Source organism: Nomascus leucogenys, chromosome 18 (genome assembly GCF_006542625.1).
Source record: "Nomascus leucogenys isolate Asia chromosome 18, Asia_NLE_v1, whole genome shotgun sequence".
Lineage (NCBI taxonomy): Eukaryota > Metazoa > Chordata > Mammalia > Primates > Hylobatidae > Nomascus > Nomascus leucogenys.
In genome coordinates this window covers 100546107-100682632 of record NC_044398.1, presented here as the reverse complement: position 1 = coordinate 100682632, position 136526 = coordinate 100546107, and the positions used below count along the sequence as shown (strand labels likewise).

General features: G+C 55.2%; 7 protein-coding genes, 1 long non-coding RNA gene and 1 pseudogene across 25 annotated transcripts; 7 read left to right on the top strand and 2 right to left on the bottom strand.

Moving 5' to 3' along the window:
• Positions 1 to 9300: 9300 nt before the first annotated feature.
• LOC100591324 lies at positions 9301 to 25173 on the top strand (annotated as a pseudogene).
• A 1671-nt stretch (positions 25174 to 26844) lies between these two features.
• CCNF (cyclin F) lies at positions 26845 to 58434 on the top strand. Of its 2 annotated transcripts, XM_003269175.4 has the most exons (17): positions 26845 to 26945; positions 28514 to 28668; positions 30359 to 30465; positions 33068 to 33135; positions 34362 to 34555; positions 35278 to 35331; positions 37374 to 37478; positions 37772 to 37849; positions 40521 to 40672; positions 45099 to 45263; positions 48474 to 48597; positions 48901 to 49081; positions 49446 to 49533; positions 52821 to 52920; positions 53021 to 53148; positions 54995 to 55164; positions 56120 to 58434. In XM_003269175.4, the coding sequence occupies exons 1-17, from the start codon at positions 26930 to 26932 to the stop codon at positions 56593 to 56595; spliced, it is 2361 nt and encodes a 786-aa protein (XP_003269223.1). In that variant the 5' UTR covers positions 26845 to 26929; the 3' UTR covers positions 56596 to 58434. The 2 variants fall into 2 exon arrangements, with proteins under 2 accessions (XP_003269223.1, XP_030654042.1); XM_030798182.1 differs by lacking the exons at positions 37374 to 37478; positions 37772 to 37849 and having other exon boundaries at positions 56120 to 57333.
• LOC115831196 lies at positions 56410 to 59558 on the bottom strand. Its single transcript, XR_004026706.1, has 3 exons — positions 59298 to 59558; positions 58393 to 58534; positions 56410 to 56541 (listed from the first exon to the last, which is right to left on the bottom strand). It is a non-coding gene; the product is annotated as an uncharacterized LOC115831196 (long non-coding RNA).
• Positions 59559 to 59664: 106 nt separating this feature from the next.
• Positions 59665 to 68602, top strand: TEDC2 (tubulin epsilon and delta complex 2). Of its 9 annotated transcripts, none has more exons than XM_030798175.1 (11): positions 59665 to 59749; positions 59863 to 59961; positions 60204 to 60274; positions 60397 to 60814; positions 61323 to 61376; positions 61712 to 61802; positions 61977 to 62088; positions 62193 to 62294; positions 63599 to 63789; positions 64080 to 64106; positions 67287 to 68602. In XM_030798175.1, the coding sequence occupies exons 1-11, from the start codon at positions 59724 to 59726 to the stop codon at positions 67338 to 67340; spliced, it is 1245 nt and encodes a 414-aa protein (XP_030654035.1). In that variant the 5' UTR covers positions 59665 to 59723; the 3' UTR covers positions 67341 to 68602. The 9 variants fall into 9 exon arrangements, with proteins under 9 accessions (XP_030654035.1, XP_030654041.1, XP_030654039.1 ...); XM_030798181.1 differs by having other exon boundaries at positions 63714 to 63789; positions 67287 to 67311; XM_030798179.1 differs by lacking the exon at positions 64080 to 64106 and having other exon boundaries at positions 63714 to 63789.
• A 2665-nt stretch (positions 68603 to 71267) lies between these two features.
• NTN3 (netrin 3) lies at positions 71268 to 74086 on the top strand. Its single transcript, XM_030799229.1, has 5 exons — positions 71268 to 72591; positions 72663 to 72851; positions 72948 to 73097; positions 73230 to 73280; positions 73391 to 74086. The coding sequence occupies exons 1-5, from the start codon at positions 71664 to 71666 to the stop codon at positions 74065 to 74067; spliced, it is 1995 nt and encodes a 664-aa protein (XP_030655089.1). The 5' UTR covers positions 71268 to 71663; the 3' UTR covers positions 74068 to 74086.
• A 1002-nt stretch (positions 74087 to 75088) lies between these two features.
• Positions 75089 to 105834, top strand: TBC1D24 (TBC1 domain family member 24). 7 transcript variants are annotated; one of them, XM_030799225.1, is made up of 9 exons: positions 82988 to 83399; positions 96173 to 97252; positions 97845 to 97862; positions 98364 to 98522; positions 99483 to 99546; positions 99917 to 100012; positions 100350 to 100572; positions 100886 to 101054; positions 101796 to 102953. In XM_030799225.1, the coding sequence occupies exons 2-8, from the start codon at positions 96288 to 96290 to the stop codon at positions 101038 to 101040; spliced, it is 1680 nt and encodes a 559-aa protein (XP_030655085.1). In that variant the 5' UTR covers positions 82988 to 83399; positions 96173 to 96287; the 3' UTR covers positions 101041 to 101054; positions 101796 to 102953. The 7 variants fall into 7 exon arrangements, with proteins under 7 accessions (XP_030655083.1, XP_030655088.1, XP_030655085.1 ...); XM_030799226.1 differs by having other exon boundaries at positions 100886 to 101068; XM_030799223.1 differs by lacking the exon at positions 82988 to 83399 and adding an exon at positions 75089 to 75132 and having other exon boundaries at positions 100886 to 105834.
• Positions 105835 to 113664: 7830 nt separating this feature from the next.
• ATP6V0C (ATPase H+ transporting V0 subunit c) lies at positions 113665 to 119992 on the top strand. Its single transcript, XM_003269178.3, has 3 exons — positions 113665 to 113972; positions 118983 to 119166; positions 119316 to 119992. The coding sequence occupies exons 1-3, from the start codon at positions 113894 to 113896 to the stop codon at positions 119518 to 119520; spliced, it is 468 nt and encodes a 155-aa protein (XP_003269226.3). The 5' UTR covers positions 113665 to 113893; the 3' UTR covers positions 119521 to 119992.
• Positions 119904 to 131199, top strand: AMDHD2 (amidohydrolase domain containing 2). Of its 3 annotated transcripts, XM_030799218.1 has the most exons (11): positions 119904 to 120299; positions 120543 to 120679; positions 120758 to 120897; positions 127353 to 127407; positions 127565 to 127777; positions 127852 to 127940; positions 128028 to 128172; positions 128244 to 128351; positions 128441 to 128509; positions 128782 to 128883; positions 129263 to 131199. In XM_030799218.1, the coding sequence occupies exons 1-11, from the start codon at positions 119923 to 119925 to the stop codon at positions 129349 to 129351; spliced, it is 1524 nt and encodes a 507-aa protein (XP_030655078.1). In that variant the 5' UTR covers positions 119904 to 119922; the 3' UTR covers positions 129352 to 131199. The 3 variants fall into 3 exon arrangements, with proteins under 3 accessions (XP_030655078.1, XP_030655079.1, XP_030655080.1); XM_030799219.1 differs by lacking the exon at positions 128441 to 128509; XM_030799220.1 differs by lacking the exon at positions 128782 to 128883.
• CEMP1 (cementum protein 1) lies at positions 130102 to 130869 on the bottom strand. The gene is given in 3 exon segments (XM_030799221.1): positions 130102 to 130405; positions 130407 to 130734; positions 130737 to 130869. Coding segments are annotated over 3 exon segments (735 nt in total). The 5' UTR covers positions 130843 to 130869; the 3' UTR covers positions 130102 to 130104.
• Positions 131200 to 136526: the final 5327 nt, after the last annotated feature.

Below are 136526 nucleotides of genomic sequence, written 5' to 3'. Positions count from 1 at the left end.
ATAATAAATACTTCTAGAAATGCAAGATGCAATAACAAGATTTAAAACTTAGTGGAGAGGTTAACAGTAGATCTGAAACAGCTGAAAACAAAATTAGTAAATTAGAAATAAGTTAGGAGAAATAATCTAGAAGGTAGCACAGATGATTAAAAAGATGTAAAGTATGGAAGAGAGTTTGAAAGAGACATTCAGAAAAGAGTAAGAAGGACTCCAGTAGAAAGAGAAAGAGAATGGGGCACAGGGAATGTATTGAAAGAGGCCAAATCAGTTCCAAAATTAGATTTCAGGAAGCCCAGCAAATCTCAAACAAGATTAATAAAAAGAAATTTATACTAGGCATATCCATGTAAAACTGAGCACACCAGACATTGAGAAAACATCTGAAAAGTAGCTCAAGAAAAAATGACAAATTGTTTTTCAAAGGAGCAATAGTGGCCAGGTGCAGTGGCTCATGCCTGTAATCCCAGCACTTTGGGAGGCCGAGGTGGGTGGATCACCTGAGGTCAGGAGTTTGAGACCAGCCTGACCAACATGGTGAAACCCTGTCTCTACTAAAAAGATACAAAAATTAGCTGGGCATGGTGGTGGGCGCCTGTAATCCCAGCTACTCGAGAGGCTGAGGCAGGAGAATCGCTTGAACCCGGGAGGTGGAGGTTGCAGTGAGCCGAGATTGCACCGTTGCACTCCAGCCTGGGCAACAAGAGTGAAACTTCATCTCAAAAAAAAAAAAAGGATCAGTAGTGGGAGCCTGAAAATGGTGGTATTTTACATTGACTGTATAAAATAATAATGATAAGAATAAAAATAAAGATGTCTTTGGGTTTTTTTTTAAAGAGGTAGAATTAAAATACACAAGAGGGGTTTTTGAGGGGATAAAGTCAGAAATCAAAAGGGAATAAGTACTTTCTGGGAGGATAGTAAAGATACTGATTAACTTTAGACTTTGCTAAGTATACATGGTATAATTCATTACCATAAGCCACCAACCAACAGGTTAGACCTAGTGCATAACTTTCAAACGAATGGAGAGAAAATGTAATAACCAATAGATTAGTTGAGTCGAAAAGAAGGTGGGGAGTAGGGAATGGAGAGGAATTGTGTCACATGGCCACCTCTACTCCAAAGGAAATAGAAATCAGGGAACAGGATTGTCATACTTGATTCAGAACAAACAAGATCAAACAGATGTGGGGCCAGGGCAAGTTTGCCTAATTCCTTTCAGCAGCTCCCTGCTCTGAAACATAATTAGATATGCTGTGGAAAGAAGAAATGTCTAACTTCTACTCAATCCAGACTTCAGCAGTTTATTTTTTAATGGAACTTGATTTGATACTAAAATTTATATAGAGGTATAAAGGAATAGAAAAAAAAAAAGGCCAGACAAGTGCATTGTTACATGTTAGAGATGATAATACAGAGGAATGGGGATTCAATAAGTGGTCCTGTAGCCATTGGATAACTTTATGGAGAAAAATGAAATTGGACTCCTAATTCACACCACACAGAAGTCAATTCTAATTTCAAAAAACTATGAAGCTTTTTGGAGATGATATAGAAGAATATACTCATGTCCTTGAAGTAGGAAGGATTGCTTAAAGAAGACACAAAAATAATCATAAAGGAAAAGAATGAAAAATTTCATAATAAAATTAAGATTTCACAAAGAGAAGGAAAAGACAAGCTAGAGTGGGAGAAGACACTGGCAAAACATTGAACTGACAAAAGCCTTGTATTTAGAATATTTAAAGATCTCATATAAATCCATTAGAAATCTGATCTTGTGGTTTAAAAAATGGGCAAAAAGTCTGGGTGCAGGGGCTCACACCTGTAATCACAGCACTTTGGGAGGCCAAGGCGGGCAGACTGCTTGAGCTTAGAAGTTCAAGGCCAGTCTGGGCAAGATGGCAAGACTCCATCTCTACTAAAATGCAAAATAATAGCCAGGCATGGTGGTGCGTGCCTGTGGTCCCAGCTACTTGGAGGGCTGAGGTGGGAGGATTGCTTGAGCCTCAGAGGCAGAGGCTTCAGTGAATCGAGATTGCATCACTGCACTCCAACCTGGGTGACACAGTGAGACCCTGTGTCAAAAAACAAAACAAAACAAAAAAAAGCGAAAAGACTTGAGTGGACGAAGTGGGAAAACAATATCCACGTGGCTAATTAAATATATAAAAGAGGCTGGGCACAGTGGCGCTCACACCTACAATCCCAACGCTTTGGGAGGCTGAGGTCAGGAGTTCGAGACCAGCCTGGCCAACATGGTGAAACCCTGTCTCTACTAAAAATTCAAAAATTAGCTGGGTGTGGTGGTGTTTGCTTGTAATCTCAGCACTCAGGAGGCTGAGGCAGGAGAATCGCTTGAACCTGGGAGGTGGAGGTTGCAGTGAGTTGAGACTACACCATTGCACTCCAGCCTGGGTGACGGAGCAAGACTCCATCTCAAAAAAATTAAAAAATAAACAGTAAATAAATACATAAAGTGCTGAAAGAAGCAACACTGGAAGAAAATGAAGTGATGTTTTTAAAGTGCTGAAAGAAAAACCTTGTCAACTCAGAATTCTACACCCAGTGAAAATACCTCAAAAATTATAGAGAAATTTAGACTCTCTCACATAAGCAAAAACTGAGAGAATTAAGTGCTAGGAGACATGAGCTCTTCAGGCAAAAACAATCAGACCAGACAGAAACTTGGATCTACACAAACAAATTAAGAGCACTGAAAATGGAAAACACAATTTATTTTTTCTATTTTTTTCTTTTGCTTTAAAAGAGACCTGTCTAAAGCAAAAATTCTGGCAATGAATTGTGTTTACAGCTTATGTAAAAGTAAAATGTCTGACAATCACAGCATAAAGTTTGGGAGGTAAGAATTGGGAATGTATTGTTGTGAAGTCCTTACACTATACATGAAGGAGTCTAAATATTATTTTAAGGTAGACTCTGACTAATTAAAGGTGTGTATTGTAAACCTTAAAGCAACACTAAATTTTTTTATTTTTTATTTTTATTTTTTTTGAGACGGAGTCTTGCTCTGTTGCCCAGGCTGGAATGCAGTGGCACAGTCTGTGCTAACTGCAACCTCTGCCTCGAGTTCAAGCGATTTTCCTGCCTCAGCCTCCTGAGTAGCTGGGATTACAGGCGTGTGCCACCATGCCCAGCTAATTTTTGTATTTTTAGTAGAGACGGGGTTTCACCATGTTGGCCAGGATGGTCTTGATCTCCTGACCTCGTGGTCCGCCTGCCTCGGTCACCCAAAGTGCTGGCATGAGGCACCACGCCTGGCCTACACCAAATTTTTTAAAAGTTTGAATAATAAGTCAATAGAAGAGATAAAATGAAATCCAAAAAATTCTCCATTAATGCAAGAAAAGGCAGAAAAAAAGAAAAAAAAACAAAGAACAGTTTGGAACAAATAGAAAAGAGCTGGCAAGATGATATATTGTAATCCAGACAATTAATAATCATATTAAATGTGAATGATCTAAACATACCAATCAAAAACAGGTTGGATTAAAAAGGCAAAACCCAACTATATGCTGCCTTTTAAACATCAGTAGGCTGGGTGTAGCGGCTCATGCCTGTAATCCCAGCACGTTGGGAGGCCGAGGCGGGTGGATCACTTGAGGTCAGGAGTTTGAGGCCAGCCTGGCCAATATGAAGAAACCCCATCTCTACTAAAAATACAAAAGTTAGCCGAGCTTAGTGATGCATGCCTGTTATCCCAGCTGAGACGGGAGAATCTCTTTGAACCCAGGTGGTGGAGGTTACAATGAGCTGAGATTGCACCACTGCACTCCAGCCTGAGTGACAGAGCGAGACTCCGTCTCAAAAAAAAAAAAAAACAAAAAACCATCAATATAGGGATGGGGGTGTGCACATTTGGGGTTTGGGGGTGATTGATTTGGATAATTTTTCATAGGTTTTTTATTTATAATTGTTAAATTGTACATTTTTCTATATGTATATTCACAATAAATAAAAATAAACTGATAATCAAATGTCTACTGAGGTGGGAAGGAACTTTGTCTATTCTATTTGGACACTGCAGACTTTGTATTGGATGAGAAAGTACCTGACCTTTGTGAACATTAGGCTGCAGCTTTGGAATCCTGAGGTATGCAAGATGTGTTTATAACCCAAAAATAGAGTGAAAGACCAAGTTCTTGGTGGGCGCACAGACAGACACAAATCAGAATCTCATCACTGGAAGGGGCTTAGAGGTCACCTGGCCCTGCTTCTCACAGTGTGACCTGCAGACCAGAAGGATCAGCACTCCCAGAGATCTTGTTAGAAATGCAGAATCCCAGGTCCACCCAAACAGACCTCATCAGGATCTGTTTGTTAACAAGATCCCCAGCAATTAGGAAACACGTTAAAGTTTGAGGACGAGAAGCATGGGCACACGTGCTTCTTGGGTAAGGAGCTATCTGTGCTGATCTTTGAAATAAGAATTAGCCAAGGAAAGAAGCTGGGGAGCATTGGGAAAACTCTTCAGTAGCAGGTACAGGTGTGTGGAGGTGTGTTTTGGATGGCCCAATTTCTTACTTCTTGGTGCCAGTGAAAGTACTACCACCTTTTGACAATAATAAAAATGTTTTATCTTATAGGAGAAACTTCTCTAGATTTTCCTTTTCTTGTGGCTAGCATTGGTCCCACAATGCCTCAGAGACCAATAGTCCAGTCTTGTCATTGGCCTGTTCTCTGACTGACTAACTGTAAAGTTCTGGTAACTCTTCACTGTTTTTTTGTTTTTGTTTTGTTTTGTTTTTTTGAAACTGGGTCTACGTTGCCTGAGCTGGATGCAGTGGCTATTGACAGGCATGTTCATTGCACACTACAGCGTTGACCTCCTGAGCTCAAGCTATCCTCCCACCTCAGCCTCCCAAGTAGACTATAAGTGTGTGCCACCACACCCAGCTTCTTCTCTGTCTTTGATGTGATGACTGATTTTCTTCCTTTATAACAGGTACACGCATCCAATGGAGGAATATGGGCAGTGTACTTGGAGAGTTTAACTTCACTCAGGTGCTGCTGCTCTGCTGCTGGACTCTTTCTTTTACTGCTTAATAGCCTGGTATGTGGAGTCCATCTTCCCAGGGAAGTATGGTACACCCAGGCCTTGGTACTTCTTTGCTCTGGTGAGTACTGATGCTGCTGTTTTGTAGGTTGACATTAGACTTTTTTTTTTTATTTGTCATCAATATCCCTACTCCTCTTGGTGATGTCCTGATTAAAATGTCAAACTCCAGGAAATCTCTATCCTGGGTTCATCCCAAACCTATCAGCTGTGGTTGCCAGTGGAGCATAACTAATGGTAAGCCTCAGTATCGCTGACTCTTGCCCACCTGCTGATGCACTGGGCTGGGAGTGGCAGTATTTGTCCCATGCAGAGTCCCCCAGGAGTGTCTGTGGATGTCTGACATGTGTCTGCTCAAACATCAGGCCCCAGATTCTCCCATGAGACATAATTCCCAACATGTTAGAGTCCTCATGGTGCCTCTTTTTCCTCATTGAGCTGCACTGTTGGGATGGCCCTGAAGCTCTTCAAGATCTCTGTGACCACCAGTGCACTGGCAGGGGACAGAGCATTTGTTAACAACCCCAAGAAGTTTTCACAATCATTTATCTCCCATGATGGCGAAGTTTTTCTTACAAAGCCAAGCTCCTCATGCCTGATTCAATCCTCCTACAGTAGCATCTGGTGGCCCTGCCCACGGTCTTGCCTGCTGATCCTGTCTCTGCACAAGTACTCATTAGGACCTCTACAAAGGCTGCCACGCTTGCCCATCTTGGAGTGTGGGGAAGTGAGTAGATTGTTAACTCCAATATTTCTCCAGGCTTCTACCCACAAGGACACTGACTGCTGACATGATGGCTTCCCTGGCACATCAGAAGCCTGGATAGGAGGCAGCTTTTGTATCTCCGTCCTCGGGACCATGGGTTGTAGGTTGAAATGCAGTTGATTAGTAATGAGTCCATGAACAAGTTACTTAACTTCTCTGGGCAGGGGGTGGGGGTGTGCTAATATATCAAAATATCTTCCAGAAAAGGAAGTCACTTTGCCTAAATGATTAATGCGTAAATTGACTTCTTCTCTAGCCCTCCTACTGGCATGGAAAGCCTGTACCTGTTACCCAATCATTGCTGGACATGATGGGTCCTGTAAAAACACCGAACAGCGAGTTCATTGAGAAAGAGCCTGCAGATTTGATCAAAGGAATTGAAATTCAGTATCTATATAAGGTATCAGCTCACAGACCTCCTTCCAAGAACTTAAGAAATTATGCATTTAAGCTTCTGTTTTATTCTAACAGGGATTACAAGTTGTATTTTTTGACTGAGAATTTTAATTCCGTCTGTCATGCTGTCCTAAAAATTAGAAATATAGCCTGAAATGTCCTGTTTCCTGTCATAGAGTTAAATGACTGGATGAAAGGTCTAGATGATCTTTTTTTCATTTTTTTTTATAGATGTAGTCTCACTATGTTTCCTGGGCTGTTCTTGAACTCCTGGGCTCAAGAGATCCTCCTGCCCTGGTCTCCCAAAGTGCTGGGATTACAGATGTGAGCCACTGTGTCCAGCCTAGATAATCTGTCTCTTGAAAACAGTCTCCTCTCATCCTCCCACTGCCTAATACCCCTTGTTGGGGACACACTGTAATTCAGCCATTTGATGGATAACTTTTATCTACCAGCATTTTAATATACCCAAATCACATTTTAAACCAGATATCACTGTTGGCTTCTGGATGTAGAAGTGGAGGCATTTGTTCTTTCAAAAGTGTCTGCTGAGCACTTGCTACATGCAGAGCTCTGGGTTGACTAAGGACTCCTATAACAGGATGGCTGGATGTAAGCTATATGCTCTGGAGGGTCCCACAGAGCATTTTCTTTGAAATCTTCCATTCTTCAACTATGCAGGACACTCTGTGCCATTGCTGCTGCCGTACTTTCACAATGGATGCCCCAGCTCAGCATTTGTGTTGCCTTCTTCCATTGGTGGGATCCAGTGGATACCATCCTAGCCCAGGGGATTCTGGAAATGGGTGATAATTCCAGCTCTTCTGTGTACTACGGTAGTAGTTAGGAGTACTTCACTCTTCACCCAATTTACTGTAGGGATGTTGTTTTCTTTCTTCACGTAACAGTGGTCAGCAGGCAGATGATTCTGGCATGATTTCAGCTACTCCACAAAGGCATTCCAGACCACAGCACCTTCTGATTGATTGATTGCTTGATTGATTGATTTTCTCTGGGTCATTCGTAGCCTATTAGCTTTCATCTGTGTGTTTATCATTTCATGGTTGCAAGATAGCTGCTTGCTTCTCCTATAAGGAAATATAAGGCTTAAAATGCTTTCTTTTGTTTCCCTCCCTCCGTCTTTCTGTCTTTCCTTCTTCCTTTCCTTCCTTCATTCCCTTTAATATAATAAAGTACCCCTTTCTCTTATTGCCCAGAATTCTGCCACATGGTCACCTCTACTGCAAGGGTGACTGAGAAGTCAGGGAACAGGACTGTCATGCTTGATTTAGAACAACCGAGAAAAGGCTGGGTGTGGTGGCTCATGCCTGTAATCCCAGCACTTTGGGAGGCCGAGGCAGGTGGATCACCTAAGGTCAGGAGTTCAAGACCAGCCTGGCCAACATGGTGAAACCCCCTCTGTACTTAAAAAAATATAAAAATTTAGCCATGTGCAGTGGCTTACGCCTGTAATCCCAGCAGTTTGGGAGACTGAGGCGGGAGGATCACCTAAGTTCGGGAGTTCGAGACCAGCCTGACCAACATAGTGAAACCCCATCTCTACTAAAAAAAATACAAAATTAGCCGAGCGTGGTGGTGCCTGCCTGTAATCCCAGCTACTGGGGAGGCTGAGGCAGGAGAATCACTTGAACCGGGAAGTTGGAGGTTGCAGTGAGCCAGGATAGTGCCAGTGCACTCCAGCCTGGCAACAGTGCAAGACTCCGTCTCAAAACAAACAAACAAACAAAAAATTATTTTGATCTGTATATCCTGATATGGTCAATGTCCATTATATACTATTAAAAGTAACAAGTAAATTGGAGAAGATGATGCATAGTGTCATTCCATTTTCATTTTAGAAGATAGTATCTAGAAAATATGGAAGGGTTACACACAAAACTGTAGCAGTAGTTTTGGGGAGTGGAGAGGTACCTATACTTTCTAATTCCTACATGTCTCTTTTTTCCATATTGTATAATTTTAAAAATACATGAATTCTGGGCTGAGTGTGGTGGCTCACAACTGTAATCCCAGAACTCTGGGAGGCTGAGGTGGGTGGATAACTGAGGTCAAGAGTTCAAGACGAGCCTGGCCAAAATGGCAAAACCCCATCTCTACTAAAAATACAAAAATTAGCCAGGCGTGGTGGTGGACACTTGTAATCCCAGCTACTCGGGAGGCTGAGGCACGAGAATCGCTTGACCTGGGAGGCGGAGGTTGCAGTGAGCCCGAATCGCGCCATTGCACTCCAGCCTGGGCAACAGAGTAGGACTGCGTCTCAAAAAAATAAAAAATAATAATAATTACCTGGGATTCCTAAAAACAGTCACCTTCCAGAACACCTCTTTCCCCACAGACATCCATGAGCCAGACAGGAGAAAGTTCTGCCCAGTCAGCTCTTGGTCTGAGTATCTTCCAGAGGTCAAGACCACCCAAGGAAACTGTAGAAAATAGGCTTTTATTATATTTTGACATCCCCAGGTTATAAGTCTTCTAGTTTTCCTCAAAAGTCGATGCTGTTTTGTTTGCATGTCCACCATATCATGGTCATGGCAGTGTGAGTTCAGTTTTTTATATATATATATATGTTTTTTTAATTATACTTTAAGTTCTAGGGTACATGTGCACAACGTGCAGGTTTGTTACATATGTATACATGTGCCATGTTGGTGTGCTGCACCCATTAACTCGTCATTTACATTAGGTATATCTCCTAATGCTATCCCTCCCCCTTTTGATACCAGTAGTTGCTTCTGGAATAGGGGTGGGAGGTTTTATGAGAACCAGTGTCAGCTGGGCACCTTCGAGGCCTTCCCAGAGAGGATCCAGTCTTTGCAAATCCTTTCAATCTCTACCTCCTACCATCACCAAAGCAGTTACATTTTCCCTCCTTGTCTTGGAATATAGGCAGTGTTGCACAAAGTAGCATTCGTGCCTGAAGACCAAGATGTGGAAGAGGAGGCAAAAAGTATCCAGACTTATTTGGAAAATTTGCGTGAGAAAACTCCACTAGTTGTTAAAGAAATATCAAAGGTAAAGTCAGACTTGTCTTTAGAAAGTCATGAACATTCTTCTTTTGGGCCCTTTGCATAAGGAATCAGTAAGTTGAAGGGCTCCCAGCCTTGACTGCAGGTGTAGAGTATTGGCAAGTGCCTCAGAGTTAATCACATGAGTTCGTCTGTGTACCCAGAGACAGAAATTTGCAGCTCAGCCCTCCACTGTCTCTTGTGTGGTACCCTGGAAGACAGGAGGGTCTGGGATGGGAGGGGAACCAGAGCCATGAATCTCAAGAACCAAGGATGTGGGCCGGGTGCAGTGGCTCACGCCTGTAATCCCAGCACTTTGGGAGGCCAAGGCGGGCGGATTGCCTGAGCTCAGGAATTCGAGACCAGCCTAGGCAACACAGTGAAACCCCGTCTCTACTAAAATACAAAAAAAATTAGCCAGGCATGCTGGGGGGTGCCTGTAGTACCAGCTACTCGGGAAGCTGAGACAGAGAATTGCTTGAACCCAGGAGGCAGAGGTTGCAGTGAGCTGAGACTGCGCCACTGCACTCCAGCCTGGGCGACAGACGGAGACTCTGTCTCCAAGGAAAAAGAAAAAAAATCAAAAACAAACCCTCAGGCAACATCAAAAAGTTTTGTTTGCTTCAAGGACAGAAGGGAAAGGGGCTATCTTAGAGAACTAAGTTCTCAATATGCAAAGACAGTTGGAGAAGACAAAACTTTAATAAACCCTGCTGGGAGTAGCAGCTGAGAGAAGGCAAGTGCGAGCCTGGGTACAGGAGAGTCCACGTGGGCCGGAGGGCAGCTGGTACCTACCCCAGAGCAGGTGTGCACCAAGCACAGTGCAACTCCTGGACTGCTGACTGCATTGCAGCCTCCTCACTGTGTCTCCTGTCTTGTGTGTCTCAGATCTACGTCAAGAAGGTGCCCCTGCTGGTTGTGAACAAAGTGTCCTTCACTGTGCAAGCACAAGAATGCTTTGGCCTTCTTGGCATCAATGGGGCTGGGAAGTCTTCCATTTTCAAAATGCTGACTGGGCAGAAGCCCATAACCTCCGGGGACGCCTTTGTCAAGGGCCTCAGCATCGGCTCTGATGTAGGGAAGGTGAGTGTGTCCCTGGAAACAAACGTGGGGCTGTGACACAGGATTTGGGGAACAGGAACTGGAATGGGACTGACTCTCTGAAAATTCCATGTATCTGTTTCATCTGTGACTGCCAAATCCATAGCTCTATCCTAGATTGCTTCTCTGAGCTCCAGATCATATGTCAAGTTGTTTACTTAACATCATCTCATGAATGTCTCACAGGCACCTGAAATTCAACGGGCCCCAAGTCTCCCCACAGCCCCGCAACCTCCTCTTACTTCTTTCCTCGTGCTTCCTGGGGGAGTGAGTGGCACACATTGTCCTGCTGTTCAAGGCACCTCTCCAGACATCCAGTCAAACACAGTCTATGGATGCTCCCTCCCAGCAGCTCTTGAATCTACTGTCTCTGGACCCAGTCCTCCTTCACCCCCCCAGCTGAGGAGGCTCCTGATGTTCAGCCTGTGTTTTCCTTGACTTGTCTGCAGCATTCATAATGCTGGCCTTTTCTGCTTTCAAACTCTAGCCTTCCTCTGTTAACTTCTGTAGCCTTCCCCTCTCCTGGCCCTTCTCAATCACTGACACATCCTTCTCAGAAAGGAGTCTTCTCCTTCATCTGCCCCTTACATTTCTCAGGGGCTGCATCGTCAGCCACTGTCTTTCTCACTCCCCATGCACTGTCCTGCCTGTTGTCTTCTCGCTGCTGTGGCTTCTGTTAACATCTGTCTGTGGACACCTCCCCAGTAGGCACACCCCAGCCCACTCCAGACCTGTGCATCAGTCCTGCACGTTGATGCCTTCTCATCAGCCTTTCTTGGGCATCTCACAAATGCTTCAAACTGGAACTTAATATCTACACCTAAACCTGACCCACTCTTGGAGTCTCTGTCTCAATGTTGGCACTGGTTCAATGAGACACTTCTTGAAGGCCTCGTGTGTCCAACCGTTGTGCTAGACCCAGTGGTTCTCACTTGCAAGGGGCTCATGAGCACATGAACAAGCCATTGCCATGAGGTAAGTACATAGTCGAGGTGGGGGTGGTGCAGAGGGGATGCGGTGAAAGGCACCCAGAGAGACCGCACTGCAGAGGCACGATCAGAGTTGTACTCTTCACAGCAGATGCATGCGAGTCACTCTGTTACCAAGAAGTTTATCAAGCCGGCCTCCATGTTCATGCCCTAATCATGTAGAGAGAAAGCAGAAGAACCCACCCAGTCTACTTCCAGAATCCATGCTCTCAGTTACCACTCTATGTTGTCTTTCAGTGTACCTAGCTTAGTTGGAAAATTATAACCAATGTAAGCCCTTCTTGGTCATGAAATATTTTCTGTTAATTTTAACTTTTTATTACTTTAAAAATCATAGTCAAGGTCTTCTAGTAACGGCAAACGAGGAAATTCTGGCCCCTCTCCTGCTGATGATAACTAGAAAAACTGGACCAATGTTAAAAACATGTTTGAAAGCTTCAGAAAGCTAACAAGATAGTGAAGACTTACTGGGCCAGGAGGTAGAAGATGATAGAGGCTCAGGGAGGTGAGCAACTCAAGGCTGCACAGCTGAGAGCTGAGTGTTGCTCTTTATGCTGAGTGACAGGGATTGGAATTCAGGGTTTACTTGCGTCAAGGACATTCCTGGTGAATGCATTCTTTCTTTGAGTTGAGACCCTGAAGAGCTGCCCTATAGACATAGGGGTGAGCTATGCTTATGCAAACTTATGCAATGATTGCAAAACAGCCTGGACTTAATAGCAGTCTTTGACATGAAATTAATGTGACCCTAAACTGCCAGTGCTCCCAGACATCTATCAGAAATAAAGGGCAGTGGCTCACACCTGTAATCTCAGCACTTTGGGAGGCTGAAGTGGGCAGATCAATTGAGGTCAGCAGTTCGAAACTAGCCTGGCCAACGTGGTGAAACCATGTCTCTACTAAAAATACAAAAATTAGCCAGGCATGGTGGTGTCTGCCTCTGATCCCAGCTATTTGAGAGGCTGAGACAGGAGAATCACTTGAAGCCAGGAGGTGGGGATTGTAGTAAGCTAAGATGTCGCCAATGCACTCCAGCCTGGACGACTGAGCGAGACTCCGTCTCAAAAGAAAAAAAAAAGAAACTGGCCAGGTGTGGTGGCGCACGTCTGTAATCCCAGCACTTTGGGAGGCTGAGGCAGGTGGATAAGTTGAGGTCAGGAACTTGAGACCAGCCTGCTGCCCAACATGGTAAAACCCCGTCTCTACTAAAAATACAGAAATTAGCTGGGCGTGGTGGCACATCCCTGTAATCCCAGCTACTGTGGAGGCTGAGGCACGAGAATCACTTGAACCTGGGAGGTGGAGGTTGCAGTGAGCTGAGATCGAGCCATTGTACTCCAGCATGGGTGACAGAGTAAGAGATTCAGTCTCAAAAACAAACAAAAACCCAAAACACGAAGGTAAATCTTCTCCAGGGAAAGAAGGTACCATCCCAGTCCTCAAATGATTTCTACAAACAATTTGGCAAATGCAATGCTTGGTGCACAGTAAAAAAATACTCAGGTACATGTGGATAAAATATAACACCCCAGCCCTACAAAAAAAAAAAAAAATTAGAAGCCCGGCATGGTGGCTGACACCTGTAATCCCAGCACTTTGGGAGGCTGAGGCAGGTGCATCAGGAAGTCAGGATATCAAGACCATCCTCGCTAACACAGTGAAACCCCGTCTCTACTAAAAATACAAAAAAATTAGCTGGGCATGGTGGCGGGCACCCATAGTCCCGGCTACTTGGCAGGCTTAGGCAGGAGAATGGCGTGAACCCAGGAAGTGGAGCTTGCAGTGAGCCAAGATCGCGCCACTGTACTCCAGCCTGTGCGACAGAGCGAGACTCCGTCTAAAAAAAAAAAAAAAATTAAAATGAAGCACACAGGGTCAAAAGGGTAGAAAATATATAGAAGAGAATAAGAGTCATTGTTGTATACAGCCTCCAAGGTGTGCCCTAGTAATGCCCCTCCCAGCATTCACACCCTTGAGTAGTTCCTCTCCATGTTTTACCAGGATTGTTGGATGTGTCAGCAAAACACTGTAGTCTTCTGAAGAAGAGATGAGGTGCTACTTCTGAGACTAGGTCATAAAAGACACTACAGCCTCTGGTTTGGATACTCTCTTTCCCTCATAGCACTCTCTGTATTATCATGGTTCACCAGAGAAACAGAACAAATAATACATAGATAAACAGACATATAGAAAGAGATTTATTATGAGGCATTGGCTCACACAATTATGGAAGCTGAAAAGTTCCACAATCTGCCATCTGCAAGCTGGAGGCCTGGTAAAACCAGTGGTGTAGTTCCTGTCCAAAGCCAAAAACATAAGAACTGGGGTGCCAATGGTGTCAGTCCCAGTCTGAGTCTGAAGGGCCAAAAGTTAGTGGCCCCAGTGTCCAAGGATAGGAGAAGATGGATGTCCCAGCCTAGGAAGAGAGCAGAGTCACCCTTTGTCTGCCTTTGTGTTCTCTTCAGGCCCTCCACAGGTTGGATGACACCCAACGGCATCCTTGAGGGCAGGTATCTATTCCATCTCTGATTCAAGTTCTGAGTGCTTCCAGAAACACTCTCACAGGCATTCCCAGAAATCATGTTTCACCAGCTATCTGGGCATCCCTGAGTCCAGCTAAGTTGGCACATAAAATTAGCCAGCACGGCCGGGCATGGTGGCTCATGCCTGTAATCCCAGCCTTTGGGAGGCCAAGGCGGGCAGATCACGAGGTCAGGAGTTTGAGACCAGCCTGACCAACATGGTGAAACCCTGTCTCTACCTAACATACAAAAATTAGCCAGGCATGGTGGCACGTGCCTGTAATCCCAGCTATTCAGGAGGCTGAGGCAGGAGAATTGCTTGATCCCAGGAGGCGGAGGTTGCAGTGAGCCAAGATTCTGCCACTGCACTCCAGCCTGGGTGACAGAGCAAGACTCCGTCTCAAAAAAAAAAAAAAAAAAAAAAAAATTAACCAGCACACTGACTCTGAGGGAAGCTAAGTGCCATTGCCATGTCATGCAGACACCTAGGTGGCCCTGCAGAGAGGTCTGTGTGGTGAGGAGCAGTCAGAAAGTACCTGAGACTGGCCAGCCACTTGGAAACAGCTCCTCTAGCCTTCAAGAGACTTCGGGCCCAACTGACAGGTTAGCAGCACCTCGTGAGAGACCCTGACCAGCACCACCCAACTAAGCTGCTCTGAGATTCCTGATTTAATGCATAGAAACAATGAAATAACAAATTACACCCACGTTTTGGAGTAATTTGTTACGCAGCAACATATGACTAATCACATAGGAAGGATACAGTGAGAAGGCTTAATATGTGTGTAACAAAAGTTCCAGCAGGAAGGGAGACAAGGCAACATTTGAAACCATATGGCTAAAACTTTTCAAAATTTATGAAAGACATCAATCACAAATGAAGCCCTATTAGCTCCAAGCAGGATAACAACAAGAAATCAGCGGCTGGGCGCGGTGGCTCACGCTTGTAATCCCAGCACTTTGGGAGGCCGAGGCAGGCGGATCACGAGGTCAGGAGATCGAGACCATCCTGGCTAACACAGTGAAACCCCGTCTCTACTAAAAATACAAAAAATTAGCCGGGCGAGGTGGCGGGCGCCCGTAGTCCCAGCTACTCGGGAGGCTGAGGCAGGAGAATGGCGTGAACCCCGGGGGGTGGAGCCTGCAGTGAGCCGAGATTGCGCCACTGCACTCCAGCCTGGGCAACAGCGAGATTCTGTCTCAAAAAAAAAAAAAAGAAAGAAAGAAATCAGCCCCTAGGAACAGTGTAGTAAATCTGCTGAAAACCAAACACAAGAAAAAGTCTTAAAAGACCCCAGAGGTAAAAGGTGGAGTCCCTTCACAAGAGCAACAGTTACACTGGCAGCTGGCCCCATCACAGAAATAACAGAGGCCAGAAGACAATAGAACGATACATTGTAAGTGGTAAGAGGAAACAACCTACCTAGAGTAAAGTAACCCATAAAACTATACTTAGGAAAGAAGGTTTTTTTGTTTGTTTGTTTGTTTGTTTGTTTGAGATGGAGTCTCGCTCTGTTGCCCAGGCTGGTGCAGTGGTGTGATCTCGGCTCACTGCACTCTCTGCCTCCTGGGTTCAAGCGATTATCCTGCCTCAGCCTCCCGAGTAGCTGGGATTACAAGTGCCTGCCACCACACCCAGCTAATTTTTGTATTTTTAGTAGAGACGGGATTTCGGCCTCCCGAAGTGCTGGGACTACAGGTGTGAGCCACCAGCACCCGGCCAGAAGGTATTTTTTAAAAGACCTTCAGATAAATAGAAGCTGAGAGAATTTATCACCAGCAGATATATGCAAAATGAGATAATAAAGAGTAAGTTTCAGGCAGAAGGAAAATGATCCCAGATGGAAACTCAAAGATTCAGAAAGGGCTAGGTGCGGTAGCAGAGCTCATACCTATAATCCTATCACTTTGGGTAGCTAAGGCAGATGGATCGCTTGAGGCCAGGAGTTCATTTGAGACCAGCCCAGGCAACATAGTGAGACTCCCATCTCTACAAAAAATAATTAGCTGGGTGTAGTGGCATGCTCCTGTAGGCCCAGCTACTCCAGAAGCTGAAGTAGGAGGATCACTTGAGCTCAGAATTTGAAGTTATGGCAAGCCATGCTCATACCACTGCACTCTAGCCTGGGTGACAGAGCAAGACCCTATTAAAAAAAAAAAAATACAGAAAGGATGGCTGGCAGGGTGGCTCATGCCTGTAATCCCAGCACTTTGGGAACCCGGGGGAAAAAAAAGGAGTAAAAAGTGATTATTTATTTATTTATTTATTTTTTGAGACAGAATCTCGCTCCGTTGCCAGGCTGGAGTGCAGTGGCGTGATCTCAGCTCACCGCAGCCTCCGCCTCCTGGGTTCAAGCTATTCTCCTGCCTCAGCCTCCCGAGTAGCTGGGACTACAGGCATGCGTTACCATGCCTGGGTTGTTTTTGTATTTGTAGTAGAGATGGGGTTTCACGGTGTTGGCCAGGATGGTCTCGATCTCCTCACCTTGTGATCTGCCCGCCTTGGCCTCCCAAAGTGCTGGGATTACAGGGATGAGCCACCATGCCCGGCCAAGTGTTGTTGTTTTTTTTTTTTTAAAGGGAGATGTGTGGCCGGGCGTGATGGCTCACGCCTGTAATCCCAGCACTTTGGGAGGCCAAGGCAGGTAGATCACGAGGTCAGGAGATAGAGACCATCCTGGCCAACACGGTGAAACCCCGTCTCTACTAAAACTATGAAAAAATTAGCTGGGTGTGGTAGCACGTGCCTGTAGTCCCAGCTACATGGGAGGCTAAGGGAGGAGAATCGCTTGAACTCAGGAGGTGGAGCTTGCAGTGAGCTGAGATTGCACCACTGCACTCCAGCCTGGGCAACAGGGCAAGACTCTGTTTCAAAAAAAAAAAAAAAGGGGAGATGTGTCAGTTTTGACTGAAAGCTATAATAATAATGTCTTATGAAGTTTAAAATACATATAAAAGTAAAATACATGACAACAATGGCTTTAAGTCAGGAGCGGGTAAAAGAAGTTATTTTAAGGTCCTTACCTTGATCATGAATACAGTAAACAGTTAATGATATCCATTGCTAAGTCAAGGATGCATGTTTCAATCTCCAAAGGAACAACCAAAGTAATAGGAGAAAGGAGTACATATTTTTAAGCTAATAGAAGGGAAAAATAGAAAAATGAAAAAAAATAATGTGATAGAAGAATTGAGAAAAAGGAACATAGAACATATGGGCTAGCTACCCCTGAATAAGATGATAGATTTAGGCCAGTCATGGTGGCTCACACCTGTAATCCCAGTACTTCGGGAGGCCCAGGTGGGAGGATGGCTTGAACCTAGGAATCCGAGACCAGCCCGGGCAACATAGCGAAACTCCAGCTGTACAATAAATTTAAAAATTAGCCAGGTGCAGTGGTGTGTGCCTGTAGTCCCAGCTACTTGGGAGCTGAGAGGATCACTTATGCCTAGGAGGTTGAAGCTGCAGTGAGCCATGATCACACCACTGCCTTCCAGCCTGGGCAAGAGAGTGAGACCTTATCTCAAAAAAATGTTATATATATACATTAGATTTAAATCCAAACATCAGTACTTACATTAAATATAAGTGGACAAAGACTCCAGTTAAAAGACTAAAATTATCAAAAAGGATACTCAAAAGGTTAAACATAGAATTACCATATGACCCAGCAATTCCATTCCTAGGTATATAACCAAAAGAACTGAAAAACCTACATCCACACAGAAACTTGTATAAGAATGTTCATGGAAGCATTACTCATAGTGGCTAAAAGTGGAAACAACCCAAATGTCCATCAACAGATGAATGGATTAACAACATGTGGTCTTGCTGTATGATATGGAATATTCCTCAGCCATAAAAAGGGATGAAGCACTGACATACACCGCAACATGGATGAACCAGGAAACCATACACAGATCATATGCTGTGTGATTCCATTAATATGAAATGTCCAGAATAGGCAAAGCCATGGAGACAGGAAGCTTATTAGTGGTAGTCAGGTGCTGGAGGTGTTAAAGGGAACGGGGAGTGACTACTCATGGGTACAGGGTTTCTTTTGTGAACAATGAGGTGTTTAAAGTTGAGTGTGATGATGGATCTGAACGTGCTAAGAGCAGTTGAACTGTACACATTGGTGAATTATGTGGTATGTGCATTGTATCTTAATAAAGCTGTTATAAAAAGAAGAAGGAAAAGGGGGAAGCCCCACTCTGGGAATCAAAGCCAGGCCCTTAGTTGTGTGAGGTCTCTGTAACATTCTTCCATGCTGACAGCCTTCTCCCTTACCTCTCTTTCACTAAGCAGACACTCCATGTGGTTTCCTTTCTCTCCCTCCCTCCCTCCGTCCCTCCCTCTCTCTCTCTCTTTTCCTTCCCCTTCCCCTCCCCCTTCCCCTTCCTCCTTTCTTAGAGTCTCCCTCTGTCACCCAGGCTGGAGTGCAGTGGCGTGATCTCAGTTCCCTGTAACCTCTGCCTCCTGGGTTCAAACAATTCTCATGTCTTAGCCTCCAGAGTAGCTGGGATTACAGGTGTGTGCCATGTTCACCAGGCTGGCCTCAAACTCCTGGCTTCAAGTGATCCACCTGCCTAGCCTCCTAAAGTGCTAGGATTACAGGCGTCAGCCACCGTGCCCAGCCTCCATGTGGTTTTGTTTTGCACTCTGTAAAATCCTTCCCATCCTCCAACCTCAGGCAGTGGAGCCCAGGGTTGTCCAGCTGTTTGAATAGGGAGAAGAGGGGAGAAAATAGGAGGGAAAAACAGTGGTTACTTCTCAAAAATGGCATGCCACTCTTTTCAGCACCTGGGAGTAGATGAACACGGACACAAACCAGGCTGGTCAGCTGCAAGTTTAGAAAGGCAAAAACCTGAGGTCAGGAGTTTGAGACCAGCTGGCCAACATGGTGAAACCCCGTCTGTACTAAAAATACAAAAAATTAGCTGGACATGGTGGCATGCACCTGTAGCCCCCACTATTCAGGGGGCCGAGAGGAGAATGGCTTGAACCCAGGAGGCGGAGGTTGCAGTGAGCCAAGATCACACCACTGCGCTCCAGCCTGGGCAACAGAGTGAGACTCTGTCCCCCCAAAATAAATAAAAGCAAAAACCTGGAAATGAGTCAAATGAAATTTTTAAACAGCTAAATAAAATCTAGAAGCCTTCCCTGGATGACTAAGAAGCAGTTAAAATAAGTGGGGGTAGATCTGTATTTACTGACCTAGGAATATCTTTAAGACATAATATTGAGTAAGAAAAGCATGTTGGCTGGCCACGGTGGCTCATGCCTGTAATCTCAACACTTGGGGAGGCTGAGACAGGTAGATCATGAGGCCAGGAGTTCGAGACCAGCCTGACCAACATGGTGAAACCCCGTCTCTACTAAAAATACAAAAATTAGCCAGGTGTGGTGGCAGGCACATGTAACCCCATCTACTCAGGAGGCTGAGGCAGGAGAATTGCTTGAGCCTGGGAGGCGGAGGTTGCAGTGAGCCAAGATCATGCCACTGCACTCCAGCCTGGCGACAGAGCGAGACTCCATCTCAAAAAAAGAAAATAAAAAAGAAAAGCATGTTACAGAATGGTGGATATGGGATGATACCGTTTGGCAAAAACAGCACCCAGCCAGTCCTGAGCAAGGAGCACAGGCCCACGTAGGTGTCTTTGCCAACACAGAAGTCCAGAGGGTGCACAGCTGCCTGGCCGGTGGGCTGAGCCAACAGACTGCAGGAGTCTTTGCATGAATATTTTACAAAGAAAATCTATTTGCAGATTACATGCCTAATAGAAAATATTTCTAAAGGGGAAAAAAGCGAGGCAAGCCTTTTGTATTGACTGGATGCCTCAAAAGCACCAGGAAGTAGGGAGGCACTGTGTGCTGAGGTTTTACACTGGGTGGGCTGGAGGAGGCGCCAAACAAGCGCTCCACCCTGTCCACGACGCCAGCAGCAAGGGCTGTCCCAGGCTCCCTTACGTTACTGGTCAAGACCTACAGGTGAGATCTGGGGCTTCTTTCAGTTCCTTCACCTCCAGTTACAAGATAAGTTCCCGTTCTTCCCAGACCTGGAGAGCAGGGCAAAGCCCCCAGCTCTGGGCATGAGGTCCCTGCGCAGGTGGTTGGGGGCGGCCTCCATCCCTGCAGGAAGAGGTAAGTGGCCTGGGCTGCCTCAAGTCACCCCTTCCTCTTGGTCCTGGGCTTGACTGGATTATGAAGCTGACCCAGGCCAAAGGCAGCTTACTTGGCTGAGGTCAGGCAGATGGCACCACAGGTGTTACTGTCCTGATAAGGTGAGGACGGACCTTTCTCCCTGCCACTTTATGAAGGGCTATTTTCAGTAAGTTTGCATTTTAAGCCCAGAGTTACCTCATACCACTGGGTCTGGGGTTCTTGAACTGCTGATGTTCTGCTAAGGCGCATGGGATATTTCTCAGGCTTCTGTTGTCAGTGATAGAAGCCTGACTCCAAATAAAGCAAGGCCACAGGCCCCGCAGGTCCAAGGACTCCCTTCGTGTTGTGTACAGCGCCCCCGGAGGCATACAGCGGTACTGCACACTCAGGACTGGGACGTAGAGGTGCCCACACCTCTGGCAAAGTGAGCCCGGGGTCTGATGATGATGTCCCTTGGGTCTTCTCTCTTTGTTGGCTCCTGTTTCAAGCAGCTTTTTATGTTTCCTTGCATCTTCTGAAGATCAAATGAGTTCACATTTGCAAAGTTTAGAACAGTGTGTTGCACATAGTAAATCCTATATAGTTTGTTTTCTTTTGTTTTTTTGTTTTGTTTTTTTTTTTTTTTTCACTCTTGTTGCCCAGGCTGAAATGCAATGGCATGATCTCAGCTCACTGCAACCTCTGCCTCGCGGGTTCAAGTAATTCTCCTGCCTCAGCCTCCCGAGTAGCTGGGATTACAGGTGCCCACCACCACAGCCAGCTAATTTTTGTATTTTTAGTAGAGACAGGATTTCACCACGTTGGCCAGGCTGGTCTCAAACTCCTGACTTCAGGTGATCCACCCGCCTCAGCCTCCCAAAGTGCTGGGATTACAGGTGTGAGCCACCATGCCCATCCAGTTTTTTTTTTTTTTTTTTTAAGTTAGCTAAGATGGGCCAATGCCCTTCCTCTCAGAGAGAGAAGTGCTTGCCCTCAACACTTCAAACCCTCCAGGAAGACTTGTCAGCCATGTGCTCACCCTGGACTCATCCCTGTGTCCAGGCGAACGGGTTATTCCCTGAGTGGATAGCCCAAGGCACAATTCAGCTCTGGGTGAAAGTGGTGGGCTGCATTGCTGGAAAGCCCCATGAGGGGTGTGGGAACACTTCCTGAATACAGAAGGAAAGGGGCTGAGTGTAGAGCCGGCAGTGCTCACTGCTAGAGAGTGACCATTGCTGTCACCCAACCTTTTCCCTTACACCCCCAGTGGTGGTAACAAGTGGAAGTTGAGCACTGGCATCGATCGCCCTGATCGGAGAGCCTGCCTTCATCTTCCTGGATAAGCCATCCACTGGCATGGACCCCGTGGCCCGGCGCCTGCTCTGGAATGCTGTGGCACAGGCCCATGAGTCCGGCAAGGCCGTCGTCATCACCTCCCACAGGTAGAGCCTGGGTCTGTGGGTCACTGGAAGTTTCAAAACCAGGTAGACTGGGAAGGAGCCAGGTGGCCAGAAGACCTATCAGCAGCTGGTGGAGAGTCTTTGAGGAGATTCCCTAGGCTCTGCACCTGAGCCACACTCTGAGCATGGATATCAGGAATGGCCTGATCAGGCCACCAACCCCTTCCTATCTGCATGAGCCTTTGACACCCCCAGCCCTGTCTCAGGCCCCCACCTCTCCCCAGCATGGAGGAGTGTGAGGCCCTGTGCACCCGGCTGGCCATCATGGTGCAGGGGCAGTTCAAGTGCCTGGGCAGCCCCCAGCACCTCAAGAGCAAGTTCGGCAGCGGCTACTCCCTGCGGGCCAAGGTGCAGAGCGAAGGGCAGCAGGAGGCGCTGGAGGAGTTCAAGGCCTTCGTGGACCTGACCTTTCCAGGTGTGTTTCAGCCCCGGCAGCCCCCACTTGATGGGCCCTGGGCCCCTGCCTAGGCATCTCCCATCTGCCGTGATGACAGTCTGTGCCTCACCCCTCCCATGTCCCATCTCCCTGATCCCTGGGATGAGGACCCCAATGCCGAGCACCCAGGCACCCTCCCCAATCCTCCAGCCCGGCCGTCACAGCAACACCATCTCTCCTTCGTGCAGGCAGCGTCCTGGAAGACGAGCACCAAGGCATGGTCCATTACCACCTGCTGGGCCAAGACCTCAGCTGGGCGAAGGTGAGAGCACATTTTTGACGTGACCCACTTTCTGGGGTAACTCTGTCTCTCTCTCTCCCTCTCTTTGTCTCCTCCCCATCCCCCTGAAGTCATGTTCAGCGCTGCCCCTGTCCTCTGCCATCTCCATGGCAACGTTCACATGGATTTCATAGAACAGAAGGTGTTTCTGCTGGAAGGGACTTTGAAGATTGGCTCCTCCTGCCCGCTTATTTCATGGAGAGGAGAGCAGGCCCAGAGAGGGAACACCAGATGCCTGGGGACACACAGCAAGCCAGGGACCCCCACCAGGCCTCTGGCCTTCTGACACCATTCCCACCCAAGAGCACAGACAGCTGAGATCCATAGCACTGACTTCTTGGGAGGTGTTCTGGAGCAGCTGAGATAGGGATGGGCCTCTTTGGGGCCTTGTCACAGTCCCAGAGGCCAGCCCTTCCTACCCTCTCTCCTCCCCCGTGTGCGTCTGTGGGACAGCCTGGCCACAGCAGCCTCCTCCCTCCCCTCAGGTGTTTGCCACTCTGGAGCAAGCCAAGAAGAAGTACATGCTGGATGACTAGTCAGTCAGTCAGGTCACCATGGAGGACAGCTTCCTGAGCTTTGCCTGCCCTGTGCCCTGGTCCAAAGTGAAGACCAACGAGAGCAGGCAGAGCAGGCGGGCTCCTCATCGTGCTCGCTGCCTCCTTCCCTGCCTCCCTCTCAGCTTTCCTCTCAGCCTCCCTCCCTGCCTCCCTCTCGGCTTTCCTCTCAGCCTTCCTCCCTGCCTCCCTCTCAGTTTTCTCTCGGCCTCCCTCCCTGCCTCCCTTAGAGCCTGTCCTGCTGTAATAAGGACAGACCAGTGCCAGGTTGGCCCAGGCGTGCATGGCCTGCCCTGGGTTTCCAGGGCTTACAGAGGCAGCTCTCGGCCCAGCTAGCTCAGCACAGGGCTGTGCCCCTAACTTCAGTGCACGGAGCAGAGTGGGGCCCACTGGAGAACCCAGGTGCCTTTCCTTAGAAAGGGACGCCCAAGTCCCACCTGAGTAGCCTGTGGTCTTATTGAGACCTGGCTGTGGAAGCAGCCTCAGAACACCTTGCATGTCCTTTCCAAGGGCGGTGGCCGGGGGTGACCACAGTACTAACCATGACCCGACCAGGTGCCAGCTCTGTGGCTGGTCCCCTGAGGCATTGTGTCATTTGATCACACCACCCTCAAGCCCGGCCTCAAGGGGTCTGTCCTGGTCATCCCCTAGCTCATGGGCAAGAAGTCTGCAGGGCAGAGGGAAATGCTCACCGAAAGCTTGCGCTCTTCCTTCTCTAGAATCCCCTGCCCAGATGGTTTGTCCATCCAGTGTACTCCCTCCCAGGGCAGGCCACGCCACCCAACGCACCCTGAGACGCGAGATGCAGCAAAGCAGTGGCTCTGCAGAACTGTGGGTGGAGTTTGGATGGGTTCGTGGAGGTTTCCACACATGTGTGCAGATCCTTTGGAAAGCAGGATAGAGCCAGAAACAGAAAGGAGGGTGCCCGTAGGCCAGGGTGGGGCTGGCTCCCATGGTCACATGCAAGAGTGAAGCTTCATGGAGACCATGATTCTAAACTCACACCCGGCCTCACCGGTGATAATGTCACTGTTCTTCTGAAGGAAGGAGGAAATAAATATTGACAAGTTTGCTAGCCTAAGTCAGGATGTTACAATATTTAAATATTTGGATGTGTGCGCTTTCATCCTCTTCCCTGGCTTCTGCAAATTTAGGGCTGCATGTGATCCTATATCCACCCATGAAGTGGACAGCGCCCCACCTCCCACATGGGTAGACTGGCTTAGAGGCAGGCAGTAACTTCCCACATCAACAGGCAGGGGAGCCAGGGTTGCACTGGGGCAGAGGTTCTTGCAGTGGGGTCCCAGCAGCAGCAGCACCATCAGGAAACTTGTTAGAAATGTAGGTTCTTGGGCCCCACCCAAAACTTACTGAATCAGAAACGCCTGGGGCAGGGCCAGCAATCCGTGCTGCAACAAGCCCTATAGCAGGGGCTCTGATGCAGCTCCAGCATGAGAACCACTGAGCAGAGGCCCCATGCGCGCCAGACCATCACACTGTCCAGATGCAGATGGATGTGGCCACATGCCTTTGTCATGTACATTCACCTCTCTTCTGAGACGGGCTCCATTCAGCGGCCTTTCTCTCTCTGTAGAGCTCACTCTGCCCCTTGCCACAGGCCCCTCAGCTCCCCTCTGGGAAGTGCAGATGCTGGTCTCTGCCTCTTCTCAGCCAGGACTCAGGAAAGTGTCATGCACAGGACTTGCCTATGCTTCCTACACCCCTTGCCCAGAACAACGGCGTCGCACACCCACGGTCGCCAACCCACCCTCCTCAGTCCTTGTTTCAGGTGACTGCTCCCTGTGATGAAAGCCACTCCGTGGCCGGACACGGTGGCTCATGCCTATAATCCCAGCACTTTGGGAGGCCAAGGTGGGCGGATCATGAGGACAGGAGATGGAAACCATCCTGGATAACACGGTGAAACCCCGTCTCTACTAAAAATACAAAAAAAATAGCCGGGCATGGTGGCGGGAGCCCGTAGTCCCAGCTACTCGGGAGGCTGAGGCAGGAGAATGGCGTGAACCCGGGAGGCGGAGCTTTCAATGAGCCGAGATCGTGCCACTGCACTCCAGTCTTTGGGCGACAGAGCGAGACTCCGCCTCAAAAAAAAAAAAAAAAAAGCCACTCCCTGGGCTCACATCCAGCTCTCATTCCTCCCATGCCCCTCTCTGCCTCCACTGAAAGCCCATCTTCTTCTCTGAATGTGGGATTTCTCAGGCTCCCAAGCTACTTCATTTTCCATTCTCTCCCCTGCCCCTCACTACTCATAACATTTTCAACTGACACCTCATTCCACCAGGAATTTCCCTGAGCTCCTAACAGTTTAGACTTTTCCAACAAGGTCTCACCTTCTTGAAGCCCAGTGGGAAACGGGCCCACACCCTGGAGGTGCCACTTATCACCCCAGGGCAGCCCTAGAGGCTCCCACTGCCAGTGCAGGGTGTGGGGCAAGAGCAGGCATGGCTGCAGTCAAGACAACTCCTGCTCCCTGAAAAAGAAATTTGCCTCTCCATATTGAAAGGAGAGTGATCAGGACACAAAGCACAAGATAGAGCTAAACGACAACCTAGGGACCAAGGATGCTGTTCTAGATTCTAGAGGCAGCTGGTGTGGCTAATGGGCTCATGGCTGGCTCTAGTTGATTAATCCCTTCAAGATGCTATGGAAGCTAACCCTTAAAGTGCACCTCTGCCCTAGGGGGAGACAGGTAACAGTGACAAAGTAGGAAACAGTAACCCAGGAGGACAAAAGTGAGATGAGGGGATAAGAAATCTGGGGGATGAGAACATGGGACATCTGGGGAACAGGCCCCAAACTTGCTCAGCCTGTCCTCTCTTCACCCTCCTTCACCCGCTTCCTGATTCCGGGACAGGGAATAGTCCCAACTTCCAGGCCCTCTCTGGGGCCACGGACTCTTCTGTACCCTGTCCTGTGATCACGTGTTTAGTCTGTCTCTTGCTCCAGGCCGGCTGAAGCCTGCACGCCAGGGCTCCTGTCTGTGTGCCCAGGGCAGGCCCAGTACTTGAAGGGGTTCTATGGGGACCCGGAAGGATGGAAGGGTGCAGACTGAGGGAAGCGTGAGGGAGAGGTGGGCAGCCTTGGTCCAGGCCCCTGCCTTCCCCAGGAAAAGCCCCTCTGTCCTCCACCAGACACTCAGGAGGCTGTGTGTCTTCCCCTTGATAGCCTGCGCCGTAAAAGGGGTGCGGTGTGGCTAATTCCTGAAGGACAGCTCGGATGGGCTCTACCCAAGACAAGAGCAAGCAGATGTCACACTTCCCGCGGCGAGCAGCTCCCAGGTAGCAGCCAAGGAGGCCAGACAGGGGGCAGCATCTGGCCAAAGTGATGGGGAGGGCTTGCCCCAGGGCTGGAGCACTGAGGCGTCCAGTGTGCGCCACGTTTCGCGGGAAGAAGGGGTCAGCGTTCCGCGGGGGAGACTTCCAGCGCCGGCTCCGACCTCCTCTTTCTCTACCACGATCCGGGCCAGCATCCCCGCCCAGCAGCGGCTCAGCCACAAACCCAAGGGTCTCCACCTGAAGCAGGCGGCGGAAAAGAAGGCTGTGCAGGCTGGGGGTGAGGGTCGCGGGCCCAGGAGCGACCCCGGGAGCCGGGCAGGGCACGGCCTCGTCCTAGAAGCGCCACGTCGGGGCTGTCCCAGGCTGGATCACGGCCGCGACTGCGAAGGACGCCAAGGAGTCCTCTTTCCCCTACCCGCAGGCGTGCGCCTTCGCAGCCCATCAGGCACCGCAGATGCCGGTCGCCGGGGTCAGCGGCGAAGCCCGGACCCATGCGGCCGGGAGGGGACGCCTAGAAACCCCTGCCCGCCGGCCGGGAAGCGCTCCTCCGGGACCCCAGCCCCGTTGGGGAGGCGGGGCGGCCACGCGGGTTCCACCAATCAGCGGCCAATGTTCGAATTCGCGTCCTGGCGCGGCCAATGGCGGGCGCCCGGAGCAGGCGGGGTGGGCGTGGAGGGCGGTAAATAAGGCGAGCCTGGGGCGGGACGTGGGCGGGGCCGGCGGCGGCCCCCCCGGGCAGGCCAATGGGAGGGCCGGGCGCGTTTGAAAACCGGGGTGGGCGGCGGGGCGGGGTCTGCGCCTGCGCGAGGGCTCCGCGCGCTCTAGCCGGAGCGCGGGCGCGCTCTCAGGCGGGCTCCGGCGGCGGCTACGCGAGCGCGGCGATGGGGAGCGGCGGCGGTGAGTGCGGGGCAATGACCGCTGGTTTCTGCCCCATACCCCTTCTGTCTGCCCTGCGGGGCGGACGGCGGGTCCCGCGGGAGGGGAGGCCCTGGCGGCCTGAAGAGGGCCGGCTTGAGCTCTTTAACGCGGGGCGGATGTTGCGTCCCGCGCAGGGAGCCCTGGCGGCCGGGCGCGCGGTTTAAATGCCCGGCGGGCGCCCGAGCCCCTCGGCGCCTTCCCCCGCGGCGACGTTTTCCGGCCCTTTCCTGGGGCGGCGATCGGGTCCCGGGGAGCCAAACACCTCCGCCTCCTGGTCGGGGATAGGGCTGCGGAGCGCGTGGGGGCGAAGCGATCCCACAGCCCGGCCCGGCCCTGACCGAGGCTCCGTCCAGCGGAGCCGTGGAACTAGCTCTGGGAAGCAGCGTTCGGCCCCGCGCGCGTTGAGGCACAGGAAACACGAGCTGTGGTTTCAGCTATTTAATGCAAGTGTCTGTCCTGGAGCCGGAGAATGAGGAATATTTTATGGAGAGGTCTATAGAATCTTCGAGAATTCGTCGCCCTGGAATACGTTTGGCTTTTGCAGCTGATTTAATTGCTGACAGGAAGACCCGGGTCCAGAGAGGGGAGCCGGGAGCAATCGCTAGGAAGTCCTAGCAAGTCGGGGAGGGATTTGGCCCCACAGAGGGGAGTGGCGCTTCATTTCAGGACTGGAAGGAAGAATGGATAGAAAGGTAGATTTGTAGATGGGGAGGCAGGATCCTGAGGTTCCTGTCTGAGGGCTTCTGTTTCCCTATGAAATAAGGGCTAAGGTTATCTGCTTAGAGTGAGGAAGGGGTTGCTGGAGTAGGAGTTGGAAAATCCGGCTGTGGGAAGAGGAGAGAGCACATCTGAGAAGCATGTCTGGGCTGCCTGCCTGGTGGGTGGAATGCCCGTCTCACCTTTAATGATTGCATCTGTACACAAACCTACAGGTCTAGGTTTGTGTTGGGACCTGAGCAACAACCTTACTGCATAGCTGTCAACCCCGCATTCTACAGTGGAGGGCACACTGAGACTCTGCAGAGCTGAGACTTGGACGCACACTGCCCCGGCCTCCAAGTCTGTGGCTTCTCTCCAGGGCCGACCCTTCTAATTTGGACTTGAAAACCAGAGTCTTCAAGCCCACAGATCCTTATTGAACATTATGCACCTTGGTCACGTGTGCAAAAAACAAAGCTATCCAGCAAAGGCCCCAGGAGTTTTCCTGAGAGTGAAATGGAAGGAAAACCGTCCTCAGCCTCGGCAGCTTTGTCCCCTTCCTGCCTGTCATGTGGGCTCTGGATCAGAAAGTTTCCCAATATGCGCTATTTGCCATAAATATTTGTGGAATATTTGAAAATGAATGATCTCTTCTGTAATTTGTGCAGTACCACTCCTTTACATAATCTTTGTTAGGGACAAGAAGCATAGTTCCATCTTTTGTGGCATAGGGAATAGTAACCATTAGATCATCTTCAGATGTAACTTTTATCCTTTTTTTTCCCTTCAAGGGTGTGTATATAGAATAATTTTTCATCTTATCAAGGCTTCTGTCTTTTTTCCTTCAGTGGTCCACTGTAGGTGTGCCAAGTGTTTCTGTTATCGTACAAAGCGAAGAATAAGGAGGAGGCCCCGAAACCTGACCATCTTGAGTCTCCCCGAAGATGTGCTCTTTCACATCCTGAAATGGCTTTCTGTAGAGGACGTGCTGGCTGTCCGAGCTGTAAGTCCCTGGATGAAAACACTATGAGCCCTAGCATTGTGGATTACACCATCAAGGCCTTGTGTTCTTAACTGTCAGTATAAAACTTTGGCTAAAAAAGAGGTCGGGGCGGAGGCCAGGCATGGTGGCTCACGCCTTAATCCTAGCGCTTTGGGAGGCTGAGGGGGGGGGGCGTGGATCACCTGAGGTCAGGAGTTCGAGACCAGCCTGGCCAACTTGGCAAAACCCTGTCTCTACTAAAAATACAAAAATTAGCCGGGCATGGTGTCTCACTCCTGGAATCCCAGCTACTAGGGAGGCTGAGGCAGGAAAATTGCTTGAACCTGGGAGGTGGAGGTTGCGGTGAGCTGAGATCACAACACTGCACTCCAGCCTGGGCGACACAGCGAGACTCCGTCTCAAAAAAAAAAAAAAAAAAAAAAGGAGGGCAAAAAGGAAACAAGGATGATATCATTATCAGATGCTTTCTTTAAGACATTCTGATTACAGAAATTCCTATTGCTGTCTCCCAGCACACTAAAGTTGCCTCTGTTCATTGCAGTGTCAACAAAGAAAGTGCCCTTTTTTTTTTTTTTTGAGACAGAGTCTCGCTCTGCCGCCCAGGCTGGAGTGCAGTGGCGCAATCTCTGCTCACTGCAAGTTCCGCCTCCCAGGTTCACGCCATTCTCCTGCCTCAGCCTTCCAAGTAGCTGGGACTACAGGCACCCGCCACCACGCCCGGCTAATTTTTTGTATTTTTAGTAGAGTTGCGGTTTCACTGTGTTAGCCAGGATGGTCTCAATCTCCTGACCTCGTGATCCACCTGCCTCGGCCTCCCAAAGTGCTGGGATTACGGGCATGAGCCACTGCACCCAGCTGAAAGTACCCTTTTATGGGCAGTGAAATTTGCATCCCTTAAAAAATAGGATAGTGTTTAAAAGAATAAGAATATATTCTTGAGGACAAATCCCATGTAACATTTAACACTGAAATGGACTCTAGGAGTTATTTTCTAGATATTGGAACCATAGGCTTACTTTGAGTGACTTAACCTAGTGTATACAGTGGATTCATGGGGAAATGCCAGCAAGACCCCATTTTCTGACTCCCAAAGCCACCTCCATTGCAGGTGTGACACACTTTATGGACCCCCAGGGGGTGCTGAATTTCTAATGGCAGTGGAAACTTTGGTGCATAAAGTGCTCACCTATGCTCCAGGTCCTGACCTGGACACTTCCTGCGCTGGTCCAGGGCATAGGCTCCGGGTTCTACCTGAGACCTCCATCGTGGGTGTTGTTCTTTGCCCTGAGACCCTGTGACCTGTTTCCACACTCCCACTAGAAGGCCTCCAGTGGGGAAGCACAAAACACATTTCCGTCCTGCCTGCCCCCGTTTAGAGTGTTTCCCCTGTCTTTGGGGGTGATACCTTTGCAGGGATGTCGAACCCTCTTTCTCAGCCTAGGTGTTTGTTCCCTCCTTCCCAGATCGTTGTCCTCTGCCCTGCTTTAGAACCTCAAAGAAACTCGTTTCTGGGCTCTTTTATCTGTTCAAAGCGACAGTTACTTTCACACAGAGATTGGGGACCTCAACTACTTGGGATGGGGAGGGAGACAGGAGACCCTACATCTGCCTCTCGTCCTCAAGAGCCTCTAGGCGTGGGGCTTTTGGGTGGTCCCTCCATCACCCAGCCCCGGCCCCCGTTGTTCTGCAGGTACACTCCCAGCTGAAGGACCTGGTGGACAACCACGCCAGTGTGTGGGCATGTGCCAGCTTCCAGGAACTGTGGCCGTCTCCAGGGAACCTGAAGCTCTTTGAAAGGTATCTCTGCACCCTGAGGATGGCTCAGTCTTCTCCTGCCTTGGCCTCCCTATGTGCCAGTCTGTGTCTCACGGCCTGATTCAGCAACGATTTTCCTGTTGCTGTCTCCCGTGACGTTGCCTCATCCCCTAGGGCGTGACTGAGGGTGGCAGACCTCATGCATCAGGCCGCACAAGCCACCCGCCTTCCAGCAGGCCGTGCAGTCAGTCATCCCTCACGCCACTGACACGGGCCCACGGTGCCTCCAGAGGGCTGTGATCCATTCCCATATGACCCAGACAAGAGTCACCTTCCTGTGGAAACTTCACTCAGCCTTCCTTCCCTTTGGTCAAAACCATCTGATTTCTATCCTATAGCGTTTCACTCACTGGCTGATCCCACCCCAACCTGCACCCCGCACCCTGGCCCCCGTCCACATGTGCTCATGGTCCCAGGTACCAGCCGCCCTCAGAACAAGCCAGGGTACCACAGCTCAGGTGGAGATTTTTCTTTTTTGTTGTTGTTTTTGTTTTTTTCTTGAGACACAGTCTCGCTCTGTCACCAGGCTGAAGCGACCACCGACTCCCTGGTTCAAGCGATTCTCCTGCCTCAGCCTCCCAAGTAGCTAGCATTACAGGCATGCGCCACCACGCCCAGCTAATTTTTGTATTTTTAGTAGAGACGGGGTTTCGCCATGTTGGCCAGGATGGTCTCGATCTCCTGATCTCGTGATCTCAGGCGGGGATTTTTCTGACAGGGATTCGCTGTGACCCTCGTCCACTTGAGTTGCCAGAAATCCAGATTGACAGCCAACCAGGGCAGGCAGCCATGTTGCCAGGGCCGTGCTTGGGCTGCTTCCAGGGGGAATGTATATATTTCTTATTGAGACATGATCCACACATCACATAGTTCACCCATTTAAAGTGTATAACTCAGCGGGGTGTAGCGTCACACCTGTATTCCCAGCACTTTGGGAGGCCAAGGCGGGTGGATCACTTGAGGTCGGAAGTTCGAGACCAGCCCGGCCAACATGGCAAAACCCTGTCTCTATTAAAAATACAAAAATTAGCTGGGTGCAGTGATGGGTGCTTGTAGTCCCAGCTACTCTGGAGCCTGAAGCATGAGAATTGCCTAAACCCAGCAGGTGGAGGTTGCAGTGAGCCAAGATTGTGCCATTGCACTCCAGCCTGGGTGATGGGGTGAGACTGTCTCAAAAAAATAATAAAAAAAAAAAATGTGGCCAGGCACGGTGGCTCAAGCCTGTAATCCCAGCACTTTGGGAGACCAACGCGGGCGGATCATGAGGTCAAGAGTTCGAGACCAGCCTGAGCAACATGGTGAAACCCCGTCTCTACTAAAAATACAAAAATTAGCTGGGCATGGTGGCACATGCCTGTAATGCCAGCTATTCAGGAGGCTGAGGCAGGAGAGTCACTTGAACCCAGGAGGTAGAGGTTGTAGTGAGCCGAGATGGCGCCACTGCACTCCAGCCTGAGCAACAGGGCAAGACTCCGTCTCAAAATAAGTAAATAAGTAAATAAGTAAAATGTATAACTCATTGGTTTTTAGTATACTGATAGTTGTACAGACATCACCAGTACTTAACTTTAGAACATTCTCCTTATGCCAAGAAGAAAGCTTCTCCCAATCAGCAGTCACTTCCCATTTTCCCCACAATCCTAGAAACTCTAGACAACCCCTAATCAATTTTCTGTCTCTCTGGATTTGCCTTGTGTGAGGATTTCACATGGAATCATGCGACACGTGGTCTTTCGTGGCTGGCTTCTTTCATGGACCCTGGTGTTTTCAAGGTTCATCTGTGTCATAGCATGTAATGGATAATTCATATTTGACTACACGCTATTAAGAAATGTTTCGCCGAGCGCAGTGGCTCATGCCTGTAATGCCAGCACTTTGGGAGGCTCAGGCGGGAGGATCATGAGGTCAGGAGATCGAGACCATCCTGGCTAACATGGCGAAACCCCGTCTCTACTAAAAATGGAAAAAATTAGCCAGGCGTGGTAATGGGCACCTGTGGTCCCAGCTACTCGGGAGGCTGAGGCAGGAGAATGGCGTGAACCTGGGAGGTGGAGCTGGCAGTGAGCCGAGATCACGCAACTGCACTCCAGCCTGGGCGACAGAGCAGACTCTGTCTAAAAAAAAAAAATGTTCTAGGGTCAGGCATGATGACTCAAACCTACAATCCCAGCACTTTGTGAGGCTGAGGCAGGAGGATTGCTTGGGCCTGGAATTCAAGACTACCCTGGGCAACATAGCAAGACCCTGTTTCTAGAAAAAAAAAATTTTTTTTTTGACTAGCAGAGCATGGTGACACATGCCTGTGGTCCTAGCTACTTGGGAGGCCGGGGTGGGAGAATGGCTTAAGCCCAGGAGGTTGAGGCTGCTGTGTGCTGTGATCGTACCACTGCACTGCAGCCTGGGCAACAGAGCAAGACCCTGTCTCAGACATATATATATATATATATATGCACACACATATATATATGTATGTATATATATATTCGATTCAGGGAACAAGTATTCTGACTTCTTCAAGTGCTGTGGTGCTTCATAACATTTGTGGCATAAAATATTGTGATGCTTTATGTTCTTAATGTTTCAGAGCTGCTGAAAAGGGGAATTTCGAAGCTGCTGTGAAGCTGGGCATAGCCTACCTCTACAATGAAGGCCGTAAGTCCTCACCCCACCTGCATGTTGGCGCTTTAGATAAGTGTGAGCCTTTGGCCCTATGAATAGGTGGTCCCCGTGTTAGCAGTTCAGTCGCTGTTCTTGCTCTATCCGATGGCCTGCCTTCCCATTTCCTCTCAGAAGCTCGTGCCCAGAGGTACCCTGCTGAGGGACCTGCTAATGATACTCTGACTTGGTAGGTTACGAGAGTCACCTCTTGTTTTAGCAAACCCTTTAATTTCAGTTGGCAAAGAGTGACTGAGCCAGAGCCTCAGCACGGGGGCTGTTCGGGCTCCCTGCCCTCTGTGCCATGAGCACGCAGACCCGCCTGTGGATGCTGGCCCTCTCCTTGGCCATTCTGTTAGAACTCTTGAGACAGAGGTCAGCGTGCCCTGTAACACGGAGCCAAGCTTCTAAACGGGAAGCAGGTACAGGCAGTTTAGAGCTGGCCTGGTACCTGGATCCCTTCATCTCCAGAGGCCAGGTGCTCCTTGAAAGAAACTTGCGCAGCCTTTTCTTCTACCAGTTACTGCTTATCTGCCCAGCACCCTAAGGAACGAGCCCACGATCTGTCCCAGCTCCCAAAACAAAGACTGGGATGTAGCCTCCCACATTTCTACTTCTAAACGATCTGGTGTCTTGCCGGAAGAGAGTCCCTACCCTTGGCCGGCTGGCAGAATTGTAGTGACTGACAGGGACCATGAGCAACACCCTCCTCCACAATCAGGGGAGCTGAGGTCCTACCCCTACCCTCCCATCAGAGAGCAGTTCCCAGACATAAAGCATGCAATTCTGTGGTTTTTTAGTATATTCACAGGGTTGTGCAGCCATTGCCACTGTCTAATTTTAGAATATTCTCCTCATCCCAAAAAGAACCCCCACCCCTGCCCTGGACCCATTACCAGGGGGTCAGGCGGTGGTTCCCAGCTGGAGGGAGGGTGGGACATGAAGCGTCGCGGGGTCTCCTTCCCCTGACCTTCAGAATCCAGGCTTCTGGGAGGACCACAGCAGGGGCACTGACCACAATGACCCACCTGTTCTAGACATCAACGAAGTAGGGGGAGAAAAGACAGGTGCCCCCATCCTGCAGGGCTCTTCCCTCCTGAAACACCAGCTGGTTTGCACTATGGTGGGCTTCAGGCATTACACTTTCCACCAAGACTGTGGACAGCTTTCCACATTCCGTCCCTAAGAGACATCCCTGGGCTCTGTTCTGTCTGTCCCCGCAGTGTCTGTGTCTGATGAGGCCCGCGCAGAAGTGAATGGCCTGAAGGCCTCTCGCTTCTTCAGTCTCGCTGAGCGGCTGAACATGGGTGCTGCGCCTTTCATCTGGCTCTTCATCCGCCCTCCATGGTCGGTGAGCGGAAGCTGCTGCAAGGCCGTGGTTCACGAGAGCCTCAGGGCAGAGTGCCAGCTGCAGAGGGTGAGTCTGGGCGAGGGGCAGCACCTGCATGGGTCCCAGGACACAGGAAGACCCCAAGGGTAGATCCTGGACCCTGGAAAGTCAGGAGCCTAAGGGAAGTGAAGATGCAGAAAACTGAGAGTGCAGATATGGGGAACGCGTCTGGAAATTAGCTGGCACAGAGGAGGAAGCCTGAGAGCCAGGGTGGGCTGTGGAGTTCTGGGTACACATGCTGACAGCTGGAAACATGGGGCTGAGGCTGCATGGGGCCGTTGGAGCTCAAGACACAAATCCAGCCAGGTGTGGTGGCTCACGCCTGTCATCCTAGCACTTTGGGAGGCCGAGGCCGGAGTATTGCTTGTGGCCAGGAGTTTGAGACCTGTCTGGGCAACGTAGTGAAACCTCGTCTCCACAAAAAATACAAAAAAGTTAGCCAGGGGTGGTGGTGCATACCTATAGTCCCAGCTACTCAGGAGGCTGAGGTGGGAGGATCGCTTGAGCCTGGGAAGTTGAGCTTGCAATGAGCTCTGACTACGCCAGCGCACTCCAGCCTGGGTGACAGAGCGAGACCCTGTTTCCATTTAAAAAAAAAAAAAAAGTGAAATCTGGGAGTGGCCCTCTGCAGGGGAGGGAGGGCCAGACAGCAGGGCCATGGGCATGGGACCCAAAGACTGACAAGGGAGTGGTGGCCCCTGGGCAGTTCTCTCTGCTGGAAATCACACTTCTTTCTCTTTTTTTTAAAGACTCACAAAGCATCCATATTGCACTGCTTGGGCAGAGTGCTGAGTCTGTTCGAGGTGAGTCAAATTGTTCTCTGCACTGGGCCTTTGTGTTTGATACATCCCTAGCCAAGATGCCGGAAGTGAAAAGCAGTAGAAGAGGGCGTCCAAGGCCCAAAAAAAAAAAGGCAAGCCTTGCCCAGAAAGGCCTAGCTGGAGAAGCCAGGGGGCACACGTGGGCCTGGCCACGGGCTCCGATCCTGGCTCCATGACCCGCCTGGCGGGGGAGTGGGGGGCGGTGAGAACTGCAGAGCAGATCTCAAGGAGGCATCGAACCTCCATGCTCGCTCGTCTGCTGCCCCTGCTCCTGGTGGGCCTCTCCTGCTCATGTGGACCTCTCTGCTCTTGATGTCCTAATGGGCTTTGTGATCCGTAAACCCCGTTTGCAGCAAATTGAGGGAACGTGGTGGCTTCTAGTGACAGGGCTGGCAAATGCACCAGAGAGGGACACTGAGGAGAAGCCCTGAGAGCCACCACTAAGGGCCACCACCACTATCCTGGCAGTTGAGGGCAGTTCCTTTGGTGGTGCAGAGCTGATCCAGGCATCCCGCAGGCCCAGCCCAAACGTAAACCCTTCCAGGAAGAGAGCAGGGCTTTTGTGACCGGAGCTCCTGAGTTCATGCTCCTCACTGGCTTTGGAGTGGTGTCTCTGTAGAGAAGTCATTTCTGCTATGAATTAGATACCTCATTTTATTCATGCTCAGAGCAATGTGTGTTACCACTTCAGAGTATAGGGGTCAGGCACAATCACATGCCTGTAATCCCAGCACTTTAGGAGGCCAAAGTGAGGGATCACCTGAGGTCAGGAGTTCGAGACCAGCCTGGCCAAAATGGTGAAACCATGTCTCTACTAAAAAACACAAAAATTGGCCGGGCATGGTGGCTCACGCCTGTAATCCCAGCACTTTGGGAGGCCGAGTCGGGCGGATCACGAGGTCAGGAGATGGAGACCATCCTGGCTAACACAGTGAAACCCTGTCTCTACTAAAAATAGAAAAAGTTAGCCGGGAGAGGTGGCGGGCGCCTGTAGTCCCAGCTACTCGGGAGGCTGAGACAGGAGAATGGCGTGAACCCCTGGGGGCGGAGCCTGCAGTGAGCCGAGATCACGCCACTGCACTCCAGCCTGGGCGACAGCAAGACTCCGTCTCAAAAAAAAAAAAACAAAAAACAAAAAACAAAAAAACACACAAAAATTAGCTGGGTGTGGTGGTGGGTGCCTATAATCCCAGCTACTCAGGAGGCTAAGGCAGGGAGAATTGCTTGAACCTGGGAGATGGAGGTTGCAGTGAGTCGAGATTGCATCACTGCACTCTAGCCTGGCAACAGAGTGAGACTCAGTCTCAGAGAAAAAAAAAAAAAATGTATGGAAAAGGAGGAAGATGGTGAGTAGAGTGACTGAACATGAAGTAAAGAATAAGGGCTGGTCATGGTGGCTCATGCCTATAATCCCAGCACCTTGGAAGGCTGAGGCGGATGGATCACTTGAGGTCAGGAGTTTGAGACCAACCTGGCCAATGTGTTGAAACCACATCTTTACTAAAAAACACAAAAATTAGCCAGGTGTGGTGGTGGACACCTATAATCCTAGCTACTCAGGAGGCTGAGGCATGAGAGTTGCTTGAACCTGGGAAGCCGAGGTTTTAGTTAGCCGAGATCGTGCCACTATACCTTGGCCTGGGTGACAGAGGGAGACTCTGCCTCAACAACAGCAACAAAAAACCAGCCAGGCACAGTGGCTCATGCCTGTAATCTCAACACTTTGGGAGACCGAGGTGGGTGGATCACCTGAGGCCAGGATTTTGAGACCAGCCTGGCCAACCTGGTGAAACCCTATCTCTACTAAAACCACAAAAACTAGCTGGGCACGATGGTGAGCGCCTGTAATCCCAGCTACTCAGGAGGCTGAGGCAGGAGAACTCGTTGAACCCAGGAGGCAGAGGTTGCAGTGAGCCGAGATTGCACCATGGCACTCCAACCTGGGCGACGAGCGAAACTGTCTCAAAAAATAAAAATGAAAAAGAGAATAAGAGAAGAATGAACTCTGCTGGGATTTATTCTAGGATGAAGAGAAGCAGCAGCAGGCCCGTGACCTGTTTGAGGAGGCTGCTCATCAGGGATGTCTGACCAGCTCCTACCTCCTCTGGGAAAGCGACAGGAGGACAGATGTGAGTGAAGCCTGCTCTGGGTAGGGGGCAGTTACGCTGGACAAAGGCGTAGTTGATGCTGGTCCTTGGATGCGGTTCTGTCCGCAAAAGGGAGGCGGCTCTTGCTGCTCCCGGTCTCTCAGCCTCCAGGAGCCACTAGTCAGTCAGCTGTTCTTGGCACCCCCAAAAATGACTCCCACCATTTGAGAGAAGAGGTGGGAAGTTAGCGTAGTGTCAGCCCTTCTGGGTCTTGGTTCTGAGTTCCTCCCAAGACGCAGTTGTATAAAGGCTCGGTAATCTTCTCCCACTGACAGGTGTCAGATCCTGGGCGATGCCTTCACAGCTTCCGAAAACTCAGGGACTACGCTGCCAAAGGCTGCTGGGAAGCGCAGGTGAGGTGCGGGGCTGGGATGACGTAGGGAGCTGGCCTTTCTCCCTCCAGCCTTGGGGCAGGGCTATCTGGGCTCCCACATGGGAGGCCGGGATTGAGGGATGCCATAAGATCGGTTCAGCACTGGAACTGAGTCTTAAAGGACAGGTACACAGTGAGAAAAGCTGGGAAATGCGTTATTCATCTCTGCCCATCCACCCTTGTCTCTCAGCCAGCCAACCTCTTAATTTTCAAATGCTTGTGAGCTATAGCTGCTGTCAAAATTTGTGCCATTCTTGAAAGTTGTCCCATAGGTAGAACTGATCTTGACGACAAAACTTGAGGCTGCTTGAGAGCAGAGGGGCATGTAGAGTCCCTTCCTGCTTCCTCTTCCTGTTAGTGCCTTGCTCATCATGTCACCTGGTCACCAAGTCATCCAGGGCTAGAGGCAGGAAATCAAGCATTGGTAGACTCTCCCCTCACAGCTGTAAAGAAGTTGTTAGAGCCAGGCGCAGTGGCTCACACCTGAAATCCCAGCACTCTGGGAGGCCAAGGTGGGCGGATGACCTGAGGTCAGGAGTTCGAGACCAGCCTGGCCAACATGGTGAAACTGTCTCTACTAAAAATAAAAAATTAGCTGGGCATGGTGGCGGGCGCCTGATACTCAGGAGGTTGAGGCAGGAGAATCACTTGAACCCGGGAGGCAGAGGTTGCAGTACCACTACACTCCAGCATGGGCGACAGAGCAAGACTCTCTCTGAAGAAAAAAAAAAAAGGTTGTCAGGACAAATCAAAGAAAGCTCCTATTTGCCAAATGGATAGAAGCTTGTTCTTGTCACCCCACCAAGTAGGTGGTAGAGTGATCTGTGCTCAAATGCTAGGGACAAAATTACAAATTGATAATGGCCCAGCCCGAGGTGTCATAGCACATTGTGGTGTTCACGTCCAAAAAGCCAGTCAACAGATTTACAAGAAGGCCAGGTGTGGTGGCTCATGCCGATAATCCCAGCACTTTAGGAGGTTGAGTTGGGAGAATCGCTTGAGCCCAGGAGTTCAAGACCAGCCGTGGCAACATAGTGAGACCTCATCTCGACAAAATTTAAAAATTAGCTGGATGGGTTGGGTGCAAGTGGCTCATGCCTGTAATCTCAGCACTTTGAGAGGCTGAGGCGGGCGGATCACGAAGTCAAGAGATCGAGACCACCCTGGCCAACATGGTGAAACCCCGTCTTTACTAAAAATACAAAAAAAATTAGCTGGGCGTGGTGGTGCGTGCTTATAGTCCCAGCTACTTGGGAGGCTGAGACAGGAGAATTGCTTGAACCCAGAAGGAGGAAGTTGCAGTGAGCCAAGATCGTGCCACTGCACTCCAGCCTGGCAACAGAGCAATACTCCATCTCAAAAAAAAAAAAAAAAAATTAGCGGGATGTGGTGGTGTGTGCCTTGTAGTCCAGCTACTCAGGAGGCTGAGGCAGGAGGATCACTTGAGCCTGGGAGGTCAAAGCTGCAGGAGCCATGATCGCAACACTGTACTTCAGCCTGGGCTACAGAGGGAGACCCTATCTCAACAAAAAAATTGTTTACAAGAAATGCAACAACATAGTTCTATTGGCAACTCAGGGTAATCAATAAGAATAGGAAGACTCCTATGGAAGTTCAAGGGGCCTCAGTCGATTCTCAAAAAAGAGGAAATAGGGCCAGGCGCAGTGGCTCACATTTATAATCCCAACACTTTGGGAGGCTGAGGTGGGAGGATCACTTGAAGCCAGGAGTTCTCTCTCTGTTGCCCAGGCTAGAGCACAGTGGTGCGATCTCAGCTCACTGCAACCTCTGACACCTGGGTTCACGCCTTCTGAGTAGCTGGGACTATAGGCGCCTGCCACCACACCCAGCTAGTTTTTGTATTTTTAGTAGAGGCGGGGTTTCACCATGTTGGCCAGACTGGTCTACAACTCCTGACCTCAAGTAATCTGCCCTCCTTGGCCTCCCAAAGTGTTGGGATTACAGGAGTGAGCCACCGCACCTGGCCAAAAAAAAAAAATTAATAATAAATAAAAATAGGAAATAAACTCAAGTGGTTAGAAATTGGAATGTTCAACCTTACTACTAGTCATAAAAGTGCACTTTTAAATGAGATATTTTGGGCTCATCATATTAGCAAATTATATATATAATTTATATATTATATATAATATAATTGTTATATTATATATGTTATATATAATATAAATATAATTATATGTATATTTCTCTGTTTTTGAGTGGCTAGCTGGTAACTTCTGAAAATAGCAGTTTTTAATAATCACAGTGTTTGCTGATATGAAGCTGTGATAAAGCAGGTGCTCCTATTCCTGGGTGTAAACGTTGGCAGAAGCCTTTCGGAGAGCACTGGGGCATGTGGCCAGAGACTTAACACAGCTGCCCCAGGAATTAGCCATGTAAGGAACTGAGACCTGAGCCACGGTGGAAAGGCCACTGACATTTCATTATATATCTTTTCTCATGTCATCTATTACTTATTCAAAAAAGAATAATAATTAAAACCTGAGCCATCCTCGTTCCTGAAGCTTTCGAAGGTTTAAGTAGGGCAGTGTGTCCACATGCATTTGCTGCCTGAATGGCCCTTTGCTTCAGAAATGGAAAACTGCAACACAGCTGCTGCCTTACTCTCGTGTTTGTCTTTTGTTCCTCAGCTGTCTTTAGCCAAAGCCTGTGCAAATGCAAACCAGCTTGGACTGGAGGTGAGAGCTTCCAGTGAGATCGTCTGCCAGCTATTTCAGGCTTCGCAGGCTGTCAGTAAACAGCAAGTCTTCTCCGTGCAGAAGGGACTCAATGACACAATGAGGTGAGGCATTCAGGCTGGGGCTTCTAATCAGAGCGGCGCAGCAGCCAGCCTCCAGGGGAAGGGAGCCCTTTCCACTTAATCCCAGTTACCTGTGACTCACTTACCAGCTACTCAGGAGGCTGAGGCAGGAGGATCACTTGAGCCTGGGAGGTCAAAGCTGCAGGAGCCATGATCGCAACACTGTACTTCAGCCTAGGCTACAGAGGGAGACCCTATCTCAACAAAAAAATTGTTTACAAGAAATGCAACAACATAGTTCTATTGGCAACTCAGGGTAATCAATAAGAATAGGAAGACTCCTATGGAAGTTCAAGGGGCCTCAGTCGATTCTCAAAAAAGAGGAAATACCACTTAACCATAGTTACCTCTATGCCCAGGGCGGCATAGAGTTCCCTTATCACCCTTTTATTTATTTATTTATTTATTTATTTATTTATTTATTTATTTATTTTTTGAAATGGAGTCTTACTCTGTCGCCCAGGCTGGAGTGCAGTGGCACGATCTCAACTCACTGCAAGCTCTGCCTTCTGGGTTCAAGCGATTCTCCTGCCTCAGCCTCCCGAGTAGGTGGGACTACAGGCAGCCACCACCACGCCTGGCTAATTTTTTGTATTTTTAGTAGAGACAGGGTATCACTATGTTGCTCAGGCTAGTCTTGAACTCCTGGGCTCAAGCGACCCTCCTGCCCCAGCCGCCCATGGTGCAGTGATCTTTTTTAAGCCATAGAACACATTGAACATCTTTTATTTATTTATTTACTTATTTTGAGATAGGCTGGCTGTCACCCAGGGTGGAGTGCAGTGGTGTGATCTCGGCTCGCTGTAACCTCCGCCTCCTGGGCTCAAGCCTGTCTCCTGCTTCAGCCCCCAGTCCCCCAAGTAGGACTACAGGCACCACACCTGGCTAACTTTTGTGTATTTTGTAGAGATGGGGTTTTGCCATGTTGGCCAGGCTGGTCTCAAACTCCTGGCCTCAAGCAATCTGCCCACCTTGGCCTCCCAAAGTGCTGAGATTACAGGTGTGAGCCACCACTCCCAGCCTCCACTGAACATCTTTAACATCTTTCTGAGATGGTGAGATTCATATTCCCAATTCCCAAAGCTGAGACACAGCCTCTTCTTTATGGCCAGTCTTTGTAAGCATCAGCATGTCATGTGAAACTCAGTGGCCCTTGGGAGCCCTGCCATCCGGGGCAGCTGCCATGCTGACTGCTAAATCACAGAGAGGGTGCGATTTTGGCTCACTGCAACCTGCACCTGCCAGTTTCAAATGATTCTCCTGCCTCAGCCTTTTGATTAGCTGGGATTACAGACGTGTGTCATGATGTCTGACTAATTTTTGTATTTTTAGTAGAGACAGGGTTTCACCATGTTGACCAGGCTGGTGACCTCGAACTCCTGACCTCAAGTGATCTGCCCATCTCAGCCTCCCAGAGTGCTGGGATTATAGGCGTGAGCCCCCGTGCCCGGCCAATCCTAGCGCTTTGGGACACTGAGGAGGGAGGATCACTTAAGCCCAACAGTCTGAGACCAACCCCACCTCTATGAAAAAAAAAAAAGAATTATCATCCCTTCTCCAGAGAGGCCTGATGCCCGTTTCTGACAAACACACACACATTCACCATGCACACTGACACACAGGCCTAGGGATGTAGCACCCCTTTCCCCTATATTAAATGACACTGGCCAGGCGCTGTGCCTCATACCTATAATCCTAGCACTTCAGAAGGCCAAGGTGGCAGGATCACTTGAGGCCAGGAGTTCAACGCCGCAATGAACTATGATGGTGCCACTGCACTCCAGCCTGCGACACAGAGCAAGACCCTTCTCCTCAAAAAAAAAAAAAAATGAAGATCTTTTTAAAAAATGGCACCAAGCTGTATGTAGTGCTATTGAGTCCTGTGCTGCCTGTGTGGTGTTGCAGTCCCCCTCCCTCTTTCTGTTGGAAGAAATGTGCTGATAATACCTTCTAACCTTCTTGGTCTGCTCTCTTTTTTTGGTTTGTTGATACTCATTTTATGCGTATGGGCATTTTTTTTTAAAATTTATTTACCAGAGAGATGCAGCATCTGATATAAAGCGAAGGAGCATTCCCCATTTTAAAGTATGCAATTCAGCGATCTGTTTTTATTTTTTATTTGTTTTTTATTTTTATTTTTTGAGATGGAGTCTCGCTCTGTCGCCCAGGCTGGAGTGCAGTGGCGCGATCTCGGCTCACTGCAAACTCCACCTCCCGGGTTCACGCCATTCTCCTGCCTCAGCCTCCCTGGTAGCTGGGAGTACAGGCGCCTGCCACCATGCCCGGCTATTTTTTTGTATTTTTAGTAGAGACGGGGTTTCACCATGTTATCCATGATGGTCTCGATCTCCTGACCTCGTGATCCTCCCGCCTCGGCCTTCCAATGTGCTGGGATTACAGGCGTGAGCCACCGCGCCTGGCCTATTTTTATTTTTTTAATTTATTTTATTTTATTTTTGAGACAGAGTCTCTCACTCTGTCGCCCAGGCTGGAGTCCAGTGACATGATCTCGGCTCACTGCAACCTCTGCCCCCATGGGTTCAAGCGATTCTCTTGCCTCAGCCTCCCAAGTAGCTGGGATTACAGGTGCCTGCCACTGCGCCTGGCTGATTTTTGTATTTTTAGTAGAGATGGGGTTTCACCATCTTGGTCAGGCTGGTCTTGAACTCCTGACCGTGTGAGCCACTGTGCCCAGCCCTGTTTGTATTTTTATTTTTTTAATTTAATTTTTATTTTTTTTGAGACGGAGTCTCACCCTGTTGCCCAGACTGGAGTATAGTGGTGTGATCTCAGCTCACTGCAGCCTCTGCCTCCTGAGTTCAAGCGGTACTCCCACCTCAGCCTCCCAAGTGGCTGGGACTACAGGTATGCACCACCATGCCTAGTTAATTTTTGTTTTTTTTGGTAGAGACAGGGTTTCACCATATTGGCCAGGCTGGTCTTGAACTCCTGACCTCAGATAATCTGCCCTCCTTGGCATCCCAAAGTGCTGGGATTATAGGCATGAGCCACCATGCCTGGCCCAGTGGTTGTTTTTAGAAGTCAGATCATTAAGCGTGTTAAATCCATCTGCTTTGAGTAAGCTTTGTAGTCTGTTCACAGTAGAGGCCAGTTTAAACCTTAAACACCTGGCTCTTGGATGGTCTCTGTTCTGGGAGGAAATAGAGGCTGATCTGCTCCTCCTCTGCCCTTCTTTTCACGCCTCAGCCCGTCTTCCTCTACTCCCCTCCACCTCTGAAGATGATTGTGTCTGGGCTGACACCTGGCACCTGCGTTGCTTGCCCAGCAGAATCACACATCCTGCCATTCCTCTCGCTTTCTGTTCACTCTGATCCCTCTGCTTTAAGACACGCGTGTACAGCCGGGCGCAGTGGCTTACACCTGTCATCCCTGCACTTTGGGTAGTCGAGGTGAGCAGATCACCTGAGGTCAGGAGTTCGAGACCAGCCTGGCCATCATGGTGAAACCCTGTCTCTACCAAAAATACAAAAATTAGGCCAGGCGCAGTGGCTCACGTCTGTAATCCCAGCACTTTGGGAGGCCAAGGCGGGTGGATCACGAGGTCAGGAGGTTGAGACCATCCTGGCAAATACGGTGAAACAGCTGCACGTGGTGGCACATGCCTGTAATCTCAGCTACCCAGGAGTCTGAGGCAGGAGAATCACTTGAACCCGGGAGGTGCAGGTTGCAGTGAGCTGAGATTGTGCCACTGCACTCCAGCCTGGGTGACAGAGCAAGACTCCGTCTCAAAAAAAAAAAAAAAATACAAAAATTAGCTAGGCGTGGCAGTGTGTGCCTGTAATCCCAGCTACTGGGGAGGCTGAGGCAGAAGAATCGCTTGAACCCCGGAGGCGGAGTTTGTAGTGAGCTGAGATTACGCCACTGCACTCCAGTCTGGGTGATAGAGCGAGACTGTTTCAAAAAGACAAGTGTCTCCACTCTATTAAGAAAGGCATTTATCATATTGGGGCATCCTGTGGCATTCCCTTGCGACTGTCCGCCTTCTCCCACTACCTGCACGCCCTGAGGGTCAGGGTTCATCCACTGCGGGCAGATCATCAGCTGTGGGCTGACTTTTCACTTTGCGCCAGGTCGAGGTCTCAAAGCGCTTGTGTTTGGGAGTACCAGGAACATGTGGTGCTGGGGAAGGGAGGATGGGTGCAGAGATCTGCAAGTCCATCCACCTCCCAGGAACACAGTCGAAGGATGTGGGGCCTGCTTTGGGGCTGGGACCCACGGAGCCTCCCGGGCTTCCTGTGACATGGCCTCTTCAGCCTGGGTTCCATGGTAAACCCATGATTCCAGAGCTAGCCAGGTTATTTGGTCGGGCCCAACGGGTGGGGTTGAAATCGCAGAGGGACACATGGAGAACGCCCCCACCAGTTCCCACGTGCCACTCTTTCCACAGGTACATTCTGATTGACTGGCTGGTGGAAGTTGCCACCATGAAGGACTTCACAAGCCTGTGCCTGCACCTGACCGTGGAGTGTGTGGACCGGTACCTGCGGAGGAGGCTGGTGCCGCGGTACAGGCTCCAGCTGCTGGGCATCGCCTGCATGGTCATCTGCACCCGGTGAGAAGCCCCCTTGGCCCAGCTGGCAGGGACGTGCTGGCCCTTCCTGGGTTCAGGGTCACCTGCCCTTCACGTGCTCCTCACTGGTTTTGTTTTTTTTTTTTTTTCGAGACCATGTCTTGCTCTGTCACCCAGGCTGGAGTGCAGTGGTGCGATCTCGGCTCACTGCAACCTCCGCCTCCCAGTTTCAAGTGATCCTTCTGCCTCTGCCTCCAGAGTAGCTGGGACTGCAGACGTGCGCCACCATGCCCGCCTAATTTTTTTGTATTTTTAGTAGAGACGGGGTTTCACCATGTCGGTCAGGCTGGTCTCAGAACTCTTGATTTCAAATGATCCGCCCGCCTTGACCTCCCAAAGTGCTGGGATTACAGGCATGAGCCACTGTGCCTGGCCCTCACTGGTTCTTGACTCATGAGCCATGAGTGTCCCACCCGGTCAGACATGGAGTGCCAAGGTGAGGGCCCTCTGCAGGCAAGGGTGGCAGAACAGCCCTCCGCGTGTGGGGGCTGCTGTGTGGGGTGCCTGCATCCAGGCAATTCATCCCGGCATGTGGTCTCAGGACCCAAAGTGTGGCCTCACTCTGGCAGGGGCAGGCTGGACCACCCTGTCCCCTGGCTCCTGAGGGTGGCAGTTGGCTGCCCTTCTCTGAAGTCGGGTTCTAAAGTCTGTTGCCAGAGTTTCCTACACTCTTGGATTTAGAGAGTTTTTCGTCCCCAACTGGTGCCCTGCAGAGCCCACTCCAGCCACGTGGGTGTCTCTCAGCAGCAGGGTGCGTCCTTACACGGCAGCCTGTCCTTTTCAAATCAGACCACTGCTTTCCTTTAACTAATGCCGGATCCCCTAGTTCCGCCTTTGGAAATAACGTGGAAATGATTCTCACAATACGTTTTGCATTTTCCTAAACCAGCTGTCCCCAGCATGGTCTACATTTCCCGAGGAAGTGCTTTCCAGACCGACTCCCCTGTAGAGCCTGGTGGGTGAGGATAGGCTTGGCTGCACACAGTTTATGTGTAAGCTACAGAGACTTGTTTCTCTCTTGCACAGGTAACCCAGAGGCAGAGGGTCCAGGCTCAGGTCATTAGGATGTTTTTTGTTTCACCAGGAAGCAGAGGAGCCCCATCTCTCATCTTAATCTCTGCCACCAACTAGGGTGCTGCCCTTGTCCCTGTAACACCTGTACCTGTCACATTCACCTTTGCACTGAGCTTAGTCTTGTGGTCACATCTCACCAGATGGGAACTGGGAGGTGTAGTCTCTTTGGGCCTGCGTGTGCCAGCTCGATGCAGTGTCATTCCCACGGAAGGAGGGAGCATCCCCTGCCACAAGCATCCAGAGCCGTCTTCAGATGGGCTCTTGGGCCTGAATCCAGCGTCCCAGGTCTTCTGACCAGAGACGGCTGAGGAGGTCGGGCGGCCGCCTCCCTGGATCTGACCGCACATCCGTCACTGCAACCTACGACCAAGCTCCTGGGCCGCAAACCGGCTGGCAGTGAGAGAATAACTGCTAAAAACGTTTCAGGGAGCTGAGTCCAATGTCTTCCCCAACCACAAGAGCTGATTGCAGTGGTCCATATCACTATCACCACAGCTCCCTCAAGTCAACTCTGCCTTATTATCCTTTTTTTTTTTTTTAAAGCCGGGGACCAGGCACGGTGGCTCATGCCTGTAATCCCAGCACTTTGGGAGGCCAATGTGGGCGGATCGTGAGGTCGTGAGTTCAAGACCAGCCTGGCCAACATGGTGAAACCCTGTCTCTACTAAAGATACAAAAAATTAGCTGGGCGTGGTGGTGCACGCCTGTAATCCCAGCTACTCGGGAGGCTGAGGGAGGAGAATTGCTTGAACCCGGGAGGCAGAGGTTGCAGTGAGCCAAGATTACACCATTGCACTCCAGCCTGGGCAATGGGGCGAGACTCTGTCTCAAAAAAATAAAATAAAATACAAAAAAAATTAGCCAAACATGGTAGTGGGCGCCTGTAGTCCCATCTACTTGGGAGGCTGAGGCATGAGAATCACTTGAACCTGGGAGGTGGAGGTTGCAGTGAGCCGAGATAGCACCACTGCACTAATCCAGCCTGGGTGACAGAGGGAAACTCTGTCTCAAAAAAAAAAAAAAGAAAAGAAAGGTTTTAAAGGCTGAGCTGCCCCCGACCTCTGCTCTCAGAGGTGCCCTGCCCCCACCAGGCACCTTACACCCCACACTGGGCTCTCGTTGGCCACTGACATCTCGTCTTTTTGGCGTCTGCAGCCCCCGCGCTGGCAGGCGTAGTCCCCGTGTCTCTTGTCCTCTTGGTCAAGTGAATGACAAATGCAACCTGCACAGTCCCCAGGACAGAGCAGCCAAGGGGCTTGGCCTCAGTCCAAGGGGAAGGTGCCTTGCGAGGGCCGCTGGAGCAGCGTGTTCCCTGATAGTTGGCGCTGGTTGACAGCAGAGAACAAGGTGACCACTGTCTGGGGACAGTCAGGATTCCTGCGGCCACACAGTACCGGGCACAGACTTTCCAACAACCCTTGGGCCCTTTGCCTCCAATTCCTAGATCTGGTGGCTCACCCACCTTCTGGGTCTGTAACATTTCTAACCCACTGATAGAGCTGTCACGTGACAGGCGAATCTCTGTCCTCGGTGTCTTCTAGCAAACTGAATGCTCATGGCACTTGGGCCTTTTGCAGACATTTGTGAGTCTGCCTAACAGCCCTGCTGCTTTCTGTCTGCCTTGTGGCTCTCATCCCTCTTTCCAGCACTTTCTGACCTCCCCCTTATGATGATGATGATTATATTTTGAGACAGGGTCTTGCTCTGTTGCCCAGGTTGGAATGCAGTGGTATAATCAAAGCTCACTGCAGCCTCAACTTCCTGGGCTTAAGCTATCCTCCCACGTCAGCCTCCCAAGTAACTGAGACTATAGGCACATGCCACCATGCTCTGCTAATTTTTTATTTTTTAACTTTTTGAAGAGATAGGGTCTTGCTTTGTTGCCCAGGGTGGTCTTGAACTCCTGGCTGAGCTGTCCTCCTGCCTGGGCCTCCCGTTTTTTAAATGCCTCTTGTCAGCCACAGGCAGCTGGCTCCATTATGAAGCCTCTGTTTGTCACCAAAGCCCAAAGCCATGGCTCCCTCCCTACCTTGAGGCCTCCTAAAGCCTTGGGTCCCTCCGCCCCACCCCTGCCCCAGGAAGTGGGCTGCACCCTGAGACCCCTTCTCGGCGTTGCAGGTTCATCAGTAAAGAGATCCTGACCATCCGGGAGGCCGTATGGCTCACGGACAACACGTACAAGTACGAGGACCTGGTGAGAATGATGGGCGAGATCATCTCCGCCTTGGAAGGGAAGATTCGAGTAAGCAGCGGTTCCATTTTCCTTATTAATCCTAGTTGTCGCTGTGCTGGAGGGTGAGGGTGGGCATTCGGCTTTCCTGCTGTGGGAGGGCCTCATGGACTCAGAGGGCAGCTGTCTCTGCTGTGCCCAAAGCCGTGGAGCAGGAGGCCACGGTTGCGCCACGTCACCACCTGCGCTGGTGCGCTGTGCGTGCAGCATCGGCATGAACATCATCCGGGCCAGACCCTGCACTGGGCCTGCATGCGGCGCTGCACCAAGGACCCCCCGAGCACTGAGAGCCCACACCCCGTCCCGGCTGTCTAGGTCCCCACTGTGGTGGATTACAAGGAGGTCCTGCTGACACTAGTCCCCGTGGAGCTGAGAACCCAGCACCTGTGCAGCTTCCTCTGTGAGCTCTCCCTGCTGCACACCAGCCTGTCCGCCTACGCCCCAGCCCGCCTGGCTGCTGCAGCCCTGCTCCTGGCCAGACTGACGCACGGGCAGAGTAAGGAGTTGCCCTTCCCAGGGATGCCTGTGTCAGGGAAGGTGCTCACATAGGAGGAGGCTGTGGGGAGGAAAAGAGTCCAGCATCCATTTGTCCTGGTTACTTCTTGGGGGGTGAGATACAGCATGGCCCCGAGCTTCAGTATGTCCCAGATTTCTGACCGTGAGCCTGCACGCCCTACGTATGGGTTTTTTTCAAAACTATTTTAAAAGGATTGTAAGCCTGAGCTCCAAGAAACTCCACAGCAGAGCCCACAGAGCTATAGAGCGGGAGTGGTCAGGCGGCTGTCACCATGGCCCCTCTGTCCCCTCCGTCCCCTCCATCCCCTCCATCCCCTCCATCCCTGGCCTGCTTTCCTCCCCAGCACAGCCCTGGACCACTCAGCTGTGGGACCTCACTGGATTCTCCTATGAAGACCTCATTCCCTGCGTCTTGAGCCTTCATAAGAAGTGGTGAGTTTTGGCCGGGCGTGGAGGCTCATGCCTGTAACCCCAGGACTTTGGGAGGCCGAGGCGGGCAGAGCATTTGAGGTCAGGAATTTGAGACCAGCCTGGCCAACATGGTGAAACCCCAACTCTACTAAAAATACAAAAATTAGCCAGGCGTGGTAGTGCACGCCTGTAATTCCAGCTACTTGAGGCAGGGCAATTGCTTGAACCCAGGAGGCAGAGGTTGCAGTGAGTTATCACGTCACTGGACTCCAGCCTGGGTGACAGAGCAAGACTCTGTCTTCAAAAACAAAAACTGTCCAGGCATGGTGGCTTACACCTGTAATCCCAGCACTTTGGGAGGCCAAAGTGGGTGGATCACCGAGGTCAGGAGTTCAAGACCAGCCTGGTCAACGTGGCAAAACCCTGTCTCTACTGAAAAAAAAAAAAACAAACAAACAAAAATTAGCTGGGTGTGCTGGCGTGTGCCTGCAATCCCAGCTGCTCAGGAGGCTGAGACAGGAGAATCATTTGAACCCGAGAGGCAGAGGTTGCAGTGAGCCAAGATTTCGCCGTTGCACTCCAGCCCAGGCAACGAGTGAAACTCCATCTCAAAAAAAAAAAAAAAAAAAGTTCCAGGACTTTCTTATCTCACACGTTTTTCACACTGAGAGCAGCTGCTCCCAACCCAAGCTCATTGCATAGGCAGCAGAACATACTAGAAAAAATGAGGGCATCTCCCTGACCCATGGTAACTTGTGCGTGTGTCAAGTTATCTAGTTCAGGTGCTGGCATACCGTGGCCCTCAGGCGGCATCTGGCTGCTTTCGTGAATGGGGTTTTCTCGGCAGCAGCCACCCTCACTGGTTTCCACATCATCTGCAGCTGCTTTTGCTCTGGCCGTGGCTGAGCTCATCGTGCAGCGGAGACCACGTGACCCACACTTGGGCAAATACTCCCCTTCCCTTGAGAGAACAGCTTCTGCCCCGATGCAGCCGTTGGGATAGATCTATCCTCTGTCTCATTGAGAAGGTGGAGCCTGCGGGCGGGTCCCTCGCCCCGTCGTGCCCGGCTGTGGCCCCCTGTCTGCCCCAGCCCCACTGGGCTTCCCTCCACCTGCCCCGGCCCCTCCGCCCTGCTGTCTGGTGAGCCTGGCCCAGCCGTTGCTGCGTCTGAGTCCCTTCACCCGCCCTGGCAGCTTCCCTTCAGCCCACGTTGGTTTGTTCCATGCAGTCCATGAAGTCCCTACCATGGGCCGGGCACTGGGGGAGAGGCCAGGACAGAGTTCAGAGGTCAGATCGTGATGGGAGAAACAGCAGGCAGGTGTGGGGCAGGTGGCGCGGGCGGGTGCGGCTCCCTTTAGGGACCGCAGCTGGGGTCACCTGGGCATCTCAGTCCAAGGTAAAGGAGGCAGCCATGCCAGGGTCCAGTGCAGACCAGCGGGGCTGGGGGCCGTGAGTGGAATCATGGCAGTGAGGGGTGATGGGGACAAGCATGGGGCTGAATTTGCACCCGGCCAGCCATCTCCCTCTCCCCTCCTGAGCTGTGCTCACAGACTTGCTCCTCCCACCTCTCGGCACCCCCATTCCCTGGTCTCCCCCTTCCCCGCTTCTGCCATGACTTCCCTTTCCTCAGTCAAATCCAGCACACTCAGCGGTGTGGGCTTTTTTTTTCCTTTTTTGAGTTGGGGGCCCAGGCTGGAGTGCAGTGGCGCCATCCTAGCTCACTGCAGCCCTGACCTCCTGGGCTCAAGGAATTGTCTTGTGTCAGCCTCCGGAGTAGCAGAAACCACAGGCACCACCACACCAGGCCCGGGTGGGCTTTTCTCCAGCCAGCATTACGCTGACCCTCCCTCCCTCGGGGGCCTTGGCTTCCTGCCCTAGGCCATGCGGCCTAGGTGTTGGTCTCCCTTCTCACCCACCCCAAGGGGCCAGGGAATTCTGGCTTTCTGCCACTCCTCAGACTCCTTCCTGGGAGACTTCACCACTTCCAGAATTCAGACCACATCTCAACCTTGACCTGCCACCCCCCTGCCAGCGTGACTCAGCTGATGGCCTGCTCCGGCCCTGGTGGGTTGTGGTGCATGAAGCCCTGTGCGCCCAGCTGAGGCCTTCACCAGCCACTGCTGCTTCTCCATCCCTGCATCCTCGTCAGTGCACTTTCCTCGTGCGCTCACAGCTTGGGGACTGGAGCTATCCGTGGCAGCTGCCCGGCCTCCTGGAACACTGTGGCAGCCGCCCCACATGTGTTCCGTGTACACCACCCAGGCCCTCCCTGTCCGTCTTCCAGGATGAGATCAGAACTCCCTGGGGGTCTTGATGCCCTTGAGCAGCCCCTTCTCTGGCCCATCTGCTGTTTCTCCCCCAATGCTGTGCTCCAGCCACAGGGGACCTGGTGGCATCTCCCAGGCTTTGGCATGTGCTGCTGCTCATGCTGCTTTCTCCTGCAGTGCCCAGACCCTGTGCCTTCTGGGCAAGGAACGAGGGTGACAGTAGAAGGGTTCGCATGGGTCTTGCCCCGCCCACCTTTGCTTATGGGGAGCACAGATCGTCCCAACACTGGCCACCAAAAGCTGTTTCTGGGCTGTGTTTATTCTCTTCCTCCTGAAGAAGTTAATTTTTTTTCCAAACCAGATAAATTAGAAAACATTATTTACAAACTAAACTTCCTTTTATTGTATGATTTAATGGGCTTTTAGTTTATTCACACAGTTGTGCTTGTCATCACAACAATCAAATTGACAACATTTTCACTTCCCCAAAGGGACAACACACCCCTCAGCTGTCACCCTCCCGTTCCCCCCAACTTCCTCAGCCCTAGATGACCCCCAGTAGTCTACTTTCTGTCCACGGATTTTTCCCATTCTGGACATTCCATATAAATGGAGTCATAGGACAAGTGGCCTTTTGTGTCTAGGTGATTTCCCTCGGTGTAACGTTTGCTGGATTTGTCCACGTTGTGGCGTGTGTCCCTGCTTTGTTCCTTTTCATGGCTGAATAATATTCCCCTGCATGGACCACATGTGTTTATCCATCCCGCAGCTGGTGGACATTTTGCCTATTGTGAACAGTCCTGCCATGAACATTCTAGTGCTGGTTTCTGTGTGGACATAGTTTTTCCTTTTTCCTGGGTCTTTACCTAGAGAGGAATTGCTGGGTCCTGTGGTGACTGAGTTTAACCATTCGGGGAACTACCAGGTCAGATTCCAGCGTGACTGCACCATTTTGCATTCTCATTGCTCACTTCAGTGAACTGAGGCTAAAAATGGGGTGGGGGTGCCTCACATGTCCACTCCACGTGACTCTGTTCCAGCTTCCACGATGACGCCCCCAAGGACTACAGGCAAGTCTCGCTGACCGCCGTGAAGCAGCGATTTGAGGACAAGCGCTACGGGGAAATCAGCCAGGAAGAGGTGCCTCCCTCCTGCCACCTGGGCGTCTCATGGGGTGCTGGGGTGTGGGCGGGCCTCACCCTCGGGGCCTCTGCACCCCCTAACTCTGGCTTCCCCGCAGGTGCTGAGCTACAGCCAGTTGTGTGCGGCATTAGGAGTGACACAAGACAGCCCCGAACCCCCGACTTACCTCAGCACAGGGGAGATCCACGCCTTCCTCAGCTCTCCTTCGGGGCGGAGAACCAAACGGTTAGTGACCCTGCATCCTGGCTGCACCATACAATGCTGGCATCCTCGTGCCGGCCCAGTTCCCTCAGCACTTCCTCACACAGAGAGGCCCCCAAGGCTTGTCAGGGGAGCGGCAGATCCCAGGACAGTGACCCTGGGATGGAGCCCTGCAGTCATACCTCGGGCCCCTGCGTAACCTCCACTGTCTGCAGCCCAGGTCTCCTTCCTCAGAGGCTGTTGCCTCTCGCTCTGACTGGGCTCCCTGTGGAGGTAGATGGTTTCGAGCACACGGGAGCCCAGCCTGGCTCTAGCCCTGCCTGTGCCTGACATGCACGTCCTGGACTTCTCTGCTCCATGATGCTGCTGTCACTCCCGGCACTCGAGTTGTGACCTGAGTCACATCCCCAGCACTTCCCTCACCACCCGTGTGGACCTGTTTACCCGCCTCTCCTATCTCAGCACCTTGGCTGTTCCTCCTGGAGTTAACTTCCTCTTTCTACCTCACCGACCTGGAGAACTCTTACTGATCCTGCAAGGCCCCGATGAACAGGGCCTTCCCTGTGCTGCTGGCCCTGTGCTGTGACTCCTCAGCACCATGTGCCCCCGTAACCTTCCCAAGGGCAGGCACTGGGTGGCTGGGTCTTTCCTGTCATTATAGGACCAGGCAGGGCTGCCTCCAGGAGCGTTGTGTGGGGAGTGGGCTCCTGGCAGGAGACCTAAACTCCTGGGGAGCCCTGGGGAAGCAGCCAAAGCCCCTGCTGCTGCTTCCTCCCCAAGAAGCGTGACAGCACTTTCCCGTTGTGCAGAAGGCAGGAGACCTGACCCTCCTGTGTCACTCCATACACACACCAACTCCCCGGGGCCAGGGTCATCAACGAGGAAAGTCCATGCAGACACGCATGGCTACTCCAGGAGGGGGCCTGGCCCTGGCCCTGTGCTCAGCCTCACTGTGTTAAACCCACTTCTCAGAGGCCCCCCACAGCCCCATCAGTCTTCTGAGACAGACCCCCATGGGTGACACTTGGGTAGCTCTCTCCACCCCCCCATCTCCACCAGGCCCTGGGGTCAGGAAGTAGAAAGGCTTGGCTGGTGTGGCGGCTTTTCCCAGGCTCAGGCCCACACTCTGGCCTCCAGCCCCGTCCTGAGCAAGACTTGACCCCAGTTGGGTGTGGGTGCCGGCACCGCTCAAGGCCAGGCCATTCCATGCAATCTGCCTGGCACTGGGCTAAGCACTGGCTGCACCTTATTAATCAACACCAGATGGCCAGGCACGGTGGCTCATGCCTGTACTTTGGGAGGCCGAGGCGGGTGGATCACCTGAGGTTAGGAGTTCGAGACCAACCTGGCCATCATGGTGAAACCCTGTCTCTACTAAAAATACAAAAATGAGCTGGGTGTGATGGCAGGCACCTGTAGTCCCAGCTACTCAGGAGCCGGAGGCAGGAGACTCACTTGAACCTGGGAGGTGGAGGTTGTAGTGAGCCAAGATCACACCACTGCACTCTAGCCCGGGCGACACAGCAAGACCACCTCAAAAAAAAAAAAAAAGACACACATACTGGAAGGTGGCATTGTCCTAGGGGTTTCCAGGGGGCCAGATGGTTGGCCCATGCCCCACACCTGAGCCAGGTGGGCTGGGCTCACACCCAGACCTGGGGCCTGAGTTTGCCTGAGCTGTCCTCCAGGTTGGCTCTGTTTCAAGGGCTTCTACCTGTTCTAGCTTCACCAGCATTTTTTACGCAGCAGACCCTTTGTGAGCATGTGGTGACAGGCCGGGGCATGCGGGTGTTAGAGGCAGGTGTGGAGGGCCTGGCCTCCCGGTGCTGCCGTCCATGACTGGGTCTCCTGGGCTCTCTCTACCTTGCAGGAAGCGGGAGAACAGCCTCCAGGAGGACAGAGGCAGCTTCGTTACCACCCCCACTGCGGAGCTGTCCAGTCAGGAGGAGACGCTGCTGGGCAGCTTCCTCGACTGGAGCCTGGACTGCTGCTCTGGCTACGAAGGTGACCAGGAGAGCGAGGGCGAGAAGGAGGGCGACGGTGAGTGTGGGGCCAGGGCATACCAGAAGGGACATCACACAGGGTGGCTGTCACCGAGGGCCTCTGGGTACCTGGCCCTGTGCAAGCGCTGTGGGAGGGAGGAAGGTGTGCACAGAGTGCAGGGCGGGGCCAGCTCCTGCCCCAATGGGGAGTGTGTCCAGACATGGGGAGAGAGGAGGGGAAAGCCCCCAAAAGACCACAGCTTCTCCCACCACACAGGGATGAGAGGACTTAGGCCACACCTATCCGGCTCCTGCTCGTTCTGTGTTGGGAGGACCTCACTAGGATGAGGAAGGCAGAGACCCTGTCTGGAGTTCATGGAGATCCTTCTAGGCCTGTAATCTCATGCCTGTAATCCCAGCAGTTTGAGAGGCTGAGGCAGGAGGATCACTTCAGGCTAGAAGTTCCAGACCAGCCTGGGTGACACAGCAAGACAAAAAATTTAAAAATTAGCTGGGCTTCATGGCATGCGCCTGTGGTCCCAGCTACTCAGGAGGCTGAGGCGAGAGGATCTCTTGAGCACAGGAGGTGGGAGCTGCAGTGAGCCCGGGCGTTTTTTCTAGAGTGTTGTTTGAGATGTGCTCACATGGTATACATGACACTCCTCACTGCCCTGCTGGGCTCACTGCCCTGTGCAAACCCCAGGCAGACTGCAGGGGTCCTTGCCAGAAGCTCAGTTAGTGTGAGTCCTGTCAATTTCCTGGTTGCTTGCTTCTGCGTCCACTTGGCTTGAGCTAGATGGCCAATTTGTCATCTCCACAGTTGGAGTCATGGCGGGCAGCTGTCCAACTTGGAAGAGGCATGTCACCCACACTTCTCACCACAGGAGGGTAACACAGGGGACCGTAGCAAGGTAGAAGATTCTTGACCTGGACTTCAGGGTCCTGACCTGGCAGGGGGTCTCCCCTGATGCTTGAGTGTGACATGACCTCCCTCCCCACCAATCTTCCTGCAGTGACAGCTCCCAGCGGCATCCTCGATGTCACCGTGGTCTACCTGAACCCAGAACAGCATTGCTGCCAGGAATCCAGTGATGAGGAGGCTTGCCCGGAGGACGAGGAACCCCAGGACCCACAGGCACCGGTGCTGAACACCCAGATCCCTGCAACCCCTGGACCCAAACCCCTGCTCCGCACCAGCCAGGAGCCAGGGAAGGACGTCACGACCTCAGGGTACTCCTCCGTCAGCACCACTAGTCCCACAAGCTCCGTGGACGGTGGCTTGGGGGCCCTGCCCCGACCTACCTCAGTGCTGTCCCTGGACAGTGACTCGCACATCCAGCCCTGCCACCATCAGGCCAGGAAGTCATGTTTACAGTGTCGTCCCCCAAGTTCCCCGGAGAGCAGTGTTCCCCGGCAACAGGTGAAGCGGATAAACCTATGCGTACACAGTGAGGAGGAGGACATGAACCTGGGCCTTGTGAAGCTGTAAGTGGGTCAGCGCATTTGCCGCAGTGGATGTGTACTGAGGGCTGGAGGCGAAGGGTGGGAGCACAGCGCACAGCACAGGAATGCTGTGTAGACCCTGGAGGCCTTTGCACAGAAAGCAGAGAGGGTGACTTGCGGCCACCAAGTTTCTCTCTCTGCGGGAGTCCTGTGCAAGCCATCAGAATGTTGAAATGAGGGTGAAGAGCTCAGATCCCTCTCTTTGGAAATTTAGCCTTGAAGCAGTTGGCTGCACTGCGTGGAGGGCATCTCTCTGTCCCTTCCGTGTCTCACTGTCTCTGGAAGCTTCATCCCATACGTGTCCTGGTCTTCCCAGCCCCACCAGAGCCCCGTGCCAGGAGCTGACAGCTTTCATGCTCAAGGCATGTGTGACCTGGGTAGTCAGACACCACTCGAGCCCCTGCCCACATCTGCTGGTTTGGGGCTCCAGTGGGGAGCTGACAGCTCTGAGCACACCACTGTCCCCTCGTCCACCTCGGCCTGCATGGGGCACCCACTTCTTTCTGGGTGGGGCTTCCATGGTAAGGGGGCCTGCGTCCGTGCACACTGTGTGGACTGCCTTGGCCACAGGCCGACTCCCTACGACACATTACTCATTTTAGAGCTCTGTACCAGGGGCGTTCGTCTGTGACCCACAGATGGTGTCAATGTGAACACCTCTCTTTGTGTGAATTTCTGGGCCATTCTTTTCCTGTCTTTATTTCTAAATTTCCTTCTTCCAAGAGGAAAACAAAAGAAAAACTTAAAACAGAAGGTATTAAAAAAACAAGAGATTCCCACCATTATTTAGGTTCAACTGCAAAACAAAAATCTTACTCCAGCCCCTCAATGCCATCCTGACACACTTTATGCAAAAAAAATTTTCCCAGATAGGCTAGCCAGAAAAAACTTGAAGTCCTCTGTAACATCTGAGGTGACCAAAAGGCAGAAGAGCAGAGCAGTCGGGGGCCATATCCTGGCTGATCCCAACTGCAGCTCTGCTGTGGGGGCCTGTGGGAGGGAGGCAGACCCCTGGGCTTTCCTGCTGGCCACGGAGACTCTGCTCCTGCATGGAAACGGTGCCTGGGAGCCAGCAGCCCGCGCCTGGGGAGCCTGCCTGGGGCCATGTGACCGTGGCCTCTCCCTGGGGATGGGCTGACCACAACACACCCTGCTGCCATCCACTTCTGTTTCCTCTGCAAATATAAGAAAGAACCACTTGGCCAGAAGTGTCCCCCAGATGCTTTTTCTTTTTTTTTTTTTTGGAGACTGAGTTTTGCTCTTGTCACCCTGGCTGGAGGGCAGTGGCATGATCTCAACTCTCAACTCACTGCAACCTCTGCCTCCCGGATTCTCCTGCCTCAGCCTCCCGGGTAGCTGGGGTTACAAGCACCCAACCACGCCCGGCTAATTTTTGTATTTTCAGTAGGGACGGGATTTCACCATATTGGCCAGGCTGGTCTCGAACTCCTGACCTCAGGTGATCTGCCCACTTCGGCCTCCCAAAGTGCTGGGATTACAGGCATGAGCCACAGCGCCTGACCCCCAAATGCTCTTGAACCAGAAACCCAGGGCTGGGACATGCTCACTGAGCTGCTACTTTTCTGTGTGCTGGTGCTGTGTGTGTTCGTGTCCGTGGCAGCTGTCTTTTTGCTACTATAAGGGAATTCTGGCCACCCTGGGTGGGGCGTGGTCGGGGTGAGAACCCAAGCGTTGGAACTGTAGACCTGTCCTGTCGACTGTGTGCCCTGGGCATGTGTGAGCCTCAGTTTCCTCATCTGTAAGAGGGGGCGATGATACCTACCTCACAGGGGTGTTGTGAGGATTAAATGTGAGGATAGTGGCAGATGAGTGATGGACGTCCTTCACTGCCTTGGCCCCTTGTCCAGGGGCCCTTAATCCCAACTCTGCATGGAGTCAGTTCTCTCCTTTCTCCCAGCTTGCACCTGAAGGAGGAAACAACTCCAGGAGGGACCTGGCACCGCCCGCCTATGGTGGGTGGGCTCCTGCATCTCCCACCTGCTGACTGAGCATTTACCCACCTCCTCCACAGAGAATCTCCAGGGAGGCAGGGCCACCGTCACCCTCCCCCACCGCTGATGGAGGGGCCCACCCGGAGTGCTGGGCCAGAGCTGCCTGGGTCCCAACCTCCCTGACAACTCCCTTTGTGCCCTCCTTCCCCTCTGCGATGGCACCTTCCCATTAATGACTGGAATGGACTCACATGTCCCATCTTTAAACAGCACCCCCAGGTCTGTTTCTCCTCCAGCTACCGCCTGGGATTTCTTGGCCCCTAATTGTTTATTCTTGTTAACACCAACTACATGGGGGCCCTGCTGCCCTCCTCACTTCCTCCCCCAGGTGTCCCCTGCATCACTGAAGGCTCTGTTCCCCCCCCACCCACCGTGCTGTGTACACCGCCGAGGCCTCAGCAGCACTTGGCCTGTGACCCACTCCCTACCGTGACAGCCTCCTGCTGCCTGTGTGACACTGTCCTACTGCTCCTCCACCTCCCTGGTCATTGCGTGGGCCCCGTGACCTGTCCCTGCCCGTCCCCACCTGTCCCCTGCCCCACCAAGGGCCATCTCGCCGGGCCCACTGCTCCAAGGTCTGAGCTTCCTCCCCTCTGCCCAGTGCTATCACGTCACATGTCCAAAAGTGAACACTTTCTCCTCCCTCATCCCCGCTCTTGACACGCGGCATCCTCACCTCCAGCAACCCCGTCCTGTCCCTGTGCTCGGTGGCCCAGGCGTCAGCAAGACGGCTGGTCCCTGCGTTAGAGCACTTTCAATAAAGACAGATGGAGCCTCTCGTATAACCTTCACCGGCGCCCTGCAAGAGAAGCGCGATAATGGCGCCCCCATCTACCCAGTTACCCAAAAATCCCGGCGTCCCCCGCAGTCCCCTCCCTGGCGGCCTCGGGGCCCAGCTCCGAGCCGGAGTCCCCGTCAGACCTAGGGGGCAGGAGTGGGCGGGGCTTGAGGCTTGCCCGCAAGGAGGGAAAGAAAGCTTCGGGGGCGGCCCCTGAGCCCTGGTTCAGGACTGGGCAGCCCGGCCGGGAAGGGGCGGGCTTCCCTCCCGGAAGGGGCGTGGCTCTTCAGAGGCGGCAAATTGCGAGGAGACGCCGCCGCCTTCATGCTGCCGGCGGACTGCTCGCGCCGGTGAGGGCTGCGCGGCAGTGGGGGAGCGGGAGGATGCGGGCGGGCCGGTAGTCAGGCGCGGGGCCCGAGGCCCGACGCTGGCCGAGGTGCTGAGCCGCTGGTGCGTCCCCCAGGCTGGTGGCCGAACTGCAGGGCGCCCTGGACGCCTGCGCACAGCGACAATTGCAATTGGAGCAGAGCCTGCGCGTTTGCCGTCGGCTGCTGCAGGCCTGGTACGCGGACCCCGGGACCCCCTGGCCGGACCTCCCTGGGGCCCTCAGAGTCCTGCCCCGAGCTCCCAGGGCTGGGAGACCGGGCGCAGCGGCCCACTTCGGAGCTGTAGGTTGTCAGTGCCACCCTCCTTACGCTGCAAGCTCTGAGCTGGGGGCCTGCTGCGGGGCCCGGCGGCCCCCTCGGTTCTGTTTGGGCTGGGCCCTGCCTCCTGGCCGTGCGACGGTTGCCCTTGTCTTTTCAGGCAACCAACTGGGACCCGGGCTTTGAAGCCACCTCCAGGGCCAGAAACTAATGAAGAGGACCCCCTTCCAGGTAAACCTCCACCACCCACCTTCTCCAGGTGCTGCTCTGGCCTATCTTCTGGCGTGCAGTTGTGAGGGACCCTCCTGGGGGACAGTGGGGAGAGATCCCTGCATAATTCTTGGCTTTCACAGCATGCACACCCAGTCCACAAGACCTCAAAGAGTTGGAGTTTGTGACCCAGGCACTGGAGAAGGCTGTACGGGTTCGAAGAGGCATCACTAAGGCTGGAGAAAGAGACAAGGCCCCCAGCCTGAAATCTAGGTCCATTGTCACCAATCCTGGCACGACAGCCTCCGCCCCACCCCAGTCCCCAGGCCAAGCTGGCCAAGCTGGTGGCCGTGCTTCAGACACGAGACCCACCAAGGGCCTCCGCCAGACCACCGTGCCTGCCAAGGGCCACCCTGAGCGCCGGCTGCTGTCAGTGGGGGATAGGACCCGTGTTGGGATGGGAGCCCGAGCCCCCAGGCCTGGGGCGGGCCTCAGGGACCAACAAATGGCCCCATTGGCTGCTCCTCAGGCCCCAGAAGCCTTCACACTCAAGGAGAAGGGGTAGGTTTCCCGGACCCTCACTAGAGGGACTTCTGTCTCTGCCTCCTCAGACCCTGGCTAGCAAGGAGCCTGGGATTTGGGGTGACAGGGAAGGCAGGGCATTGAGCCCTGGGGCGCACCCCTGAGACTCATTCTCGGAAGCTGGTAGAATGAAGCAGCTGTGTGGTGGTGTCCAGGTTGGCACCATCAGGTCAGGGAAGTACTGGAGCCTGTCCTCCCCTCTTCTCTGTGGCTGTCCCCTTATTTGCCCAGGCCAGAGGCTCCAGATGGGCTCTGGAGGGCGTGGGCTCTGCTCACAGGGCCCCCTCTTCTCTCTACCGTGGCAGCACTGGACCATGCTTCTCCCATGGCCACTCAGGAAGCCCTATCCAAGGAGGCTCATCCTTGGTGGGGTCGGGTGTGGGAGAGGGGCAAGAAGCCTCATCCCTGATTGGGCTCTGAGCAGGAAGTGGGACTTGTAGACCCCAGAGCAAGGCGATGCTCCTCTGAACACGGGCTTCTCCGACAGGCACCTGCTGCGGCTGCCTGCAGCATTCAGGAAAGCAGCTTCCCGGAACTCGAGGTGAGGGTGAGGTCTTTGGCTGGACAGGGGTAGGGGAGAACCGGGAGGCATCACCAGCTCCGGGACAGGTTTGAGATACTTTCCAGTGGGTCTCTTTGCTCTCTTTGCTGAGTAGGGTCACTGTCGATGTTAAAAGTCTGCTAGCCGGTCAGCTCTGTCCCCTTGTTCTGGTCAGTGTCCTCTTGGTTCCCTGCGGCCTCTGGAGGCCCCTCCTGGCATTCAGCAGAGCCAGATGCCCAGCCTGGGGTCCCCACCCTGGCCCTTGCCTACCTCCCAAGGCCCAGCTCACTGGCTGGAATAACCGTGTCCCTCTGTGGTTCCTGTGTGCACCCCAGCCTGTGGGCCCAGCTCAGTTCCACACAGACCAGTGATTCCATGGATGCCGCTGCTGCCAAAACCCAGTTCCTCCAGAACATGCAGACAGCTGTATCCTTGCTGGGCTTGCGGGAGCCCGGGGGGCCTCTGGCTCTGAACCTGGCAGGTTTGCGGAGCAGCCCCAGGAGGGGCTAGCGTGGGATGGCCAGGGCCACTCCCCAGGCCCCGTCCTTGGTGGGAGCAGAGGGAGTTGGCTGCAGGAAAGTTTTCCTGACCCATATCCAGTCAGGCGGGCCGCAGCCCAGGCTCAGTGCTGCGGAGGTGGAGGCTGAGGCAGGTCGCCTGCGGAAGGCCTGCTCACTGCTGAGACTGCGCATGAGGGAGGAGCTCTCGGCAGGTCAGTAGGTACTGGGTCTGTATCAGGAGGAGCACAGAGGACTAGTGCAGGGAGGGTTTCCAGACTGCCACGGACCCCACCTGCTCTCCCTGACTCTTCTGCAGCCCCCATGAACTGGATGCAGGAGTACCGCTGCCTGCTCACGCTGGAGGGGCTGCAGGCCATCGTGGGCCAGTGTCTGCACAGGCTGCAGGAACTGCGTGCAGGTGAGACCCTACCCCCATCCTGCCACCTGCGCTGAGGTCTGGGCCAGGGACAGGGCGCTTTAGCCAGCCTTGTCTGCGCCTCAGGGAAGGGTGAGCAGCCCAGGGACCAGATGCAAGTTGGTGGGCCCCTCCACCCCTCCCACGCCACTCCCCATGTGCTGGGTCCTCACCGGTTGTCCTCTGGGAGCAGTCAGCCTTCCTCTCCTTCTCAGGGCAGCTCCCCCACCTCGCTGCTGCCCACACACAGAACCTCCTTGCTCTGAGCAGTTGCTTATTCACCCAGTTGTTGAAAAACTAGCATGTGAGGGCCAGGCGCGGTGGCTCACGCCTGTAATCCCAGCACTTTGGGAGGCCAAGGCGGGCGGATCACAAGGTCAGGAGATCGAGACCATCCTGGCTAACACGGTGAAACTCTGTCTCTACTAAAAATACAAACAATTAGCCGGGCGTGGTGGCGGGTGCCTGTAGTCCCAGCTACTCAGGAGGCTGAGGCAGGAGAATGGCGTGAACCCAGGAGGAGGAGCTTGCAGTGAGCTGAGATCACGCCACTGCACTCCAGCCTGGGCGACAGAGTGAGACTCCATCTCAAAAAGAAAAAAAGTAGTGTGTGAGGCCGGGCACAGTGGCTCACGCCTGTAATCCCAGCACTTTGGGAGGGCAAGGCAGGCGGATCATTTGAGGTCAGGAGTTCAAGACCAACCTGGCCAACATGGTGAAAGCCCATCTCTACTAAAAATACAAAAATTAGCTGGGTATGATGGCGCAGACCTGTAATCCCAGCTACTTGGGGGGCTGAGGCACGAGAATTGCTTGAACCCAGAAGGTGGAGATTGCAGTGAGCTGAGATTGCGCCACTGCACTCTAGCCTGGGTGACAGAGCGAGACTCCGTCTCCAAAACAAACAAAAAAGAGAAAGTAGCTCTTGAGAATCAGCTCCTGGGAGGTGACTGGCCTGGCATTGTGCGAGGTGGTTATTTATAGAACTTGTTTCCTCCTTTGTATTTTCTAATTGCTTGTAGTTTTAAGAGTGAAGATACATCATTTGTCAAAGGAAAGCCAGTCTCACAAAAGTCATGCGTAAACACAGTAAAGAAATTGGGCAGGCAGAGGGCCACCCCACAGAGGACTCCCTGCCAGCAAGTCCAGGCCTGAGACACACCATCTTGCATGGGGCTGTCCTGAAAGCCCACCTTTCCCCTAAAGGCAGGGCAGGTGGTGCAGATGCGGGAGAGCCAGGCACACAGGAAAAGCGGGGCCCCGGGTTAGGCTGCTACCCCAAAGGCCACATTCTCCTGTGCACACAGCGGTGGCAGAACAGCCACCAAGACCGTGTCCTGTGGGGAGGCCCCCCAGAGCCTCGCCGTCCTGTGGGGGTGGAGCGGAGCCTGCATGGAGCCCCCAGCTGCTTGTCTACTCCAGCACCCAGGAACTGCAGACCCTGGCGGCCCTCAAGCTGCGAGTGGCTGTGCTGGACCAGCAGATCCACTTGGAAAAGGTGCTTCTGGAAGAAGAGGTGGGGGTGCAACAGAGGTCCGCAGCCTTGAGGAGGACCTGAGGGTAGGGGCTTGACTGCTCCACCCTCCAGGGCCCAGGAGGATGGGGGCAAGCCTGGGGTCTGTGTGTGTGGGTTTGGAAATGCTGGTCAGACTGGGCTGGGACAGCAGGAGGGATCCTGGAACCTCAGAAGGAGGGAGGGCTGAAGCATGGGGGCCTCGAAGCCTGTCCCAGGATTGCCTTCCGCCTAGGTGTCCCTGAGACCTTGGCCCTGCCCTGCCCTGCCCCCAGGTCCTGATGGCTGAACTCCTCCCCCTGGTAAGCGCCGCACAGCCACAGGGGCAGCCCTGGCTGGCCCTGTGCCGGGCTGCGCACAGCCTGCTCTGCGAGGGAGGAGCACGTGTCCTCACCATCCTGCGGGATGAACCTGCAGTCTGAGCCTTTCCCATGCTGCCCTCAGCCCTGTTTAGATGGGGATTGGGGGTATCTTCCCTGGCACTGTGCTCGGGACCCAGAGATGCCTATGCTTCCCTGGGAAACCTGGTGAACTGGACCAGGTGGCCTCACTGGCTCTTCTCAGGACAACTAAGCCTGCTGGTCAGGGCTGCCTTTCAGCCTTCCCAAGGCTCCTGGACTCCAGAGGCCAGCGGGGAGCCTTTCCTGGCTCCCTCTGTTTTCTCTCACTGTAAACCAAAGAGCTGCTTGTGTGATATTAAAGCCACTTTAGAAAGCATTTGTATTTATTTATTTTTTTGAGACAGTCTCACTCTGTCGCCTAGGCTAGAGTGCAGTGGCGTGATCTCGGCTCACTGCAACTTCCGCTTCCTGGGTTCAGGTGATTTTCCTGCCTCAGCCTCCCAAGTAGCTGGGATTACAGGCTCCGGGCACCACGCCTGGCTATTTTTTTTTTTTTTTTTTTTTTAATTTTTAGTAAAGACGGGGTTTCACCTTGTTGGACAGGCTGGTCTCAAACTTTCAACCTCAGGTGATCCTCCCACCTCGCCCTCACAACGTGCTGGGATTACAGGCATGAGCCACTGTGCCTGGCTGAAAGCATATGTATTTAAATCATGCCAAGGTGGGCTTGGTGGGCCTTTATTTTTTATGATTTTATGAAGTTATATCACTGGTTGATACATGTCATGCTGAAAAAGAATATATCAAGTGTATTTATCAAGATTATAAGTGGGCTGGGTGCGGTGGCTCACGCCTGTAATCCCAGCACTTGGGGAGGCTGAAGTGGGAGAATTGCTTGAGGCCAGGAGTTTGAGACCAGTTTGAACAACAGTGAGACCTCATCTGTACACAAAATTTAAAAATGAGCCGGGCATGGCGTGTCTGCCTGTAATCCCAGCTACTTGGGAGGCTAAGGCGGGAGGATCGCTTGAGCCTAGGACCCTGAGCCTGCAGTTAGCCGTGATTGCACCACTGTGCTCCAGCCTGGGCGACAGAGCGAGACTCTGTCTCTATATCCGTTCTGTATAAAGGACGGGACAAGGCCACTCAAGGCAGGCCCAGCACTGCTGAAAGCCCTGCCCTCTGTAGGCTGTAGGCTGTAGGCTGTATGCATTCATCGGAGGACACGAAAACCACAAGGCCATATTGGAGAACGGGCTGGCCACTGTCTCTGCCACAGCCACGCGTCTCTGCTTCCCACTGTCTCCTGGTGCCCATGCCCAGCTCCCCCTCCTGGTGCTGGCGCTGGGGCGAGTGTGAGGTCACCGGTTCACACTGAGCCTCCACTGGGAAGGGCCTTTTACCGTTTCACCCTTTAGCCACTCCACTCTCACCTCCTCCAAGCCTCCTTCCCTTCCCTAGGAAGGCAGGAAAGAGCAGGGGTCAGGGTTGGGCCCTCTGCAGCCATAGAGGTGGGTTTGCAACATGACTTGTTTCTTGCCCTGGGACTGGACAAGATTCTCAAGGACTCAGCCCCAGTTGTCCAGGTTTGTCCCCACTGTCATGCTGGGTGATGGTGGTGATGACCTCAGGGGCCAGCATAGAGATTACTTGATGTTGGATCTAAAGTACTGGCCACAGGCTGGGCGTGGTGGCTCACGCCTGTAATCCCAACACTTTGGGAGGATGAGGCAGGCAGATCACCTGAGGTCAGGAGTTCATGACCAGCCTGGCCAACATGTTGAAACCCTGTCTCTATTCAAAATATGAAAACTAAAGGCCAGGCTCGGTGGCTCATGCCTGTAATCCCAGCACTTTGGGAGGCCAAAGCGGACGGATTGTGAGGTCAGGAGATCGAGACCATCCTGGCTAACACGGTGAAACCCCGTCTCTACCAAAAATACAAAAAATTAGCCGGGTATGGTGGCATGCACCTATGGTCCCAGCTACCTGGGAGGCTGAGGCAGGAGAATCGCTTGAACCCGGGAGGCGGAGGTTGCAGTGAGCCGAGATGGTGCCACTGCACTCCAGCCTGGGCGACAGAGTGAGACTCTGTCTCAAAAAAACAAAAAAAAAAGTTAGCCGGTGTGGTGGCGGATGCCTGCAGTCCCAGCTACTCAGGAGAATCACTTGAACCTGGGAGGCGGAGGTTGCAGTGAGCCAAGATTGTGCCACTGTACTCCAGCCTGGGTGACAGAGCGAGACTCCGTGTCAAAAAAAAAAAAATAGGCAGGCACGGTGGCTCATGCCTGTAATCCCAGCAATTTGGAAAGCCAAGGTGGGCGGATCACGAGGTCAGGAGTTCAAGACCAGCCTGACCAACATAGTGAATCCCCATCTCTACTAAAACTGCAAAAAATTAGCCAGGCGTGGTAGTGCGCACCTGTAATCCCAGTTACTTGGGAGGCTGAGGCAAGAGAATCGCTTGAGCCCAGGAGGCGGAGGTTGCAGTGAGCCGAAATCGCACCACTGCACTCCAGCCTGGGTGACAGAGCGAGACTCTATCTCAAAAAAAAAAAATAACCTGCTGGCCACAGAGGCTGTGGTGTTGGCCATGGCCAGTGCTCATAGTGTTCTTCAAACGAACCTGCACTGAGGGCCCGAGGCATCCCAAACATTTTGGGAGCTGGGGCCAGGTGCTCTGTGTGGATAGTGCTGGCGCTCCACCAAGCCCCGCTGTGGGCAGGGACCTGCGACAGGGAAGATTACCAGCCTCTTCCCCAAGGTGCCCCCTCTGGACAGGGCAGCGGGACAGGAGGTGGGTGGTACCCGGAGAAAGCCGGGTCTTCTGAGAGCCAGATGAAGCGTGTGCAGGTACGTCCTGCTTGTAAAGGGCCTGACAGTCCGGCAGGTCAGAAACACGCTCAGACCCAGAGTCCCAAGTTGAGGGCTGCTGGGGACCAGATGACAGAGACCAAGACAGGAAACCAAAAACTCATTGCATTGAGGGGGCGCCTCCAGGGATTGAGCAGCTCCACCCCTTGCCCCCCCAGCCTGGCAGCAGCCCCAGGGTCGCACCCCTTGTGCAGATCAGCCAGCCTCGCCCCTCCCAGCCACCCCATTGCTGCCTCCAGGCTTATGCCCAGGTGCCTCTATCTGCAGGAGCTGCTGACTCATTTGAAACCCCCAACCACGCTGCGACTGTACACCTGGTGACTTTCCAGAGCAGGTGGTCCCCACCCAACCTTATTTCACTGGCTGACGGCTCATGGCTCATCCCCCATGCCTACTGGATGTTTGCCTCAGGAGGACCGGGGTGCTGTCCCCCCCTACCCCGGCCAGGCCCTGATGGGAGCCAGACGTGCACTGACTCACTGATCCACCAATCCCGGGGCCAACCCAGAGGACAGTGGTGTCCTGGAGCAGGGAGGCGTCCTAGATAGCTTTGTGGGGGTCCTGAGGAGGCCCCGACACAGGAGTCCAGGGCGGGAAAGACAGGCCTGCTCCTCCGACTAACGCCCGCCCACCCCGATTCCCCGCCAAAACCCAGAGGCAGCGGCTGACTCCCCGGGCTCCCGGCTGGCGTCACCGCCTCTGGAGCCAATGGGCTCTGACGTGGCGAGCCCGGAACGCCACTGGGACTGCGCGGGCGTCCACACCACCCACCGAGCGCGGCCACCGCGTTGGCGGCATGAGCGCGCTCGAGCCTCCCCCCTCGGCGCCCGCCTCGCCCCCCGGGGCCCTGCGCGCCCTGCTCTTGGCCACCGGCAGCGCTGGGGGCTCGTGGCCGCGCTGCATTCTGCCTTTCGGTGCCGTGGCCGTGCTGGCTGGTGCAGCTGCCACGGCCATCACCTTCTCGCTGCGGGGACCCCGCCTGGACCTGGCCCAGGGCTGGTCGCTGGCCGCGCTCAGTGCGGGCCTGGGTCTCCTGACCGCCGCCTTCCTGTGCTGGCGCGCTCGGCGGAGGCGAAGGGCCGGGCGCAGGGAGCCGGGGGCGCCCTGAGCCGCGGGCGAGGCCCCCTCCCATCGAGGTCACGGCAAGCTGGCCGCCCCTCCCTCCGACCTCGCCCCGGCCGGGCGGGCGAAGTGCCAAGCGCGGTCGCAGAGGCCGCCCCCCACACCCCATCCCCAAATCGTTTCTTCTGGAACCCTTTGGGCAGAGAAGGCCACCGGCCGTTTCCCTCCCCCTCCTCTGCTTTCCCTCTCCTCCCTCCTCCGTCTAACGTCGCATTTCAGCTTTTGACTTGGCGCGCAGAGCTGGCGCGACCGCAGAGCGGCCTGGCTGGGCAGCGGTCTGCGAGGCTGGGGGATCGACCCGGCGCGAGGGTGCCGGGTGCAGGGCAGCGCGACGCGGGCTCGACCACACCAGCCGCCGCTGGGAGCCGGTGCTGTGTCTGCTCCTGGGCTGTCTGCCTTCGAAGCTCGGTTGGAAACCCCCCGAGGCATAATAGGCGCTCAATAAATGTGCAATAGGTGAACAAGTGGTGGCTTGCAGGCGTCTGCGGGGAGACAGCAGGTTCTGGGCTGGGCAGGAACTTATTGGATCAACGGGCATCTTACAGGAAAGACTCTCAGCTCCCTGCCGCCTAGGACTGTCCAGCCCATCTATGCCCTCTCCCCAGCCTGTGCCCCAAAGCTGGAGCTGCCACTCTAGGGGTGGGGGGGGAGGGGGAGGGGGAGGCGAAGCACTGCGGCCTGAATTGCAGGTGGGGGGAGGGGAGGCGGAGCTTCTTTGTTGCAGAAGGTGCCAGGAGGGGGCAGGGCCAGTGGAGAGGTGGGAGGTGGGAGAGGCCCCAGCCAGGGGCTGGGACAGGTGGCTGGGTCCTTGGAGAGCAATAAGTCCCGCTTGGGCGCTGTGGGGAGGCCCTTCCTAACTCCCAAACACCATCTGCGAGGGCTGGGGGTGGGGGCAGAGTAGCGTGTGCAGAGGTCTGTTCCTGGGGAGAGGCCCTGTGACCAGCGGTCTCATCCCTGAGGAGCTGGTGGTACAATGCCCCTCTGGGCCCACAGGGTCTCCCGCCGCTGCTGCTGACCCAGATGAACAATTGCAGCAGGTCTGAGCCCCAGGCATCTACTTTCCCCCACCCCAGAAGCCACCAGACGTTCTGCAGACCCCAGTCCTGGCTTACAGGGAAGCTGAGCCGGAGACAAAGCCAGCCCCTCTGATGAGGTTCCACCCTGGCCACTGTCCCTCCTGCAGCCTGGCTGGCAGCCAGTCTGGCAGTGGCTCTGACATCCACAGACGGCCTGGGTTTCCCCAGAGGCTTGTCTCTGGCCAGTGGGACCCCTCTGTCAGGCCTGGGCTTTTCTCTCCACTGTCCTAGAATGAGGATCTCAGCCCCCATAGTCCCCCCAGGGTTCCTCCCACCCTTAGGGTGGGGTGTTGGGGGTTGGGGTTGGGAGCCAGAAGGACCTCGAAGAGGGTGGTTGGGATGTTTCAGGTTCTAAGCTTGACCCACAGAGCAGAGCGTGAGCCCTGTCAGGTTCAGATCCGTCACCTTGTAAAGGACACAATTCCCATTCTCTTTATCAGGAAGCTGAAGGGCAGGGGCCCTGTGGCAGAGAGAGAGCCCCTTAGCCCTCTCTGCTCAGTCCTCCAGTGCCCGCATCCCTGTGCATCTGTGGCTGTGACATGCAGATGTGTGGCCAGGAGAAGGTGTCCACAAGCCAGTGTCAGTTCCTCCAGGAGCCAAGCCAGGTGCCCCATCACCCTGTCTTCCCATTCCTACCGTCCATGGTCAGGCCCTCCTGCTCCCTCCTCTGGTCCTTCAGTTTCCCCTAGGAGGCTTCCGTGTCTTCCTGCCCCTCCTCTCCCAAACAGCGCAATGCTTCTGCCTCTCCATCTTCTTCCTCTTGCTCCTTGCTCATCTCTGGCCGTGTCCAGGGTAGCACCCACGTGGCCTCCTCCACCAGCTGCAGGCCTGGCCTCCCATCTGAAATGGGGCATTCAGGCCTCGATGCTGCTCCTGCACAGAACTTGTTCCCTGCCCCTCCCTGGGATGCTTGGCGTCCTCTGTCAAGGACCTGAAAGTAGGAGGGGAGGAGGTTTCTCTGACCAGAGCTGTTCCTGGACCCTCTTTGGTGGTGTCACACCCAGGCACAGCTACTCCATCCCCAGCTAGTCCCCAGGCCACCCAGCTGGGCTTCTGCCTCAGTTTCCCTGCCCAAACGTGCTGTGATGTAGGGCAGTGGGCTCCAGGTTGCGACCAGCCCCTTCCCATGATTAAACCCTACTCCCTGCCCCTGCAGAGGGGTCCTCAACAGCTAACCAAGCCCCCGAACCCCAAGGAGCCACCCCATCCCACCCTCCAGCTTCCATGTCCTCCCTGCCAGCTGGGCCCATGGCAGAGTTGCAACTAGAAACTTGCAGACCCAGGGAGCTTTGGGATCAGAATCTGGCCTGGTGCGGGGGATGCTGGCCTCATGTCTTAGCACAGCTCAGGCCCACGGGGTGGCCCCCTTCCTCAACACAGGCCGGAGACACTCCAATTTGTGCAGCTCTTGACGGACCTGATACCACTTCAGGCTCATCAAATCCAACAGCTTCAGAGCGCTGAGTAACAGGCGTCTGGCAGATGAGGAAACACGAGCCCAAGCCATGCAGCCAGAAATGGAGCAGTTTGGATTCAAAATTAGACGTGACCGAATCCTGGGTTCCTTCTACTCGAGTAGATGCTGCTTTGGGGATGACCCTTCAACTGGTGGTTACTTGGCTTCCCTACCTGGGGAGCATCCAGGGCCTCTGCTGTCAGACCCGGGGCCTTGCCTGCCTGATGGGCTTCAGGGAGTAGGTGACCCAGACCCCCCGTGCAGCACGTGGCACAGCCCCAAGAGCAGTAAAGGCCTGGCTGTGGGCCCAGGACCCTGCTGGGTGGTCCCCCACGGGCTGCGAAGGCTGAGCTGCAACCCTCCAGACCCCTCCCGCCAGCGCATTCCTGGCTCCCCGGCCCCTCCCCTGGCTCCCGGGCCTCCCAGCCCCCTTCCCCGCTGGCCCAGCCCGCGTCTGAATCTGCTTCTGATTCCAGCTCTGCGATGAGGCCCCCTCCCCTCCCCTCCCTCCTTCCCGACCCGAGCAGCCCCGCCCCCGGCTGGGCCCGGGCTTGCGCCTGCTGCGCCCCCCACCCCCTCCTGGCACAGCTCGTCCGCCCTCGCTGCAGCCGGGAGGAGTCGGCGGCCCGTGCACCGCAGGCCCCGCCCGCCCACGGCCCTTCCCGGGAGGCCGGGAGACCTGCTCCGCCCGGCCCTCGGTGGGTGAGTGCGAGCGGCGGGTGGGGCCTCCGCGGGCGGAGGCACCGGGAACGGGGGCGACGCCTGTCATCGCTCTAGGCCCAGCGGGAGGACGCGCCAACATCCCCGCTGCTGTGCTGGGCCCGGGGCGTGCCCGCCGCTGCTCCCACCTCTGGGCCCGGCTGAGGCCGCCCTGGGGCCCTCTTCCTCGGCATTGCGGGGCCTGGTGGGCAGAGCCGCGGAGGGGGCTTCTTTTCCCCGAGGGCAGCGTCTTGGGGCCCGGCCGCTGGCTGACCCGCAGCGGCTCCGGCCATGCCTGGCTGGCCCTGGGGGCTGCTGCTGACGGCAGGCACGCTCTTCGCCGCCCTGAGCCCTGGGCCGCCGGCGCCCGCCGACCCCTGCCAGGATGAGGGGGGCGCGCCCCGCAGCTGCGTGCCAGGCCTGGTGAACGCCGCCCTGGGCCGCGAGGTGCTGGCTTCCAGCACGTGCGGGCGGCCGGCCACTCGGGGCTGCGACGCCTCCGACCCGCGACGGGCACATCCCCCCGCCCTCCTGACTTCCCCAGGGGGCACGGCCAGCCCTCTGTGCTGGCGCTCGGAGTCGCTGCCTCGGGCACCCCTCAATGTGACTCTCACGGTGCCCCTGGGCAAGGCTTTTGAGCTGGTCTTCGTGAGCCTGCGCTTCTGCTCAGCTCCCCCAGCCTCCGTGGCCCTGCTCAAGTCTCAGGACCATGGCCGCAGCTGGGCCCCGCTGGGCTTCTTCTCCTCCCACTGTGACCTGGACTATGGCCGTCTGCCGGCCCCTGCCGACGGCCCAGCTGGCCCAGGGCCTGAGGCCCTGTGCTTCCCCGCACCCCAAGCCCAGCCTGATGGCAGCGGCCTTCTGGCCTTCAGCATGCAGGACAGCAGCCCCCCAGGCCTGGACCTGGACAGCAGCCCAGTGCTCCAAGACTGGGTGACTGCCACCGACGTCCGTGTAGTGCTCACAAGGCCTAGCGCGGCGGGTGACCCCAGGGACACGGAGGCCGTCGTCCCTTACTCCTACGCAGCCACCGACCTCCAGGTGGGTGGGCGCTGCAAGTGCAATGGACATGCCTCACGCTGCCTGCTGGACACACAGGGCCACCTGATCTGCGACTGTCGGCACGGCACCGAGGGCCCTGACTGCGGACGCTGCAAGCCCTTCTACTGCGACAGGCCATGGCAGCGGGCCACTGCCCGGGAATCCCACGCCTGCCTCGGTGAGGCCTTGGAGGGTGGCCTGGGGACCTTGGACCCAATCAGCCTGCCCCTGACCCATCCCTCCCTGCAGCTTGCTCCTGCAACGGCCATGCCCGCCGCTGCCGCTTCAACATGGAGCTGTACCGACTGTCCGGCCGCCGCAGCGGGGGTGTCTGTCTCAACTGCCGGCACAACACCGCCGGCCGCCACTGCCACTACTGCCGGGAGGGCTTCTATCGAGACCCTGGCCGTGCCCTGAGTGACCGTCGGGCTTGCAGGGGTGAGCCCAGCACCGGCCACCTGCAGGCCCTCACCCTCTGACTTCCCAGATCCCCAGACAGGCTTCTGACCAGGCCCTTCCCACCTCTGTCCTCAGCCTGCGACTGTCACCCCGTTGGTGCCGCTGGCAAGACCTGCAACCAGACCACAGGCCAGTGTCCCTGCAAGGATGGTGTCACTGGCCTCACCTGCAACCGATGCGCACCTGGCTTCCAGCAAAGCCGCTCCCCAGTGGCGCCCTGTGTTAGTGAGTGACCCTGCCCCGCCTCAGCCACCAAGCCAAGGCCACCCAGCTCCCTGCTGTTGTCCCATCTGTTCCCTGAGCCCTGCAAATCTCTCTGCCCCTCCATCGCAGGCCGTTCTCCCTTCCTCTCTGCAGAGACCCCTATCCCTGGACCCACTGAGGACAGCAGCCCTGTGCAGCCCCAGGGTGAGTGGACACAGGACAGGGCCCCAGACTGGCATGACTTTGGGGGAGGGGGCTCTGGGAGGAGAGGATGGGGAAAGGGAGTCTGTGCCAGCCTCCCACCTTCTACCCAGACTGTGACTCGCACTGCAAACCTGCCCGTGGCAGCTACCGCATCAGCCTAAAGAAGTTCTGCAAGAAGGACTATGGTAGGTGTCCTCAGGCCTCCAGCAGACCTTCCCACCTTCCTCCTCTCCCCACCTTCCCTCCTCCGCTAGCTTACCCTTGGAATGCCTTGACCCTTGCTGGGCCCCAAGGCCCATCCTCATCCCTCAGGTCCTCTACGTGCAGCGGCCCCGCCCCTTCAGCCCCCACTGTCCTCCTGGTGTCCTCCCCGTGCCTCCCCCTACTGCGGGCAGGCCGCCGCCTCCTGACCCCGCCCCCTCTCGCTCTCCCCGCAGCGGTGCAGGTGGCGGTGGGCGCGCACGGCGAGGCACGCGGCGCGTGGACACGCTTCCCGGTGGCGGTGCTCGCCGTGTTCCGGAGCGGAGAGGAGCGCGCGCGGCGCGGGAGTAGCGCGCTGTGGGTGCCCGCCGGGGATGCGGCCTGCGGCTGCCCGCGCCTGCTCCCCGGCCGCCGCTACCTCCTGCTGGGGGGCGGGCCTGGAGCCGCGGCTGGGGGCGCGGGGGGCCGGGGGCCTGGGCTCATCGCCGCCCGCGGAAGCCTCGTGCTGCCCTGGAGGGATGCGTGGACGCGGCGCCTGCGGAGGCTGCAGCGACGCGAGCGGCGGGGACGCTGCAACGCCGCCTGAGCCCGCCGGCTGGGCGGGGCGGGCGCTGCTCCCACATCCAGGCGCACGTTCACCCTGTGTCTTCGCCTGCCAAGGAGTCCTTGCTCGTGTCGCGCGTGTCGCCACCTGGGCCGCCGCCCCGTCCCCGCCGGCAGCTCCCTCGGTACCTCCCGTCTGGCCCTGGGGGGATGTGACCGGCGCAGCGACAGCCAGCCCCGCACAGGGGCGGGTGATATGGCACACCCAGAGGACCCCAAGGTCTCCCGCCCCCTGGCTGTCGGCCATGTCCCAGGGGCACTGGGATACCCGGAAGGCTGTGAATCCTTCGTGATGCCGGGCCCTCTCGGGGATCTCAGATCATCCCCGGGGCCGCTGTGATGCACCCCCGCCCGTGCGGCGACCCGCCAGGGAGCGCGCTGACCTCCCCAAAGACTGTGGCCACCGCAGGCGCCTTGGACCCCCATGGGGTGACAGGGCGTCCCCTGCCTCCTGCAGCCCCGCGAGGGCGGCGGCCTTGGCCCCTGCAGGCTGGGCGTCCGCGTCCGGGTGCCCCGCGGCGTCTGCTGCCGGGTCCCGCATCTTTCTTGGCCGCCTGTGTCCCCGTCGGCGGGCTCCGTCCGGCTGTCCCTCTCTCTGCCGCGTCTCTGACCCTCGGCGCCACGGTTCCTCAGCTCAGGGCCGGTCCCAGAACCTCTTTCCAGCCCTTCTCCCCCGACTCGGGAAAGGACGTCGCGCCCACGCGGTTCCAGATCCACGCGTGACCCGGCCGGGCGGCGACTCCGACAGGCGGCTGTCCGGGCCCCCGATGCCCTCGGCAGGACCGTGCCACCCCCCGACCCCCTTGGCTTGTCCTCCCGGGACCGCACTGCCGTTGCCTCCCCTCCGCGCGGGACCGGTTCCCGGCCGGCCCCTGCTTCCGCCGCTGCGGCCGCCGACCGTCAGCGCGCATGCCCAGAGCCGGGCAGGCCGGAGCCCCGCGGGCGCTCCGGGGTGGGCACAGGGTGAGAGCTCGGCGGGGGCGGGGCCGAGCATGCGCGTGCGCAGAAAGGCCGCCGCGGTGAGCTGAGGAGCAGGCGGCGCGCAGAGGTGGGTGCGCTCGGGGCGTGCGGGGGGCGCGCGGCGGGCGCGCGGCGGGGTGGCGGGTGGCCGGGCCGGGTCTCCGCTGTCACCGCGGTCGGCGCGTGCTGGGGGCGGGAGCGTGGGGGCCGGGCTGCGGGCCCCATCCGAGGCGGGGATCCCCGGCCACGCGCGGGTTGGGGGCTCCAGAGCCAGGCGCTGCAGCTGCGGCTTGGCCTAAGGGCGGGGGCGCAGGAGCAGGACCCCCTGGGCGCGAGGCCCGATCCCCGCCCGCTCGCTGGCCCGCGGCCCGGCCCAGGGCATGGTGTCGTCTGGAAGAGTGACTGTGTCACTGTTTCCTTGGGGCGCTTTCCGTCTCTGCAGGGTCGGAAATCCTCTTCGGGGCTCGGTGAGATTGCAACAGATTCTGATACGTCCTGCCCTGTGGACCTGCAGCGGCCCCGGGCCCTGCCCCGCCCCGCCCAGGGATGACACACGCCCCCACCGACCACCCGCTTGGGGGTCCGCCAGCCCCCGGCCCTGTCCAGTGGGGGGCCCCTCTGGGTGCGCCGTGCCAGGCGCCGCTGTCCTTCGGGCCCTGGGAGGTGGAAGCCAGGGACTCCCAGCCCTGAGCCAGCACAGCGGAGGGGAGAGCCGGCCCCACCTGGGCTGGGCTGCACCTGTTCCCGCCCCCTCCAGGCGGGAGTCCCCGCGGCCTCGCCACCGGCTTTCTTTGATGGCCGTGCCCCGCAGGGAAACGCGCTGTGGCCCCCCGGGTTACTGCTTGCGGGGGTGATATTAAAGGCCAGAGGTTGTCTAAAAGCCACCTGGGTGGCATGGAGGTGCAGGTGGACTGTTAGGTTGGTGGCTGTGGTTGTGAAGCCAATGTCACTGTCTTTCCCCAGCAGCTTATTCCTGAAAGGGGGCGTCAGCCTGGCCTTCCAGTGCCGACAGAAGCACTAGCGGGTGATTTTTCCCTGTTTTGCTGTGTTTGCTCCGGAGTCACCAGGTGACTTCCAGGCAGTGTGCAGAAGGAACCGTCCCATTATTTGGCACGTGGGCCGTTTCCTCCACCCGAGGTCCAGGGCTCCGTCTTCACAGTCTGTCCTCAGCACATAGTAGGCACCTGTAGATGGCACATGTGGCGTTTCCTCTGCCCAAGGGCCAGGGCTCTCTCCTCAGCACACAGTAGGCACCTGTAAATGTTTGCTCAGTTGCGGCAAAGACAAGCAGTCAGGTTCTTTCCATTTTAAGGAACACACACTGGGAAAAAAAACCAATCCAGATTAGAGAAGATCAGAAAATCTTCTGAAGATTTTGCAGTTACTGTTCCTAGCCTGTGGCATGACCCCTGCGTGCACCGCCTTTTATTCTGAGGGTTGATCCCCATCTAATCTGAACACTCAGATAAAGGTTTTACATGGAGTACTTATTGGGGAGTGCTTGCTCTACTTAGAAGCCTGTCTTCCCCTGTGAAGAGGGCTGGAGCCACACTGTTCATCTTTGCTTCCCCCCGGCCTGGCCAGGGCTGGACCAGAGGTTTTCTCTACATGATGGTTGAAGTGGATCAAGGTCCTTTTGTCAGAATGATAGATGTGAACTATTGCAGTGGCTTTCCACTGGGTTGAGGGTGACCTTCCGAGATGCAGAAGTAATCCACGCAGGGTTTTCATAACAACAATAAATTTGGCCACCCAGGGTCTGTAAAGTCACCTGTAGGGGAGCCTTGCTAGCTCTCACTGACCACACCTGCCAGGTCTGTCCAGCAGGCTCGAGTGACCTTGGGCATGCAGTGTTGCTCTTAATTATCTACCGATTGAGCCAAGCTCAGAAAACATATTAAATGTTTGCCTTTAGATGGTTTCTGGTTTAAAGTACATAAGGACGATGAAGCAGTTACCAAAAAAGCACTTAACATTTACCCTGTTCAATGTTTTACCTGTCTGAGCATACCTTTTCTGTTATGGCAACTCTGTAAATGGAAGAAAGAAGTCCTTTTCAACTCAAAGCAGCAATTTCAGTGACTGTTTCAAACATTGCCTTTCAATTGGAGATAAAATCAAAGAAACAAAACCTCAGGCTTTTTACTGACGACCAACTTGAATTCATTATTCAGTGATTTTCTGTATCCTTTCAACATGCGTTTAGTAAGCGAGGTGCGGTGGCTCACGCCTGCAATCCCAACACTTTGGGAGGCTGAGGTGGAAGGATCGCATGAGCCCAGGAGTTCGAGACCACCCTGGGCAACATAGGGAGGTCTCGTCTCTATATAAAATTAGCCAAGTATGGTGGCATGTGCCTGTGGTCCCAGCTACTCGGGAAGCTGAGGCAGAAGGATCACTTGAGCCTGGGAGCTCAAGACCGCAGTGAGCTGTGATTGTGCCACTGCACTCAAGCCCTGTCTGTGAAAAACAAAACAACAAAAATGCATTTATTGAATTCACACTTCATAGGAGGCACCATGCCGTGCGTTCTGTGGATTCGGTGTTGAGTAAGACTTGGTCTCTGCCCTTGAGCTTATAGTGCAGTGAGGAGACAGGAGAATAAACACATGGTAGAAGCTCTCACAGAGGTGGACAGAGCCTTCTGTGGGCGCAAAGGCATGGCATCCAGCTGAATTATGGTGGGGGTGGGGCTCTGAGATGGACTTGAGCTTCATTTTGAAGGATGATCAGGAGCCGCAAGAACAACTGAGGGAAAGCGCCTTCCCCCAAAGGGACAGTGGATATAAAGTGATGGGCGTGGTTCCTGCCCACCAGCTCTTGGGAGAAGGGCAGTGGTGGCCCTGGGGCAGATGGGGTGAAGTGAGTGAGCTAGGCTGACAGCAGGCTGGGAAAAGCCTTGAGTTCTACCTGGGAGTTTGAATTCACCCTGAGTGGTATGAAGCCTCTGAAGATCTTGGGTTTGTGAGTGACTTGATCAGAGGTGGCCAGGGAGGTGAAGGGCCACACAGAGGCCAAGGCCAGTTGAGGGACTGTCATGGCACACCCAGAGACATCAGCACAGAAAAGAGCAAGACTCAGCCAGGCCCGGGAGCTCACACCTTCAAGCCCAGCATTTTGGGAGGCCAAAGTGGGAGGATCGCTTGAGCCCAGGAGTTGCAGGCTGCAGTGAGCTATGATTGTTCCACTGCACTCCAGCCTGGTCAACTCTGTTTCAAAAGAAAAAAGAGAGCAAGGCCGGGCGCGGTGGCTCATGCCTGGAATCCCAGCACTTTGAGAGGCCGAGGCGGGTGGATCATGAGGTCAGGAGATTGAGACCATCCTGGCTAACATGGTGAAACCCCGCCTTTACTAAAAATACAAAAAATTAGCTGGGCATGGTGGCGGGCGCCTGTAGTCCCAGGAACACAGGAGGCTGAGGCAGGAGAATGGCGTGAACCCGGGAGGCGGAGCTTGCAGTGAGCCGAGATTGTGCCACTGCACTCCAGCCTGGGTGACAGAGCAAGACTCCGTCTCAAAAAAAGAAAAAGGAGAGCAAGACACTAAGACAAGTGACTGCAGGATAGGAAGAGCCAGGGAGGAAGGAGGGGCTGTTCCAAGATTGAGCGGGCAGTGCCACACCCCATGCAGAATGTGGAGGGAGGGGGTGGGCTGGCACCATGTGGAGATGGTGATGAGGTTCCTGTGAGACGTCTGGGCAGTAAGCATGTGTTTTGGCCTGGATCCAAAGAGAGTGTACTAGACAGAGCATTTTAGGGATGCTCTGTGCCATCCAAGCTGGGGATTGGGTTGGGTCTTCCCAGGAGAATGTGTAGAGTGAGAAAAACAAGACAGAACCCTGAACCCTGTGGACTCCTAATACAGTCTTAAAGTCAATAAGGTAACAGGCCAGTCAGTAACCCGTTGCCTTTTGGGGGAATGGGACAGGGTAGTGGGCTTTTAATTTTCTTTTTTTTTTTTTTTTTTTTTTTTAAGGCAGGGTCTTGCTCTTTCTCCTTGGCTGGAGTGCAGTGTCAGGATCAATGGCTCACTGTAGCCTCGACCTTCTGGGCTTAAGCGATCCCCTTACCTCAGCCTCCCAAATAGCTGGGACTATAGACTTTTTAATTTTCTTTTTCTTTTTTTTTTTTTTTTTCTTTTTTTTCGAGACAGGGTCTCACTCCCATTGCCCAGGCTAGAGTACAGTGGAGGGATCATGAGATCATGGCTCACTGCAGCCTCGACCTCTCGGACTCAAGCAGTCTTCCCACCTTAGCCTCCTGAGTAGCCGGGACTATAGGCGCACACCACCATGCCCAGCTAATTTTTGCATTTTTTATAGAGACAGGGTCTCACTTTGTTGCCCAGGCTGGTCTCAAATTCCTGGACTCAAGCAGTTCTCCCACTTTGGTCTCCCAAAGGCTGGGATCACAGGCGTGAGCCACAGTGACTGGCCTGGGCTTTTAATTTGTCTCTTGGAGTGAAGGATGGAGTGTGGGACTGGGGGGATGCCAGTGTCCTTGCAGTGGCCTTCCTGTCTCACGTGTCTATTTGCCTTTTGGGGAACCTTCAGCTTCGTTGTCACTCTTTTCAAAGGACCTAGTTCACCTGCAGTCCGAGGGTTGCTCCTCTCAGACGTTCCCACAGATAGGGCTCTGGGAAAAGCCTTCTCAGACCCAGAGACCCAAGGCTGCAGAGCCCTCAGGGGCACCTCACTCTCCTTCCAGGACCCTGTTTCTGTGTGGTCCATCAGCACTGGCAGCAGGTACAACTTTGGAAAAAATCTACTAAGAACAGAGGCCGCGTGTGTGATGCGTCCCCCACCCCCCGAGTCCTCCACCCTGAGGGGCCGAATGGGTGAGGCCGGGGAAAGGCTGTGCTGCAGAATCAGCCCCTATCTGCCTACGGCCGGCTCGTGGCCCCCCAGGGCTGGCTGAGCCTCTGGATAAGGTTGTGAGCTGTTATCTACACCCTCCAACAGAACCTGCTCACGGGCGCAGGCTGCACGGCCTCCGAGGACTGTGTGTATGCAGCCATGGCTTCCTGCAACCGTCCCCAGTGTGCTCTCTTCTTTCTTTCTTTTCTCTTTTTGTTAATTTTTTTTTTTTTCTTTTGAGACGGAGTTTCGCTCTTGTCGCCCAGGCTGGAGTGCAGTGATGCAATCTCGGCTCACCGCAACCTCTGCCTCCTGGGTTCAAGTGATTCTTCTGCCTCATCCTCCCCAGTAGCTGGGATTACAGGTGTGCGCCACCACGCCCAGCTAATTTTGTATTTTTAGTAGAGACGGGGTTTTACCACGTTGGCCAGGCTGCTCTCGATCTCCTGACCTCATGATCCGCCTGCCTCGGCCTCCTAAAGTGCTGAGATTACAGGCGTGAGCCACCATGCCTGGCCGTTAATTGTTTTTTTTTAAGAGACTGGGTCTCGCTCTGTTGTCCAGGCTGGAATGCGATGGTGCAGTCACGGCTCACTGCAGCCTCAACCTCCTGGGCTCAAGCCATCCTCCCACCTCAGCCTTCTGAGTGGCTGGGACTACAGGTTCTTGCCACCACACCTTCCTGATTTTTTATTTTTTTGTAGAGACAGTATCTTACTACCTTGCCCAGGCTGGTCTGGAGCTCCTGGCTCAAGGGATCGTTTTGCCTCAACCTTCCAAAGTGCTGGGATTACAGGCATGAGCCACTACACCGGCCTGTTCCCTTTTTCTTACAGGTCATTGAGAACACACCACAGGGGACCTGGGAATCTACTGAGGATACAGATTTCCCACAATCCGGAACTGTGTGTCTGCCTGATTGTTACACAATTTTAATTGGGTGCCACACACTGAGAGAGATTGTTTACTGGTGGGCCATTCTGTTTCCAGTAAAAGCCCTTCCACTCACTGTGGCATGCTAAATGGAGCTCATCACATGGTCCCTTCAGCCTTTCCTTGAATCATTTCCACCCCTTCCCTAATTACCCTCTGTGATCCCTTTCCCGGCAAGGGTCCTTCTAGCCTTCCTACCTTGGTAAACCTGTGGCCTTAGGATCGAGGTGTGGACCTTAACTTTTCTGCTCTGGCAGCTTCCTGGTCTGTCCCCTCCCTGTTCCCAGCACTCAGGGGCACTGTCCTTTCCTGGCAGCGTAGTAAATCCCAGGCCTCTATTTTGGGCCCTTTGGCTTCTTGGTGCCTGTTATGCTGAACCGTAGAACTGTCTTAATCAGAGCCCCAAAGGACACTCACTGGCCCACGCTCTCATGGAGCTGGGTAGCTCTGACCAGGCTTCTCCTCTGGGGCCCTGTCCTTTGACCACACTGTCTCTGTCACTTCTGAGGCTAAGGCCTCCTCACACTGCAAGACCCAGCTGAGGCAGGCGTTGGTGCTGGGGAAGCACCCTGTCACAGCACCTGCACCTTGAATTGGCATGGTCAGTACACCTGACCTGGGCTGGGGTGGGGCCACGCCTCTGTACTCCTCTGTACTCAGGTACCTGGCACATTGGCATTCAGGAAGCATGTCTTGAATGCCTATTAAAATGATTAGGATCAGGTGTGGTGGCTCATACTTGTAATCCCAACACTTTGAGAGGCCAAGGTGGGAAGATTGCTTGAGGCCAGTCGTTTGAGACCAGCCTGGGCAGCGTAGTGAGACTTTGTCTCTACCAGACATAAAAAGTAAATAAAAATAAAATGATTAAACCTGCACCACTCCACCTCAAGCTGGATCTCTCCTTAGGTCTAAAGACACTTGCTGAGAACCTGGTGTGTGCCTGGCCTTCCAAGGCACACCTGTCACTGGCTTGGAACTCGGACCAGTCAAAATTCCTGTGCTGCTGACAGCTGAGCTCTCTTCCTCTGGTTCTCCGCCTGTGTCCTGGGGGGTGTTTTTCCAGACCTGCTGTGGGGAGAACCTTTGGGCTCAGATGATAAAGATCCTGAATTAGCAGAGTCCTATGCCAGCTCCAGCCCCTGCCTTTGGGTGGACCAGACCAGGCTGGGGAAAGAAAGATGTCTGGCTATGAAAGAGAATAGGGAACTGTCTTGAGTGGCTGGCCAAGGTTGAGGCTCAGGCTGCCCCTGCTCAGGCTCCGAGCAGCAGGTTCAGGAGCCACAGTTAGGCATGTTTGCACTTCCAACCATCACAGGCAGGCAGGCCAACTGGCCCATGGTGTGGTGACTAACACCTCGTTAATGGTCATACCCCTTTTGTACCTGGCATGTGCCCTCCATTGTGTGCCTCCAGCAAAGAGCCCACTATCAAGTTCCCCAGTCAGCAGCTACTTGGTAGTCACTGTGGTGTGTTGGTCACCATTAATAAAGATGCCTATGCCCTGCTTCAGGCTGAGGCAAGCACCCCTTACCTTCCTGTCATGTGAAGATACCTGCAGGAAAGGTCACACCTCGGGTGGGTGGACTAGTAATGCTCCCTGTTGTTATTTGGCCTTCAAAATTAAATTTGTCTTGGGCCCAAGTGGTTTGCGATTTCTCTGAGTCTCTGCCTGTTTTCTTCTCTGTTCCCTCCTTCCCAGGGTACACTGGACATAGTGTGAGACGCTTGGGTGCAGAAGTCACTGTCCGGTAGCAGGGCTCGGTGGATAAGCCAGCACCACGATGGTGGGTGTGCTGGGCGAGGGTGAGGACAGATGTGGACAGGAGGTGTGGAGCTCTGTGAGAGCTTGGCCCTGCCCCGGAGGTCCCATGGAGGCCTGTGAAGGAGGGGCGATTGGACTGAGCAGAAAGCGAAAGGGGACAGATGCGTCCTGCCTCTCTGGACAGTGACTTTCCCACAGTGTAGTGTGGGGACTGCAGTTGGCACTGTGTGGCCAGGGCTCCGGAAGCTGTTGTCCGAGGGGTAGAGAGGGGCTGGGTCCTGAAGGGTGGGGGACACCAGGAGAGGGTTTCGGGTGGAGAACGGTGACCGAGTGAAGCCCTGAGTGGGCAGGAGGCTGGGAGTGGGAGCTGAATTGCGCTGGAGTCACATGGAGTGTGAATGTTGTGATTGTCCCGGAGACACCTGGGAAGCAGCTGGAGGGATGGGCCTGGACCTCAAAGAAGGATTCTAGGCTCAGGAGAGGGTGGGCACCATTGGAGAGACAGGCACAGGCGTTGGAGGAGCAGCCGCGGAGAGGTGAGGAGATGCCTGGCAGGAAGGCAGGCGGGATGAGGCCCAAGGCAGCTGGGAGATCTGGCGGCCAGTGCGGCCAGCGCAGCCAGCGGCGGGAGGGCCGGAAGCCGGGTGTCCTCTGCTCTTGCCAGCCACTCGGCTCAGAAGGAAAACAGAGAAGAGGTGGAGCTGGAGTGGAGCCTCAGGCCCTGTGGTTTGCTGTATTTGGGGCCCGCTGTCACAGCACTGGGGAGCCTTGGAGAGAGATGGGGAGCTAGGATCCCCAGAAGGTGAGAGCCAGGACTGAGGGGGGGCCTTGGTCTGTGGTGGGAATGCAGAGAGCTGGGAAGCTCGCGCCTGACAAGCCCCCTTTCTTAGGGTAGAGTGGGTGGGACAGGGCAGCTGTGAGCTGGAGAGGAGAGGGTGTCGGTGAGGTGTGCCGCGAAGGCTGCCAGGTGGCACAGGGGGCTGGGCCACTCGAAACCGCTGAGCAGGCGGCACGACTTCTCCCTCTCCCCGCAGCCGCTCTCGTGCCTCGGGCTGACTTCCTCGTGCAGTGCAGTTTATCCATATGGCTGAGACAGGAGCGTGGGGTTGGCGGGCGGGAGTTGGGGCTTGGCAAGACGGTCCAGGCTGAGCTGGCAAAAGAAAAGCCAGAGCGGCTGGTGGATGAGGGGAGTCGCAACTCCGAGTGGGAGGATGGCGCTGGGGTCTGTAGGACAGGGTATGGGCGGGTTTATGAAGGTGCAGCCTCTCGAGTGGGTAGAGTGGTTTTCTGGAATGCCCAGGGACCGGATAAAAAGGTAGAGATGTAAAGGCTTTTAAAGTTCTAGAGGCCACGGAGCTTCCAGCCAGGACTGTGAACTTGGCCCTCAAGGGAGGGCAGCACAGAGAGGAAGGCCCTGAGCCAGAGAGAGAGGAGGTGGGTGGTGATGGGGAGAGCCTGGCTGCTGCTCGGCCCAGAGGAGGAAGGGTACATTCGGGAGAGGACGAAGACTTGGGAGTGGTGTGTTTGCCGTAGACAGTTTCCAGAGCAAGAAGGCAGGTTGGGAGCAGGGACCGGGGGTAAAAGGCAGATAGCAAGGTAAGGAGGCGTGGGTGAAGACTGGCGGCTGTGCTCACCGTGGTTAGTGACACTATCACCATCCAGCCCTGGTGAGGCATGGTCCTATAGCTGAGGGTCTCACCAGGCGGTGGGGGCACAGGTCAGGGGAATGGGATCGCCAGAGGAGCATTCTCAAAATGTGCCTGCGCAGGCATCTCCCACCCCTGACATTCTGCATGGGAGGACCAGGGGGTGCCCACCCTACATGTAGCGGACCCCTGGTGGTCATCCTCCTCTTGGCCTCCACTCTTCCCCTCACTACCTCACCACCCCCAGTGGATGTTTCTGAAGGCTGTGGCCTCTGCACGTGCCCTCCAGGCTGCCACGCCACAGATCTTTCTGGAATAAAAGCTTGATCTCGCCTCTCCACCCCAGTACTCTGGTGGTGCCCTGTCACTATCGGGATGGGGTGGGGAGCAGGCCTTTTTACCCGGTTCCCCACCCCCACTGCTTAGGGCAAGTCTTGTATTTCCCTGCTGCTGAGTGCAGGTCCTCCCCCTGCGCCCCCCGCCCCCCACGCCCTATCTGCCCTGCCAACCCCAGCACGCTGTAACCGCCTCCTAGAAGGGCTTCCGGAACCCATCCAGCTCCCTGGGGCATGCAACCACCCTGGGGCCTCTCTGCTTCTACATGTGTCTACAAGGCCACTTTCTGACCTCACTGCCAGGTGACCGATTTCTCTCTCAGCTCTGCCTAGCTCAGTGCCAGGCACCTAGGAGGCACTCAGGAGAAGGTTCCAGAAAGAATGGGTACACCTGAGTGCACAGACGAGTCCAGTGTCTCTCTTCCATCGTGGTCCACTGTGCCAGCTCCATTGTTCCAGGGCTGAGGCCTAGGGTGGCGGGGCTATATGGCAGGAGGAGTGTCTGCACTTTGGGCCTCTGCCTGGGATTTGTTTGTGTCTCTGAGGCATCCAGCAGATTCTTGGAGGACAGGATTAAGTGTTCCCTGGCCTTTCCCAGCAGGTAGGTGGGAGGCCTGGGCCCCTCATGAAGAAATCAGACTTGGCGTGGACTTGCAAGGAAGGTCCCCCAGCTGGAGGAGGCGTCATCCCCTCCCTGGGGCTGAATGCTGGGGCCACCTCTCCCCTCATGCCTGCTATCCACACCCCGCTCCAGGTCTGCTTTTAGGCCCCAGTCCCTGCCCCGTCCAGTGTGTTCTTCCAGCCTCCCTCCACCTACTCTCCCAGCACCTCTGTGATGTTGTGAAATATCTATTTGGTCTTTGTCCTTGTTTTGTGACAAGGACAACTCCTGAAATCCTCAGAATCTCCGTGGCACGCTTTCTGTGCGCTGGTGTTGACTGATAGCTTCCGGGTGGCGCTGGTCACTGGAAAGACCAAGGCAGGATTAGCGGGTTAGAACTTTCAGCCCCACCCCCAACTGCGGGGAGGGCAGAGGTCCAGAGGTGGAAGGTCAAGTTGATTGCAGCGGGGTAATCAATCATGCCTACTTAACAAAGGCTCCAGGTCAACCCTAGAGGACAGGACTTGGAGAGCTTCTGGACAGCTGAACAGGAGGGGGTGCCCAGAGGGCAGCACCGTGCCCCTCTCCCGTACCTTACCCTAAAGGTCTCTTCATCTGTGTCCTTTGTAACAACTTTTATAATAAACTAGTGAATGTAAGTGTTTCCCTGAGTTCTGTGAGCTGCTCCAGCAAATTTACTGAACCCAAAGCAGGGGTTGTGGGAACCCCAACTTGAAGTTGGTTGCTGAGAAGTTCCAGAGGCCTGGACTTCTGACTGGTGTCTGGGGATGTGGGGGGCTTGGGGACTGAGCTCCCGACCTGTGGGATCTGAGCTATCTCCAGGTAGATGTCTTCCAGTGTCGGGACTGAATTGGAGGATGCCCCGCCGGTGCCCGCTGTAGAATGGATTGCTTGCTGCCGGGAGAAATCCCCACATTTTCTGGGTCGCAGATCCTGTGCTGATTGCTTGCTGGCATCAGAGCAGAGGAAAATGTGGTATGAGAGTTTTTCTAAAGAGTCCAGACAGCTTCCAGGCTCTCTCAGCCACACCCACGCGGTCCCTACCAATCCCACCTGGCCCGCTGCCGCCTGTGCCCCAGCGTTTCTGGGCACTCTGAGCTTCCTTGTTGGGCAGCGAAGCTCTCATCCCTGGATCTTGCGGGTCTTGCGCCCGGGGCCGGAATGCCTGTGCTGCCCTCCCCTGCCTGGCAGGTGTGGTCGGTGCTCAGGAGCGGGCGGGGCCTGCCGGTCTCCCTGGCCCACAGCCAGGTTTCCTCCATATCCGCGCAGCACTTAGCAAGGTCCAGGGGCTTCTGTGGGAAGCGAGAGTGTCTGCCAGGGGAGCCCGCTGAGAGGAGCGTGCATCTCCTATCAGGTGAAGCCCGCAGGGGCCAGAGCACCTCCTTCCTGCGGTCCCTAGCTGCGGGCACTGGGGTTCCCCACCCATGGGGCCCGGCCTCATTTCTTCTTCCTCTTCATTCCCGGTCCCACTCCCAGGAAATGGTGAGGGATTGCTCAGACCAGATGGGAAGAACCGAGACGAGCGGCAGCTGATGCCCATGCCCTGTTCTGTGGCCCGTGACTGAGGTCCAGCCACACAGAACCCCGGGTCCTTGTTAGCCACACAGAACCCCGGGTCCTTGTTAGCTTGTTAGCTGCTGGGATGGGGGCTACTCCTGTGGCCAGGGTGGGTGTGGTGGTCAGGCCGGGGCAGGATGGGGCCCAGGCCTGCAACCCCAGCTCTTCAACCTGGAGTCCTAGCGAACACTGACCTACGTTGGGACAGGGCTGCCTCTTGCCCAGGGGGCTGCAGTTGGCCCCTTGGTGGGATCTGGGAGTGTGTGGGGGTGCCCTCTGTGCTGTGGGCCTCATCCCCAGGGCTCTACCTCCAGCCTGAGCTGCTCTGGCATTTGCCTAAGAAGCAGTATGGAAACTGGCTTTGGAAACTTCACAGTGGAGCTTCCCTGGGCTGGAATTCTGTTTGTCGCTTGCCCCCGCCTCCAGCATCCCCAAGTGGCCTGGGCCCTGACTCCCACTGTCAGGCCACAGTCCTGTGGGATCCAACCCTGAGCTGTCTCTGGGGGTCCCCCCATCCTCTCCACCCTCCCAGTCTAGACTCTGCCTTCCTTTCTCCCTGGCTCCTCTGTCCCTTCCTCCTCCAGGGCCACCAGGGGGATTTTTGTAAATGCAGATCTGATCGGGTCACCTGCCTAGACTCTCCTCCTACCCCGTGTGGGGACACCCGCCTCTTAGCGCACCCCAGCCGCTCAGCACTGCCAGGGCCGCCCAGCTCGCCTTTGCCCACTCTTGCCTCCACGTCTGAGGGGCACCATCCCCACCCACAGGCTGCCTCCATGCCTTTCCACCCCTTCCACAGCAGCAGGCACAGCCCTGCCTGTAGGGTTCCCCTAGTACTTCCCGAGCTGCCGTGGTTGACAGCCTTCTCTCCCTGGCACAGAGGTGGCGCTTCAGTGGAGGTTTGTCATATGATGACCTGCAGGACGAGGGAGCCGCGGTCATATGCTGCCTCCTCCCGTTTGCTGTGACCCGGGACAGGAGCGGTCCCCAGGAAGGGAGGCGCAGTGTCAGGGTTGGCGTTGGCCGTGTTAAAATGTCATCAATGAGGCTAAATGTGTGTTCTGTCTTTGTCACATGAAAGAGAGTTTGTTTTCAAATACAGTTGTTTGGGAAAATCACATTCCCCTCTGAAGAAGCGAGATGTGCGGAGGCCTCATGACTCAGGCTCTCAGGCCTGGAATTTGGTGTTGGAGTTTGGTGTTTGGGGATGGCAGGTGGTGTTACCAGCGGCAGCCCTGCCCGGGTGGCCTGTGTCTCCAGGACTCGTGGGAGGGCCCTGGTACTAGAAGTGGCCGAGTGCCCTGGAGTCCCAGACCTGGGTGGGTCCTGCCTGTGCTCGGGGACCCTCTGGAGCCTCTCTCAGAGGGAGATGGAGCAGCATCAGCAGCCAGCAGCTGTGGGGTTGTGTTCCACCCCGAGGCTGGGGTGAGCTGCTTGTCTGCTGGAGCGAAGGGGCCAGCTGCCCGGCTGGGGCCCCTCCTGCCCCATTCTCCACAGTGAGGATCCACTTCCTCCCACATCCGTGCTACCTCCCACCTGCCTCCTGGCTAGAAATTAGCTCAGGGCGCCACACCCTTGACAGGCGGCCTGCCACCCAGCCTTGGCTGCCTCCCTCTTCCCGTGGGTGCCTTCAGGGAACGGTTGCTGCCGGTGATGGATTTGGGGGTCTCTTGGAGGTCCTGTGGCGTGAGGACATAGGCTGCTGTTGGGTGTTCCTGGCTGAACACCGGTCGTCTGGGAGGAACTGCCCTCCCTGGGAAGGCTGCTGGGGCCGTGGCGGGGTGGGGGTCTGCAAGCCTGTAGCCATTTAAGGGGCCCCTCCTCACATGTGGTAGAGCCAGGACTGTGCCCTGTGGCCAGAGGGCACAGTGGTCACATGTGTCAGCTGACATACCAAGATAACATTTTGAGGAAATAGAAATCACTTATACTCATTTGCACATAGTTTTTTTTTTTTTTGGGGGGGGGACAGAGTCTCACTCTGTCGCCCAGGCTGGAGTGCAGTGTCGCGATCTCAGCTCACCGCAAGCTCCGCCTCCCGGGTTCACGCTATTCTCCTGCCTCAGCCTCTGAGTAGCTGCGACTACAGGCGCCCGCCACCACGCCCAGCTAATTTTTGGATTTTTAGTAGAGATGGGGTTTCACCGTGTTAGCCAGGATTACAGGCGTGAGCCACCGCACCCGGCTGCTTTTTTTTTTTTTTTGAAATATTTGGCCGGGCGGGGTGGCTCACACCTGTAATCCCAGCACTTTGGGAGGCCGAGGCGGGTGGATCACAAGGTCAGGAGATCGAGACCATCCTGGCTAACACAGTGAAACCCCATCTCTACTAAAAATACAAAAAAACAAAAGTTAGCTGAGCGTGGTGGCGTGTACCTGTAGTCCCAGCTACTTGGGAGGCTGAGGCAGAAGAATCACTTGAACCTAGGAGGCAGAGGTTGCAGTGAGCCGAGATCGAGCCACTGCATTCCAGCTTAGGCGACAGAGTGAGACTCCTTCTCAAAAAAAAAAAAAAAAACAAGGAAGAAATATTTGCTTTGGAACGGGAACAGAGCGCGAGACCCTGTCTCAAAATGAATGAATGAGGCATGGCCCAGTGACTCACGCCTGTAATCCCAGCACTTTGGGAGGCCGAGGTGGGCAGATCATGAGGTCGGGAGTTCGAGATCAGCCTGGCCAACATGGTGAAACCCCATCTCTACTAAAAATACAAAAAAATTAGCCGGGCGTGGTGGTGGGCGCCTGTAATCCCAGATACTCGGGAGGCTGAGGCAGGAGAATCTCTTGAACCTGGGAGGCGGAGTTTGCAGTGAGCCGAGATCGCGCCACTGCACTCCAGCCTGGGTGACAGAGCGAGACTCTGTCTCAAAAAAAAAAATAATAATAAATAAATAAACGAACGAACAAATGAATACATTTGCTTCTGATCTGCAGGTACCCTGAGCTCTCAAACAGGCATGGCGTTTATGAGGAAAGGCCGTATAGGTCCCTGGAGAGGCTTCCTGGGTGAGAAAGAAGCCGCACTGGGTATGGAGGGCAGCTTGGCTGTGGAGGGAGGCATTAGGAGGGGACGGTGGCCTGTGAGAGAGCTGCCCCTGGCCTGTGCAGTTGCACCTCCCTCTGCAGGACCGGCTGCGTGTTGACCCGCTGGGACCCTGACATCCCAGGCATTCTAGAACCCCTTTCTAGCACCTGGCCTGGGACCCTGTAAGGGTGAGAGCATCCTCAGGCAGCTGAGTGGTCCTGGCCGGCTGGGCTGGGCTGAGTGCTTTCTATCAGCAGGCTCAGTAAATCCCGCAACAGAGCAGGGACTGAAGCCCATCCCTTGCCAGTTTCCCACTGTGCTTAGAATACAATCCACGGGCCCATGGGTGTGTCCGTGCTGCCCTCTGCGCCCTGGAGCTCAGCCGGCCTGTTCCTCCCTCGGCCTTTGCACCTGCTCTGCTGGTGTCTGGAGTGCTTTGTCCTCAGCAATCCCGGCTGCTTCCTTCTCACTCCTCTGGCTCAATGTCATCTCCTGGGAGAGGTGTGCCCTGAGGACCCTCAGTAAAGTAGCTGTCACCCTCCAGACGCACCATGTGGACCCCCGCCATCTGAAACTGTTTGTGTCTGTAATTCTTGTGAGTCTCATGGGTGTCAGGTGGAATTTTTCCTATTTTCCTGGAATCGCACACTGGGCCCAAGGCTGAGGACCAAAGACAGGAGGAGTGCTTCTCTGCTCCACACTCAGGGAGCTGCTGGCAGCTGGGCTGACAGGTGCCACCTCGGAAAACCAGTGCCACCTCACTCCATGCCTCTGCAGGGAACTCGAAACTGGTGGGGAAGCACACCTTAGGTGAAGGCAGTGCAGTATTCGTGGCGAGAAGCGATTCGCTGGCTCCCCAGAGGCCACAGGAAGATGGCTTCCCCTACAGGAGGCACCCTCACAGGGCCCTGCTGGCACTGTCTGCCCTGGGCTGCCTGAACCCGGAGAGAGAGTGGGATAGACTATTCATGGGGTGTCACCCTAATGTCACCTACACCCCACCCTGTCAGTCCAGAGTGAGGCTCAACCCACAGGGGTTGCTTGGGAACTGTTGCCCGTGAGGAGTTGGGTGTTATTATCGGCTGCGCTCTACAAACATGGCAACTGCAGTTTAGGGAAGATGCTCGGCTTGTCTGCATTTCAAGCAAACAAGTGGCAGAGCTGGACTTTGCGGCCAGGCCTGTCTGACTGCAAAGCTGGATCGTTTCCACAGTAGCCCCTGCCTGCCCTCTCACTCCCTCCCCGGCCACCGCCTCCGGCTTTGCACCTTTGTCAGGGGTTGGGGGACTGCGGGGAACAGACGAGGCCTTGTTTGCTGCGTAGGAGCAGCTGCGGCTTCTGATGTACAACAGCAGCCAGCCAGCAGAGAGACAACAGGGAAAGCCGCTCGGCCGTGAAAACTCACCTCCAGAGTGTGGGCACTCAAGCCCATAAGTGCGCCAGCTTGGGATAATTTATGTTTTTGATCAGTTTCCACCTCCCCTTACTTCCTCATCTCAGTTGCCAGTTTAAAGAAAACCTCACTCAGTTGTGAATGCAAGAAGGTTTGGCAGGATATATAGCAAAATATGAATAGCGATTATCTGTATGTAGAAGGGGAGTAGGATTAGAGAGGTAATTTAAACAGAACTCTACATTTTTACTCCCTAATTTTGGTACTATTTGACTTTTTGTGATTTTTGCATTCAAATATCACCGGCGTAATAAAAGACTTTTTTTAACCTAAGGAAACCAATCTGGACCTCGTTTTTATTTATGTATTTATTTTTTGTTTTTGTTTTTATTTTTTTTTTTCAGACAGAGTCTTGCTCTGTCACCCAGGCTGGATGGAGTTCAGTGGTGCAGTCAGGTCTCACTGCAGCCTTGACCTCCTGGGCTCTGGTGATCCTCCCATCTTAGCCTCCTGAGTAGCTGGGACTACAGGTATGCACTACCACGCCTGGCAATTTTTTTTTGTTTGTTTGAGATGGAGTCTCACTCTGCTGTCCAGTTTAGAGTGCAGTGGCGCCATCTTGGCTCACTGCAACCTCTGCCTGCCAGGTTTAAGCAATTCTCCTGCCTCAGCCTCCCAAGTAGCTGGGACTACAGGCATGCGCCACCATACCCAGCTAATTTTTTGTATTTTTAGTAGAGACGGGGTTTTACCTGCTGGCCAGGCTGGTCTCAAACTCCTAACCTTGTGATCCACCTGCCTCGGCCTCCCAAAGTGCTGGGATTACAGGCGTGAGCCACTGTGCCCGGCCCGCCTGGCTAATTTTTGTATTTTTTTGTAGAGATGGGGTTTTGCCATATTGCGTGGGCTAGTCTTGAACTCCTGGGCTTGGCCTCAAAAGATCCTCTCCGTTCAGCCTCCCAAATAGCTGGGATTATAGGTGCATGCCACCATGCCTGGCTATTTTATTTTTGGTAGAGATGAGGTTTCATTATGTTGCCCAGGCTGGTCTTGAACTCCTGGGCTGAAGTGATCCTCCTGCCTGAGCCTCCCAAAGTGCTGGGATTACAGATGTGAGCCCCTGTGCTGGCCTGGACCTGGTTTTTATAGATGCCTTAAATGGGTTGTTGCCTTGTGTGCACAGCCCCAGAAATGTCGTGCTCTTTTTGAGTGAGGGTTTGAGAAACAAGAAAGAATCTAAGGCCTCCCTCGGGGTGTTTTGCACACGTCCTTGGCTCGGGTGTCCCTCTGAGTCCAGCACATCGCTGGACCATTTGCGGCAGCAAACACAACATGGGATCTGCATCTCCCTAAGGGAACTTTGCAAGGTGCACTCACAACTTTTATTGTTTCCAGTTTAATATTCAACCTGAATCTGGGGCCAGCTGAGTGGAGGCTGGTGCTGCTCTGCCCAGCTCCTGTTCTGTTTAGAAACATGTTTATTGCCTTAAGAAGGAGCCAGTTCTTTCACCCAAAGAGGATGGGCCTGGAGTTCCTCCAGAGGCTAGTGGGCCCAGAGCAGGGAAGGAAGGATGTAAGCTGTGGATAACCGACCGACACATGGAAGATTGTGGAGTGTGACCTGGGTGTGGCCGTGCGCATGTGAGTGGACCTGTCAGCAGCTTGCCAATCAGGGTGAGACAGAGGGAGACACGGGTCCGGGTCACCACCCCCCTCCCTGCAGTCCTCCAGCCCTGTGCAGGGGCAAGGTTTTTCCAGTGGGATATATTAAAATCAACTTCGGTGGCTCACGCTTCCAATCTCAGCACTTTGGGAGGCTGAGGCGGGCAGATCACCTGAGGTCGGGAGTTCGAGACCAGCCTGACCAACATGGAGAAACCCTGTCTCTATTAAAAATACAAAATTAACTGGGTGTGGTGGCACATGCCTGTAATCCCAGCTACTTGGGATGCTGAGGCAGGGGAATCACATGAACCCAGGGAGACGGAGGTTGCAGTGAGCTGAGATTACGCCACTGCACTCCAGCCTGGACGACAGTGCGGCACTCTGTCTCAGAAAAATAAATAAATAAAAAATGGCTAAAATCGTAAATTTTTTGTTTGTTTGTTTTGAAATGGAGTCTTTCTCTGTCCCCTGGGCTGGAGTGCAGTGGCGCAATCTCGGCTCACTGCAAGCTCCGCCTCCCAGGCTCACGCCATTCTCCTGCCTCAGCCTCCCGAGTAGCTGGTACTACAGGCGCCCACCACCACCACCCGGCTAATTTTTTTGTATTTTTAGTAGAGACGGGGTTTCACCATGTTAGCCAGGTTGGTCTCGATCTCTTGACCTCATGATCCACCCGCCTCGGCCTCCCAAAGTGCTGGGATTACAGGCGTGAGCCACCGCGCCCGGCCTAAAATGGTAAATTTTATGCTATGTGTATTTTACCCCACACACAAAAACATAGTGTCAGGGTGCTCTCCCAAGACAGTGTCTCGCAGACATACGTTTTACACTATGATTTTTACTTTGCGCGAACGGTTTTAAAGTAGTATTTGCCTTATAATAGGTAGGTGAATGTTCTAGCTGCAAGAGAAACCAGAGTGGTCTGGTCACTTAACCAAAACTTGCTGAAGCAGACCCCTGTGGCACTCTGGGAACTTGTACCATCCCAGGTAGAAAGGTTAGTCTGATGTGCGTAAGCAAGCCTTGCGCTTTTGTGCCCAGGACGGTATCCTTGGGCCAGGGCAGCCACCTGTTGTCCAGAATCCCACAGGGCACATCTTACCCAGTCCTTTTATGTTTGCCTGAGCCCAAGGGTTACTGTTCTTGGAGAAACACCAACCACCCCCACTTGACTTCTGGCCCATTCGGATCCAGAAATGTGCAGTTTTAAGGCTGCAGCACCTTCCATTTAGGTCCCAGGTCTCCCTCTGGAAACACACCTGCTCCTCACCAGAGATTCCTCCCTGGAGCACCTGCCTGAAGCATAGCTTTCAAGCTGGTGGTTTTAGAAAGTTAAGAGCTGGTTTCAGAATTCCGACAGGGTGGGACAGCATAGGCTGCGACTTTCTTACCACGCACAGCTGGTTAAAGAGAACTGGGAATGGGCCGGGCAAGGTGGCTCACGCCTGTAATCCCAACACTTTGGGAGGCCGAGGTGGGTGGATCACGAGATCAAGAGTTCGAGACCAGCCTGGCCAACATGGTGAAACCCCATCTCTACTAATAATACAAAAACTAGCTGGGTGTGGTGGCGGGCGCCTGTAATCCCAGCTACTCAGGAGGCTGAAGGAAGAGAATCACTTGAGCCCGGGAGGCGGAAGTTGCAGTGAGCTGAGATTACGCCACTGCACTCCAGCACGGGCGACAGTGCAAGGCTCTGTCTCAAAAAAAAAAAAAAAAAAAAAAAATGAACTAGAACGAAGCATCTATTTGCTCAAAGTGATCTTCTCAACTGGGGGCTCCTTTTCAGAAGGCCCCCAGGGTGTAGGGTGTGTTTGGGAGCCTGGGGTGGACCATGCTCGAGTGGAAAGGTGTTTTCAGCAGGGTCAGCCTCTTTTTTTGGTAGAGATGGGGTCTCACCATGTTGCCCAGGCTGGTCTTGAACTCCTGGCCTCAACTAGTCCTCCTACCTTGGCCTCCTGAGTAGCTGAGACTGTAGATATCAGCCACTGTGCCCAGCCAAGGGCCAAGCTCTTGAAGCCCCTCTGGGAACTCTATCTCTAGCCTCTCATTACTCAGAATCTGTGACCTATTCCAGTAACTTCGTAAATTCTGTGAAAAGAAGGTGTACTCCAAAGTTTGTAATGGCTTCTCAAAAGGCACTGAAGTGGAAGCCCTTCTAATACTTACACAAAGATTAAGACAAATAATGTGGCTGGGCAACGTGACTCTCACTTGTAATTCCAGCATGGTGGGAAGATCACTTGAGGCCTGCAGTTCAAGGCCAACCTGGGTGACAGAATAAGACCCCATCACACACACACACACACACAAAATTAATAATAATAATAATAATAATAATAATAATAATAATAAACAAAACAGGCCAGGAGCACTGGCTCACGCTTGTAATCTCAGCACTTTGGGAGGCTGTGGTGGGTGGATTGCTTGAGATCAGGAGTTCAAGACCAGTCTGGGTAACATGGCAAAATCTCCTCTCTACTAAAAAGAGAAAAAATTAGCTGGGCGTGGTGGCACCTAACTGTAGTCCCAGCTATAGCTGAGGTGGGAGGATCATCTGAGCCCAGGAGGAAGAAGTTGCAGTGCGCCGAGATGGTGCCATTGCACTCTAGCCTGGATGTCAGCGCAAGACCTTGTCTCAAACAAAACAAAACAAGGCGGGGCACGGTGGCTCATACCTGTAATCCCAACATTTTGGGAGGCCAAGACAGGAGGATAGCTTGAGCCCAGGAGTTCAAGGCCAGCCTGGAGGGCATAGCGAGACCTCATCTCTGCAAAAAAATAAAAAATTAGGCCGGGGCGGTGGTTCTCGTCTGTAATACCACACTTTGGGAGGCCAAGGTGGGCACATCACGAGATCAGGAGCTTGAGACCAGCCTGGCCAACACGGTGAAACCCTGTCTCTACTAAAAATACAAAAAATTAGCCAGGCGTGGTGGTGCATGCCTGTAGTCTCAGCTACTCAGAAGGCTGAGTCAGGAGAATCACTTGAACCAGGGGCGCGGAGGTTGCAGTGAGTGGAGATCGTGACACTACTCCAGCCTGGGTGACAGGGGAGACTCCATCTCAAAAAAAAAAAAAAAAAAAAATTAGCTGGGCATGGCGGTGGACAACTGTCGTCGCAGCTACTCAGGAGGCTGAGGCAAGAAGAGGGTTCAAGCCATTCCAGGCTGCAGAGAGCAGGGTCACGCCACTGCACCGCCCTCCAACCTGGGCAACAGAGCGAGACCCTGTCTCAAAAGAAAAGAAAACTACACCACATTCGAAAAAATGCGTCCTTTTAAAATGTGAACCTTGAAACAGATGATAAAAGTGTTTTTTTAATCCTGCAGAGTGTGAGATGGCAGACAGGTTTGCAGAAAACCCTCAGAAAGGGGGCTGGAGGATTTAGCCACTCTGTCCTCCCCTTCCGGCAGCCCAGGGCCTCCTCCCAAGCACAGCGGCGCTATGGACTCTCCAGGATACAACTGCTTCGTGGACAAAGACAAGATGGACGCTGCCATCCAGGACCTGGGGCCCAAGGAGCTGAGCTGCACTGAACTGCAGGAACTGAAGCAGCTGGCGCGCCAGGGCTACTGGGCCCAAAGCCACGCCCTGCGGGGAAAGGTGTACCAGCGCCTGATCCGGGACATTCCCTGCCGCACGGTCACGCCCGACGCCAGCGTGTACAGCGACATCGTGGGCAAGATCGTGGGCAAGCACAGCAGCAGCTGCCTGCCGCTGCCTGAGTTCGTGGACAACACGCAGGTGCCCAGCTACTGCCTGAATGCGCGCGGTGAGGGGGCCGTGCGCAAGATCCTCCTGTGTATCGCCAACCAGTTCCCCGACATCTCCTTCTGCCCCGCCCTGCCGGCCGTGGTGGCCCTGCTGCTGCACTACAGCATCGACGAGGCTGAGTGCTTCGAGAAGGCCTGCCGCATCCTGGCCTGCAATGACCCCGGCAGGAGGCTGATCGACCAGAGCTTCCTGGCCTTTGAGTCGTCCTGCATGACGTTTGGGGACCTGGTGAACAAGTACTGCCAGGCGGCCCACAAGCTGATGGTGGCCGTGTCGGAGGATGTCCTGCAGGTCTATGCGGACTGGCAGCGCTGGCTGTTTGGGGAGCTGCCCCTCTGCTACTTCGCCCGGGTCTTTGACGTCTTCCTGGTGGAGGGCTACAAGGTGCTGTACCGCGTGGCGCTGGCCATCCTCAAGTTCTTCCACAAAGTGCGGGCCGGGCAGCCGCTGGAGTCGGACAGCGTGAAGCAGGACATCCGCACGTTCGTCAAAGACATCGCCAAGACCGTGTCCCCCGAGAAGCTGCTGGAGAAAGCGTTCGCCATCCGCCTCTTCTCCCGCAAGGAGATCCAGCTCCTGCAGATGGCCAATGAGAAAGCCCTGAAGCAGAAGGGCATCACCGTGAAGCAGAAGAGGTAGGTCCCCGGCAGCCTGTGAGGGGCACACCCGGGGTGGGGGGCTGGGGCAGGATGTGTCTGGCGTGAGCTCATCCTGCCGGCCTCCAGGCGGCCTCTGCCCGTGGTGCACCCAGCCATCTGTGCATGGCTGGAAAGACACTGAAACAGGAATGGCCTTCCCAGTTACAGCCACAGACGAGGGACATCGGGTCCTATCCTCTGGGACCAGGCCCACGGCTGAGATGAAAGCTGATGCTGGCCATGGGGTCAGAAGGCATTGCGGGAGGCCAGGCCCACTCCCAGGGTCATTTCAGGGCAGCCCCTGCTCCACCCCTCAAGCTCTGGGCTCCGTGGCCGGTCTCTGCTGTGGCTGCTGGGCGTGGCCTCCCCGCCTGGAGCACAGCCCCAGGGGAGCAGGGTCAGGAGTTCATGGTGTCCTATGTGGATTTGGCAGCCGGCACTGTGATGGTGCCACGCTGCGGCCTGTTGGCGTGCAGCCCTCTTTCTTCTGGGCCAGCAAAGGCCTGTCGGGGAATCGGTACTCACACTAACCTCTCTTTGTCTGTTTTATTTTTCTTCTCCATGTCCGTTGCTTTCTCCTGTTTTTCAGTGTGTCACTTTCTAAAAGGTAGGTCTGAAACTGTATCTGCACACCTGGCCTCTGTCTTTCCACCAGGCTGACTCTAGGCCAGCTGCTTGCTCTGGGTCCCAGGGCTGCTCTCGTGGCTCAGCTTCAGCAGCGCTGCCTCTGAGCCGGACTGATGCTCAGGCGCCTTCTGTCTGTCTGTCTGCCTGCCTCCCTGCCTGTCTGCCTCTGTCATGCTATCTGCTGGTGCTTGGCTCACCCTAAAGCCTTGTCTTGCCAGAGCAGTTGCTCTCTGTCCTGATTTCTTAGAGAAAAGGTGCATTGTCCCCATCCAAACTGGGCACTTTCCCTTCTGTAATGGGTGGGAGGTGGGAACTTTCTCCCCGTTGGGCACCTAGAACCCGGCCCTAAACTGGGGCCAGGGCAAGCAGGTGAGAAGTTCCTTCTGGGCTTAGTTCCAAAGAGGCTGTGGGGCATACCTCGGGGGGCATGGCCTGGCCCCAGACATGCCTTCAGGCTCTGACCCCTGCTCGCTCCCCTCAGGCAGTTTGTACACTTGGCGGTCCATGCAGAGAACTTCCGCTCGGAGATCGTCAGCGTGAGGGAGATGAGAGACATCTGGTCCTGGGTCCCTGAGCGATTTGCCCTGTGCCAGCCCCTTCTGCTGTTCTCCTCCCTGCAGCATGGGTACAGCCTGGCCAGGTAACACCCCAAGGGGCCAGAGCGGGTGGCAGAGCCGCCCAGCCACGTGTCCTGACCACAGAGGCTGGGAATGGCCTCAAACCTCGGCACCTGGTGAGGCCCTGCTTCTTCCTGTGGGGCCTAAGAATCAGGGTCCCTTTCTGGGCTTCTGTCCTCCCCAGGCCACCCAGACTTTGGGGGTCATGGCAGGCGTGCCACAGCTTGGGGCTGTGCAGGCGTCATGAAGACGCCTGGGAGGTAGGATCCCCACCTCGGAGCTCACAGCATTGTCTTGGTTGGGGGACCATGTGGGCGGCAGGTCCTGGCTGTGCTCACGCCCCACCCTGTCATCCACATGGTGCTCTGTCAGGGGCCCGGGGCATGCTGCCCTCCAGGGTGGTGCTGCCAGATGCAGCCAGGGAGCCTCCCTCCAGCCTTGGACAGCATGTGGCTGTGGGAGCTCTGCGTTGGGCCTGGGGTGACCTGGAGGTGAGGCAGGCAGAGCTGGTCCAGCCCCCACCCAGCACGGTTCACAGGTTCATAACAACTCAAGCATTTTGGCACAGCTGGAGCCACTTCTCCTGGCCCTGCCAAGGACATCAGCCAAGCTCCGGGTGCCACGTTGGCAGACCTGGGCCTCTTTGGCTCCCACGTGCCTGGGCTGCGAGGATGGCCCAAACCTCCCCACCGCAGGGACCTGTTCCTCTGGTTCCTGCTTCCCCAGCCCCTGGCGCTTGGCTCTGCACTGGGGCCTTCCGCTGCAAGGCCTCTCCCCTGAGTCACACCAGGGAAGGCTGTCCTGGGGATGGCAGAGAAGGGCCAGGTGAGAAGAACACCTGGGTGAGGGTGTTGTTGGGACCCAGAGAGAAGGAGGCACAGTTCCCAGGTCTTCGCCCCAAGACAGCCGGGGTCAGCGGAGGCTGCAGGAGGCGGCTGGGAGGGTGTGCAGGGTAACAGCTGGCATGCGTGTCTCTATGCCAGGTTCTACTTCCAGTGTGAAGGACATGAGCCTACCCTCTTGCTCATCAAGACCACGCAGAAGGAGGTGAGCAGGGGCCCTGGAGCCAGAGCTGGCTCTGATGGGCTGCAGGGCCTAGGCCTCCTGGGCTGGAGCCAGAGTCAGAGCGTGGGTATGGCCAGCACATGGGGCTCATCCCACACTCAGGGCCACAAGGGGAAATGAGACTATCCCCAACACAGCCCCCGCCCACCCTCATTGCCAGCCCCAAGCCAGGGGCAGGGTACACACACCTGCAACACTGCCTTTCCCACACCATCCCTGCCCTGAGGTGGGGGTGGGAGACGGCGATGCCTGCACCCCCACCTGTGACCTGGGACAGGCTCGTCAGTAGTCTGGAGCACAGGGATGCTCCTGGGGGCCTGTGGGCACAGCCTCACCCAGACCTTTCCCCCAGGTGTGTGGCGCTTACCTGTCCACAGACTGGAGCGAAAGAAATAAGTTTGGAGGCAAACTGGGCTTCTTTGGGACCGGAGAATGCTTTGTGTTTAGGGTGAGTGGGGCCAAGTGCCCCCCAACCCCCATGCAGACCCTGTAGCTGCATCCCTCCAAGAGCACCTGCCTGCCCTGGGGACACTGTTGGATGTCGCCATGGCAGTCACCCAGCAGCATCATCACCCTGTGTGCTTCCGGGTTTGATCATTCAGCCTCGCGCTGCTCCAGGGCAGGGGGCCTCATCTGCTCGAGCCACCACCTCCCCAGCCCCTGGCTCGGGCTGCAGCCACCTTGGGCTCTGGGTGCAGATTCAAGGGATGAAACGGGCTGTGGCTCTGGCGCAGAGGGGCCTGCGAGCGCCTGTGCCGGCTCCTCACGCTCCCCTTCCACCCCAGCTGCAGCCTGAGGTGCAGCGCTACGAGTGGGTGGTGATCAAGCACCCCGAGCTGACCAAGCCCCCACCCTTGATGGCTGCCGAGCCCACCGCCCCACTCAGCCACTCCGCCTCCTCAGACCCTGCTGACCGCCTCTCGCCCTTCCTGGCCGCTCGCCACTTCAACCTGCCCTCCAAGACCGAGTCCATGTTCATGGCGGGGGGCAGTGACTGCCTCATCGTTGGTGAGCGCCAGCAGACGGGGCCCTGGGATGAGGGTGTGGGGTCCAGGCAGCTGAAGCTGCTGCACCCAGCCCTCCCTGACCGGGGTGGCAGAGAAGAGGCCCTGGCTGTCAGGGTGGACCAGGCATGATGGGTGGGAGGGGGCTGGAAGGGAGGGACCAGCCTGGACAGCCGGTCCTGGGGGCTATGGAGGGTCAAGGGTCTGTGTGGTTTCAGAGAGGCCCATGTAGGGCAGGACAGCTGGGACAGCAGGTGAGGTGCCTGGGGCAGTGCTGATAGGGCAGTCAGGCTGCCGCTGACCTGAGCATCCTGCAGGGGGAGGAGGCGGCCAGGCGCTCTACATCGATGGGGACCTGAACCGGGGCCGCACAAGCCACTGCGACACCTTCAACAACCAGCCCCTCTGCTCCGAGAACTTCCTCATTGCTGCCGTGGAGGCCTGGGGCTTCCAGGACCCTGACACCCAGTGACGGCCTGTGCCATGGTGACTGTGCCACGGTGACTGAGCCGCGGTGGGGTGGTGGGCCAAGGCTGGGCTGCCGCCTCGGGCAGCAGAGAGCAGATGAGACCTCCATGTGGTAGGCAGGGTTGGGGGACAGCAGGACCCCATGGCGTTGCCTGGACCTGCTGCTGCCTCTACCTGGGGTTTGGGCTGGGCTTCCCCAGTCCACCTGCATCTGGGTCAGAGCTGGAGGGGCTGCTCTGCCCCCAGCCCCACCCAGAGCTGGCAAAGGAAGTACCCCCCTCCTCCGTGGAGGCTTCCTTAGCCCAAGGCCTTGGGAGTGCCTGGGTCTTGCTGCCCCTGAGCCTCTCTATGCAGCCTGAGCCCCTGGGGTGGGAGTGGAATGGCAGTGGGAATGTGCAGCTAAGGGTGGGCTTGTGGTGCCCCCTGCTGGTGCCGCATAGCATCGCGCCCTCTCGAACAGGGCCCTGCAGCCTGGCTGGCTGGCGACTGAATGCCAGCGTAGATCCTGAGAACAGACTGGCACCCTTGGGCCTGCCCCCTGGCGGACCCCACCCCCTGTCCCGGGCCTTTGCCCCAGTTCCCTCCCCAGGCCTCCTGGGCCACCTCTCACAGTAACCCTGCTTGGCCCCCTCTGAGGCTCCCCTGGGCTGCGTTTGGGAGCTGCTGGGTGGGAGGAGGAGGGTGGGATTTGTGCTGGGCTCCACCCCCAGGGAGGGTGGGAGCTGGAGGGGGATGTCACATGTCCTTGTGTTTCTGCAGAGCCTGAAGCTTTTGCTGGGCCTCCCTGCGTGTTCCCATCTGAAGAGGTGGCCCCGGGAGAGGCCCTCAGGGACCGACTCAGACCAGCAAGCTCCATTTCCAGGGGTCTGCCCAGAGAAGCCTGGACCCAGGGGGCTTCTCAGCCCCCTTCCCTTCCAGCCCAGGCCTCCTTGAGCTCCTGTAGCCCCTGCAGCTGCCCATTTCACTTCTTTGTCCTTGCAATGACCTGGGGCCCAGGGTCACGCCCAAGCCCCTCTTTGTGGCATGCTCATCTCAGTGCAGCCCCAGCTGCTTCTCTGCACCAGGCCCTGTGCCCTCCCCTGGCCCTGGCTACACAGCACCTCCTTGGCCACCTTGCATGGATGCATGTCCTCCCTCTGTCCCTCTTGTGGTGCTGTGGCTGGCCACGTGTCAGGGTTTTCTGTGAGTCTCTCACCTTACAGCCTTTGGGCCCCTGGGCCCCTGCCCTGCCTGAGCCCTGCGCTGGCCAGATGCAGGTAGGTGCCAAGGGAGGCCTTGCCTCTGGGCACTATAGGGGGCAGCCCCCTGCATTGTGACCTCCCTCCATGCCCCGTGACCTCCTTCAACTGGTCTTGAGGGTCTGGGCACCACGGAGGGGAGAAGGGAGACACAGAGGCCCAAGTGGCTATTCTGGGACCATGGAAGCCTGGGTCACAGAGGCAGGTACCAGCAGTCCTGCCCCCACCCCTGTCCCTGCTGGCCTCCAGCCAGTGCCACTTGGAGTCCCCTGCACCGTGCCACTGTCCATCCCTGCACCATTGCCTGCTCCTCCCATGGGGCTTTAGCCTCCCCTGACCATCTGCTCACGTAGCCTCTGACTGGGCCCACAGTGGTGAGGAGGAAGGACCGGGAACCCTGTGTTGCTTTGGGCAAGCTGACAAACCCGTCTGCAACTCAGCTTCCCCAACTGTGAAACGGGGCCAGTCCCCACGCCCTGCTGTCCTCCTCAGAGGACTGTTGAGAGGCTCGCAAGGGGACAGGGTGAATCCCTCTCACGGGGAAGGGGAGAGGTATGGCAGGGAAGTCGCCACTCATCTCACAGCCCACCGCAGCCCTCCAGGCCCCCGCCTGAGCCCCTGAGGCCCTCGTCTGTACCGCCAGCTTTGATGTTCATTAAACATGGTCTTGCTGCATCAACTCCAAGGCTCCAAGCCGAGTCTGATCTCTTCAGCCAGAGGGGCCTCCGGAGGCTTCGTGGGCCTACAGCCCAGCAGGTGTGGGAGGCTGCCGCTGTAGTGCCCACCCACATTCTGTGACTGGAATGCTGCAAGCCTCTTCCAGAGGGAGCCTCCAGGAGCAGGGAAGGCATATCCGCGGACCATTTGTAGGTTTCCCTCTGCAAACTTCCTGAACTGGGTGGTGATTTTTCTGGCAAGTTAAGTCCAGCAGGTTCTGCGTGGCTGCCCCAGGGGGCCGCACCCCGGCCTTCCAGTGATCTGGACCAGGAAGACGGATTGCTGCTGGGTCATGATTTCCACATCATGAGCGAAGTTCTTTGTTTTTTGTGTGCATGCAAAATATTGTTTCTTTAAATTTAATATATTTTCCTAACTTTTCTACTAACCTAGAAGGTATGTGTGATTATTATCTTTTTTATTCTTATCACTGTACTTGTTATTATCTGATATTAGGTATTCTCAAATAGAACATAATTTATTTTGTTAATGTTCTCTATTTCTTCTTGATTATTTATTAGCTTTGGATGTTAAAAATTAGCCAAAAGTGGCTGCTCTGCCTATGAAGTAGCCATTCTTTGTTTAAAAAAAAAAAAGCCAACATTTGATGAAATTGCATAATAAATTATCATTTGTTTTTAGAAATATTCAAACAATTATTTTTTGATTATTATTATTTTTTTTGAGACAGAATCGCCCAGGCTGGAGTGCAGCGGCGTGATCTTGGCTCACTGCAACCTCCGCCTCCCGGGTTCAAGCGATTCTCCTGCCTCAGCCTCCTGAGTAGCCGGAATTACAGGCATACGCCACCACGCTCAGCTAAATTTTTTTTGTATTTTTAGTAGAGGCGGGGTTTCACCATGTTGGTCAGGCTGGTCTTGAACTCCTGACCTCGTGATCCACCCACCTTGGCCTCCCAAAGTGCTGGGATTACAGGTGTGAGCCACCATGCCTAGCCTATTTTTTTATTTTTTTGAATAGACCACTTTGTGCTGAATAAGTGTTTAACATTTATTTTTAAAACAACAATTGAACCTAATTTAAAATAGTTTATTAACTGAATTCATTAAAGCAGATTATATGCCTTTGGGGCTTCAGAAAATCAGTTTAAACAGAAGAACTTTTGAGAGTAAGTCATTTGTACTTGAATTTTTTCAGAGTTTTAATGAACTAAAGTATTTTAATTTTTCTATTTTTGTAAGCCGTGTACTTCATTTTTTGAGTTTTTCAGTGGAATTTGTTTTAAAACATTTTGAAGATTTCAGAGGCCTTCATATTTCTCTTATCCACTTTCTGAACCCATAAAGCCTTTGCAGTCTCCGTGAGTAGTTTATATTTAATAATTTAGTTGTGTACCTTTTTATTTTGAAGTAATTTTTGATTTGCAGAAGAGTTGCAGAGATGGTACAGGGTTTCCATGTACCCTCACCTTCCTCCATGTCAATATCAAAACAAAGAAATGAGCATTGTTGTATTGCTGTTAACTAAACCACAGGCCTATTGAGATTGCCCCGTTTTTGTTTTTTTTTGTTGTTTTTTTTTGTTTTTTTGAGACAGATTCTCGCTCTGTCGCCCAGGCTGGAGTGCAGTGGCGCGATCTCGGCTCACTGCAAGCCCCGCCTCCCGGGTTCACGCGATTCTCCTGCCTCAGCCTCCTGAGTAGCTGGGGCTACAGGCGCCCACCACCACGCCCGGCTAATTTTTTTATATTTTTAGTAGAGACAGGGTTTCATCTTGTTAGCCAGGATGGTCTCAGTCTCCTGACCTCGTCATCCGCCCGCCTCAGCCTCCCAAAGTGCTGGGATTACAGGCGTGAGCCACTGCGCCCGGCCGAGATTGCCCCTTTTTTTCCCACTGTCCAGGAATCGATTTGATTTTTACAGTTATTTACTTTGTCACATTTTACTAAGTCCACAATGTCATCAAACTCACAAAACCACTGGTCAAAAAAACCCAAATGGCCACTCATTAGGCAATATAGCACCTGCCTCAAATTTGGGTTCATATGGATTTTTTTTTCTCCCTTTTTGTGGAGAACATAGTCTTGCTATGTTGCCCAGGCCAGTCTTGAAGTCCCCGGCTCAAGCGATCCTCCCGCCTCTGCCTCTCTAAGTTCTGGGATTGCAGGCGTGAGCCACTGGGCCCAGCTCATCTGGATTCTTGCTGGTTTTCTTTGTCAGCCTAAATGTCTTGTTTGCATGGAGAAATTATCAAATGAAGCAGGAGTGCCAAACAAGCCTCATAGGCGCTTCACCCTACAACATCTATGTTAGGTAGAAAAGTATGTGGATTTTTTAAAATAATCTGGTATAAAGAGTTTTTAAGAACTATCTTCATCATCTTAGTATCAGATTGTGCTTGAGAAGTTAGGTACAATGTAATGTGACTCATTTCTAAAAACAAAATGCCTCCCACAGTTGCAGACTCACTCATTTTACCACACTATGGAATTTGTCAACGCCTTTGCTTGGGACCAAGGAAGCAAAGTCAGTGGATACCGTGTCCTGTAGACGTGTGACCTGTGATAAGGCACAGGCAACACGAACCGGCAAAAACATTGGCATTTGGTCAAATGCTTATGAGCTAAGGATCGAAGGGAAAACATAGTTGTGTGAATAATTTTACCTCTTAGTTCTTATGAAGGATGGTTATTGGGCTGGAAAAATGTTTATTGGACTGATGCTTTGGAGCCTCTCAATGAATGTAATAAAAAAAATGTGTAGTGAGCACAAATGTATGGATTTGCAGCACAATCCAACTTTGAAAATGTGAAAATAAGTGAGTTAGTGATATGTTTGGTTGGTGTTAATTTGAGTCCTAAATAAAAGTGAGAACTGGTAAAAGAAGGTCACTGTGAAATAACTTGCTATGAGAAGGCTTAGAGGGATGGGAAGTCCTGGGTGCCTCTTCTGCAGGGTGTCGGAGGAGAGAGGGAGGCACTAGGTTGATAAGACTGCATCTGTGCATTGTGGTCACCAGTGAGTCTCTCCACTGAGGCGACAGATACATGTCTGCTGCATTTGCAGCCATGGCCGGTGAGAACGGCATCCTTCCCTGATCTGTCTTGTTTTCTTTTGTTCCTAGTGCCTGCTGTGTGGACAACTACACTCAGCAAAGTTTAAGGGAGACTTAGAGGAGGCACCACGAAGAATCAGTGTCAAACGTTTCATCAGGAATCCCTGTCAAGGCCGGGTGTGGTGGCTCACACCTGTAATCCCAAGACTTTAGGAGGCTGAGGTGGGTGGGTTGTTTGAGTCCAGGAGTTTGAGACCAGCCTGGGCAGCACAGGGAGACTCCATCTCCACAAAAAAATAGTAAAGAACCCCTGTCATGTGTAAAACCGAGTATCAAAAAGCAAACTCAACCTTTCTGATTCAAAATTTCAAAATAGGTATTTCCTTTGAAAGTTTGCGTCTATATATATTTTTTTTCTTTCTTTCTTTCTTTCTTTTTTTTTTTTTGAGATGGAGTCTCACTCTATCGCCCAGGCTGGAGTGCAGTGGTGCAATCTCGGCTCGCTGCAAGCCCCGCCTCCTGGGTTCACACCATTCTCCTGCCTCAGCCTCCCGAGTAGCTGGGGGCTACAGGCACCCGCTACCACACCCGGCTAATTTTTTTGTATTTTTAGTAGAGAAGGGGTTTCACCGTGTTAGTCAGGATGGTCTCCATCTCCTGACCTTGTGATCCGCCCGCCTCGGCCTCCCAAAGTGCTGGGATTATAGGGGTGAGCCACCGCGCCCGGCCACATGTCTTTTCTAGTACCTTGTGTTTAATTGTGGATCGGTATATTACAAAGAAAAATAGAATGCCTTTTTTCTTTTGAGCCCTGCACGGATGCCCCCTCCCTGTCCAGTTCCTCCAGTGAGACCGAGGCTGCTGGGGGCCCTCCCTGCAGCTGCTGTGGAGCCTCTGCCTGCTGTCACGTGAGCTGCCTCTGCCCACTCTATCCTCTTGAGTTCCTCTTCCCCAGACTGGACACGGGGGTGGCCCCTTCCTGCCAAGCCCTCTTTCTTTGCTCCTCATAACACCTTCCTGCAGTACCTTCAGGGGACTGTTGGGGCAGCGCCTGTCCTGGTTCTGAGAGGCCTCCTGGTCTGCTAGCCTGGCAGGAAGCTTGGCCTCCAACACAGCCACAGGCTCTCTGGCACCACGTTTCTTTCAGTTCCTCTGAACTGAAAGCCTCTGTTTCCCGGCCTTTGCACGTGCTGTTTTCCACTCCTCATGCCTGGGCCCTAGTATCCCTCCCAGGATTCCCCTGAGCTCCCCGCTGAGGCTGGGTCCCCGTTCTAGCTTCACAGCACCTGAGACAGGTGTTGGCTGGTCTCCCCACCCCCCGTCCTAAAGACTGTCAGCCTCAAGGGGCAGGAGTGCCCAGCACTGCAGAATGAACTGAAGCCCCTGTGGGTTGGTCTGCACTGCTGCTGTACGTCCAGGGTGATCGGAGATTCTCTAGGTTTGCTCCTGGGGCCTGTGGTGGCGGGACACCCCCTTCCCCCACCCGCCACGCTCCCTGCAGTAACTCTTGCACTTACTGTAAGTGCTTGAACTGTCTTGTGGTTGACATTAGGACACACACTCAGGCCAGAGTTGGGCAAGACTGTTCCTGAGCAGAGCGTGCAGAGCGCTCTGGCCTGGGAGGTGGGGCACGGGGCTGCTTCCTTCTGCAGGCCAGCTCAGTGTGGGGCTGGTGTCTGCCCAGAGCTTGACCAGGCAGTGCCACCCCCTCCCTTCCTGCCGCCTCTACCACCAGCCTTCCCTCAGACTGCTTTCTGGGCCTAGTCTGTGGCAGGTGTCCGGGGCACATTCTTCCCTCTAGCCTGCCATGAAACTGTTCATTGTCCTTTTAAAAAAATTGAAGTGAAATTGACATATTAGCCAACCATTTGAACGACCCCAGACAGAGGTGGTGGTTGCATGAATGAGCATGTTGTGCAACCACCACGTCTAGTTCCACGGCATTTCCCCACTCCTAAAGGAAAACCTGTCCCCAGCAAGCAGTTGCTCCCCATTCCTCTCTATCTTATGGCTTTGGGTTTTGTTTTCATGTTTTTTTGTTGTTGTTGTTGTTGTTTTGTTTTGTTTTTTTTTGTTTTGAGTCGGAGTCTCGCTCTGTCACCCAGGCTGGAGTGCAGTGGCATGATCTCGGCTCACTGCAACCTCCCCCTCCTGGGTTGAAGCGATTCTCCTGCCTCAGCCTCCCTAGTAGCTGGGATTACAGGCACCTGCCACCACGCCCGGCTAATTTTTGCATTTTTAGTAGAGACAGGATTTCACCATGTCGGCCAGGCTGGTCTCCAACTCCTGACCATAGGTGATCCACCCACTTTGGCCTCACAAAATGCTGGGATTACAGGTGTGAGCCACTGCGCCCGACCAGTCTGTGACTTATTTAAATACAAACTGGATCATGTTTCTCCTCTGCTCTATGCTCTCTCTTCATCTTTCAAGTCTTAATTCAGAGATCACCTCTTCTGGGACCCACTGAGCTAGTCCCAGCACCTCCTTCCCTTGTCCCCCCTTCTTCTAGGAACCACGTTTCTGGAGTAGCATTGGCTGTACCACTGGGGACGCTGCTGCTCCCTGGTAGGCTGCCAGGTCTTGAGGGTAGGGACTCTAACTTGTCTTTGTCTGGCAGGGGCCTCACTCAGCACCTGGCATAATAGTAGGTGCTCAGGGAACTCAATGAATGGGTCAGGGTCTGAGGCGGGCAAGGGCTGTGGCGGTGAGCCCTGGCTCCCTGGGTGGAGTGTGAGGAGGCCGTGTTGACCTTCAGGGTGCACCCCGAGACCAGACGTGGAGTCCAGGCTGCCTAGGGCTGAGCGTTTATCTGACACCCATTCGGAAAACCTGGTCGTGGTGCAGGTGCAGCCCCTGGCCCTGGTCATTTGGAAGTTTGTGTCAAAAAAACCCAAGTGGCTACTATAGCACCTGTGAGCCAGCGGGGTCCTCCACCTGCCCACCTGCCCACCTGCCCACCTGCCCACCTGCCCACCTGGCTGCAGAAGAAACGCCGAACACTGCCGCCTAGTGGTCAGGGCCGGCTGGAGTCCCTGCCCACCCCGCCGGGTCCTCAAACAGGAGGACACACTCAGGCCCTTTTCCATCAACCCTCAAAGCTTGGGGTGGGCGAGAAGGGGGAGCTGCCCTGTCCTTGGGGTCATTGCAGTCATCTGCCTCCGACCTCTTGCCCCCTCAGTGCCTGCTGTCCAGCGGGAGCAGCTCAGGGCTCCACCTCCCCTGCTGCCCTCGACTTTGGGGAGCCTCCTTGCACGAAGCAGCTTGTGCAGTGCCGAGTCCTACGTGCGCCATGTTGTCTTTACCTCTGGCATGTTTTTTTATTTAAACATGGGACGCAGAGCTTGCGGTGAGCCGGGATTGCGCCACTGCAATCCAGCCTGGGTGACAGAGTGACACTCCATCTCAAAAATAAATAAATAAATAAATAAATAAAATTTCACTGTATCATTGTTTAAGCCTTAACTTTTAATGATAAGAAAATAAAGCACCTTTGGTCATACCCCTGATGGTACACCTGTGTTCTTGGCCCATTTCCTCCGGCCCTGCTGGGGCCACACATGGCTCTCCTGGAAGCAGGTCGAGAGCGCCCAGTGCCATCTCCCAGCATTGTGCCCTTCTGGGTGTGTCCTCAGGGCAACTCAGAAGGATGGCTGTCTCCAGGGACACTGTCGTCTGCAGATGAGGCTGCCCCCCCAGCCCTTTGTGATGGCTTCTTCCAGAGAAGTTCATCTCTCCAGTCACACGTGGGACTTTATTCCTCGTCTCTTTATCCCCATCCTCCCCTACCCTTGCCGGGGTCTCTGCAAAATGCTGCTGATCCCTCCTGCAGGAGCCCACCCTACATTTCTCTACTACTCCTGTTGGGGTCTCTGACCTGAGTTTCTCAAAGCCCCTCCCCCAGTTCCTGGAAATCCCCGCTGCTGTAGTAGTGACAGGCCAGGGGCTCGTGACCTGTGGTTTCACGCCAGGGGGGAAGTAGCTGTGAGGGGAGGAGACAGATGTGTGTCTCTGGCCATCCCCACCCCAGAGTCCACTCCACCCTGGGGTCCTGCCCGGTGCTGGGAGACCAAGGGGAAGGAGATCTGGGTCCTTCCTAGCCCTGTCACTGGTCATCAGTCACCTGTGGAGCCCACGACAGAGGCAGGCCCTGGAGCTCCAGTTTCAGGTTCCCTCGGCAGCTGCTAGCTGGATGCCTGGCAAGGCTCTTAACCTTCTGAGGCCTGTTTCCCTGACCAGGAAATGAGGGTCACGGTGAGAGTGAGGGGTGATGGTGCCCAGACAGGGCGTGGCCCACCCTGGTGCTCAGGAAATACCACCTGTGTGTGTCTGGCACCCTACCAGGTCAAGGACACAGAAAAAGAGTCACAGCGACCCTCAGTGGGGGAGGCAGTGAGCGGAAAAAAAAATCACAGAGGCTGGGCGTGGTGGCCCACACCTGTAATCCCAGCACTTTGGGAGGCCGAGGCAGGTGGATCACGAGGTCAGGAGTTCAAGACCATCCTGGCTAACATGGTGAAACCCCGTCTCTACTAAAAATACAAAAAATTAGCCGGGCGCAGTGGCGGGTGCTGTAGTCCCAGCTACTCCAAAGGCTGAGGCAGGAGAATCGCTTGAACCCAGGAGGTGGAGGTTGAAGTGAGCCGAGATCGTGCCACTGCACTCCAGCCTGGGTGACACAGCGAGACGCCATCTCAAAAAAAAAAAATCACAGAGTGTGAGGGGAGCATCCAGAGTGGCCTGAAGGAGGTGTCTGAGGAGGAAGAAGGAGGGGAAGGAAAGGAGGGCTTCCTGGAGGAGGTGGTGTTCTAAATACTGAGACCTATTTCTTTTTCTTTTTTTTTTTTTTTTTTTTTTTTTTTTGAGACAGAGTCTTGCTCTGTCGCCCAGGCTGGAATGCAGTGAGGCTATCTCGGCTCAGTGCAACCTCCGCCTCCTGGGTTCAAGCGATTCTCCTGCCTCAGCCTCTGGAGTAGCTGGGATTACGGGTGCGTGCCACCACGCCCAGCTGATTTTTTGTATTTTTAGTAGAGACAGGGTTTTGCCGTGTTAGCCTCGGTCTCCCAAAATGTTGGGATTACAGGCACCCGGCCAACTGAGGTGCATTTCTTAAGTAGGGAGTGAGGAAGAGCGTTGGTGCAGACACAGGTGATGCAGACACGTTGTGGGGCTGGTGGTGAGAAGCGGGAGGGGACCAGGGAGGGCCCCTGAGGGGCTGAAGGATTCCAGGATGGAAAGTGCCCTTTGGAAAGATCCTGTGGCTTTAAGGTGAAGACTGGGTTGATTGGGGGTAGGTGATGAGAAGACCTAGGCTAGGCAGCGGCAGGGGCAGGGGCAGGGACACAAGCTGGGGAGGCAGGATCTCGGGATCCTGAGTAATAGAGAGTGGGGAGGGAGCAGTGTCGTGACGTCAGGCTGCAGGGGGGATGGGCATGCCTTCTGCGGGAATGGAAATAGCCCAGTGGAAGCTGGTGTTGAAGGGGTGGGGGCGAGCTCAGCTTCAGACATGCCAGCTTGAGGTGTCAGGAGCCATACTGGAGACCCAGTGTGACCTCTCACACTAGAACTTAGGCAGAAAATGAATGGGTAAGAGGTCAGTGAGCACAGCTGACCCACTCCCTGCTCCTGCAGAGGGAAGTCTCTCCACGTCCCCATGTCCCCAGTCCTGGTGTTTCAGCCACTGTGGAGTTAGGTGCACTTTGCCCACCCTACACTGTTTTGTTTGAGACGAGGTCTCACTTTGTTGCCCAGGCTGGTCTTAAACTCCTGGGATCAAGTGATCCTCCCACCTCGGCCTCCCACAGTGCTGGGATTACAGGTGGGAGGCACCGCGCCCGGCCCACCCCTGAGCTTGGACTGTACTGTTTCTCCATGGTGGGCTGCTCTGCGCCACCTTTCCTTAGTCTGAATTCGGCCCCAGGCAGCAGCCTTCCTGGCCTATGCTTTCCTGGAGGGCTTGGAGTTATGGGGGCAGGCACTGGTGTTGCTCTCACTCAGAGGGCGGTCGGGGCTGGAATGGTGCAGGTGAGGGACAAGACGGTGTAAGATGGGGGACAAAGTCAGGGCAAGGACGGGATCAAAAGCAGGGGAAGGGCAGAGCCAGGGGCAGCCCTGGGAATGCCAGGACCTGCAGCAAAATTGGGGCTACAGGGCCTTGTGACTCCAGGAAGAATGAGGGCGTCTGAGGTTTAGGAAGTCCGCAGGAGAGAGGAGAGTGCGTGGAGAGGGTGGCAGGCCACGCAGCACAGAGGTCCACTTGGACAGCCTGACAGATGTCCTTCTGCTTAGAGAAATGGCGGTCACTGGTGACCTTGGCAAGGGTAAGGAGCTGGGGAGGGAAGGGCAGGTGAGGAGACGGAGACAGAGTGAAGATTCCTCTTCTCAGAAACAAGGGCCGGGCAAGAAAGAGGGAGGAGCAGAAAGGGCCTCTGGCCGTATCTGTTGCCTCCTCTCCTTTGAACCAGGACAGACTTAGGGACTTTCACGGGCTGCAAGTTCCAAGAGTGGCAGGCCCAGGCTAGCCTGGGGAAGGGGCTTGAGGGAGGCTCCTGTTGGGGAAGGTGGGGCTGAGTCCAGCAGGAGGGCCAGGCCACGGGCCATGACCCCATTGCCTACATAGAGAAGGTGATGAGCCAGCATCCAGGCTACTCAGGGAGAGCTCTAACCCAGGATGAGGCCTTAGAGCTCAAAGGACACCCAGGCCTGGTGGCAGATGCCCAGGGCCCTTGAAAGGGGGAGTGGAGATCAGGCAGAGGGGGTGCCAGGGACTGCCACACAGGATCAGTAGGGCAGCGCCAGCCCTGGCTGGGCTGCTTTCACGGCTGCGGGAACCGCTCCAACTGCTCCAGAAAGATGGCCCTGAAGGTGCAGGCTTTGCGTGAGTGGGTGGCTGCAAGGACAGGCGGGAGGACCCGGACGCCAGAACGTGCAGAGCCCGGGGGGCCTCGAGAGGTCGCAGTTCCGACAGGGCTTCCACCAGTCATGCCTACATCTTGAGGGGCAGAGACACACCCCACTAATGTTTGGGTCCCTGATGCAAAGGCAGAGACAGGTGCGGGGAGGGGGGGTCCTTTTTCTCCGAAGGGAGAGGTGAAGTCACCAACCGCTGGGTCAGAGGCAGTGGGTCTGGGTCTGGAGGAGACTGGGGACAGGGCGGAGGGAGGTGACCGCAGCCACGGGCTGGGACTTCACAGCTGTGGGCTGGGGGCTCTTCTGGACGCTGAGGCAGAGGAGGCCCGCGCCCCGCACATCTCCTGGGAACCTTAGCTCGCCCAGGATTGGTAGGGAGATCCTGGAAGACCAGCGCCCGGAGGAGTCAGGCCCCGCCTTGGGGGCAAGGCCGCGAAACCACGGCCTGCGGCTTCACGCCAGGGGTACAAAGAAAAGCGTCGCTGGGAACCGAACACCTGCAGACGACGCGCAGCCGCAGAGGAGGCGGGGCGCCCGAGGCCCCGCCCCGTATGCTAATGAAGCATACACCACACCGCCCGGCCCCGGTGCGAGACCGGTCCAACGCTGCGGGGATCCAGAGGCCGGAGGCGCCCGGAAACACCCGCGGAGGCAGAGGAGGGGCGGGGCCGGGCGCCGGGGCCGGGTGGCTGGGCGGGCGGCACAGCCCGGGGGAAGTCAATGGGCCGCCTGGGCGTCCCGGGGACGCGTATCCCCCACGGTGCGAAGTGGTACGGCCCGCAGGGGCGGGGCCCAGGTCATGTGACGCGGCCGCGGCCGCCATTTTGTTCTGCGGTGCTGGTATTTAGAGCGCAGCGGCTGACGGGCCGGATCGCCTTCGCCGCCGCCCGCCAGCCAACCTTCGCGCCCGGCCCGTCCTCGCCCCCGCCTCCGCCACCGCCGCAGCCCGCAGAGCTTGCCCCCTCCCCACCCGCAGACATGTCCGAGTCCAAGAGCGGCCCCGAGTATGCTTCGTTTTTCGCCGTCATGGGCGCCTCGGCCGCCATGGTCTTCAGCGGTGAGCGCCGCGGCGGGAGGGACTCGGAGGCGGGGGCGCGCGCGTTGCTCATGCCCGCAGCTCCCCGGGGTCCGGTGTGTGACGTCACTCTGACGTAATCCCGAGCGGTCGGGGGCGCCCGGGCCTCGTGTGACAGCGGGCGGGGGTCGGCGCCCTGAGGGCTGCGGGGAGCCGCCGGGGGTCCGGGGCGCAGGGCGTGCGGGCTTGGCCGGGGTGTGAGTCTCGGGAGTCCGGGCCGGCGGCCCTGCCAGCTGGGTCGTGCGGGTGCGGGGGTGGGGCGGCGGCGCCGCTGCCATCTTAGCCCCGGGAGTGGCGAGAGGGAGGCTGGAGTGGGGGCGCGAGGGGGGCGGCGCGCGGGCCGATTCTGCGGGCAGGTGACATCACACCTCGAAGGCCCCAGTGCGCGGGCGGCGGCGCGGGTCCCGCCCAGGAACGCTCCAGAGAAGGGTCCCTGGAGCTTTCCGGCCGGTGGGGAGCCCATGTCCCTCACGGGAGGTCCACAGCCCTCGTCCTTATGGCGGCCGGCCCGGGGGGTCAGGTGGGTCTCACCCACAGGCAGGTACTTCTGGTTGGAGCTGGTTACGGTTGCCCAATACGCGTGTGGCTGTGTGGGCTGTTTGGGAAAGCTGGGCTGAGGGCTTGGTTCGGAGAGCCCAGGGATGGGAGTGTGTGGAAGTGGAGGGAGCGGGGAGACAGCAGCGTCGGCGCTGGCGGGGCTGTGTAGCTTGCAGAGGGTCTCACCACCTCTGAGGTGGGTGAGAGGGTGGCATGGGTGTCCGACTTTATGGGATCCAGTCGTTGCCCTCAGGACTGAGGCTTCCAGTTCTGGCCCTAATGAATGGAGGAATGAATGAATGACCTTCCTTTCCTTCCCTGAGGCCTGCAGTTGGGAGGGGCTTCCCTGGGCTTGGAGAAGGGGCCTTCTAGGATTCTTGTTGCCATGCTGCTTTTGAAATTGGGCCTTGATAGGTCCTGGGCGTCCAATTTAGTGACAATTGGTCTCCCTGGGAGAATGGCACTTGGGCTAGGGCTAGGCCCAGGAATGTGGGTCCCACGAGTTAAGTTCTGGCCCAGTCTCAGCCTCCGTGGACTGGCCTGGCCTGGTCTGATCTCCGCCTCTGTGGTTAGGTCTGGTTTTAGCTTTGATGACCGTGCCCTGCCCCACCCTGCCTGGTGGCCTGGGGAGGCTCCTAGTGCAGGTATGTGGAGGGTTTGAACTCCAAACAGTCTCTGCTGACTGTAAACACCTGTGGGGTGGAGGCTTGGGGCTCTCTGTTCTCTTGCGGGCCTCCTTCTGCCTGGGCCTGTCTGCCATTCGTGAGTGAGCCCTGCCCTTCCCATCGTGTGCAAGTAAGGGGTCATTTGTGGTGGAAGAAGTGGTCTAGACTTTTCCTTCCCCCTAGGCACCGCCTGCTCTTTTCACAGACTCAAGGCTTCTCCCAACAGGCTGCCGAGCCCTTCCCCCCAGTCTCCTCTGTTCTTTGCCCCCAGAATGCCTCCAGAGATTCCATTTTGCCTGGCCACCTGCGGGGTACTAGTTTGTGGCTGTCACTCATTCATCCAGCCAATTTTGATTGAGCGCTTACTGTGTGCCAGGTACTGGTAGGACAGCAGTGAACAAAATGGGATCCCCGCCCATGTGGAACAAAAATTCTAGCTGTTGCTGCTTGCCCTTGAAGCCCTGAGTTTGTCCACCGAGCCCTTTTTCTGCACCCAGCTCCTTGCCTCTCTCTCCATCAAGACCTACACAGGCCTTCGGACAGCCTGACCAGCAGGTGTCTGGAAATTGAGAACACGGTATCGCTGGCCTAGGCCTTTCCTGCTTATCCCTGGCTCTTCGGGATAAACGTGGCTTACTGTGGTTCTCCAGGAGCTGACCTCTGACTTCACTTGGCCAATTCAATCAACTGCTTTTTTTTTCCCCCTCCTCAAGACGGTCTTGCTCTGTTTCCCAGGCTGGAGTGCAGTGGTGTGGTCATGGCTCACTACAGCCTCAATCTCCCAGTCTCAAGCAATCCTTCTCCCTCAGCCTCTTGAATATCTGGGACTACAGGCACAGGCCACCATGCCCAGCTAATTTTTTTTAGAGACAGGGTCTCACTATGTGGCCCAGGCTGGTCTCAAACTCCTTGTTGCCTCAAACGATCCACCTGCCTCTGCCTCTTAAAGTGCTGGGATTATAGGTGTGAGCCACCGTGACTGGCCCAACTTCTGACTTCATTTCTGCCTTATCTGCATGCTTTTCTCCAGGACCTGGCTTCACCTGCTGTGCCGACCTAAACAAGCCCCCTGCCCTCCATTGGCCTCTGCCGTTGCCACCACGCCAACCTCCAGCTCTGTCCCCAGCTCCTGGCCTTTGGCCTGCCTGGCACTGACGGATTGGTCTTAAACCGAATGAGGTCCACAGGCCTCTTGCAGGCCCCCGTCCCAGCTTCCCCTTTTTTTCTCATGACAAATGTCCTATTGATTCTTTCTTCATCATGTCCTCCAAGAAGTTGTCATTTGCTCCTTTTCCGTATTCCCTGTGACTTCCTCCCTGCTGGTGTGCGCCCTGTATTTTATGCTTGTGTTTCTGCAACTGCTTTCTGGCCCCCCACTCTTTCTGTGGCTGCCGAGCCTAGTGCTGCTCACAGGTCTGCCTTCTGCAGTCCGGTCAGGCTTGGCCTCCGGACTGGAGTCCAGGGTGCTCATGGTACTCTGCTCCTGGTGGCCATCCCTTTCTTCCCTGAGATCCTCTTGGTGCCTCCTCCCCCTGCCAGCCACATGATTCTTCCTGCTGCCCTCTGTAGAAAAGGGCCTGGCTCACTTCCTGCCTCTGGTGGACACTGGCCTCATAGGGTCCACTACTTGGGTTGCTGAGTTCCCTGTATTCAGTCTCCTGCCCACGTGTCCGCCATGCTGTGGTCTCGTGCATACGTGATGCAGTCGGATGTAGTCCTGGGGCTGCAGTGGGAGCCCCTAAAATGCACTGTAATTGCTCTATATGCTCGCCAGGGAAAAAATGCATTGTAACCAGGAGTTTAGGACAGGCACTGGGACAGGCCCTGGGCCCCAGTCTGCAGGTGCACTGGGTGTTGGCATGGCATGTCTGGGCACCTCCAAGGTGGCGTGGAGGAGGCAGTGTGGCTCCCTGGCCCAGGTCCCAGCCTCCTCCCTCCCTCCAGTCACTCCCTGGATACCCAGCACCGTCGTCTTGGGTGCCTCTGCAGGTGCTGTCCAGAGCCCCTGTCTTACTGCCCTGTTTTTCTGTGACTCCTCTTTCCGGCCAACTTCGGACACTTGTCTGTGAAGCCCTTCCCCAGCGCCCCCTTCTTCGCTTTCCTGGAGCGTGTCTCTGTGCCTGGAGGTCACCGTGCCTGTGTCCTCACTCTATCTCAGTACTGGGGCACAGGATAGGCAACTTTTGTGGCTCAAATATATCAATAAAATATGAAGAGGAATGGTGGGGGTAGTCCTGGTCCCTTCCACCTCTGACCTATGTAGTCTTCTGCAGGTCAGGCTGTTTTTGTGTGTGTGTGTGTGTGTGTGTGTGTGTGTGTGTGTGTGTGTCAGAGATTCACTCTTGTTTATTTGTTTGAGACGGAGTCTGCGTCGCCAGGGCTGGAGTGCAGTGGCGTGATCTTGACTCACTGCAACCTCCACTCCCGGGTTCAGGCGATTCTCCTGCCTCAGCCTCCCTAGTAACTGGGATGACAGGCGTGCGCCACCACTCGTGGCTACTTTTTGTATTTTTAGTAGAGACGAGGTTTCACCGTGTTACTCAGGCTAATCTCAAACTTCTGACCCCAGGTGATCCGCCTGCCTTGGGCTCCTAAAGTGCTGGGATTACAGGTGTGAGCCACTGCTTCCGGCCAAGTCAGGCTGGTTATTGATCTGCTCCCCTAAAAGACCATGGCATGAGTGCCGTGGGCAGAGAGGGGGCAGGGAGTTGCCAGTGCAGTCCCCTTAAGCAGCTCAGTAGGCCCCTGTGGTGGCCCTGGAGGGCAGCTGGCAGAAGTCAGAAAGGCAGATGAGCCCCTGTGACACTGATGTGCCCACAGAATTCTCCACTTTGAGAATAGGGCCCAGGAGAGGGGAACTGAAAAGAAAGGCAACATTCTCTTGGGAGAGGAAGGAGGGACAGCTCTGGAGGAGACAGGCCACCCTGGAGCCCAGCCCACCAGCACTGTTGCAGTGGATGGCTCGGGCCCTCTGGCCAGGCTCCTGTGTGCTCGGAGCCACCCTGCGTGCAGGGGAGACCCCTCTGGGAGGTCAGCTGAGGCCTCGTGGTTGGACTGGTGATGATCCCCATTGTCTTCTTTGCCTCCATCCTCTTCTTGGCTCACCCTGTCTCCTGTCTGGTTATTTAGAGAAGATTCTCCAGTCTATCAAGGGTTCAGGCCTGTTGTGTGGCTGAGGGTGCTGAGAGCTGCCTTTTCTGGCAGAACGTTTGGCCCTCCTGGGGGAATATTTGGAGCTGGGAGCGCTGGGGAGCTTGGCCTGGGCAGTAAGTCAAGGGAGCTCTGGCCTGGGTGACAAGAGTGGCCAGGTCAGCTGCTTCTGACCCTCAGGTCACACCCTGTAGCAGTGGCTTTGCCATCCCCAAGACCTTTGGTGGCTTTTCCAGCATGTTGTCCTGGGCAGTAGCCCCAAGGGTAGACTGACCCTGACCCCACATGGGGGCTGCTCAGGCTGCACTGAGGCTCCCTAGGGTGACAGGTGGGTTCACTGCAGAGCCAGGAACCCCAGATGGGCCACGCTGCCCCAAGGGCTGCTGCTGAAGGAAGAGCTGGACTCTGAGGGTGGGGGCCTCACGTAGAGGAAGGAGGAGTGGCCGTTGCGGGCTCCTTTTGCTTGTGTGTGGCTGTTCCTCCTGGGTCCTCTTGCCCTGGGCTGGGTGCCTTCTTCGGCTCCCCCTCTGCACGTGATAACTTGGGGTGGCCCTTGCAGCTGTGCCAAAGCTACACCTCGGGGTCCTAGCCTCAACTGGCCTGTGTACTGCTGTGGGCTCACCCTGCCTTCCTCCCACAGCCCTGGGTGCTGCCTATGGCACGGCCAAGAGCGGTACCGGCATTGCGGCCATGTCTGTCATGCGGCCAGAGCTGATCATGAAGTCCATCATCCCAGTGGTCATGGCTGGCATCATCGCCATCTACGGCCTGGTGGTGGCAGTCCTCATCGCCAACTCCCTGAATGACGACATCACCCTCTACAGGTGAGCGCTGGGGTCAGGCCCCTGCACAGGGCTGGAGGACTGCAGGGAGGGGGGCGGTTCACCTGTGGGTGGTGACCCGGACCCCTGTCTCCCTCTGTCTCCCCCTGGTTGGCAGGCTGCTGATGTTAGTCCTCTCTTCTTGCCCCCAGGAGCTTCCTCCAGCTGGGCGCTGGCCTGAGCGTGGGCCTGAGCGGCCTGGCAGCCGGCTTTGCCATCGGCATCGTGGGGGACGCTGGCGTGCGGGGCACCGCCCAGCAGCCCCGACTATTCGTGGGCATGATCCTGATTCTCATCTTCGCGGAGGTGCTCGGCCTCTACGGTCTCATCGTCGCCCTCATCCTCTCCACAAAGTAGACCCTCTCCGAGCCCACCAGCCACAGAATATTATGTAAAGACCACCCCTCCTCATTCCAGAACGAACAGCCTGACACATACGCACGGGGCCGCTGCCCCCAGTAGTTGGTCTTGTACATGCGCAGTGTCCTAGTGCCCATCGTCTGTTTCCCCGGCCTTGCCCCCGCCCGCCCCGTGCCGTGGACATCTGGGCCCACTCATCGCCCCTCCAGGCCCCCGGCGCCCCACCCCCTAGAGTGCTCTGTGTATGCGGATGATTTAGAATTGTCATTTCTCTTTACTGGATGTTTATTTATAAAGATCTGGCCTGTTCTGCGTCTGCGGATCAGCCTTTGTCTCCCAGCTATCTATAACCTTAGCTAGAGTGTTGCCTTGTGGGTTCCTGTTGCTGAGACTTCCTGGATGGAGCCGCCCTCACCGCCGGGCCCGTGGCCCTGCGCGGAGCTGTGTCCAATAAAGTTCTTGGATGTGACGGGCCTGTGTCTGCTCAGCTTGTTGGGGGCGGGGGCGGGCGCCGTGTGCTGCTGGTCACGTGGGCCGGCCTGGTCACGTGGACGCGTCGGTCACGTGGCGCGCCGCTTCAGTCAGCTGAGGGTCACGTGGGCGCGGCCGCCGCTCTCGGCTGGGGTTCGTCACCGGGCGCGGGATTTGGCCGCCGCGGAGCTCCAGAGCCGCTCGCTCCCGACAAGGCTCACGATGCGCGGCAAGCAGGGCGCGGCGGGGGCCCGGGTGCTCCAGTTCACTAACTGCCGGATCCTGCGCGGAGGGAAGCTGTTCAGGTGGGCGCGGGGCTGGGGACCGGGCGGGGTGCAGGCTGCGGGGCCGGGGACCGGGCGGGGTGCAGGCTGCGGGGCCGGGCACCGGGCGGGGTGCAGGCTGCGGGGCCGGGCACCGGGCGGGGTGCAGGCTGCGGGGCCGGGCACCGGGCGGGGTGCAGGCTGTGGGGCCGGGCACCGGGCCGGGTGTGGGGTGCGGGGCCGAGGTCAGGCCCGCGATGCGAGCGCCCACCCGCTCGTCTGCAGGGAGGATCTGTGGGTGCGCGGAGGCCGCATCTTGGACCCGGAGAAGCTGTTCTTTGAGGAGCGGCGCGTGGCCGACGAGCGGCAGGACTGCGGGGGCCGCATCTTGGCTCCCGGCTTCATCGACGTGCAGATCAACGGTGCGGCCCGGGGCCAGCAGGGGAACCCAGGGGAGGAGCTCTGAGCTCCATGCGACACCTCCTTTTCCGTGGCCGCAGGTGGATTTGGTGTTGACTTCTCCCAAGCCACGGAGGACGTGGGTTCGGGGGTTGCCCTGGTGGCCCGGAGGATCCTGTCGCACGGCGTCACCTCTTTCTGCCCCACCCTGGTCACTTCCCCACCGGAGGTTTATCACAAGGTGAGGTGAGGCTCCCTGGCTGAGGCGGAGGGGGCCCCCAGAGCAACCAGCGCCCTCATTTTCAAACTCACCCCCCACCCCCCACCCCCAGCAGGTATTTCCTGGTCTTGAGTCTGGCCTCCTTTGCTGACCCGACCTGGGCCTGGGTCCCGCCCCTGTGCTTCTTTATCAGTTGTCGCTCTGCCTGGCCTCCGTAGACCCTCTGTCCTCCGCAGCTGTCTCCACACTGCTGGCTCAGCACTCTCTGAGCCATAGGCCGTCCCCACCCCCTGCACTGCACTCTGGCTGCCTCCAGGCTTCAGAAACCATCCCCTTAACCAAGGTCGCAGGGGACTCTGTGATTGGCACAGTGATAGTGCCTGGTCAGGCTCTTCCTCCCTAACCTGTCTGATGTGTGACTCGGTGGAACACGCCTTCCAGAAGAGACTTCCCCGTGTTCCTGTACTGCTTGCCCCACGCTTCCACTTTCCTTTCTGCCCGGAAGAAATTTGGTTGTCCTTGGTGTTTTTTTATTTTAATTTTTACTTAGGTTCTACAGGGTTAACTCTTTGCTGTGTGTTACTATTCAGGCTGCTCTTGGCTGTACCTACGCTACTGATTTTTACTGAACTATTTGAGAGTAGGTTGTATCCAACATGCCTGTTTTTTTCGGTTTAGTTTTTGTTATTATTATTATTATTATTATTTTTCAAGATGGAGTCTCGCTCTGTCGCCCAGGCGGGAGTGCAGTGGCGAGATCTCGGCTCACTGCAAGCTCCGGCTCCCGGGTTCACGCCATTCTCCTGCCTCAACCTCCCGCATAGCCGGGACTACAGGCGGCCGCCATCACTCCCGGCTAATTTTTTTGTATTTTTAGTAGAGACGGGGTTTCACCCTGTTAGCCAGGATGGTCTCGATCTCCTAACTTCGTGATCCGCCCATCTAGGCCTCCCAAAGTGCTAGGATTACAGGCGTGAGCCACCGCGCCCGGCCTAGTTTTTGTTATTTTTAAGAGACAGGGTTTCTCTCTGTGGCCCAGGCTGGAGTAAAGTGGTGTGGTCGTAGCCCATTGCAGTCTCAACCTCCTCTGCTCAAGTGATTCTCTTGCTTCAGCCTCTTGGGTAGGTACGACTACAGGTGTGTGCCACCATGCCCAGCCAATTTTAACATTTTTTGTAGAGAAAGAGTCTCACTGTGTTGCCCAGGCTGGTTCTGAACTCCTGGGCTCAAGAGATCCTCCTGTCTTAGTCCCCAAGAGTAGCTGGCACTACGGGCTTGTGCCACCACACCCGACTAATTTAAAAAGTTTTTTCGGCCAGGCACGGTGGCTCACGCCTGTAATCCCTTTGGGAGGCAATCCCGCCGAGGCAGCCGGATCACGAGATCAGGAGATTGAGACCACCCTGGCTAACACAGTGAAACCCCGTCTCTACTAAAAATACAAAAAAAATTAGCTGTGCGTGGTGGCACGCACCTTTAGTCCCAGCTACTTGGGAGGCTGAGGCAGGAGAATCGCTTGAACGCAGGAGGCAGAGGTTGCAGTGAGCTGAGATTGCGCCACTGCACTCCAGCCTGGGCAACAGAGCGAGACTCCATCTCAAAAAAAAACAAAAAGTTTTTTGTAGAGACAGGGATCTCATTATGTTAACCAGGCTGGTCTCAAACTCTTAGGCTCAGGAGATCTCCTGCCTCAGCCTCCCATAGTGCTGGGATTACAGGCGAGAGCCACTGTCCCTGGCCCATCATGCCTGTGTATTCCTTAGTACTTAGCCTTTTTTTTTGAGACATAGTCTCGATCTGTCGCCCAGGCTGGAGTGCAGTGGTGCCATCTCGGCTCACTGCAACCTCCGCCTCCTGGGTTCAAGCGATTCTCCTGCCTCAGCCTCCTGAGTAGCTGGGACTACAGGTGCCCGCCACCATGCCTGGCTAATTTTCGTATTTTTAGTAGAGACAGGGTTTCACCATGCTGGCCAGGCTGGTCTTGAAATCCTGACCTCATGATCTGTCCATCTCAGCCTCCCAAAGTGCTAGGATTACAGGCGTGAGCCATGGTGCCCAGCCAATACTTAACTATTTCTTAAGATAATATTTTTTTATGTAGCCACAAAAGTTAGTGAGTTTAGGAAATGAACACCGTTAACAGTACTTTAATTGAGCCGTCTGTGTTGTAGTTCTGTCCAGAGCCCCCGCCGTTTCCCCCCCCCGCCCAGCACAGGATTCATTGCAGGATCACCGCTTGCGTTGTATGCCCGAGGGGTCCCTCTCTTGGTGTGTGGGCAGAGCCAGAGATGGGAACAATGGGGGTGGTGTGTGGGTTCTGGGCTCAGGCTTCCTGGATTTGGCATTGGCCTCCTGATGTCATGTATCAGCTGGAAGACTCAGGACACCCTTCTGCCTTTCTGAGCCTCCGTTTCCTGAAACCTAAAGTGAGGATGATGGCAGCATGCCTGTCTTAGGGGCGTTAGGTGCTCAGCATCGTGCATGAGATGCTGAGTGTTAACCACTCAGTATCAGCCATGGATGTCTTTTTGGAAATTTCCCACAGCCCTCCCCACACAGAGTCAAATGTCAAAAACCTGCTGCCAACTGGCACCTGGTTCTCACAGCTGCTGTCTGGGGCTCTGGGGCCTGCTAGAGCCACCTGTCCAAGATTCAGGATTCAGCACATCACCTCTGCCCCGCCCCCACCGGCAGCATTCCTTTCCTACCTGTCCAGCCTCTTCTCTGTCCCCAGGCCCATTCCTCACTCCTGCCCCCAAACTCTTGGCCTAGAAGGCCCTGGCCTGCTCCTGAGGCCTCCTCTGCTAAGCCTTGCCCACCTGTCCCCACTGTGCCCCCCACTGCCCGCGCATCTCTGGCCAGCACAGGCGTGGGAGGAACTATGGCTCTTCTTCCTTAGGAAGAGTGTCTGACAAGTAGGACTTAAGTTTTCTTCCCAGCACCCACTGCAGTGCAGGTGTCTTACCCTTGGCTCACACACAGGATGAAGGCAGAGAGCCAACTATTGAGGGTGGGAATTGGGAGGCCTCCTGCCTGGATCATCTTGGAAACTGGAGGCCCCTTCACTCGGGTCTCCCCTCCGCCATGCACGCCACCTCTTCCAGGGCCCATTCACCCTGGGTGGAATTGGATGGCCACTTTGCCAGAAGCTTCTTCGGTCTTTTGTTGTCATGTTCTGGTCCATTAAGACCACCTTCTCTTTTCTGGGGGCTTTCCGCCTGCCCTTTGCTACGGTACTTGGAGACAGGTCAGATCACTTTGTTCTCTGCTTCAAATCTGTTACCTGCTGAGCCAAGGTGAGGCACCTCCAGGGGGCAGCCAGGCCCCTGCCTCTGGCCCTGCAGGGCCCCTACACTTTGACCTTTCCAGCTGCTTACCTGCCTGGAGTGTGCCTCGCTCCCCTCCCCTCAGTTGATCTTTTACTGTGCTCTCTCTATGTAGCGCTCTCTTGCTCCCTTCTAAAACTACATTCTAGAAAAACTCAGCCATTGCCTTTTTTTGTTGTCTTTTTTTCCTGTTTTAATCTTTAGTGAGCCTGTGTATCCATAGGGCTTGTGAGGAAAAACAGTGGCCCTTTGCCCCAACCAGCTTCCACCCTAGGGACAATCACTTTCAACCCAGTGGACTCTTGGAATTTGCCCCCATAGCTCTAAAAACTATGCTGGCGGCTCCTCAGTCTTTCAGCTTAGGGCAGAATCCATTGCCTTCCACCAGGAGAGCTGAACATCAGTGCTCTCGTGGCTTGGTGAGTCCTCTTAGCTCCTTTCTCTCCCCTCATCCTTCCCAGTAGTTCCCCATAATTGTGATGAGAATAGCCGTGTAGGTCAGTCATCAGGGTGGTGTGAAGGGACGTGTGGCCCAGTGACACCTTCTCAGCTGCCATTTCTGCTTGCTTTGCCGTGAGTGTTCTTCGCTTTGTTTCTTAGCTCTAACTCAATTCCAGGTTTCCTCCTGATTGTTTCACTCCTGTCTCTGGCCATTTATTTATTTATTTTTCGAGATGGAGTCTCCCTCTGTCACCCAGACTGGAGTGCAATGGCGTGAGCTCTGCTCACTGCAACCTCTGCCTCCTGAGTTCAAGTGATTCTCCTGCCTCAGCCTCCCGAGTAGCTGGGATTACAAGCGCCTGCCACCATGCCCTGCTAATTTTTGTATTTTTAGTAGAGATGGGGTTGCTCCATGTTGGCAAGGCTGGTCTCGAACTCCTGACCTCAGGTGATGCAACTGCCTTGGCCTTCCAGAGTGCTGGGATTTTACGTGTGAGCCACTGTGCCCAGCCAAATGTTCCTTTTTTTTTTTTTTTGAGATGGAGTTTCGCTCTTGTTGCCCGGGCTGGAGTGCAATGGCACGATCTCAGCTTACTGCAACCTCCGCCTCCTGGGTTCAAGCAATTCTTCTGCCTCAGCCTCCTGAGTAGCTGGGACTACAGGTGTGTGCCACTATGCCTGGCTAATTTATTTATTTATTTATTTTTAATTTTTTGAGATGGGAGTCTCGCTCTGTCGCCCAGGCTGGAGTGCATTGGCGTGATATCGGCTCACTGCAAGCTCCGCCTCCCAGGTTCACGCCATTCTCCTACCTCAGCCTCCCGAGTAGCGGGGACTACAGGCGCTTGCCACCAGGCACGGCTAATTTTTTGTATTTTTAGTAGAGATGGGGTTTCACCATATTAGCCAGGATGGTCTCAATCTCCTGACCTCGTGATCCGCCCGCCTTGGCCTCCCAAAGTGCTGGGATTACTGGCGTGAGCCACCGCGCCTGGCCAATTTTTGTATTCTTAGTAGAGATGGGGTTTCTCCATTTTGGTAAGGCTGGTCTCGAACTCCTGACCTCAGGTGATCCGCTCGCCTTGGCCTCCCAAAGTGCTGGGATTACAGGTGTGAGCCACTGTGCCCAGCCCAGTGTTCCTTTTTCTACCATTCTATTCTTGTTTCAGGGACAGAAGACCTCTTATTGGCTGGAAGGTGTCTGTGATGGCCCTTTTCCCTGTCCATCTCTCCTCGTGGTCTGTGCTTCCCTGCCTGGCCCTGTCCTCTTTTGTTCAGGCTCCTTTTCGAGGCTTGCCCAGGCCGCCTGCTGATCTTGGTGGTGTGCTTTCTTTCAGAAGAGGTGTCAGCAGGCCGGCTGGGGGCACCCAGCCTACAGGAGGGGCTTTATGGGGGTACTCGTAGGTTGGGGTCCTTGGGTCCTTTCTCTTGGGCTGGCTGGGTTCCCTGAGAAGAGTCTTGCAGTGCTCAGAGGGGCTGGGCCTGGCTGGCACCCTGCTGAGCACCTGGAGAACACACATTTCGCAAGTTCCCGCAGTGCCCGCACCTACCCTTGCCAGTCTGCTCTACTTCCCTGGGGGCCCAGCCAGCACACTCAGGGCAGGCACTCTTCTGTTGGTCCCCACGTCACCCCACTTCTCAAGGCACCATCCTGAGCCTGTGGGGGTCACTTCCCCTACTGTGTGCACTCCCCCAGACCTGCCCAGTGTCCTCTTGCCAAGCCCCCAAAGTCTGGCTGTCTTCCTTCCATCCTCTGCTACCCCCCCAAACCCGTCCCCAGGTTTAAGGCTCTTAAAAGTCTTACTGTCGGCGGGGCATGGTGGCTCACGCCTGTAATCTCAGCACTTTGGGAGGCTAAGGTGGGTGTTCAGTCAGGAGTTTGAAACGGGCCTGACCAACATGGTGAAACCCCGTCTCTACTAAAAATACAAAATTAGCCAAGCATGGTTGTGCACACCTGTAATCCCAGCTACTCGGGAGGCTGAGGCAGGAGAATCGCTTGAACTCAGGAGGCAGAGGTTGCAGTGAGCCGAGATCTTACCATTGCACTCCAGCCTGGGCGACAAGAGCGAAACTCCATTCCAAAAAAAACAAAAGTGTTACTGTTGTGTGGGGTGGGGAGTTCAGGGGAGGGTACAATCCAGCCACCATCCTCACCTGAAGCTCTTCTGTCTGGGAAGGCCCCTCCGGCCCATGCCTGTGTTGGAGAGAGGGAGTGTGCGCTGGACTGCCTGCCCACCTGTTAGCCTCTGAGATGTGTGGTGTGAGCCCGTGTCCCCCCGTTCCCTGACACTCTCGGTCTTCCTGATGGTGTCCAGCTCCAGCCATGGTGTGGACCACACACAGTGCTGAGCCCTGGCCATGCTCACACAGCTCTGCCCCAGGGTCCCTGCTGCTCCCAAGGGGCTCCTGCCTCCCAGCCCTGCTCCCTGGGCTGCCGTGCCCAGGGCCACCCTCAGTGCCCACAAGCCTGCCCACATGGCCAGGGACCGCTGGCATCCCACACACCTATCATTTCTTCCTGCTCCTGCCACGGGTCCTTCAGTTCTGCCAGCTGTGCTTTCCCTGACCCCTGTGAGGGGACAGGCGGCCGGGGCTGGGCTGGGTGCTGGGCTCTGAACTCTGACCCGAGATCTCTGGCCTTGGCTAGGCTGTGGCCTCTGGGAATGGGCCGTGGGGGACGGGGCTTTAACAGCTGGTTCCCCCCAGGTTGTTCCTCAGATCCCTGTGAAGAGTGGTGGTCCCCATGGGGCAGGGGTCCTCGGTGAGTGGCTGACCCCCTCCCTGCCCCCACCCTGGGAGGCTCCTGCGGGACCTGTTGGCAGCCCCAACCCCTCCAGATGCCCAGCTGGTGGGGAGGGCAGGTGATAAGGGCTGGGTGGGGCAGGCACCTGCTGGAGCCACTTGCTCCCTCCTCCCAGGGCTGCACCTGGAGGGCCCCTTCATCAGCCGGGAGAAGCGGGGCGCGCACCCCGAGGCCCACCTCCGCTCCTTCGAGGCCAATGCCTTCCAGGACTTGCTGGCCACCTACGGGCCCCTGGACAATGTCCGCATCGTGACGCTGGCCCCGGAGCTGGGCCGTAGCCACGAGGTGATCCGGGAGCTGACGGCCCGTGGCATCTGCGTGTCCCTAGGTGAGGGGCCGGCTCAGGGTGGGCCTGCTTGGGGGACCTGGGCCAGGTGCGAAGTCTGAATCCAGGTCCCGCAGGGCACTCAGTGGCTGACCTGCGGGCAGCAGAGGATGCTGTATGGAGCGGAGCCACCTTCATCACCCACCTCTTCAACGCCATGCTGCCTGTGAGTGCTGTGGGGCCCCAGGGGCAGGGCTGGGGTCCCAGCAGCCCCTGCTGTCACTCAGCCATCCCTTCCCTCGACCCTGCCCAGTTCCACCACCGCGACCCAGGCATCGTGGGGCTCCTGACCAGTGACCGGCTGCCTGCAGGCCGCTGCATCTTCTACGGGATGATTGCAGATGGCACGCACACCAACCCCGCCGCCCTGCGGATCGCCCACCGCGCCCATCCCCAGGGTAAGCTGTGGCAGGTGGGCGGGGCAGGTAGGATGACTGGGCCAGCAGGTTCTGAGCCTCTTCTCTCCCAGGGCTGGTGCTGGTCACCGATGCCATCCCTGCCTTGGGCCTGGGCAATGGCCGGCACACACTGGGACAGCAGGAAGTGGAAGTCGACGGTCTGACAGCCTACGTGGCAGGTGAGCGCCCTGACCCACCGGGTCCCAGGTCCCAGCCCGCATGCCAGGTGGCCCACGACCCCCCAGAGCCTGCCCTCTCTGCTCTCAAGGCACCAAGACGCTGAGTGGCAGCATAGCCCCAATGGACGTCTGTGTCCGGCACTTCCTGCAGGCCACAGGTCAGTGAGCAGCACGGGTGCGGGTTTAGGTGGTCTGTGACTGGCGGGTCCCCAGGGGCTGGACCGGGTGCCCGGAGTGTAACCCAAGCCCTGCCCACAGGAGCTCCTGGGCAGTGGGTACTTGGTGACTCGGGCCCAGGGTGACAGGCAGACCAGCAGGGTCCTTGTTAGCCTGCTGCAGAGTCCCTCAGACGGAGTGCTGGGGTGGTGGGGGGCTGCTGGCAAAGCCATGTGGGCTTGGGGACCGTCACCCAGCTGTGTCCCCCAAGCAGGCTGCAGCGTGGAGTCGGCCCTGGAGGCTGCATCCCTGCACCCCGCCCAGTTGCTGGGGCTGGAGAAGAGTAAGGGGACCCTAGACTTTGGTGCTGACGCAGGTGAGGGCCTGTCGTGGGGTCACTGGGCAGCCTGGCCCTGCCTGTAGACTCTGTTGTTCCTGGGGCGGCCTGGACAGGGCCAGGGAGGGTGGGTCCTCCCTAGCTCCCTCCTCTCAGGTGGGCTGCCAGCTGCCATCCTCAGTTGTAGCCCCGTGTTGCTATCAGGCCAGGCTTTCTGGTGTTGCAGACAAGGCCAGGCAAGGGGTTGCAGGGAGCATTGTCCAGCACCTCTGTCCATCTGTGATGGGTCAGGGTGTCTTGCACTAGTTGTGTTCCTGGGCCTCGGTTTCCCCACCAGCATCGGGTTGTGGGGGAGCAGCTCTAGGGTAGGTGGGCGGCCCCACTCCTGCCCCCTACTCACTGCCTGGCTCTGTCCTAGACTTCGTGGTGCTCGACGACTCCCTTCACGTTCAGGCCACCTACATCTCTGGTGAGCTGGTGTGGCAGGCGGAGGCAGCTAGGCAGTGACAAGGACCTCGGCTGAGAGGACACGCGGCCGCAGCTGGATGCCGTCAGGGCCGGGTGGTTGGGGAGCTGGTCTCCAGGGAGTGAGTCGGGAGCCCTGCTGGAATGATGCCCAGGGCCCGTGCGGCCGCCCTGGAGGCGGTAGCTGGGATAAACGTGCACCCAGCAGGACTTGCCTTGGCTCCGGGTTTTGCTTGTGCTCACACGTGGCACCATCCTTGGTTGCCCTCCTGGGGAAGGCATTCGCGGCGTGGGGTGGGATGGCTGGGCTGTAGTTCAGCCTGGGCCTTTGGCCCCAGTGCGGGACAGGGCCTGTCTGCATGAGGTGGACCTGAGACCTGCAGACTCCAGGAAAATGTCACTGTGCGAGGGAGGGGCAGGCAGTCAGTGGCTGGTGCCATGGGGTGAAGCCACCGTGGGCTGGGGGTGAAGAGCGGGCAGGAAGGGGACCGGGCGCAGGGAGTGTGGACAGTCAGGGGTTTGCCGTCTGCACCTGAGTTGGGTGTGCAGCGTGGAGCCCACAGCCTGGTTCTGGGCCAGGGCACAGTGCCAGGCGCTCCACTCTGACCTCCAGGAGGGAGACTGGGCCCGGGACCCCTGCCTTCTGCTCCCTGGCCTGCCTAGCCCTGAGTGCCACAGATGACCAGCGTTCCATTTCCTCTTCTCAATAACCCTATCCCCAGGCCTGGTGCTTGCTGGCTGTGGTGACCCTGCCTGGTGCTGTAGGGCAGTGTGGGAGGCACCAATGTGCCCTGCTCACCCCATTAGTGTCATCCTGCCATCTTCTATGTCCCCTTGGCCCTGGCACACACCCATATGGCAAACACAGGCCGTGAGGCTCCCTGAACAGCTTCGAGGCGGATGGGCTTCTGGAGCCCTCTTGGCTCTGAGGACAGTCACAGTGGGGTCAGACGTCAGGGGTTGGTGCAGCCCCAGGTCAGGGGTGATTGTCTTGACTTTCTCTCCATTTGAGTTCTAGGGTGGGTGGCTCCCTTCCCCCTTGCTTACAGGTGCTGTCTTGGGTACAGGAGGTACGTGCCTGGCTCTGCCACTGTTCCCTCTGCTGCAAAGCCCAGTTAAGGAAATGTCTCCAGGTCCAAAGAAATAGGATGGTCTGGGCCCCGCCTGTTGGAAGGGAACAGCCAGGGAAGAACCACCTGCCTGGGTAGGGCCTCGCCTGAGGGAGGGCCTGGGGCCGGGCACAAGGGGTTGATCTCAGCCCACAAGCCCCAGGGGCAGCCCAGGAAAGCAGGCGACGGATGTGGATCCTGACCTCCCGAGAGGTGTGGGGTGCAGAGATACCCACCTCTGCCCTGACAGCCGTGTATCCCTCACGAAGTGGCTGTCCAGCACCTGCCTGTGCTGGGCCTGGGAGAGGAGCTGTCTGCCCGGGCTCCCAGGCAGGGAGAGGCAGGTGAGGTTCTCAGCTGATGTGTTAGAGGTTGAGCATCGCCTGTGCCCAGCTTGCTGGCTGTCAGTGCTTGATGTGCCCATCCTCAGCTAAAACCCAGAGCTGGCCTATTGGTCATCCCCACCTCAGACGGGACACCCAGTCCCAGAGCTGGTGAGCCCTGGGCCAGCCTTTGAGCCTGGCCTGCCCCATTCACTGACCAGTGCCTCACCTCCCTGGCTGGAGGGTCTGGGTCGGGGGGCAGGCACTGGCCGAGGCGGTTGGTCCATAGGGCTAGCCCTGGGTGGTGGGAGAGGGGCCCGGGGTTAGGGTGAGTGAGCTGGGCCAGGGAGCTGCTGCAGGATGATTTTGAGGTGTGGGGGAAGCACTCTTGGTTGGTTTTGGTTTGCTTTTTAAAAATTGTGGTAAAATACATAACAAAAGTAACTATCGTAACGTGAGCAGTTCTGTGACATGAATTCACTGCTTTGTGTGACCTTTGCCACCATCATTCCCCACCACTCACTCCCGCTGGGCTCCCAGCCCTGCCCCACCATTCCGCTCCCTCTACAGCTATGGGTTTTACAAAGAAGGATGCAGGGCGCCCTGACTGCTGGGTGAGGGGCAGGCCTGCCCGCGGTGTGGGCATTCGCTGAAGGGGGACGCCCAGGTGTCTGCTTGAGTCACAGGTTGGGGGGTCGGGCATGTGGGGAGGGATGGAGTTGAAGGTGCATGCTCTCAGACCTGGTGAGGGTGGCCCGTTTCGTCCCGTGTGTGAACGGGAGATGAGACTCGGCGCCTGCGATCCCGCAGACCCCGCCCGGCCGGGAGTCACTTGTGGGCGCATGCTGCCGGGATGCTGGGCCGAGCCCGCAGTTCAAGACCCAGATCTCAGCCAGGTCCCTTTCGCCGTCGGAGCCTCTGCACCTCGTGGGCTCCGAGCACATCCAGGCCAGAAACCGCGTTTGGGGCGTGGGCACGGGAGACAGTCATCAGCCGGGACGGTCTCGACCGATCTGACCGCGCCCCGCCCAGCCTCGCAGCCCAGGCGCTGAGTCCGGACTGACGCGCGACTCGGAGCGTTGCGGCACGCGGGGCCGCGCCTACTGTGGGAGGGGCTTCTGGGGGCGGGCCTTTATCGGGCCAATTAGGATCGTCGCAGGGAAGGCACGCGCCACGCCTGGGCAATGGGGGCGCGGGTCGCACTCTCCAGTTAACCCGTGCGGGCCCGGGGAGCTGGGGAACCAACGCCGCCTCCGCGCTTCTCACACCCCTGCGGATCCCTTCTCGCCCCAACCCTTCCCAGCGCGTCACCCGCACCCCTGCGGACCCCGTCTCGCCCCAACCCTCCCCGCCGCGCCCCCCACATCTCTGCGGACCCCGTCTCGCCCCAACCCTCCCCGCCGCGCCCCCCACATCTCTGCGGACCCCGCCTCGCCCCAACCCTCCCCGCCACAACCCCAACCTTGTACACCCGGCTACGCTCCCCGCCGCGCCCTCACACCCCTGCAGACCCCGTCTCCCCACAACGCTCCCCGCCAACCCTGCGGAGTCCCGCGTCGCCCCAGCGCTCCCTGCCAAGCCCCCCACACTCCTGTAGACCCCGCCTCGCCCCAACTCTCCGAGCTGCTCCACTTATACCCCTGCGGACCTAGTTTGTTTCGTCCCAGTCCTCCCCGTCGCGTCTCCCACATCCCTGCGGACCCCACCGCGCCTCGCCTCTCCCTTCTGTTACGTATCACGCACAGGTGGATCCCACTACGACCCAGCTTGGCTCCCGTCCCGCACCTCCGCACCTGGCCTCTCGCCCCGCCCTCACTGTCTTGGGAAGTGAAGAGGCGGGGTGGGCCGGACACTCTAGAAGCACCCTGGCTCGGAGCTTCCCTAGGTCGGAGTTGGTTTTGAGCCCAGGCCAGGGACGCAGGGTGGGCGCAGCAGGGGAAATAACCACCAGAAGCGTGGAGGAAGGGCACCTCCTCAGCCCGGCGGAGTCTCGGACAGCTCCGGAGCGTCTGGGTACTCCCTCCCAGCCTGGCCCTGTTCCTTTCTTCACATTTATGTCACATACGTTTTTTCTAAATAGGTTTATACTTTTGCTATTACTTTGCAGTTCGGTTTTTTTTTTTTTTTTTGTGACAGAACCTGGCTGTGTTGCGCAGACTGGAGTGCAGTGGTGCGATCTCTGCTCACTGCAGCTTCCCCCTCCCGGGTTCAAGCGATTCTCCGCCTCAGCCCCCTGAATAGCTGGGATTACAGGCGCACGCCACCACACCCGACTAATTTTTTTGTATTTTTAGTAGAGACGAGGTTTCACCATGTTGGCCAGGCTGGTCTTGAATTCCTGACCTCAACTGATCCGCCCGCCTAGACCTCTGAAAGTGCTGGGATTACAGGCGTGAGCCACTGTGCCCAGACTTTTTTTTTTTTTTTTTTTTTTTACACGGAGTCTCACTCTGTTGCCCAGTCTGGCACAATCATGGCTCACTGCAACCTCAGCCTCCTGGGTTCAAGTGACTCTCCTGCCTCAGCCTCCCGAGTAGCTGGGATTACAGGCATGCACCAACACGCCCAGATAATTTAAAAAATTTTTTTTAGTAGAGACGGGGTTTCACCATGTTAGCCAGGCTAATCTCGAACTCCTGACCTCAGATGATGCACCTGCCTTGGCTTCCCAAAGTGCTGGGATTACCGGTGTGAGCCACCACGCCTTTTTTTTTTTTTTTTTTTTTTTTTTTTTGAGACACAGTCTCACTCTGTCGTCCAGGCTGGAGTGCAGTGGTGCGATCTCAGCTCACTGCAACCTCACTGAACTTCCCAGGTTCAAGCTATCCTCCTGCCTCAGCCTCCAGAGTAACTGGCTACTGTTCCTGGCTAATTTTTGTATTTTTCGTATAAACGGGGTTTCAACGTGTTGGCCAGGCTGGTCTCGAATTCCTGGCCTCAAGTGATCCACCCACCTCGGCCTCCTGAAGTGCTGGGATTACAGGCATGAGCCACTGCGCCTTGTCTGCGCCCAGTTTTTGTTTGTTTGTTTTTTAAAGAGATGGGATCTCACTATGTTGCCCAAGCTGATCTAGAACCCCTGGGCTCAATTTTTGTCACTGTGCCTGGCTAATTTTTTGTATTTTTAGTATAAACGGGATTTCACCACGTTGGCCAGGCTGGTCTCAAACTCCTGGCCTCAAGGGATCCACCTTCCTCGGCCTCCCGAAGGGCTGGGATTACAGGCGTGAGCCACTGCGCCTGGTCTGCGCCCAGTTTTTGTTAGTTTTTTTATGGAGATGGGATCTCACTATGTTGCAGAGGCTGGTCTTGAACCCCTGGGCTCACATCATCCTCCTGCTTCTGCCTCCCAAAGTACTGGGATTACAGGCTTGAACCACCATGCCTAGCCATAATTATCCAGTTGTAAGGTCAGCTGATTAATTCATCTCTCCATATAATAACATATTCACAGGTTGGAAGATTAGGATGAGAACATCTTTGGAGATGACATTATTTTGCCTTTTAGAGAGAAGGGCCTAGGACAGGAATCCCCACTGCTCAAGTTTAAAGGAAATACAATGTTCCTATCATCGGTATATGAAGGTGCCCCTTTCTCTACATTCCTACCAACATTGGATATTTTCCACTTTTGGGACTTTTAGCAGTTGTTGAGCCAGCCCATTTTACAGTGGTGATAATTGAGGTTTAAGGAGGAGAAATTACTTGCCTAAGATCTCATGCAACTTTCTGTTTCCTGACTCCCAGTCAAGTCTGATTCTCCCTTAGTATGGCTTATATGGGAGGATATTTACCCGGTGGCTTGGAAACCACTGAATAACTTTGTATCTTCCATCCATCCAGGTATCAGGCAGCCCAGCAAATGTATATTGGGAGCCTCAGACATGTGACCAGGGCCTTGTGGGTCAGAGGCAGGCAGGAGACCATGCTGTTGTGTTTTTGGTTTTTTTTTTTCCTTTTTTTTTTTTTTTTTTTTGAGCCGGAGTCTTGCTCTGTCCCCCAGGCTGGAGTGCAGTGGCGCGGTCTCGGCTCACTGCAAGCTCCGCCTCCCGGGTTCACGCCATTCTCCTGCCTCAGCCTCCCGAGTAGCTGGGACTACAGGCGCCCGCCGCCACACCCGGCTAATTTTTTGTATTTTTAGTAGAGACGGGGTTTCACCATGGTCTCGATCTCCTGACCTCGTGATCCGCCCGCCTCGGCCTCCCAAAGTGCTAGGATTACAGGCTTGAGCCACCGCGCCCGGCCTTTTTTTTTCCTTTTTTAGACCGAGTCTCCCTATGTCACCCAGGCTGGAGTGCAGTGGTGCGATCTTGGCTCACTGCAACCTCTACCTCCCAAGTTCAAGAGATTCGGGCCGGGCGCGGTGGCTCACGCTTGTAATCCCAGCACTTTGGGAGGCCGAGGCGGGTGGATCACGAGGTCAGGAGATCGAGACCACGGTGAAACCCCGTCTCTACTAAAAATACAAAAACAGCCGGGCGTGGTGGCGGGCGCCTGTAGTCCTAGCTACTCGGAGAGGCTGAGGCAGGAGAATGGCGTGAACCCGGGAGGCGGAGCTTGCAGTGAGCCGAGACTGCGCCACTGCACTCCAGCCTGGGCGACAGAGCGAGACTCCGTCTCAAAAAAAAAAAAAAAGAGATTCTTCTGCCTCAGCCTCCCGAGTAACTGGAATTACAGGCATGCACCACCACACCCGGCTAATTTTTGTATTTTTAGTAGAGATGGGGTTTCACCATGTTGGCCAGGCTGGTCTCCAACTCCTGACCTCAAGTGATCCACCCGCCTCACTCTCCCAAAATGCTGGGATTACAGGTGTGAGCCACAGCACCCGGCCAGTGCTGTTGTCTTTTGAGAGCCCCCTTTTCTCTCACCTGATCTCCCTGCCCCCCATTTTCCCCTTTAGTCCCCTTTCCAGACGCTACTGAGTGGCTGCAGGGTCAGTCTAGAAATGCAAACCGGGTTGGGATCTTGCTGGGAGAGCCCTTCCTTCCCTGGCTTTGTAACTCAGGGCCTTCTGGTGTGCACACCTGCAGGGTCCAGGCTGGGCCTGTGCTTCTAGCTTCTCTCTGTCTCTCCCTGAGATTGGAATCCTGGCTCTGTCCTCAACTAGCTTGAAGGGGGCCCCCAGCAATGGCCCCTTCTGGATTTCATACCCTTGTGTAGTCCCGTTTCACTTTTTAAAATATTTTATTTAAAAAGTTTTTGTTAGAGACAGGGTCTCACTTTGTTGCCCAGGCTGCTCTCAAACACCTTGCCTCAAGCAGTTCTCCTGCCTCAGCCTCCCAAAGCATGCCCGTTCACTTTCTACCAGGGTTGTTGTGTGTGACCAGCAGATGTGTTGGAAGTGACGGTGTGTCACTTCTGAGGTTAGGTCATTAAAGACACGGCAGCTTCTATCTTTTGTGTGTTTTCTCTTGGGCCACTCGCTCTGGGGAAAGCCAGCTGCCAGGGCTTGAAAACACACACGCCTGGGAAGAGGCCCCACTGGTGAGGGACTGAAGCCTCCAGCCCACAGCTGTGGGAACGTGGGAATGAACCTTTTAGGAAGTCAATCTTTCGGCTGTGCTCTAGCCTTTAGATGCCTCAGCCCTGGCAGCATCTTGATGGCAACTTCACAAGAGAGTCTGAGGCAGACCACCCAGCCTGGCCTCTCCTGGATTCCAGACCCACAGGAACCATGAGTTTCTTTGTTGTTTTACACATCAAAGTTTTGGGGCAATTTGTTACGCAGTGGTAGATAACTAATACACCAGCTGTAGGGCTTTGGGCACGTTCCTTAGCCTCT

Coding starts and splice junctions, on each gene's coding strand:
- CCNF (XM_003269175.4), top strand. Junction 28,669..30,358: donor ACGTGCTGGCTGTCCGAGCT/GTAAGTCCCTGG, acceptor GTTGTTCTGCAG/GTACACTCCCAGCTGAAGGA. Junction 35,332..37,373: donor GAGTGCTGAGTCTGTTCGAG/GTGAGTCAAATT, acceptor GATTTATTCTAG/GATGAAGAGAAGCAGCAGCA.
- TEDC2 (XM_003269176.2), top strand. CDS start 59,724: ATGCTGCCGGCGGACTGCTCGCGCCG. Junction 59,750..59,862: donor CCGGCGGACTGCTCGCGCCG/GTGAGGGCTGCG, acceptor TGCGTCCCCCAG/GCTGGTGGCCGAACTGCAGG. Junction 62,089..62,192: donor GAGGGAGGAGCTCTCGGCAG/GTCAGTAGGTAC, acceptor ACTCTTCTGCAG/CCCCCATGAACTGGATGCAG.
- NTN3 (XM_030799229.1), top strand. CDS start 71,664: ATGCCTGGCTGGCCCTGGGGGCTGCTGCTGACGGCAGGCACGCTCTTC. Junction 72,852..72,947: donor TGACCGTCGGGCTTGCAGGG/GTGAGCCCAGCA, acceptor CTCTGTCCTCAG/CCTGCGACTGTCACCCCGTT. Junction 73,281..73,390: donor CAGCCCTGTGCAGCCCCAGG/GTGAGTGGACAC, acceptor CCTTCTACCCAG/ACTGTGACTCGCACTGCAAA.
- TBC1D24 (XM_030799223.1), top strand. CDS start 96,288: ATGGACTCTCCAGGATACAACTGCTTCGTGGACAAAGACAAGATGGAC. Junction 99,547..99,916: donor TCAAGACCACGCAGAAGGAG/GTGAGCAGGGGC, acceptor CCTTTCCCCCAG/GTGTGTGGCGCTTACCTGTC. Junction 100,573..100,885: donor CAGTGACTGCCTCATCGTTG/GTGAGCGCCAGC, acceptor AGCATCCTGCAG/GGGGAGGAGGCGGCCAGGCG.
- ATP6V0C (XM_003269178.3), top strand. CDS start 113,894: ATGTCCGAGTCCAAGAGCGGCCCCGAGTATGCTTCGTTTTTCGCCGTC. Junction 113,973..118,982: donor GGCCGCCATGGTCTTCAGCG/GTGAGCGCCGCG, acceptor TTCCTCCCACAG/CCCTGGGTGCTGCCTATGGC. Junction 119,167..119,315: donor GACGACATCACCCTCTACAG/GTGAGCGCTGGG, acceptor TCTTGCCCCCAG/GAGCTTCCTCCAGCTGGGCG.
- AMDHD2 (XM_030799218.1), top strand. CDS start 119,923: ATGGAGCCGCCCTCACCGCCGGGCCCGTGGCCCTGCGCGGAGCTGTGT. Junction 128,352..128,440: donor TCTGACAGCCTACGTGGCAG/GTGAGCGCCCTG, acceptor TCTGCTCTCAAG/GCACCAAGACGCTGAGTGGC. Junction 128,884..129,262: donor AGACTTTGGTGCTGACGCAG/GTGAGGGCCTGT, acceptor GCTCTGTCCTAG/ACTTCGTGGTGCTCGACGAC.